The sequence below is a fragment of the Sparus aurata genome, chromosome 2, assembly GCF_900880675.1.
Source record: "Sparus aurata chromosome 2, fSpaAur1.1, whole genome shotgun sequence".
Classification (NCBI taxonomy): domain Eukaryota; kingdom Metazoa; phylum Chordata; class Actinopteri; order Spariformes; family Sparidae; genus Sparus; species Sparus aurata.
The window spans coordinates 9,187,412-9,291,690 of NC_044188.1; the positions used below are offsets into that span (position 1 = coordinate 9,187,412).

At 41.7% G+C, this 104,279-nt stretch overlaps 11 protein-coding genes and 1 pseudogene across 16 annotated transcripts; 10 read left to right on the plus strand and 2 right to left on the minus strand.

The window, feature by feature from the left end:
• Nucleotides 1–5,427: 5,427 nt before the first annotated feature.
• Nucleotides 5,428–10,744, plus strand: LOC115571652 (odorant receptor 131-2-like). Its single transcript, XM_030401152.1, has 2 exons — nt 5,428–6,342; nt 10,661–10,744. The coding sequence occupies exons 1-2, from the start codon at nt 5,428–5,430 to the stop codon at nt 10,742–10,744; spliced, it is 999 nt and encodes a 332-aa protein (XP_030257012.1).
• Nucleotides 10,745–15,579: 4,835 nt separating this feature from the next.
• Nucleotides 15,580–16,497, plus strand: LOC115595762 (odorant receptor 131-2-like). Its single transcript, XM_030440568.1, has one exon. It carries the CDS (start codon nt 15,580–15,582, stop codon nt 16,495–16,497), a length of 918 nt encoding a protein of 305 aa, XP_030296428.1.
• Nucleotides 16,498–21,200: 4,703 nt separating this feature from the next.
• Nucleotides 21,201–22,118, plus strand: LOC115595751 (odorant receptor 131-2-like). Its single transcript, XM_030440559.1, has one exon. It carries the CDS (start codon nt 21,201–21,203, stop codon nt 22,116–22,118), a length of 918 nt encoding a protein of 305 aa, XP_030296419.1.
• A 5,154-nt stretch (nt 22,119–27,272) lies between these two features.
• On the plus strand, nt 27,273–28,195 carry LOC115571660 (odorant receptor 131-2-like; annotated as a pseudogene).
• Nucleotides 28,196–33,143: 4,948 nt separating this feature from the next.
• LOC115595767 (odorant receptor 131-2-like) lies at nt 33,144–34,061 on the plus strand. Its single transcript, XM_030440582.1, has one exon. The coding sequence runs from the start codon at nt 33,144–33,146 to the stop codon at nt 34,059–34,061; it is 918 nt and encodes a 305-aa protein (XP_030296442.1).
• Nucleotides 34,062–36,208: 2,147 nt separating this feature from the next.
• On the minus strand, nt 36,209–40,211 carry LOC115571664 (uncharacterized). Its single transcript, XM_030401178.1, has 3 exons — nt 38,959–40,211; nt 37,248–38,867; nt 36,209–37,213 (listed from the first exon to the last, which is right to left on the minus strand). The coding sequence occupies exons 1-3, from the start codon at nt 40,209–40,211 to the stop codon at nt 37,186–37,188; spliced, it is 2,901 nt and encodes a 966-aa protein (XP_030257038.1). The 3' UTR covers nt 36,209–37,185.
• A 5,280-nt stretch (nt 40,212–45,491) lies between these two features.
• Nucleotides 45,492–46,513, plus strand: LOC115575035 (odorant receptor 131-2-like). The gene has a single exon (XM_030406806.1). It carries the CDS (start codon nt 45,492–45,494, stop codon nt 46,455–46,457), a length of 966 nt encoding a protein of 321 aa, XP_030262666.1. The 3' UTR covers nt 46,458–46,513.
• Nucleotides 46,514–49,681: 3,168 nt separating this feature from the next.
• Nucleotides 49,682–63,762, plus strand: p4ha3 (prolyl 4-hydroxylase, alpha polypeptide III). 2 transcript variants are annotated; one of them, XM_030439768.1, is made up of 13 exons: nt 49,682–50,062; nt 51,271–51,425; nt 51,525–51,748; nt 55,559–55,708; nt 55,791–55,842; nt 55,994–56,157; nt 57,100–57,279; nt 60,004–60,068; nt 60,247–60,406; nt 61,063–61,125; nt 61,555–61,623; nt 62,503–62,599; nt 63,087–63,762. In XM_030439768.1, the coding sequence occupies exons 1-13, from the start codon at nt 49,746–49,748 to the stop codon at nt 63,155–63,157; spliced, it is 1,767 nt and encodes a 588-aa protein (XP_030295628.1). In that variant the 5' UTR covers nt 49,682–49,745; the 3' UTR covers nt 63,158–63,762. The 2 variants fall into 2 exon arrangements, with proteins under 2 accessions (XP_030295628.1, XP_030295636.1); XM_030439776.1 differs by having other exon boundaries at nt 49,683–50,062; nt 57,103–57,279.
• A 2,513-nt stretch (nt 63,763–66,275) lies between these two features.
• On the plus strand, nt 66,276–81,349 carry c2cd3 (C2 domain containing 3 centriole elongation regulator). Of its 3 annotated transcripts, none has more exons than XM_030405718.1 (33): nt 66,276–66,516; nt 67,555–67,824; nt 67,902–68,059; nt 68,173–68,351; nt 68,620–68,762; nt 68,853–68,979; nt 69,057–69,209; nt 69,298–69,442; nt 69,547–69,647; nt 69,942–70,145; nt 70,243–70,358; nt 70,450–70,568; nt 70,970–71,101; nt 71,204–71,656; nt 71,760–71,911; nt 72,164–72,407; nt 72,610–72,793; nt 72,877–73,060; nt 73,436–73,608; nt 73,697–73,832; nt 74,146–74,414; nt 74,502–74,582; nt 74,668–75,270; nt 75,354–75,674; nt 76,221–76,359; nt 76,455–76,519; nt 76,606–76,811; nt 76,920–77,053; nt 77,137–77,286; nt 77,383–77,567; nt 77,774–78,515; nt 79,039–79,147; nt 81,096–81,349. In XM_030405718.1, exons 1-33 carry the CDS (start codon nt 66,465–66,467, stop codon nt 81,213–81,215), a joined length of 6,549 nt encoding a protein of 2,182 aa, XP_030261578.1. In that variant the 5' UTR covers nt 66,276–66,464; the 3' UTR covers nt 81,216–81,349. The 3 variants fall into 3 exon arrangements, with proteins under 3 accessions (XP_030261578.1, XP_030261591.1, XP_030261584.1); XM_030405731.1 differs by having other exon boundaries at nt 76,923–77,053; XM_030405724.1 differs by having other exon boundaries at nt 74,505–74,582.
• Nucleotides 81,350–82,046: 697 nt separating this feature from the next.
• On the plus strand, nt 82,047–86,253 carry LOC115596718 (mitochondrial uncoupling protein 2-like). Of its 2 annotated transcripts, none has more exons than XM_030442087.1 (6): nt 82,047–82,820; nt 83,784–83,991; nt 84,718–84,921; nt 85,352–85,453; nt 85,577–85,757; nt 85,853–86,253. In XM_030442087.1, the coding sequence occupies exons 1-6, from the start codon at nt 82,695–82,697 to the stop codon at nt 85,947–85,949; spliced, it is 918 nt and encodes a 305-aa protein (XP_030297947.1). In that variant the 5' UTR covers nt 82,047–82,694; the 3' UTR covers nt 85,950–86,253. The 2 variants fall into 2 exon arrangements, with proteins under 2 accessions (XP_030297947.1, XP_030297955.1); XM_030442095.1 differs by having other exon boundaries at nt 83,784–83,835.
• Nucleotides 86,254–88,776: 2,523 nt separating this feature from the next.
• Nucleotides 88,777–90,166, minus strand: LOC115595872 (uncharacterized). The gene is made up of 4 exons (XM_030440706.1): nt 90,047–90,166; nt 89,759–89,930; nt 89,608–89,681; nt 88,777–89,203 (listed from the first exon to the last, which is right to left on the minus strand). The coding sequence occupies exons 1-4, from the start codon at nt 90,146–90,148 to the stop codon at nt 88,778–88,780; spliced, it is 774 nt and encodes a 257-aa protein (XP_030296566.1). The 5' UTR covers nt 90,149–90,166; the 3' UTR covers nt 88,777.
• Nucleotides 90,167–91,323: 1,157 nt separating this feature from the next.
• On the plus strand, nt 91,324–99,984 carry camkk1b (calcium/calmodulin-dependent protein kinase kinase 1, alpha b). 2 transcript variants are annotated; one of them, XM_030440689.1, is made up of 17 exons: nt 91,324–91,497; nt 92,625–92,942; nt 93,032–93,079; nt 93,172–93,225; nt 93,321–93,372; nt 93,470–93,597; nt 93,736–93,772; nt 93,864–93,885; nt 93,996–94,084; nt 94,258–94,457; nt 94,587–94,640; nt 94,724–94,797; nt 95,125–95,212; nt 95,368–95,496; nt 97,027–97,130; nt 99,019–99,063; nt 99,881–99,984. In XM_030440689.1, exons 1-17 carry the CDS (start codon nt 91,339–91,341, stop codon nt 99,960–99,962), a joined length of 1,683 nt encoding a protein of 560 aa, XP_030296549.1. In that variant the 5' UTR covers nt 91,324–91,338; the 3' UTR covers nt 99,963–99,984. The 2 variants fall into 2 exon arrangements, with proteins under 2 accessions (XP_030296549.1, XP_030296555.1); XM_030440695.1 differs by lacking the exon at nt 99,019–99,063.
• The last annotated feature ends 4,295 nt before the right edge of the window (nt 99,985–104,279 follow it).

A 104,279-nucleotide genomic window follows, 5' to 3' on the forward strand; every position in this document is an offset into this window, starting at 1 on the left:
AAACATTTTGTGAAAAGTCTAAGTTTCTTCATTAATTCAGTTTATAATGGAGATGTAAAAGCAGATACAAATTGTGCATGGCTATATTGATTATTTGGTTGGAGATCGATTGCCATCTATGACTGCATGAAGTCTACCACATGTTATGATCTTCTCTAGTGATGCTTAACCAGTCTTGCAGCTTTCTTCAATTCCCAATTTTTTTGGTGCACTTATGTCTTCAGCCTGGTCTTTAGCAGGCCTCATTGTTGTTTTTTTAAATATGAAGTACAAACTATTTAGTGACATAACAGTAACAAAGCAGAGTAACTGTGATGCTGTAAACAGCAGATGTATGGATTGCTTTTAATAAACATAACTTAAAAAATAAAGGTCAACATGATAAGTAATAAAAATGTGTGTGTGAAGTTACACATTTCTATGATTAGTATAGTCTATTTTGAACACCTTTTTACAGTAATATAGATGCCTTTGGTCAAACTTTTTTTTTCCATTATACGTCAATGTTCCATATCATTTGATATTTCATTAAAACTTTTGTTGCCAACAGTTCGGCAATAGCATCCCATAGACTGTAAATAAGTTATTTGCTGAGCTGGTATTGGCTGGTACTCAGAGAGAGTTTGTTTTGGACACAGATTTTGGTCCAACCCCCTGAAGTCCTAACTACTGACGCAAAACCTGCGTAAAGAGCTGATGAACCCCAGTGAGCTGCTCTCAACAGAGTCATCTTGTTTGCCAAACAAATGAAAACTTCAGGTTGCACAACAAGACTCAGGAGCTTTATGTTAATTATTAGCCAGTCTGTTAATTACTAAGCAGGGGATACAAGACCTGCTCTCTAACCATGCCCTGGAGAAATCTAACCATACCTCACTCCAGTGCTGCACGGCACTGAAACTACAGAAACATCTCATTATGGGTTTCATAATCTTCTTCAAAACAATGCTGATATGGCACCTTCAAGTTTACACTCAACTGTCATCACTGACTTCAAAAAAGTTGTGTAAGAATGTGACACTTGAACACTGACAAAAACAATAATGCAGTACATCTACCTGTTTTGCATCAGATCCATGTTTTTCAAGGTGTTCATTTACATTTTGCACAGCAGTTCATAAACATAATATAGGCTGCCTCACACGTATACTGGAATACAAATCTGCGGCCTGTGGTTGCAGAAGTGCATTTCTGACAAAGAGATATGAGAGATATTAGGCATTTTGTGTCTGACAGGAGAATGAACCTAACATTCATGATTTTGATGGTGCATGAAACTGGGGCATGTCCAGAGGAAACCCACACAAACACATTAATATGATGCAAACTTGTCTACTCCAGTAGACAAGTACAAATATACAGTCCTTAAATGTACACTTCTGATCTTTACATTCACTGTCAACAACCCCCAGTGTGTTGATAGTGATGGGAGCAGGTCAGGTTGGACAGTTAACAGAGTACATTCTTTAGTATCTCCTGAAGCCATAAATATTAGTTTGACGAACTAATAGCCAGACTTAGACAAAATGAATTGTTTGCAATAGTTCTTGACCATCTTAAGCCCTAATTTTTTTGATCCAGTTTTGACACAATAGGGGTAATCACACATGTTCGTCGCAGCCACAGTGCTGGGACCCACTAATTTCTACACCTGTTTTCTCTACTTATGCCATCTGTCACTATGGTGACAGGGTTTGTTGCTGCCGAGGCAAAGAGGCTTCTGCTAGGGTAGCGAGGAAGGTTACAATCGAATATGTTCATCGTCCTTTGGCCTTAATTTACTTGCCTCACATGAAAGCACATCCAGTATGTCAATTCTTTTGCAGTTGCACAGTTACAACCCTGTGGATTTTGGATTTTTCCAAAATCACTTAGAGATACATTTCACAAAACCAGTTGCCATAAAAAGTTTTCACAGCAGTTTCAGCACAATGCTCTGTTTTTGACTGAAGCGTTGGCTGTGATCCACTTGCACTATGTACACGTTTGTCTGCTTCATGACAGTTTTAAAAGCTCTTCAACAAGATAATCTTGAAAGTATTTGCTTTTTTCATGGACTGCTATCTATCCATCCATCCATCTATCCATCCATCCTGGACTAAAAGGAGGACTCAGATGCAGATTGAGAACAGTTCAGACAGACTTTTATCCTAAAAATTCTCTTATCTTCTCTTAAGATAGAGAAAATAACCTGGCTATGAAAACTCTAAATTGTCTAACATGACAGAGAACAATGAAAACACAAAAAAACAAAACACAGAAAATCACTCCCAAGGGAGGCAAAGCAAAAGGCTGAGAACTAACTACTCTCTGAATAAAATACTATGAAAATGTACAAAAGGAAAATCACTCCAAAGGAGGAAAATGAAAAGGCTATAAGCTTAAGCTGCGCTGCACTAAGGAGCTCAAAAAATTACAAAGCAAAAACACTCCAAACGGAGAAGCAAAAGGGCTATAAACCAAAACTAGCTTCTAAAAGAGCTGACCCAAAAATTACAACAGAAAATCACTCTTCTTCAGAGGAAAACAAGGAATCAGAATAATACAAATGCGATGACACTTGGCATGGTTCAATGGCAAGGACTGTGATTAATGGCTGGAGGTACACAACTGAACGAAATACTCTGGCACAGGACAAAGGGAGACGCAGACCATAAGACAACATGAGTGTAATGGGAAACAGGTGGAAACAATCAGGGATCAGGGGAGACGTTAGACCGGTGACACATGAGGAAGGGCAAGTGACCTGAAGAGAGAGGAGAGTTACTTTTCAAAATAAAACATGAAATTCCCAAGACAAAAAACCCATAACAAGACACCCCTCACTGCGGTGTGACACTATCTATCTATCCTGATGATACTACTGCCACACAATCTTGCCGACTGATAAAACACCAAATTAATTCAATTAAGAGACTTACCATGTATTCCTTCAGGTCACAACTTACCACATGTTCTTTCATAAATGTAAATATATTTGGTGATGTCACATTCAACAATCAAATGTGCGTCAAAATCAAAGCAGCAGCTGGCTTGATGCGAGTTTCACAAAAGGCGGCCTGATTGCAGTGAGATTTTTCCTGTGGATGACAGGCCTTGTTTTGCCATTTCTTAAGAAAAAGGGTTACACAGACATTTTGGACGATCTAAACCATCACTGTAACACACACTGGCAAGCCTTCATTTGGCACTCTTGGCTTGTAAATGACTATATCCAGTCTCAGTCAATCTCATTAAAGTAATTTAATTTTTTTGACCTAAGAAGTAGAAAATGTAAATGCAAACAATTAGAAACCAAGAAAAATGCATTCTATTTCAATTAAGTTTATGTATGTAAAAGCAAAATTGAAATAACAACTAAATTTTCCAAATACCCATTTCTGAAAAGAAAATCAAAACACATAAAGATACAGCAATCCAAATTGCATTATTTTTACTTTTACTTTTAGTACGTATATTGGTATATCGATGTATAAATTATAGACATGAGTCGCAAAATTATGTGATACTTATACTTAAATGCGCTGTCAAATTTCATTGCATCGCCTGTCATCTGTCAGTGAGCTTTCATCTGTGTGTGCTCTCTTTGCAGCTCTGTCAGCATACCTTCTGCTGCACAGAGGATTGTGGGTCAGATTAACCACAAAGACATGCTGGATACTGCAAAATGTGACTGGATGAAGTGGGACTTCCTTGTATTTTTGAGGCATTCTATATTTGACATACTATGTATTGGGATATATTTAATAGTACAGTAGTATGGGTAACACAGCACAGGAACAGTTCTTAAGGCCCAGGACCTCTTTTGTTAATGCTAAAAACTTCCACAGTCACACTAAATCTAAAGTAAATTGAGCCTCAAGGAACGTTGCCAAAACACTTTGCTTGACAGTTCACAAACTGCACTGTACAAGTTACAGGTGGAACAGGGCTCATTTGAAAGTGTCCACTCAGCAGAATCACTGCCATGCCAAAAATCAATATCAGGGCTCTCCGTTCAGCTGTAAACAGTTCAGTTAAGTGACTCAGAAACTACACTAAATACTAAATGCGACACTTTGTGGGTACATTAAAATTAAAGGAACATTCATCTAGTTCCCTTGAATGATAACCACTTGACTGCCATTCATTTTCAAAGATATTCGACAGCTCATAGTCTGCAACCCATTGCACCAGCATTACTTGAGAGGTTTTAAAACATGAATTAACCTTTTAACACGACAAACTTGGATTAGCCATTGGACCACACAAGTTATGGTTTGCTGAAAATTGTCTTTTGTACACCTATGTAGATATTCCATTGATCAATGTGATGTTATTTCTATTGAATAAAAAAGAGCTTTTCTTTCACAAATAATTAAAGAGGTCAAGTTATGCTAATTTCCAGGTTTAAACTTTTATTTGGGGGCCATATTACAATAAGTTTACATACTTAAATGCTAAAAAAAACCACGTTATTTTTCTCATACGATGCATTGCTGCGGCATGCTTTCACACACCGTGTCTTGAGTGCTCCATTTTAGCTCTGGAGCCATCTCACCTCTGTTCAGTCTTTGATAAGAGTTGCACTTCTACATTACTTAACAGCATGATGAAGCCAATCAGAGGCAGAACAGGGTGGGTCATGCCAAGCAAGGTAGTTTGATTCAACATAATGCCGCGAAAGCAGATAAACTTGGCTGCAGTACAGCTGTATATACTACTATAATATATATGTAAACATATATATCTATATGACATCTGATTAATAGTGATACATATACGTAATGGAAGTTAAAGCTCAACTCCAAACCAGGCATTTCAGGCAGTGCAGGAGCAGTGTTTTCTGTAGGTGAGAGTAACTTCCTTTGCAAGGTCTTGGGCTTTTTCCACTTTGCAGACCTTTTACATGCACAAAATTGCTACATAACACAATAAAGAAAAGGCAAAAACGCTAGGAACACGTCATAGAGTTTTTATTATTGGAGTAGCAACATGGTAAAATGTTTGAAAAAACTGTGCCTAGTTTGTAGATGTATCTCTGGAGACTTGTTAATGCTGCAAAACCATCCCAGAGATGTTGCGCACTGAAGACACATTAAATGATAAGAAGAACAGAGGTCTAAAGCTTTGACTCTTCTGGTTGATGAAGACATCCTCAGCTGAGAGGTGTTCATTTCATGTCCTGAATGTCAGTTCTGTGTTCAGTTACAGTGTCTGTAAATTGAGGCTGGGTTTTTATCTCATTTTTAAGACGCATGGCATTGATTTATTTTGTATGGCATTGATGTGTTGCATGCTGTTCATTTTAGCTTCAGAGACTTTTAACAAGTTTGATTGTAATCACACTGATGTTGTTCGTGCTTGTCTTTTAAATTGTGTCAGAGTGTATATGGAAATTTGACACATTTTTTCTTGAACAGGTTTGCTTCTGGCCAAATTTGCAAAATGCAGAATCTGACAGAATTTTCAGGCAATGTAACATCCAACAACAGCATGTCCATGATCATTAAGGTGTGTGTTGTTATCCCTTTTTTCCTTGTCTTCCTCTGTTGCATTGCTGTTATGCTGCACATCTTCGTGTCTTACAGGCAGTTCATGGACACTTCACGGTACATCCTGTTTGCCTACATGCTGATCAATGACACCCTGCAGCTCTTGTCCTCTGTTCTGCTCTTCCTTTTTGTCATGGAAGGGGTGAAATTTGCTCTTGTCTACTGCATTCCCTTGCTGATCATTTCCACTGCCACTTTCCAGAACACGCAGTTAATCCTGGCCACCATGTCACTCGAGCGTTACGTTGCCATCTTTTACCCCCTGCAGCGCCCTGTCGCCTGGCGCTCAGACCGCATCTGGATTATTATTCTGTCCCTGTGGCTCATCAGCTGCATCTTCCCGATCATTGACCACTCATTCATGGAGCATGATCCAGCTGTGGATATCCTCTCCACCCCCATACTTTGCAAAGCTACCGTTGTCAACTCATCTCAAAATCAGACATTGTTCAGAGCTGCTACAAGTATTCTCTTCTTCGCAGTAGTGGCTGTTATCATCCTCTTTACATATGTGAGAATCCTGCTGGAAACCAGGAAGCTCAGACAAGATACAGCGTCTTTGAGTAAAGCCATGCACACTGTGCTGCTGCACGGCTTCCAGCTGCTGCTGTGCATGTTGGCCTTCACCATCCCCATCACTGAGAGTGTCATAGTGCTGCACTCCAACTGGAGACCAGAAGACGTCGCCTATTTTAATTACTTCTGTTTCATTCTAATACCCCGCTTTCTCAGCCCGGTCATCTACGGCTTTAGAGATCAGAGTCTCAGGAGCTACATTGAGAAAACATTCCTCTGCTGCTTGAACACAGTCAAACCCTGCAGGCAAACTGCAGGACAGCGCATCTGTTTGTCTAACTTTCGAAATCATGACTGAGTACAATTTGGATTAATATCTTAACCTTTCATCTGCATTTTTGTAGCCAAAAAAGCTTTCCAATCACTATCGAACATTTTTTGGGCGTCTTTAGGGTTATTCAGTAGATTAAAGACCTAAAAGACACCCCCAAAAATGTCCAATAGTGATCGGAAAGCCTTATTGGCTTTGTAACATTGACACAACTACACTCTTATAATAGGCATTTGTCGATTTTTGCACACTTGCAACTGATTATCAATCTACTCTTTTATGTTATGCAATTCATCAGGGTAATTTTATCAAGAGAAACTATTTTTTATACACTGTTGAGAACTTCTGAGAAAATGTGACTAAATAATAAATAATTTTTCATAGCTTCTGGTATGATGCTCGTGATACTGGTATGATATATGATACTCGTCTGATAGTATCAGAGGCGCAGTATTAGCAAACTGAACCAGTGTGGAGGGCGTGTCAATCGTACAGTCTGATAAATGCACAGGTCCCTCACTCAACTAAATAAAGAGAAATGTCCCACGAAGCAACATTACAGAACCAAACTAAGGTAACGTAGTAACTGTAACTGTCTTTGGCAACAAGGAAAAAGAGAAGCGCCTGTCCTCCCGCCTGTCCTATCGACTCCTCGTCACATTTCTGCCCAAAAAACAGCGTCTGTCACCGGCAAGAAACTTTAACTCACCAAGCGTTTATGATGAAAAAAAATCTCCGCAACGGTCAGCCCCCTGGACCGAGACTTCAGTCAACTTTCCCCCGGAAAGCAGCCTCTGTCCTCGTGAGTGACAGAGTCAAACAACGACCTGTTTACCTATGGTGATTATGTAATTATGTAATTTAGAGCGAAAAAACGTAACTTTGTTACTTTCCAGGATGTTTGGTGGGTCAGGATCTCAATCACGACACATTAAAACAGCATCCATATGATTATAAATTATCCACGGGTTTAGATTGACGGGGGGACACCAGGGAAACATCTTGAAAACACGCGTTTCCTAGGACCAGCGGTGCTAGGAACCCTATTGTAATTGTAAAGATGCAATTTGGAGGGTTGGTCCAGACTCCTGCGAATATCTCAGACACAAAAAACTACATATGTCCGCCTGCAGGGGGCACTATAACCTAGGCCAACGCGTTTTTGCCTATAACTCCCACACCGTATGTCGCACATTCAAAAACCTTTTGCCTAGAAAGTTTTTTCGTAAAATCGCAAAAACTGGAAAACCTACTTTTTCGAACTCCTCCTTGGGAATTTGTCCGATCTGTGTGAAACTTGGTACGTACACTCTTCAGCTCAGCTGGACCTGATCTAAAGTTATCAAAAGAATTTTGCTCTGTCAAAAAATGCGCAAATTATTTACGAACAAATTTCTGTAGCTAGCTATAAAAATGTAAACTGTTTGATATCTCAGTCAAACTACATTCTATTGACACTTAATTTAAGATCCTTGCTTGCCATGAGACTGGGAAGGGGTGAGCCGAAGTTTGGCCGCTAGGGGGCGCTAAAAATATGGGAAGTTTATATCTCTTGAACGGCTACACCGATTTTTACGAAATTTGGTCGGTATGATGTAGGGCCAATCCTGACGCAATATCTTCAAGGTGGTCATGACTGGTCAATGTGGGCGTGGCTTATTACAAGATAAACAACAAACATTAATTTCAGCCAAACTATTATGCTGAGAGCTTTGAAATTTATATGGTACAGATAGAATAGGACACAGTTCTTCCATACCAAAAATTACACATGTACTCCACTAGGTGGCGCTATAATGGATGCAATCGCGTTTTTGCCTGTAACTTCCACATTTTAAATAACACATTAGCAAACCTTATATCCATATGTTCCCTGAATACAGCTGGGTTTTCTGACATAGGACACGCCCACTTCTGCTGCACATTTGTTTGCTAAAGCGCCACATATGCAAAACCTACTTTTTCAAACTCCTCCTTGGGATTTTGTCCTATCTGCGTGAAACTTGGCACATACGCTCTTCAGCTGGACCTGATCTAAAGTTATCAAAAGAATTTTGCTCGGTCAAAAAATGCGTAAATTATTAACCACCAAATTTCTGTAGCTAGCTATAAAAATGTAAACTGTCTGATATCTCGGTCAAACTAAATGCTATTAACACCACATTTGAGATCCTTGGTTGCCATGACACTGGGAAGGGATGAGCCGAATTTGGCGAATTTTTGCCACTAGGGGCGCTAAAAATATGGGAAGTTTATATCTCTTGAATGGCTACACCGATTTTTACCAAATTTGGTCGGTATGATGTAGGGCCAATCCTGAGGCCATATCTTGAAGGTGGTCATTACTGGTCAATGTGGGCGTGGCTTAGTGCAACAAATCCAAATCGGCACACATTCAGCCTTTTGCACTTCCAGTGCACTTCCCATTACAGCGAATACCACGGCTCAGACGTTGGCCTGTGTCTACACTTTTGCCCCGAGCCCATCATCCTTTGGGCCAACTTCCGTGGGCTCTGCGGTGCGCGGGGTCCGAATCGCACAGAGGGGCTTGGCCCCTGTTCATAACTGCTTGCAGTTCTAGTTTAGACTGAATTTCTTGCTGAAAATTACATTTAAATTTCAGCTGAGTAGCAACCCACACATAGCAGCACACAGGGCCTTCTTCCCTGGCTTTTAAGCTTAAATGTTTCTCTTTTTTAAACTTCTATGTCTCCAAAGCACCTTCATCACATTCTGTCGGAACTTGCGCACTCCACATTTAATCTTCCTGAAGGTCTAAAATTTTTACTTGGGAAGCCCAGCAAAAACCCTATAAAAAAAGTTACGGACTGATGAAACATGTGTAAAAGGAACATTGGTCTAGTTATTTATTTCCACAAAAAGATAACCACTTAAGTGCTATTTATTTGCACAGATTTTCACCAGCTCAGAGTCTGCTGCACATTGTCCACATGTACTGTATTGTACATTTTCAATATAGAGGGAGTTCAGCTAGTTTCACCACTTTTCAGAGGCTAATTTTGATCATGCCTGATGGAAAAACAATGAGACTGGTCAGATGTCTTGTGTCTATAATCATCTGCAAATCACAAAGACATCAGACAAGTGTTGGGGAGCAGCAGTTGGGCCAATGAAGTAGATCAGCATAAATTGTATCAAATGTGCAATCCAAAAGAAAGGTAGGTCCACAGGCAAGAGACAGTTTGTGCTGTTCTTTGATAGAAGTAGTGCAGTTTCTTACATGGAATATCCTTAATTTGTCAAAACTCAAGAATAGACTGACAAGTTTTAAAAGAAAGCTCTTTTTTTCTGGCCATATTGAGACCACCATCCAACAAAATGCTGATGCTCTAGATACTCAATTTGCCTTTGGAGGCCAATTTCACTGCTTCTTTGATCAATTAGCAGTTTTTAACTGTGATTGCTAGTTGCACATGGGTTTTCTGATCATCAATTACTCTTTTAACAAAACAAACTGGGATCAGCCACTGGACCACGGGAGTAATAGATGCTGAAAATAGTCTTTGTACGCCTAAATAGATATTTCATTAAAAATCATGGATTTCAAGCTAAAATAGTCACTTACCACATTAATAATGTCTAAACTATATATCTTATCAATGTTATGTTATTTTTATTGGAGAAAAACATTTTTTTTGCTTTACATAAAACTGAACATACACTGCCAACGTTGGCTACAAGAACTTCATCGAGATATTGAGTTGCATGCATGGAAAAGGGTTTGCAAAAATCCTATGTCTCAATTTACTAATTATTATCTCCTCACTGAATTATGTTGTTCATGACAAACATAATGCTTTATAATGTCAGCATGTACATAATATACACTATATTGCCAAAAGTATTCACTCACCCATCCAAATAATTAAAATCAGGTGTTCCAATCACTTCCATGGCCACAGGTGTATAAAAGCAAGCTCCTAGGCATGCAGACTGTTTCTACAAACATTTGTGAAAAAATGGGTTGCTCTAAGGAGCTCAGTGAATTCCAGCGTGGCACTTTGATAGGATGCCACCTGTGCAACAAGTCCAGTCATGAAATTTCCTCGCTCCTAAATATTCCACAGTCAACTGTCAGTGGTATTATACAAAAGTGGAAGCGATTGGGAATGACAGGAACTCAGCCATGAAGTAGTAGGCTACGTAAAATGACGGAGTGGGGTCACCAGATGCATAGGCGCACAGTGCGCAGAGGTCGCCAACTTTCTGCGGAGTCAATTGCTACAGACCTCCAAACTTCATGTGGCCTTCAGATTAGCTCAAGTGCTCAGTCCGTAGAGAGCTTAATGGAATTGGTTTCCATGGCCGAGCAGCTGCATCCAAGCCATACATTAGTAAGTGAAATGCAAAGCGTCAGATGCAGTGATGTAAAGCACGCCGCCACTGGACTCTAGAGCAGTGGAGACATATTCTCTGGACTGATGAATCTCGCTTCTCCATCTGGCAATCTGATGGACGAGTCTGGGTTTGGCGGTTGTCTGACTGCATTGTGCCAAGTGTAAAGTTTTCTGGAGGGGGGATTAAGGTGTGGGGACTTTTTTCAGGATCTGGGCTTGGCCTCTTAGTTCCAGTGAAAGGAACTCTGAATGCTTCAGCATACCAAGAGATGTTGGACAATTCCATGCTCCCAACTTTGCGGGAACAGTTTCGGGATGGCCCCTTCCTGTTCCAATATGACAGCAAGGTCCATAAAGACATGGATGAGAGAGTTTGGTGTGGATGAACTTGACTGGCCTGCACAGAGTCCCGACCTCAACCTGATAGAACACCTTTGGGATGAATAAGAGCGGAGACTGAGAGCCAGGCCTTCCTGTCCAACATCAGCGTGTGACCTCACAAATGCACTTTTTGAATAATGGTCAAAAATTCCCATAAACACACTCCTAAACCTTGTGGAAGGCCTTCCCAGAAGAGTTGAAGCTGTTATAGTTGCAAAGGGTGGACCGACGTCATATGAAACATGACGTCCGTGGAAGTGACCATTTATAGTTCCTTGCCGGATAAAACCCTTTATCCAGCAAAAAAATATAAATGGTCACTTCCACGTACATCGAAAATGGCGTTGCTATGCGGCATAAATGACTGGACTGACTGGAGTGGACTTTGATATAAATATATATCATTGTATGTGTTATTTATGTTGTATTGGTATATAGATATGTGTGTGTGTTATTACTGTTCCATTCAAACATTTTAAAAATAAATGTTCCTTTCAGTCTATACCTGTTTTTATTACCGCAGTCCTAGGAGGTAAAAGCACAGGTTAACCAGCAGGGAGAGTGAGCCTGTGTCATTCAAGAAGTCGCACAGAAACATGGTGGCAGGGCGCAGACTAAAGAGTGGAGACTGCACCAGGACAAACATAAACACAAAAACAGTGACCACAGAAAATGTGGAGGGTGCGGCAAAACACCACATGGTCAGCATGATAGGTGTCCGGCAAGACAGTCTACATGCAACAAATGTGGGAAAAAGGGGCAATAGGAAAGAGCGTGCAGAAGTAGAGAAGTAAATACACATTCAGGCTCTATGTTATTCGAGGTGTGAGAGTGAACAACCTGCTGAGCCGGCCAACATCTTTAGCAATGGGGCTAATAAAGCGAGCGTATGAGATCAGTACAAGTGAACAGGAGTTTGGCCTACTGAAAACACAGCCTGTGAAAATTGCACTGCAAGATAATGCCCAGCCCTATGCAGTGGCCACAGTACGCCGAGTCCCCATACCCCTGTTTAATGCAGTAAAGGAGAAGCTGGACCAAATGGAGGCCAGTGACCTCATCGAGGCTGTAACAGAACCAACTGAGTGGTGCACACCGATGGTGCTGGTCCTGAAAAAGAATGGACAGGCACGCATCTGTGTCAACTTAAAGACACTAAATAAAGCTGTCAAAAGAGAGAGGTTCATTCTGCCTACATCTGAAGAGATGATAGCCCAGTTGAGTGGGTCCATAGTTTTCTCTTCTCTGGACGCAGCTTCAGGATTCTGGCAAATCCCTCTGGACCATGATAGCCAGAGGCTAACCACCTTCATAACACCTTATGGGAGGTACTGCTTCAAACGCCTCCCTTTTGGGATCACCAGTGCCCCAGAAATTTTTCAAAGGAAAATGGGAGAGCCTCTCGAAGGGCTGCAGGGAGTTGAAGTATATATGGATGACATAATTGTCTTTGGTAGGGACATGAGTGAGCACAGTGAGCATCTGCAGAAAGTAATGGAGCGTCTAGAGTCAGCAAGCCTGAAGTTAAACACAAAGAAATGCATGCTGAGAAAGACTGAGTTACATTCTTGGGCCAAGTGATCAATAAAGAGGGTGTGTGACCCAACCCAAACAAAGTGTCAGCTATCAATAAGCTCACCCAGTCTGAAAGCGTCCAAGAGCTAAGGAGAGCCTTTGACATGATAAACTACCTGGGTAAATATATTCCTGACCTCGCAACAGTGGGTCAACCACTGTATGAACTGCTAAGATCAACATCAGTCTGGATTTGGGGTCCTGTGCAGCAGGCGGCCTTCGACAAAATCAAAGAGCTTCTCACAACATCACCTACCTTGAAGTATTATGATGCTAACAGGAGAACAGTAGTCTCAGCTAATGCTAGCAGCTATAGAATTGGTGGAACTGGACACCAGTGGCATTCTGTTCAAGACGACTAAGCGATGCTGAAAAAAGGTACGCTCAAATAGAAAAAAAGTGCCTTGCATCTGTGTGGGCGTGTGAGAGATTTGAGAAATACCTTTAAGGCCTGCCTGCATTTAAACTGATTACAGACCACAAACCCCTCATTTCACTGATGAACTCCAGAGACCTTGACAACACACCAGTATGCTGCCAAAGACTCCTCATGCGGCTTAACTTGGAGGCTGAATACGCACCAGGGAAGATGCTGGTTGTGGCAGACATGATGTCCAGGAGCCCACATCAGGGAACCGCGCACAGTGGAGGCAGCCACACAGATGTTGAGTGTTACATTGCTGCTGTGATGAGCAGCATCCCAGCGTCACAGACAAAAATGGATGGCATCCAAGCAGAGACAGCCGCTGATGTGCAACTCCAAGTGGTAATCAGGTACACTGGCCTGAACACATAAAACACACACAGAGCTGTACAAGAGAGTATTTTCCAGTGAGAAATGAACTATCTGTGCATTATGGGTTGGTACTCAGTGGGAGCAGGATAGTGATACCATTGTCAATGAGATCAGAAATGTTAGAGCAGAACAGAGAGCCTCTCCTGTCAACTCCCCTCCCAGACAGGCCGTGGAGAAAAATCGGCATAGATCTCATGTTCACAAGAGGTTGTCAGCAATAACGGGCCACAGTTCAGCAGTGACATTTTCAAAGACTTTGCCTGTGACCTCTAGCCCCTTCAACCCACAGGGCAATGGACATGCTGAACGTGCAATGCAAACAGCCAAAAGAATACTGAGACAAAAAGATCCACTACTGGCTCTTATGAAAATCCAAACAACTTTACCCACTCAGGCAAAATTCCTGCAACCAAAATGGCAGAACCAACAGCACGCCAGAGCTAAGGATGCTGTGGAGAACAGTAAGCAAGCTTTCCACAACAATAAGCGACATGGTGTGAAACCGCATACACCACTGCAGCCAGGAGGCCCTATTCTCACTAGGCTGGACAATCAGAAGACCTGGTCTACGCCTGCAGGAGTGGCAGGGGAGAGCACAACTGAGAGATCATATGTCATCGATACAGAGCGATGAACCCTGTATAGGCGAAACCGTCGTCATCTCCAGGCTCTGTCTGATGTGGGGGTCCCCAGTCGAACCCTCGACAAAATCAAACACACCAGATACTCAGCAGGGCTCTGGATGTAGCTCTCCTGATCCAAAGGTGATCCCTAATAGACTGTCTCAAACCAGGTCTGTTAGAGTTGCTGAACCTGTTCAGAGACTTGGTCTGTAAAGGACATTATGGTTACATTGTTCAAAAAGAAATCTGATATTGTATTGATGTAATACAAAGTTGTATGTTAATAATGCTCTTAATGGCTGGTTACTGATGGTTCTGAGACCAACAGGGGAAGTCACTGTTCTTTGCATTGCAGAATTTATGTTTGTATGCATTAATGATGAAGCCATTCAAAAAGAAAAAAAAAGGGGGGGGGATGTCAGAGAATGTGTTTTGCGACATGCATTTTATGAGGTGTTACAACAGTTGGTGTCGTACGAGGTAGGTGTGGATGTTTTAGGGCAGTATACATGATAACTGAGACATGTATTAGGAGAGCACTCTGTCAATAAAAAAACAAAGTTAAAATTACAAGAACTCTAATTATTTTAGAATAAACCCATTAGTTTATTATAGACGCGGCCTTCGAAGGTCTCTAGAAGTACTTGCCTTCAAAGACCGCAAAGGGCGGGTCCTTCGAAGGATGCAGACCCTGAATTGAGACACAGCCACAGTTAGATCACCTGGTGCTGATTGCATCTATGTGCTGGAGGTGTGTGACGGGTATCAGATCCAGCCATACAGGAAGCCACGCCCAGCAACCCAGCAACAAATATAACAGTCAATATAAAATTCTCTTTTAATAAGCACAATTTTTCAGCTGTGCCTTTTTGTAGATACACTGCTTAAGTTGGCTAGCAAAAAAATGTTTTTTTATTATTTGAAAAAGTGCATTGTGCACTGTAAAAGGTTAGAAAAAGAAATGTCTTGTTAGGCCCGGCTACTCACTGAAGTCTGTTGTTCATGACAAAAGTAATGCTTTATGACCACAGCATGTACATAGTGTATCTATGGAGACTTTTGAATTTCACAAACACTCAGATAAGGGGAAGAGCATCCCAGAGATGTTGCTCTCTTAGGACATGTTATATGATAAGAGAAACAAAGATCTAAAGCTTTGACTCTTCTAGCTGATGAAGGCATCCTCAGGTGAGAGGAGTTCATTTCATGTCCTGAATGTTGGTTCTGTGTTCAGTAACGTGTAATGTAACTTGTCTGTAAGTTGAGGTTGAGGTTTTATCTCAAATTTAAGACATTTATGTGTTGCATGCTGTTAAGTTTACCTTCAGCAACTTGTAACAAGTTTTATTCTCATCAACATCACAATGAATTTATTGGAGCTTGTTTTTTTTAAATTGTGTGGACTATGTATGGAAATTTTACTTATGTTTTCTTGAACAGGTTTGCTTCTGGCCACATTTGCAAAATGCAGAATCTGACTGAACTTTCAGCCAATGTATCATCCAACAACAGCCTGTCTGTGATCATTAAGGTGTGTGTTGTTATCCCTTTTTTCTGTGTCTTCCTCTGCTTTATTGCTGTCATGCTGCACATCTTTGCATCTCACAGGCAGTTCATGGACACTTCACGGTACATCCTGTTTGCCTACATGCTGATTAATGACACCCTGCAGCTCTTGGCCACTGTGCTGCTCTTCCTCTTTGTCATGGGAGGGGTGAAATTTACCCTTGTCTACTGCATTCCCTTGTTGTTTATTTCCGCGGCCACTTTCCAGAACACACCGTTAATCCTGGCCACCATGTCACTCGAGCGTTATGTTGCCATCTTTTACCCCCTGCAGCGCCCAGTTGTCTGGCGCTCAGACCACATCTGGGTCATTATTCTGTCCCTATGGCTCATAAGCTGCATCTTTCCGATTATTGACCACGCCATCATGGAGCATGATCCAGCTGTGGATATCCTCTCCACCCCTGTGCTTTGCCAAGCTAAACTTGTCAACTCATCTCACATTCAGACATTGTTCAAAGCTGCTACAAGTATTCTCTTCTTCGCAGTAGTGGCTGTTATCATCCTCTTTACATATGTGAGAATCCTGCTGGAAACCAGGAAGCTCAGACAAGACACAGCATCTGTGAGTAAAGCCATGCACACTGTGCTGCTGCATGGCTTCCAGCTGCTGCTGTGCATGTTGGCCTTCACCATCCCCATCACTGAGACTCTCATAGTGCTGCACTCCAACTGGAGATCAGAAGACATTTCCTATTTTAATTTCTTCTGTTTCATTTTAATTCCACGCTTTCTCAGCCCGCTCATCTACGGCTTCAGAGACCAGAGTCTCAGGAGCTACATCAGGAAACATTTTTCTGCTGCTCTAACAAAGTGAAGTAAAACCCTGAGGGAAAACTGCAAGACAACGCGTCTAAAAATGCAATAAAATAATGCTGGTTTTCTGTCATACTTTAAAACTCAAACATTATTCGTATTGAATTGATTTATGTGTAATGTTGAAAAAGACAACAATCCAACAATGCTTCGGACTGTGCCCGATGTAATACAAAGTCCTTCACTGTGCCACTTTACAGGAGGTATTCTGCCTCCTAGTAGCCAAATGTTATTAATGCATCTTAAAATGTTCTCTTTTGTCACTTTAACATTACTCATATTAAATATATATATTTGTATTGCGTCGTTTGTGATATTAAAAGGGTCTTACATTTAAAAAGAGAACAATCCAAGCAAATCTTTTGGCAAAAGGGATTAAAAAGCCTTTTTTTAGAGAGATATATTATGTTGAATTTTTTATTGACAATTCAATCTAAAAATCAGCTGAGTAGCAACCAACACGTAGCCGCACATAGGGCCTTCTTCCCTGGAATTTTAACCTCAGATTTGTTTTGTTTTTTTAACTTCAGTGTCCCCAAACCACCTTAATCACATTCTGTTTTAACTTGAGCACTCCATATTTAATCTTCCTGAACATCTTAAATTTTAGTTTGACCCCACCATGCAGAAACTCTGTAAAATATTTACCATCTTCATATATCAATGTTGCATCACTCTAATAGTATTAGATAGAATATAAATAGATATAGATATAAATAGAATAGACTTATGAAACATGTGTAAAGGAACATATATCTTGATAGTTATTTCCCCAAAAAGATAACCACTTCAGTGCCATTTATTTGTACAGATTTTCACTGAGTCTGCTGCACATTGTCCCTGTGAATGGTATTGTATGTTTTCTATATGGAGGGAGTGGTGCTAGTTTCAGCACTTCAGAGGTTAATTTTGATTGTGTATGATGGAAAAACAATGAGACCGGTTCAAATCCAGCTACAGACCACAATATGGAATTACTGGGTCACTGCAAAGGTGCCCTTGACCAAGGCACTGTGCTCCCCAAGCACTGACATGGCAGCCCACTGCTCCTAGCTTGCAGTGTATGTGTATACTTACAATGTGCAGCTAGGGATGGGTTAAATGCAGAGGACTAATTGTGGTTGCATGTAAAATATAACTGACAAAATAAAGATTCTTCTTCTATAAAGCAGGTATTAAAGTGCACCAAGTTACACAGAAGACACACAAGTAGTTACAATTGAGAGCCGAAGTCCAGCCACTTCCAGTGGACCTCCTAGGTCCTTAATTCAGTAAAAAGAATTGTACAAAATAAAAAAGAGAGAAACAAAAACATTTCGGATCCCTTTTAAATTGTGCAATGAAATACACGTTTGTGAATCGAACATATTTAAGTTTTTTAAGTCTGACTTTTTTAGGTCAATAAAGTCCCTGTCTGTCGTTAAGATAGTTAAATATCATCTAGCTTTGTGTGAAACCGCTCAGTGAACCACATCATCTCGCTCAACGTACGTCAGCCAAACCAACACAGTTGTGTGAAAGCAGAGTTTGTCAGTTCAGCAAGAACCTAATATACAGGACCAGCTCTACAATGTTTAAGGTGACCATTCAACGAAACAATGTCACTGATGCGACTGTTGGCTGTGAAGTTTAAAAGCTTAATTTTGAATTGATCAAATACCATACGTGTAATTCATCAAACAATTCAAGCGGGATCTAAACATTATTCGTTTGTCTTTATTCACTACCAGGCATATTTTTTACAAAATAAGGTCACATGGGTCAAACAGACCAACCGTGATTTCAGCTCTGTATGCAGTAACTATCAAGTTAACAGCTAAGAAATACCTGTGTTAAACTTACTTGATTGTTCACCTGGCTGGCAGCAAAGGCCCAATCATTACATTTCTGTTGCTTGTCAAACACACAAAAACAATTATTATTGCACATAACATACCAACAGGCCAATTTCTACCCACCTGAGAACTCAGGCCAATGATGTCCGGTAATAATTGGCTCTTTCAGCTAGCTAGCACTGTTCAAACCTCAGAAAATTAATTATCTTCATATATTTACTCTGACATTCTTCTGTTGTGACTCTTCTCACCTTACTGCTTACTGACGCCATTAATCTCACAATGCTAACTGCAGCAGGCTGCAAACAGGCACAAACACACTGTAAAGTTGCACCAAACCACATGGCAGTTACAAAGTTAGCACCTAAGCTAGTTGGTAAAGAAAGACAGATATTTCACTCAGGGCTTCATGGAGACTACATCTAAATCTAAAAGAAGAGTGACTATTAAGCGTACCTCCGTCAAGAACACAGAAACTTCACTTCAGTGGGATGAGTGTGTTGCTCCATTTTCAGCTGAAAGTGAAAGTAGTTGACCATTTGTTTGCATACACGTTAGCATAACAGTAGGCGCTGATGTGCGTGTGGTTGTGCCCGACGTAATATGACGTGCTTGACTGTGATGCTGTTTATCAAGTATTTTGCCTGCTGGTGGCCAAATATGATTTATGCAGCTTAAAATGTGCTCTTTTGCATGTTTTTGATATTCATTCATGGATGTATAACTAGAATAAATTGATATAATTCATCCATGTCTTCATTAAACTAATTGGTAATGTTGCAAACTGTTCCTGGTGCCATTTGGTTAGCTCACTCTGCCAGTGCTATAATGTTTTTGGCAGTAAGCTACAACTGTGGAATATAAGACTTGAGTGAAAGTTTCTGCATCAACAGTAAAAGCCAACTATCATTAATACATTAATTCATAGGCCTACAAAATGTTGTTGATACTTATGTGTTTCTGTGTACGCTGGTCAATGTGAAACTAACACATTTGTATTTTATAATATTTGTCTATATGTATGTAGGATCTGTGTATTATCATATCTGTGACCGAGGTGACTCTCGGTCAGACGGGCTTGAAAGCTTGGGTGAGTGTGAAAAAAGGAACCCCAGGTGGAGCAGGCTGGTAGCAGAGGTGCAGGAGGCTGGGTCGTGGCAAGGCCAGGAAGCAGACTGATCACTGGAGGAGTTAGAAGGAAAACAGACTGCATTTACATGACACTCGAGAAAACCGAATTACTGGGTTAGTCCGACTATGATCGGATCTTTAAGATGCATGTATACACCTTAGTCTGTCTAAAATCGGACCGGATCGGATTTCTCATAGTCGAATTAAAGCACCCAGATTATTCGATTGATAGTCGCATTACTCCTGCATGTATACGTTCCATCAGATCGAATCGAATTCTGCGTTCTGCGCAGGCGTAAGATTTTTTCCCTGGGGCCGTGAGCCAGAAGTAGATGGACGGCGGCGGCAGCGTCCTCCCTCCGAAATCACCGTAAGAAAGAGCGCCATTGTGCACCTAGTTTGTGTAATTATCATGTACACCATATACGAAATGTACAAATATGTAGCTTCATCTTCGTACGCCATCTTTCATGAATGCCGAGGCAGCTGGTGACGTAAAGAGGTCAGCCGGAGATGTTTCTGTTACCACTAGTTGAAATGGGTACAGCGCCACCTAGCGTACCGGGATATGGCATGCTTCCGCCCAATAATCCGATTTTCTCACCAGCATGTATAATCGGATAATTGCAGTTGTCTGGTTGAGTAGCATAGTCGAACTATGGCTGTAATCCGACTAAGCTGTGCATGTGATTGTACTGAGAGTTAGATCACCTGATGCTGACTGCATCAATGTGCTGCAGGTGAGTAACAGGTTCCAGCCATACAGGAAGCCACGCCCAGCAACTCCAAAGAAGAACAAAAAAAACACCGACCAGCCACAACAAATATAACTACGGAAGCCCTAAAGGGCCATGCATTCATATAATTTATTTCCTCCGTTTTCCGATGATAACGAGTTAATTTAATTTGTTTTATCAATATCTGGAGTTATTATCTCGAAATAACAACTGCCGTTTTCCCAAGATAATGGTATAATTTTCTCGAGATCTCGAGATAACGAAAGTTTGTTTTCCCAAGATGATGGATATAATTGATAGCTATGTAGTTAACGACGACATCATGCTCACTTAGATTGCGCCGCTGATATAGCTGAAGCCTTGCTAACCAACTTTTTGCATGGCCCTTGAGGGCTTCTGTATATAACAGCCAATTTGAATTCTTTTTTTTTAAGCACAACAGTTTTCAGCTGTGCCTTTTTGTAGATACACTGTTGAAGTTGGCTAACAAAAAACTTCATAGTTTTTATTATTAGACTCGCAGTGCAATTTAAAACGTTAGAAAAAACTGTCCAGTTTGGCCCAAGTCCTCGCTGAACTCTGCTGTTCATGACAAACATAATGCTTTATGACGACAGCATGTACGAAATATATCTCTGGAGACTTGTGAATTCCACAAACACTCAGATAAGGGGAAGAACATCCCAGAGATGTTGCTCTCTTAAGACATGTTATATGATGAGAAGAACAGAGATCTAAAGTTTTGTCTCTTCTGGCTGATAAAGACATCCTCAGGTGAGAGGAGTTCATTTCATGTCCTGAATGTTGGTTGTGTGTTCAGTAACACTGTAAGGTGTCTGTAAGTTGAGGTTGAGTTTTCATCTCAAATTTAAGACATTTATGTGTTGTATGCTGTTAATTTTACCTTCAGCAACATGTAACAAGTTGTATTCTGATTGATATCACACTGAATTGTACTTATTATTTTCTTGAACAGGTTTGCTTCTGGCCTTATTTGCAAAATGCAGAATCTGACTGAACTTTCAGGCAATGTATCATCCAACAACAGCCTGTCGGTGATCATTAGGGTGTGTGTTGTTATCCCTTTTTTCTGTGTCTTCCTCTGTTTCATTGCTGTCATGCTGCACATCTTTGCATCTCACAGGCAGTTCATGGACACTTCATGTTACATCCTGTTTGCCTACATGCTGATCAATGACACTCTGCAGATCTTGTCCTCTGTTCTGCTCCTCCTCTTTGCCATAGGAGGGGTGAAATTTGCTCTTGTCTACTGCATTCCCTTGCTGGTCATTTCCACTGCCACTTTCCAGAACACACCGTTAATCCTGGCCACCATGTCACTCGAGCGCTATGTTGCCATCTTTTACCCCCTGCAGCGCCCGGTCGCCTGGCGCTCAGACCGCATCTGGATCATTATTCTGTCCCTGTGTCTCATCAGCTTCATCTTCCCAATCATTGACCACACCATCATGGAGCATGATCCAGCTGTGGATATCCTCTCCACCCCTGTGCTTTGCCATGTTAAACTTGTCAACTCATCTCAAATACAGACATTGTTTAAAGCTGCTACAAGTATTCTCGCCTTCGCAGTAGTGGCTGTAATCATCCTCTTTACATATGTGAAAATCCTGCTGGAAACCAGGAAGCTCAGACAAGACACAGCGTCTGTGAGTAAAGCCATGCACACTGTGCTGCTGCACGGCTTCCAGCTGCTGCTGTGCATGTTGGCCTTCACCATCCCCATCACTGAGCGTGTCATAGTGCTGCATTCCAACTGGAGACCAGAAGACATTTCCTATTTCAATTTCTTTTGTTTCATTTTAATTCCACGCTTTCTCAGTCCGGTCATCTACGGCTTCAGAGATCAGAGTCTCAGGAGCTACATCAGGAAACATTTTTCTACTGCTCTAACAAAGTAAAGTAAAACCCTGCAGGAAAACTGCAAGACAACACGTCTGAAACTACAATGAAATAATGCTGGTCTTTTATCATGCTATAAAACTCAAACATTATTCGTATTAATTTGATTTCTTTGTGATGTTAAAAGAGAGAACAATCCAACAATGCTTAGGACTGTGCCCAATGTAATATAAAGTCCTTCACTGTGCCACTTTATAGGAGGTATTCTGCCTCCTGGTAGCCAAGTATGATTTATGCATCTTAAAATGTTTTCCTTTCCAACTTAAACATTACTCATATTAAATTGCGTTGTTTGTGATGTTGTCATATGTAATTTATATATGTTTGTTTTGTGTCTCAGATTTGAAAAGAGAAAAATCCAAGCAACTCTTTTTGCAAAAAGGATTAAAAAGCCTTTATTTAGAGAGAATGCTGAATTTTTTATTGACAATTCAATCTAAAAATCAGCTGAGTAGTAACCAACACGTAGCCGCACACAGGGCCTTCTTCCCTGGTTTTTAACCTCAGATTTGTCTCTTTTTCGAACTTCTGTGCCCCCAAACCACCTTCATCGCATTCTGTTTGAACTTGAGCACTCCATATTTAATCTTACAAACATCTCAAATTGACCTCTTACTCCGCCATGCAGAAACTCTGTAAAATATTTACCATCTTCATATATCAATGTTGCATCACTATAATAGAATTACAGACTTATGAAACATGTGTAAAGGAACATTTATCTTGATAGTTATTTCCCCAAAAAGATAACCACTTCAGTGCCATTTATTTGTACAGATTTTCACTGAGTCTGCTGCACATTGTCCCCATGAACTGTATTGTATGTTTTCAATATGGAGGGAGTGGTGCTAGTTTCAGCACTTTTCAGAGGCTAATTTTGATCGTGTATGATGGAAAATCTATGAGACTGGTCAGAAGGTTAATTTTTCCTCTGTCTTATTGTTTTGTCTTCATATGCCAGTGAAGTGATGCGTTAACTGCTCAGTCTGTGTTCTGTTGTCCTACTATAAGGGGCAACAGTAGCTCGGTCGGTAAAGACTTGGCTTGGGGACAAGAGGGCGGCCAGTATAAGTCCAGCTCCAGACCACAATATGGAAAGTGGACTGGTAGCTGAGGAAGTGCCAGTTAACTTTTTTCTGTTTTCATGACACGATTACTGGGTCACTGCAAAGGTGCCCTTGAGCAAGGCACTGTGCTTCCCAAACACTGACATGGCAGCCCACTGCTCCTAGCTTGCAGTGTATGTGTATACTTACAATGTGCAGCTAGTGATGGGTTAAATGCAGAGGACTAATTGTGGTTGCATGTAAAATATAACTGACAAAATAAAGATTCTTCTTCTATAAAGCAGGTATTAAAGTGCACCAAGTTACACAGAAGACACACAAGTAGTTTTAATAGAGAGCTAAAGTCAAGCCACTTCCAGTGGACCTCCTAGGTCCTTAATTCAGTAAAAAGAATTGTACATAGTAGAAAAGAGAGAAACAAGAACATTTCATATCCCGTTTAAATTGTGCAATGAAATACATGTTTGTGAATCGAACATATTTAGTTTTTTTTAATTGTGACTTTTTTAAGTCAATAAAGACCCTGTCTGTCGTTAAGATAGTTAAATATCATCTAGCTTTGTGTGAAACCGCTCAGTGAACCACATCATCTCGCTCAACGTACGTCAGCCAAACCAACACAGTTGTGTGAAAGTAGAGTTTGTCAGTTCAGCAAGAACCTAATATACAGGACCAGCTCTACAATGTTTAAGGTGACCATTCAACGAAAAAATGTCACTAATGTAACTGTTGGCTGTGAAGTTTAAAAGCTTACTTTTTAATTGATCAAATACCATACGTGTAATTCATCACACACTTCAAGCGGGATCTAAACATTATTCATCTGTCTTTATTCACTACCAGGCATATTTTTCATACAGAATAAGTTCACATGGGTCAAATAGACCAGCCGTGATTTCAGCTCTGTATGCAGTAACTATCAAGTTAACAGCTAAGAAATACCTGTGTCAAACTTACTTGATTGTTCACCTGGCTGGCAGCAAAGGCCCTATCATTACATTTCCTTTGCTTGTCAAACACACAAAAACAATTATTATTGCACATAACATACCAACAGTCCAATTTCTACCCACCTGAGAACTCAGGGCAATGATGTCCAGTAATAATTGGCTCTATCAGCGAGCTAGCACTGTTCAAACCTCAGAAAATTAATTATCTTCATATATTTACTCTGACATTCTTCTGTTGTGACTCTTCTCACCTTACTGCTTACTGACGCCATTAATCTCACAATGCTAACTGCAGCGGGCTGCAAACAGGCACAAACACACTGTAAAGTTGCACCAAACCACATGGCAGTTACAAAGTTAGCACCCAAGCTAGTTGGTAAAGAAAGACAGATATTTCACTCAGGGCTTCATGGAGACTACATCTAAATCTAAAAGAAGAGTGACTATTAAGCGTACCTCCATCAAGAACACAGAAACTTCACTTCAGTGGGATGAGTGTGTTGCTCCATTTTCAGCTGAAAGGGAAAGTAGTTGACCATTTGTTTGCAAACACGTTAGCATAACGGTAGGCGCTGATGTGCGTGTGGTTGTGCCCGACGTAATATGACGTGGTTGACTGTGACGCTGTTTATCAGGTATTTTGCCTGCTGGTGGCCAAATATGATTTATGCAGCTTAAAATGTGCTCTTTTGCGTGTTTTTGATATTCATTCATGGATGTATAACTAGAATAAATTAATATAATTCATCCATGTCTTCATTAAACTAATTGGTAATGTTGCAAACTGTTCCTGGTGCCATTTGGTTAGCTCACTCTGCCAGTGCTATAATGTTTTTGGCAGTAAGCTACAACTGTGGAATACAAGACTTGAGTGAAAGTTTCTGCATCAACAGTAAAAGCCACCTATCATTAATACATTAATAATTCATAGGCCTACAAAATGTTGTTGATACTTATGTGTTTCTGTGTACGCTGGTCAATGTGAAACTAACACATTTGTATTTTATAATATTTGTCTGTATGTATGTAGGATCTGTGTATTATCATATCTGTGACCGAGGAGACTCTCGGTCATACGGGCTGAAAGCTTGGGTGAGTGTGAAAAAAGGAACCTCAGGTGGAGAAGGCTGGTAGCAGAGGTGCGGGAGGCTGGGTCGTGGCAAGGCCAGGAAGCAGACTGATCACTGGAGGAGTTAGAAGGAAAACAGACTGTGCGTTTACATGACACTCAAGAAAACCGAATTACTGGGTTAGTCCGACTATGATCGGATATTTAAGATGCATGTATACACCTTAGTCTGTCTAAGATCGGACCGGATCGGATTTCTCATAGTCGAATTAAAGCACCCAGATTATTCGATTGATAGTCGCATTACTCCTGCATGTATACGTTCCATCAGATCGGATCGAATTTTGCGTTCTGCGCAGGCGTGAGGTTTTTTTCCCTGGGGCCATGGGCTGGAAGTAGACGGACGGCGGCGGCAGCGTCTTTCCTCCGAAATCACCGTAAGAAAGAGCGCCATATACGAAATGTACAAATATGTAGCTTCATCTCGCTCTTCTTACGCCATCTTTCTTGAATGCTGAGGCAGTTGGTGACGTAAAGAGGTCAGCCGAAGGTGTTTCTGTTACCACTAGTTGAAATGGGTACAGCAACACCTAGCGTACCGGGATATGGCATGCTTCGGCCCAATAATCCGATTTTCTCACCGGCATGTATACTCGGATATTTGCAGTTGTCTGGTCGAGTAGCATAGTCGAACTATGGCTGTAATCCGACTAAGCTGTGCATGTAAATGTACTGAGAGTTAGATCACCTGATGCTGACTGCATCAATGTGCTGCAGGTGAGTAACAGGTTCCAGCCATACAGGAAGCCACGCCCAGCAACTCCAAAGAAGAACAAAAAAAACACAGACCAGCCACAACAAATATAACTACGGAAGTCCTAAAGGGCCATGCATTCATATAATTTATTTCCTCCGTTTTCCTTTGATAACAAGTTAATTTCATTTGTTTTCTCGAGATCTCAAGTTATTATCTCGAAATAACAACTGCCGTTTTCCCAAGATAATGGTATAATTTTCTCGAGCTCTCGAGATAACGAAAGTTTGTTTTCCCAAGATAAGGATATAATTGATAGCTATGTAGTTAACGACGACATCATGCTCACTTAGATTGCGCCGCTGATATAGCTGAAGCCTTGCTAACCATCTTTTTAGATTATGCACACTAATGTGTAAATTATCTGTAATACCAAGGCATAATGCTATTTCAGCCTGTGTCAGGCCTTGATTGAAAAGATATGTGACGCAGTGATCGATATGCTCCTACTCGTCTGACATTGCTACACTGAATGATGTTTCCGGCAATGATTTAATATGCTGCACTATTATTTGTTTTTCTCAAGATATCAAATTAATTATATCGTTATCAAGGGAAAACAAAGTTTCGCTATCTCGAGAAAATTATCACGTTATCTTGGGAAAATAGAGGAAATGAAATGTATGAATTCATGGCCCATTAGGGCTTCTGTATGTAACAGCCAATTTGAATTCTCTTTAAAGAAGCACAACAGTTTTCAGCTGTGTCTTTTTGTAGATACAATAATAATGTTGGCTAACAAAAAACTTCATAGTTTCAATTATTTGAGTCGCAGTGCAATGTAAAAGGTTAGAAAAAAACTGTCTAGTTAGGCCCAGATTCTCAATGAATTCTGTTGTTCATGACAAACATAATGCTTTGTGATGACAGCATGTACAAAATATATCTCTGGAGACTTGTGAATTCCACAAACACTCAGATAAGGGGAAGAACATCCCAGAGATGTTGCTCTCTTAAGACATGTTATATGATGAGAAGAACAGAGATCTAAAGTTTTGACTCTTCTGGCTGATGAAAACATCCTCAGGTGAGAGGAGTTCATTTCATGTCCTGAATGTTTGTTGTGTGTTCAGTAACACTGTAAGGTGTCTGTAAGTTGAGGTTGAGGTTTCATCTCAAATTTAAGACATTTATGTGTTGTATGCTGTTAATTTCACCTTCAGCGACTTGTAACAAGTTGTATTCTGATTGATATCACACTGAATTGTACTTATTTTTTCTTGAACAGGTTTGCTTCTGGCCACATTTGCAAAATGCAGAATCTGACTGAACTTTCAGGCAATGTATCATCCAACAACAGCCTGTCGGTGATCATTAGGGTGTGTGTTGTTATCCCTTTTTTCTGTGTCTTCCTCTGCTTCATTGCTGTCATGCTGCACATCTTTGCATCTCACAGGCAGTTCATGGACACTTCATGTTACATCCTGTTTGCCTACATGCTGATCAATGACACTCTGCAGCTGTTATCTTCTGTTCTGCTCCTCCTCTTTGCCATTGGAGGGGTTGAATTTGCTCTTGTCTACTGCATTCCCTTGTTGATCATTTCCACTGCCACTTTCCAGAACACACCGTTAATCCTGGCCACCATGTCACTCGAGCGTTATGTTGCCATCTTTTACCCCCTGCAGCGCCCGGTCGCCTGGCGCTCAGACCGCATCTGGATCATTATTCTGTCCCTGTGGCTCATCAGCTGCATCTTCCCAATTATTGACCATGCCATCATGGAGCATGATACAGCTGTGGATATCCTCTCCACCCCTGTGATTTGCCAAGCTAAACTTGTCAACAGATCTCAAATTCAGACATTGTTCAGAGCTGCTACAAGTATTCTCTTCTTCGCAGTAGTGGCTGTTATCATCCTCTTTACATATGTGAGAATCCTGCTGGAAACCAGGAAGCTCAGACAAGACACAGCATCTGTGAGTAAAGCCATGCACACTGTGCTGCTGCACGGCTTCCAGCTGCTGCTGTGCATGTTGGCCTTCACCATCCCCATCACTGAGCGTGTCATAGTGCTGCACTCCAACTGGAGATCAGAAAATGTTGCTTATTTTAATTTCTTCTGTTTCATTTTAATTCCACGCTTTCTCAGTCCGTTCATCTACGGCTTCAGAGACCAGAGTCTCAGGAGCTACATCAGGAAACATTTTTCTGCTGCTCTAACAAAGTGAAGTAAAACCCTGAGAGAAAACAGTGGGACAACGCGTCTGAAAATGCAATGAAATAATGCTGGTTTTCTATCATGCTATAAAACTCAAACATTATTCGTATTAAATTGATTTCTGTGTGATGTTAAAAAAGAGAAGAATCCAACAATGGTTATGACTGTTCCCGATATAATATAAAGTCCTTCACTGTGCCACTTTATAGGACGTATTCTGCCTCCTGGTAGCCAAGTATGATTTATTCATCTTAAAATGTTCTCTTTTGCAACTTAAACGTTACTCATAATAAATTGCGTCGTTTGTGATATTAAAGGGGTCTTAGATTTAAAAAGAGAACAATCCAAGCAACTCTTTTGGCAAAAGGGAATAAAAAGCCTTTTTTTAGAGAGCTATATAATGTTGAATTTTTTATTGACAATTCAATCTAAAAATCAGCTGAGCAGCAACCCACACGTAGCCGCACACAGGGCCTTCTTCCCTGGTTTTTTAAAGGAGAACTCGATTTAAACATGCAGCTTCATTGCTCAAGCTACCCTTGACTTGCCAGTACCGAAGACATAACACATTCGGTCCAACCATTACAGACCTCCGTGAACGGAGATTTAGCGTTTACAGCTAACAGCATGGGGTCAGAACTTTACACTGTGTTTTAAGCGTTTTAACATGCTCCACATCTCACACCGGGGTTCTGCGGTTGAGAAAATGTAGTGCCAAAAGAAAGCGCAGTCTGACCGCGATGTAAAGCGGTGTAAATTTTACCTATACAACTGATGTAAACATTTTTAGGTGAGCCTTGTTTTAGGTGGTCAATTTCGCTCTTTTGCTGGACCCCGTTCACTGCAGTACAAAGCTGAGCGTCTGGGCTGGAGCGGCTCTCTACTTCTCCAAACTGAGGCTGCGCTGATCGGTGATTACGGTAGGAAACAGATCTACTATAGATATGTACTTTATATGACCCCACTTCAAACAACCCGAACTATCCCTTTAAGATAGTTAAATATCATCTAGTTTTGTGTGAAACCGCTCAGTAAACCACATCACCTCGCTCATTGTACGTCAGCCAAACCAACACAGTTGTGTGAGAGGACAGTTTGTCAGTTCAGCAAGAACATAATGTAGATCAGTGGTTCCCAACCTGTTTTCCTTAAAGCCCCCCTTGCCTGTGTCCAAGACAAGCCAGGCCCCCCAACCCGCATACACTAAAAGAATAAAGTGGTTAATTACAAACTTTTATTTGCAAAAATAAACAACAGCTATATTCTCCTAGTTTTACAATGTATATAGATACATTTCTTCCTTTTTGTGTCATCAGGTGTATCACAGACAAACACACACACACACACACACACACACACACACGACCAGAATAGGCCTACCAGAGAGCAGAATAGGCCTACCTCATAGGGGTGTTGGTAATAAATAGTTTAATGAATTTAAATGTGGACCAAGGAATATGTTTCAATTTGGATTATATAGAGTTTTGATTGGGTGTGTTACTGGGATTTTATGCAGTCCAGGGTATAATTGGCCATTTTGACTATTTTTGATTTTACCATTATATTTCACCTTAAAAACTATTTACCTTGCCTTGTTTGGTGTCACTATTTTCAGCACAACTTCACATGTGTGACTGTACAGTTATTTTTTCATTTTGACACACATCTCTCAACTCTGTCACCGTCACTGTAGGTCCCTCCACATCTTCCTCCTGTCCCACAGCAACCAAATCACGTGTCTTGCCATGTGATTTTGTGATTGGCTGGTGTGGTGCCTTTTTCCACCAATAGGAACGTGTTTTTTTGCTCCCAAACTTTTCCTGCTTGCCGACACTTTTGTGAGAGAAGTCCGTGTTGACCGTCTCTCCTGCACCAAACGCGCACCAAACGTGCAGCTAACGTGACGGTAATATTAACGAAAAAGCGTGCCGCACATTATTTATCAAGTCCGGTTTTACTTGGCCTATCAACACAATTTAAAAACTGGTACACAGCTTGAAGGCTACTCCAACACATAAGTCGGACCGAGACTCACCGAGGCTCCGTCTTGCTGCTACGTCATTTTAAATAAGTCACGTGATTTTGACGTGCCGGCGCGTCAATTGACCTCAGAGGGTTGCACAAATATAACTTTAACCTCACAACCTCATAACAGACAAGGTTGTGCGCCCCTCCTGCGATCTCTGGTGCCCCCCTAGGGGACCAGCTCTACAATGTTTAAGGTGACCGTTCAACGAAACGATGTCACTGATGCGACTGTTGGTTGTGAAGTTTAAAAGCTTACTTTTGAATTGATCAAATACAATATGTGTAATTCATCACACAATTCAAGTGGAACCTAAACCTAAGCTAGCACTGTTCAAACATCATAAAATTAATTATCTTCATATTTTGCTCTTAAATTCTTCTGTTTACTAACTCACTGCTTACTGACACCATTATGCACTAATTAGTTCATATAAAAAGCAAAAGTTAACAACAGCAAAGCCACATTAAGCTGATTTTTTCTGTTTTCATGACACAATTGCTGTTAATCTCCCACACTAACAGCAGCAGGCTGCAAACAGGCACAAACACACTGTTAAGTTACGCTAGATTTGCCGCACTGCGCCAACCCACACAGCAGTTACAAAGTTAGCACCTAAGCTAGCTGCTAAACAAAGACAGATATTTCTCTCAGGACTTCATGGAGAATTAATCTAAAAGAAGAGTGACTATTAAGCGTACCTTCGTCAAGAACACAGAAACTTCACTTCATTGGGATGAGTGTGTTGCTCCATTTTCAGCTGAAAGTGAAATTAGTCAGCCGTTTAATGCTAACACGTTAGCATATTGGTAGGCACTGATGTGCGTGTGGTTGTGCCCAACGTAATATGACGTCCTTGACTGTGACGCTGTTTAGGAGTTATTCTGCCTCCTGGTGGCCAAATATGATATTTGCAGCTTAAAATGTGCTTTTTTGTGTATTTTTGATATTCATTCATGGATGTACAAACCCCAATTCCAATGAAGTTGGGACGTTGTGTATAATGTCAATAAAAACAGAATTCAATGATTTGCAAATCCTTTTCAATTTATATTCAATTGAATACGCTACAAAGACAAGATATTTAATGTTCAAACTGATAAACTTTATTGTTTTTTTGCAAATATTCACTCATTTTGAATTTGATGCCTGCAACACGTTCCAAAAGAGCTGGGACAGCAGCATGTTTAGCACTGTGTTAAATCACCTTTCCTTTTAACAACACTCAATAAGCGTTTAGGAACTGAGGACACTTATTGTTGAAGTGTTGTAGGTGGAAGTTTTTTCCTATTCTTGCTTGATATATGACTTCAGTTGCTCAACAGTCCGGGGCCTCCGTTGTCATATTTTGCACTTCATAATGCACCACACATTTTCAGTGGGAGACAGGTCTGGACTGCTGGCAGGCAGGTCTGGTACCCGCACTCTTTTACTACGAAGCCACGCTGTTGTAACACATGTAGAATGTGGCTTTACATTATCTTGCATTAATAAGCAGGGACTTCTCTGAAAAAGACATTGCTTGGATGGCAGCATATGTTGCTCCAAAATCTGTATGTACCTTTCAGCATTTATGGTGCCTTCACAGATGTGCAAGTTACCTGTGCCATTGGCACTAACACCCCCCCATACCATCACAGATGTTGGCTTTTGAATTTTGCACTGATAACAATCAGGATGGTCCTTTTCCTCTTTGGCCCAGAGGACACGACGTCCATGATTTCCAAAAACAATTTGAATTGTGGACTCGTCAGACCACAGCACACTTTTGCACTTTGCCTCAGTCCATCTCAGATGAGCTCGGACCAAGAGAAGCCGGCGCCATTTCTGGATGTTGTTAATATAGGGCTTTTGCTTTGCATTGTAGAGTTTTAACTTGCGCTTGTAGATGTAGCAACAAACTGTGTTAACCGACAGTGGTTTTCTGAAGTGTTCCTGAACCCATGTGGTTATATCCTTGACTACGAGTTGATTGGTCATGTGTGGTCCCCCAGAATATATGTCCGGCTGTAACAGGTAGATTTTCTAGCTGTTATGCCACCACGGCTTAAAGGGGTGCATACAGCCTCCTACTGCACGATAGAATGGACAATTAACCATAGTCATGTGCTGTACACTTCACTCCAAAGGCCGGCACAAAATTCTTCAGGGGGCCCTGGGGCCACCAATTGAATAGCCCGGTATCATTTTGTTTTCTCAAGATCTCAAATTAATTATACCGTTATCAAGGGCAAACAAAGTTTCTCCATTTCGAGATCTCCAGAAAGTTATCTCGTTATCTTGGGAAAACGGAGGAGATAAAATGTATGAATGCATGGCCCTTCAGGGCTTCCGTATGTAACAGCCAATTTAAATTCTCTTTTAAGAAGCACAACAGTTTTCAGCTGTGCCTTTTTGTGGATGCACTGCTAAAGTTGGCTAACGAGAAACTTCATAGAGTTTTTATTACTTCAGTCGCAGTGCATTGTAAAACGTTAGAAAAAACTGTCTAATTTGGCCCAGTTCTTCACTGAATTCTGTTGTTCATGACAAACGTAATGCTTTATGACGACAGCATGTACAAAATATATCTCTGGAGACTTGTGAATTCCACAAACACTCAGATAAGGGGAAGAACATCCCAAAGATGTTGCTCTCTTAAGACATGTTATACGATAAGAAGAACAGAGATCGAAAGTTTTGACTCTTCTGGCTGATGAAGACATCCTCAGGTGAGAGGAGTTCATTTCATGCCCTGAATGTTGGTTGTGAGTTCAGTTACAGTGTAAAGTGTCTGTAAGTTAAGGTTGAGGTTTCATCTCAAATTTAAGACATTTATGTGTTATATGCTGTTAATTTTACCTTCAGCAACTTGTAACAAGTTTTATTCTGATTGATATCACACTGAATCTTACTTATGTTTTCTTGAACAGGTTTGCTTCTGGCCACATTTGCAAAATGCAGAATCTGACTGAACTTTCAGGCAATGTATCATCCAACAACAGCCTGTCGGTGATCATTAAGGTGTGTGTTGTTATCCCTTTTTTCTGTGTCTTCCTCTGCTTCATTGCTGTCATGCTGCACATCTTTGCGTCTCACAGGCAGTTCATGGACACTTCATGTTATATCCTGTTTGCCTACATGCTGATTAATGACACCCTGCAGCTCTTGTCCTCTGTTCTGCTCTTCCTCTTTGTCATGGGAGGGGTGAATTTTGCTCTTGTCTACTGCATTCCCTTGTTAATCATTTCTGCTGCCACTTTCCAGAACACACCGTTAATACTGGCCACCATGTCACTCGAGCGTTATGTTGCCATCTTTTACCCCCTGCAGCGCCCCGTCGCCTGGCGCTCAGACCGCATCTGGATCATTATTCTGTCCCTGTGGCTCATCAGCTGCATCTTCCCGATTATTGACCACGCCATCATGGAGCATGATACAGCTGTGGATATCCTCTCCACACCTGTGCTTTGCAAAGCTACACTTGTCAACTCATCTCAAATTCAGACATTCGTCAGAGCTGCTGCAAATATTCTCGCCTTCGCAGTAGTGGCGATTATCATCCTCTTTACATATGTGAGAATCCTGCGGGAAACCAGGAAGCTCAGACAAGACACAGCATCTGTGAGTAAAGCCATGCACACTGTGCTGCTGCACGGCTTCCAGCTGCTGCTGTGCATGTTGGCCTTCACCATCCCCATCACTGAGACTCTCATAGTGCTGCACTCCAACTGGAGACCAGAAGACATTTCCTATTTTAATTTCTTGTGTTTCATTTTAATTCCACGCTTTCTCAGCCCGGTCATCTACGGCTTCAGAGACCAGAGTCTCAGGAGCTACATCAGGAAACATTTTTCTGCTGCTCTAACAAAATAAAGTAAAACCATGCAGGCAAACTGCAGGACAACCATCTGTTTCTAACTTTCCAAATCATAACTGAGTAAAATTTCGATTAATATCTCAACCTTTCATCTGCATTTTGTTGCCAATAAGGCTTTCTTATCACAAATGGACTTATTGAATGTGTTTATATGTTGCACACGTACAAATAAGACAAGACAAGCAAATACTGACACAACTGCACATCAGAGGCTTCTTTTCTCAAAATAGGCATGTGTCGAGTTTTGCACACTTATGACTGATAATCAATTCATCCTTTTATTTCATGCAATTCATCAGGGTAATCATATCAATAGAAATTTGTTTTTATACACTGCTGAGAAGTTCTAAGAAAATGCAATGAAATAAGGCTGTTTTTTCAATCATGCTTTAAAACTTAAATATTATTTGTATTAAATTGATTTCTGTGTGATGTTAAAAAAGAGAACAATCCAACAATGCTTAGGACTGTCCCCGATGTAATATAAAGTCCTTCACTGTGCCACTGTTTAGGAGGTATTCTGCCTCGTAGTGGCCAAATATAATAAATTTAAAATGTGCTCTTTTGCACATTTCTAATCTTCATCCATGGATGTGTATGGATGCCAGCCATGAATGGAAGACTTGAGTGAAAGTATCTGCATCAAAAGTCAAAAGCCAACTATCATTAATCCACTAATCAATAGACCTACAGAATGCTAATATTCATAATTTGTTTCTGTGTAAGCTGGTCAATGTGCAACTAACTCTATACACTTTTGGCTTGTTGATGAATAAAAACATTTATATTTTTTAATATTTGTCTATAAATATACAATCTGGTAATTATATCAACAGAAAAAATATTTTTATACACTGCTGAGAAGTTCTTAGGAAATGTGATTAAATAATATATGATTATTTAATATCCACTGATTTTGCTATCATGCTTTAAAACTTAAACATTACTCATATTAAATTGCATTGTGTGTGATATAAAAAAGGTCTTAGATTTAAAAAGAGATCAATCCAAGCAACTCTTTTGGCAAAAGGGATTACAAAGCCTTCATTTAGAGAGCTATATAATGTTGAATTTTTTGTTGAAAATTCAATTTAAAAATCAGCTGAATAGCAACCTACACGTAGCCACACACAGGGGCTTCTTCCCTGGCTTTTTAACCCTGGGTTTTTCTTTTTTTTTGAACTTCTGTGTCCCCAAAGCACCTTCATCACATTCTGTCAGAACTTGTGCACTCCTTCCTGAAGATCGTAAGTTATGACTATAACTATGGATCTATGAGACCGAACGATGACCGTCACCACGGTCTTCACCTTGAATGATACCATCATCTCCCTATCCTCGAGACCATATAACAACAAAGTCATGTGACTGACCTTAAGGAGGCTTGACTCGCCGCCTACAAAAGCATCCAGGTGAGCACGCCTCTCCCTCTTGCCTGGAACGCCTCAGCCCGTTCTGAGCGACAAGAGATGGTGACGGTCATCGTTCGGTCTCATAGATCCATAGTTATAGTCATAACTTACGATCTATTTCGACCTCACTCAGACCGTCACCACGGTCTTCACCTTGGATGACTAGTACCATCAGCGTCGCAAGGAACCGAGGGCTCCACCACTCCTCGTCCAGCAGCCGAGAGCACAGCGGAGCCCAGTGGAGAGGGCGACGCCACGTTGACCCTATAAAATCTGGCAAAGGTACAGGGAGCACTCCAAGAAGCTGCTGCACAGATGTCAGAAAAGGGGACCCCCCGCAGAGCAGCCCAGGAGGTGGCTACACTCCTGGTGGAGTGGGCCACCACGTTTCCCGGGGCCGGGAGGCCCTGCATAGAGTACGCCTCAGAGATAGTATTGGCAACCCAGCGGGACAGACATTGTTTCGACACGGGGAGGCCCAGCTTGTCAGCACGGAAACACACAAACAACTGCGAATGCGAGCGCCTCAGAGATTGAGTACGTGCAATGTAAGTGCTGAGTGCCCGCACAGGGCACAAATTAGGGTCAGGTCGAAAAGCACTGACCTCAATAACCTGATTCACTGTCTGAGGGTTTACGACTTTAGGCAGAAATGCAGGGTTCGGCCAAAGAGACACGCCAGTGTCATCTGCCTTCCACCTCAAACAATCCCCGACTCGCAGACAGAGCGTGTAATTCGCCCACTCGTTTAGCTGAACATATAGCCAAGAGGAAAGCTGTTTTGTGGGACAGGAACTTGAGGGTGGACTGATCAAGGGGCTCATACGGGGGTTGAGTCAGGGACCTCAGCACCAACGGGAGGTCCCACGATGGAGCTCTGGGGGACCTGATTGGACGCAGGCGACAGGCCCCTTTAACGAACTGCGACACCAAAGGGTGCCTGCCTACGGTAACCCCACCCACTGCCTCATGAAAGAAAGAAATAGCAGCAGTGTATACTTTAATGGTGCTAGCGGCCCTCCCTGAGTCCAAGAGAGACTGGAGAAAACGGAGGATCAGTTCAATGGGGCACGTAGATGGGTCAACTTGTGCGCGTTGACACCATGTCAGGAAAACACTCCACTTCTGGCTATAATTGGCACGGGTGGAGGGAGCTCGGGCATGTCCTATAGTCCTCAGAACAGCTTCATCTAATCCCTGAGGCCGGGACTGAGGAGGGGCCATGCCCAGAGCTGCAGAAGAGCAGGTCTGGGATGCCAGATCTGGCCCTCCGCCTGTGAGAGGAGGTCCACCCTGCCCGGTAGGGCCCAGGGTTGACCGTGGACAAGGCGAAGGAGCCTGGGGAACCAGTACTTCCTCGGCCACCGAGGGGCTATCAGCAGCACCTTGTAACGGCCCATAGTGACCCTGTGGAGCACCTGGGAAACCAACGGGAGTGGGGGAAAAGCGTACAACAACCCGTCCGGCCACTCGTGAGACAGAGCATCCAGACCCAGAGGGCCCCCCCTGCCCAATAGGGAGAACCACATCCTGCAGTGTGTTGTCTCCGCAGAGGCGAACAGGTCGGCGCAGGCCATGCCAAACTGAGCCCACAGGAGGGCCACCACCTCTGGGTGAAGCCTCCACTCTCCTGGGAGAGGGCCCGTCCTGGACAGGAGGTCTGCCGCCCGGTTCGCAATGCCGGGAATGTAGACTGCCCTGAGTGAAGCTAGATGTTGAGCCGCCCAAAACAGAAGTGTCTGCGCCACCTGGAGGCAACGCAGTGACCTGGTGCCCCCCTGGTGGTTCACATGGAACACCGTGGAGGAACTGTCCGTGCGTACCAGGACATGCCTGCCCTGGATGGAAGGAAGGAGCGCCTTCAACGCCAGGAAAACTGCCCTCAGTTCCAAGACGTTGATGTGCTCCTCCCCCCAAGGGGGTTCCCAGACACCACGCACCATCCTGTGTTCCCACACTGCTCCCCACCCTGTCAGGGAGGCATCTGTGGTTACCACCGTCCTTCTCGAAGGAATATTCCCAAGGGGGACACCCTGGAGAAGGAGCCTCGTGTCCCTCCATGGGCGCAAAGCCCGGAGAAACGTGTGTGTCACCCGAACCTTTGCACGTCTGTGTAATTTCGGGTGGAGGCCGAGAGCATTGAACCATCTCTGCAAAGGCCGAGCCCTGAGGAGACCAAGAGGAACAACGGCCACTGCAGCCGAGATCATGCCCAACAGCCTCTGGAACTGGACCAACTCCAGCCTCTTGCCGAGGCGAAAATGGGACAGAAGGGCCAGGATGTTCCCCACCCTCTGAGAGGTGAGTGACACGGACATTGCGACAGAGTCCAGGCGCAGCCCGACAAAGACCGCCTGCTGACCTGGCTCCAGGTTGGTTTTCGTCCAGTTCACTTTGAGCCCCAGGGACTGGATGTGGGAGAGAACCAAACCCGTATCCCGTAGAACTTGGTCGTGGGATGGGGCACAGATCAGCCAGTCGTCCAAATACGGGAGGATTTTCATACCCGACAGCTGGAGAGGGCGCAGAGCTGCTCCAATCACCCTGGTAAAGACCCTTGGTGAGAGGGAAAGGCCAAATGGGAGGACCTTGAACTGGTAGGCCCGTCCCTGGAAGGCAAAGCGGAGAAAAGGTCTGTGGTCTGGGCAGATGGGCACGTGGAAATAAGCGTCCCTTAGATCCACTGATGTGAACCAATCCCCCTTTTCCACAGCCTCCAAGATCTGACTCGTGGTCAGCATCTTGAAGGGCAAAACCTTTATGAAAGCATTTAAGCGTCTGAGGTCCAAGATGGGGCGTAGGCCTCCATCTTTTTTTGACACGAGGAAGTACAGAGAGTAAAAGCCAGCGAGCTGTTCGCTTGGCTCTACCCTCATAATTGCATCCTTCTGTAGAAGGGTCGCAATTTCCCCTGCTAAAATTTTCTCCTGGACTGGGTCCCTGACCGTGGTCATACGGACCCCGGAGAAAGGGGGGGGTCGCCGCCGAAACTGGATCCTGTACCCTGTGGATACTGTAGCCAGCACCCAGGGGTCCAAAACCCTTTCCTCCCAGCTGTCCAGGCAAAGCTGGGAGGAAACTGCGGCGGCCGACCCCCCACCCCTATGGGGCCCCAGCCTGTCGTCCCGTACCCCTGGGGGGGCGTCTCCTGTGGGACCCCTCTTTACTGGGAGGACGGGGCTGAAACCGCTGCTGCCGGCGTGACGGCGGTTGTGTATTACCAGAGGCCGGGAAACCAGCATGCTGCCGCCACGGCTCCTGGCGAGCGCCAGGGGGATGGTTTGAATGCTGGGGACCCCTAGAACCATACCTGGGAGCCGTGGTTCTGCTAAAGGTGCGCCGCACACAATCTCTAGTGCGGCGAGACTGTTCAGCTTTGTCCAACACGCCCTGAGCATCAGGATGAAAAACGCGTGCAGGCACAATTGGCATGTTTGTGAGCTCCTTCCTAATGTTCTCTGGAAGGGATGTCTGCGCCAACCAAATCTGCCTCCTGGACATCATGGCAGATGACATCACTACACCAACATCCCTTGTAAGTTGGGAGTGAGTGACAAGAGCGGAGTCTATCAGGCTCATAGTGTCCTGATCCTCTGGGTTAGCCGTCCTCCTGAGGGCTGCCAACAAAATGGCGAGCGCATTACCGGAGCGGGCAGCCCGGGTGGCAGCATTGTAAGAACGACACACCAGGCGGTCGGTCTTTTCGCATTCCTTTACAGGACAGCGAGGGTTAGCGGTCACCCGTTCTGGGCCTAGAGACGTAAGGGCCGCCATCTCCCTCTCAACCGGGGGCATGTCCCCCATGCCGGTGTCAGGAGCGTACATGACCTTCGTCAGCCTCCGGCATCCAGCGTTGAATTGAGGTGCACCACTCGGGGCATTCCAAGATTTTCTGAGCATGTGCAAATAATCTGCTGCCACAGGAACAGATATGGGGTGCTGAGAGTGGGAAATACCAGCCCACACACCGTCCATCGGAGCAGGTGCCACAACTGGGATGTTGAGTCCCACAATCTTCGCCGCACTCATAATTTTGGAAATTATGTCGATGGCAGAAGACTCGCCCCCGCCAGCTGGGCTGAGGTTAGACATCCCCTCAACCGCAGAGGACCTGAGCTGCTCGTCTGAACCAGCAATGTCAGACTGTTCGCCGCTCCCAAAAGGTGAGTCCCGTGCATACAGGGAGATGACGTCCGGAGTATCACCTCCATCTCCCTGACCAGAGGGCAACTCATCAGGGGAGGGCTCCTTCAAGTGCTCCTCCCCCGGCGTGCCTGTCATGGCGGGCCACTGGGCCTCCACTCTGCCCAATCTCTCTGACAGACCACGTATGGCAGCCAGGATTTGCAATTGGGTGTCTCCATGGGCACCCTGGCCACCCGGAGCATCCACAGGGTCATCAGGGGGCTGGACCGCCTGCTTCTCACCAGAGCCACGCCTTCTCTTACGGTTAGGGGTGCGTTCATGTTTGCGCTTCCGAGAGCGTGTCTTAGGAGCATGCACGCCCTCCTCACTGAACTGGGAAGGGTCAGGTTGCGCAGCCCCTGCACAAACAGACAGTTCCAGTCGTTTGGCCCTGCAAGCCCGTTCTTCCCTGGGCAGCTCGACTGCCGCTGCACAGGGGTTGGCAACATCCTCCAACACATGGGCAATGCCCAAACAGGAGGGGCACTCCCGATGGCCATCACGGGGGTCCATAACACCCAGGCAAAAGCGGCAGGCATGAGAGGCCATTCCTCTATGTAGCCAACAGCTACGAATAGCTGGTCAAAGGGAAACAAAAAACCAGGCTGCACACAACCAGTGAAAGAAAAACAACCCACCTACTGCAAAAAGCAGGGATTTAGGGCGAATGAAAAATTCTGCTACTGCAGCTTTAAGTTTGACAGAAAGAGACCCAAAAACGGGAGAAAATTAAACGAGCAGCCTACTGCGCACAGAGGCAAGGGGGCTGCCTATTAACTCAATTACCAATAAGCCGGTTGGGAAGAAAGCAACCCCACGACCAACTTAAGCTCACCAGCCCCACTCATTGTGCGCGAACGCACGAGGGGGGGGACACAAGCTCCCACCCACTGCGGACAGCGGGTTAAACGGGGAAATCAACACTAATACAAACAAAGGGGGAAGCGGCTTCTGAGCACGCTTAATTTGCTTGATAATTCGCACCTATGAAGGAGAAAACGCTGTGAAAACGAAACCACTTACCACAAGCTGCGGGTCTCTAATGACAATCACCTGAAACAAAGAGAGAGGTTAAACGCTCTGCTTCACGTGGCGTAACCTCCGTCATGTTTACAATTCATCAAATGCGCCAAGGAAACAATCCACCTACAATCCTCAGGGGCGCAAGGCACCTGCACTGCAGTGACGGATTGCTAATTGTGGAGTCCAAAAAAACGCTACTTACCTGCGGTCTCGGATGAGGCGAGTGAGGCAAAGAGGGAGAGGCGTGCTCACCTGGATGCTTTTGTAGGCGGCGAGTCAAGCCTCCTTAAGGTCAGTCACATGACTTTGTTGTTATATGGTCTCGAGGATAGGGAGATGATGGTATCATTCAAGGTGAAGACCGTGGTGACGGTCTGAGTGAGGTCGAAATAGATCTTAAATTTTACTTTTACTCTGCCATACAGAAACCCTGTAAAATATTTACCATCTTCATATATCAATGTTACATCACCTCAGTCAAATTACAGACTGATGAAACATGTGTAAAAGGAACATGTTTCTAGATAGTTATTTCCCCAAAAAGATTACCACTTGAGGGCTATTTATTTGTACAGATTTTCACCAGCTCAGAGGACATTTTTTATTCCACATCAAAGTTGGGCGAAAATAATTATTTTTGTTCTCTGGTAAGGATTTTGATAAAGTATTACTCGAAAAGTACACCATAAAAGTACTTATTATTCTGCATGCAAGTAGTCTAGGAAGCACTACGTTCAGCAGTATATAACACTTGGATTACTTACGGAAACAATGTTTTTTAGGGCCCGACCAGGTCTCGACATACGAGGTCCCGATTGTTTATTTAGTGACGACTTTTTTGTCCTAAATGATCACATTTTTCACTGTCTGAACATACCCCAAAACTCACCAAACTTGGAATATAGGTCACACCTGGAGAAAAAATTTTGAATCTATTGTCGTTGTGAATTTCCACCACTAGGTTGCGCTATAATCAAGGAAAGTGCGTTTTGCCTTATAACTCCCATATACTTTATCGCACATGTAAAAACCTTATATCCACACGTTCCCTGAATTGTGATGACTCTTGTGATATAGGCCACGCCCATTTCTGCCTACCTTTTTTTTTTTGCAAATTCGTGGAATGTCACAAACCTACTTTTTCGAACTCCTCCCAGGCGACTTCACCGATATGAACAAAACTTACACACAGCATCTGTGGACTCTCCTGACAAAAAGTTATTCAAAGAATTTTGATATTTCAAACAATACTCAAGTTATTAAATAACCACTTCCTGCAGAATTCGTTCCAAACAGGATGTGTTGCATATCTCCACATTGGCATGTCCGAAAAAAACATGAAACTCAGCTTACTACTTCCCCATGAGCCCCTAAGCCTCTATGCAAAATGTTGGACGATTACCACAAGGTGGCGCTCTTTAAATTGAAGTATTTTATATCTCCACATTGGTAGGTCGGATTAATACAAAACTTGGTACAATTATTGCCAATGCCCTCCTGCAATAGCTGATGAAAGTTGTTACCAGGGGACTCTATAGCGCGCCCTGGAGTGTTAAAAATCCAAGCCCCACCTCCTACATGCATATACAGGAATGACTCTTTGTATGTATCATGACCAGACGCACAAAAAACATCAGGGGTACCAAACTGTCACTCCAACAGGAAGTCAGCCATTTTCCCATTTCACCCCCATTTTATTATTATTATTCATTTTATTTTTATAGCGCTTTTCAATGACCCAAATTTGCTGGCATTCATTCATTCACACACAGTCAGACTGGTGGTGGTAAACTACGACAGTAGCCACAGCTGCCCTGGGGCAGACTGACGGAAGCGTGGCTGCCATTCAGCGCCTACGGCCCCTTTGAACACCACCTCAAACATACAGCAGTCATACACATTCACACAAGGCAAGGTGGGTGAAGTGTCTTGCCCAAGGACACAACGACCATGATGCAGTAGGCCGAGCGGGGATCGAACCACCTACCCTCCGGACAAAGGCCGACCCGCTCTACCACCTGATCCATTTCCATGCCTCGTGCTTTAACAAACTCCTCCTTCAGACTGAACACCACAAACTTCCAATTCACTCAGTATCATCTTCAAACCTTGAACATGAAAACGTATTAACATTTTTCGCCTACGTTTGACATGGTGGTTGTCATGGTGCGGTCCATTTTCATGCTTAGCCATAAAGCATCAAGTCCATGTAACTTCAACATACAATTTCCCATGTACACCAAATTCATCACACATGTATACGATGTCACCCTGATAACCTCCATGCATCAATACAATGCAATACTGTGTCATTTCCATAGTGCCACCTACTGGACACAGGAATTCAGACAAACATCCTATTAAAATTATATATATTTTTTAATATTTTGCAGTTTTTTTCCTCCATATCATAAACTACAAGATAACATGCAACTAAAAGGTGAGCACACCATCTGACAGCGTTGCCGCCAATCAATAATCAAAACACAACTGACTACAAATTCGTTTGAGGGATTTTTCACTTGTAGTCCTGCCCTGCCCTGAACACATAGGCCAATATATGGTCATAGTCACAGCGCCAAATGTTTGACACAGGAAATGACATTTGACCCCTTCCTGCACTGTCCCAAACATGGACAGTTAAGAGATGCGTACACAATAATCCACCAGTGGGGCCGGGTACGCGGCATGCCCCAACCGCAGTATGTCCCAACGCGCGTTGGCTGCAAGGGCCCGTTCAAGCTGGCTTGACCGCAGTGTTTGTGTTACGGTTGCGCTGACGAAAGCTGATGCTTCCAGCAACACGTAACTCTGGTGCACTCTCAGACAATGGGAGATGAGAAACCTGGAGGGACTGTGTCAAGCAGGTGCCACCTACTGGACATTAGGGTCGATGCACTGTCCTTTGTTAGTGCAATTTAGGCCGCTCTCATGTCAGAACCATGTGACGGTCCCAACCAAAACATGAAGTTTCTGGCCTGAGCCTGATGAGGAAGCAGCAGCAGGGTTGTTGCTGGGGGTGCGGAGGTTTTACTAGGATCAGTTGATGCAGCTTTCTAAAGAAGGATCTGATAGTAACTGACCACTTTGCAACCTCCCACGCCTGTAGCTTTAGGGAGAATCAGATGACTGGCGATAAAGTGAGGCGTGTCTTTGCTGATTCCTATACCCTACAGGTTCTCTTAGCCACTTTCTGTTTCGGGTAGCTGAAGGGCACAAACACAAGCAGGTATGGTTGCAAGTAGGCTGGCCGATATAGAAAAGAAATTTTCGAAATGTTGTTTAGATATGTATGATTATAGCCTGACCAGAACTTGATTTTTGAGGCCAATACCAATATTGACATTTGTTTGTTTATATCAGCCATTAGTACATTTTAAAACATTAACAAACAGTCTTGATACAAATACCTTAGATTTTACCCAGGCTAGTAGCATGACTATGAATGAACCTATCAGCTGGTCGAGTGTCCTTTTTTCCACAAATCCAAGGTGGCAACCTAAGTAAGCTATGACTGTGGAATCCAAGGCTTGAGTAAAAGTACCTGCATCAACAGTAAAAGTACAACTATCATTAATACATTAATTCATAGGCCTACAACATTTTGTTAATATTCATAATATTAACAAAATATTCATAATGTGTCTCTGTGTACACTGGTCAATGTGCAAATAACACATTTGTATTTTATAATATTTGTATATATATATATATATAGATAGATAGATAGATAGATAGATAGATAGATAGATATAGCTATAGGATCTGTGTATTCTATATATCTGTGACTAAGGGTGACCGTCATATGGGCTGAAAGCTTGGGTGAGTTTGAAACAAGGAACCCCAGGTGGAGCAGGCTGGTGGCAGAGGTGCGGGAGGCTGGGATGTGGGGAGGCCAGGAAGCAAACTGATCACTGGAGGAGTTAGAAGTTAAACAGATGCCATGTCTCAGTTTAGGGTCTGCATCCTTCATGGCCGCATTTGAAGGCCAATTACGTCACAACGCCACGCGAAGCTCAAAGACCACAAAGGCCGGGGCCTTCAAAGGATGCAGACCCTGAATTGAGACACAGCCACAGTTAGATCACCTGGTGCTGACTGCATCTATGTGCTGCAGGTGTGTGACAGGTATCAGATCCAGCCATACAGGAAGCCACACCCAACAACTCCACAAAAGCACAAAAACACCACCGACTAGCCACAACAACTATAACAGCCAATTTGAATTCTCATCAGCACAACAGTTTTCAGCTGTGCCTTTTTGTAGATACACTGCTAAAGTTGGCTAACAAAAAACTTCAGAGTTTTAATTATTTGAGTCGCAGTGCATTGTAAAAGGTTAGAAAAAACTGTCTAGTTAGACCCAGCTCCTCGCTGAATTCTGTTGTTCATGACAAACGTAATGCTTGATGACGACAGCATACATAGTATATCTCTGGAGACTTGTGAATTGCACAAACCCTCAGATGAGGGGAGGAACATCCCAGAGATGTTGCTCTCTTAAGACATGTTATATGATGAGAACAGAGATCTAAAGCTTTGGCTCTTCTGGCTGATGAAGACATCCTCAGGTGAGAGGAGTTCATTTCATGCCCTGAATGATGGTTGTGTGTTCAGAGGTTGAGGTTTTATCTCAAATTTAAGACATGTATGTGTTCATTTTACCTTCAGTGACTTGTAACAAATTTTATTCTGATATGACACTGAATTTGCTGGTGCTTGTCTTTTAACTTGTGTATCAGACTATATAAGAAAAATTCTACTTATGTTTTCTTGAACAGGTTTGCTTCTGGCCACATTTGCAAAATGCAGAATCTGACTGAACTTTCAGGCATTGTATCATCCAACAACAGCCTGTCTGTGATCATTAAGGTGTGTGTTGTTATCCCTTTTTTCTGTGTCTTCCTCTGCTTCATTGCTGTCATGCTGCACATCTTTGCGTCTCACAGGCAGTTCATGGACACTTCACGGTACATCCTGTTTGCCTACATGCTGATCAATGACACCCTGCAGCTCTTGTCCTCTGTTCTGCTCTTCCTCTTTGTCATGGGAGGGGTGAAATTTGCTCTTGTCTACTGCATTCCCTTGTTGATCATTTCCACTGCCACTTTCCAGAACACACCGTTAATCCTGGCCACCATGTCACTCGAGCGTTATGTTGCCATCTTTTACCCCCTGCAGCGCCCGGTCGCCTGGCGCTCAGACCGCATCTGGATCATTATTCTGTCCCTGTGGCTCATTAGCTGCATCTTCCCAATCATTGACCACACCATCATGGAGCATGATCCAGCTGTGGATATCCTCTCCACCCCTGTGCTTTGCAAAGCTACACTTGTCAACTCATCTCAAATTCAGACATTGTTCAAAGCTGCTACAAGTATTCTCTTCTTCGCAGTAGTGGCTGTAATCATCCTCTTTACATATGTGAAAATCCTGCTGGAAACCAGGAAGCTCAGACAAGACACAGCGTCTGTGAGTAAAGCCATGCACACTGTGCTGCTGCACGGCTTCCAGCTGCTGCTGTGCATGTTGGCCTTCACCAGCCCCATCACTGAGACTCTCATAGTGCTGCATTCCAACTGGAGACCGGAAGACATTTCCTATTTTAATTACTTCTGTTTCATTCTAATTCCACGCTTTCTCAGCCCGCTCATCTACGGCTTCAGAGACCAGAGTCTCAGGAGCTACATCGAGAAAACATTTCTCTGCTGCTCAAAAAAAGTAAAACCCTGTGTCAGAGGCAAACTGAAGGACAATTCGTCTGTTTTTTAAACTAGTTTTGAAAGAGCTATTTAAAGAGAAATACAATAGGAGGTATTAAGGAGATGAATATTTAATAAACATGTTTTTCTTTCTTCCCAGCTGTATAGTTATGTTCGTTATTAGATGTTCTTGCAGAATGTGGGGAGACATTAAAATGTAACACTGTGATAATCTTTAATAAACGGTAAATAAATAGTTAATTAAACTTAAGTTAATATTTAACAAACTGTTCACTGATAACAAACAACGAAATGCCTTATGAACCATTTACTAAGTAGCTGTTTGTTGTAAAGTCACAACTGATGTTTATAAACCTTTACAGATGTTTAGATAATTAACCAGGGGTGAATGTAACTTATTACAGCTACTCAAAGTATTGTAATGTGCTTACTAGTTACTTAGAAAATCATGAGCAAAATTTTGATTAATATCTAAACCTTTCATCTGCATTTTTTGTAGCCAATAAGGCTTTCCAAACTTAAGGGTATTTTTAATTTATTGAATGTGTATTTATGCTGCACACTGCTGAGAAGCTGCTAAACTGTCTTTTACTGTTTTTAACTATTTAAGTAAGTATGTAGTAAGTAAAGTGTATTTGATATAGCACCTTTCACAAAGTTTAACAAGTTAAATCAAGTAAAGCATCAAACCATAAAAACAACAAAAACACATCACAAAAATACACAGATTGTAACACCAGATAGCAGCAATGACACATAAAGATCTATCTATGAACAAACCTTTCTGCAAACTAAACTACTTATTAATTCACCTTTTTATTTTATGCAATTTAACAGGGTCATTATATCAACAGAAATTCGTGTTATACACCCTTGAGAAGTTCTGAGAAAATTTGATGTAATAATAGATCATTGTTGAGTTTCTGCTGGTTTTCCATCATGCTTTAAAACTTTGGTTGATTTGATCATGAAAACTATAAATTGCATTCTGTGTGATATTAAAGAAGTTCTTTAATTTATTTTCCAAGCCACTCTTTTGGCAAAAAGATTTTAAAAAAATTATTTGGACAGCTATATCATATTGAATATCATTAAAGAGAAAGAAGAAGGAAGAGCTCCTTCATCATGTGCTGTTTAAACTCGAGCACTCCAGACTTATTCTTAGTCTGAATCGAATTACAGACTTGTGAAACGTGTCAGTAAGAGAACAAGAATTAATGATTGATGACTCAATTAAACCTCAGGTGACCTCATGAAAGCAGTTGCGACGCTTTTGTTTCGTGTGTGCGTTGGCACAGTTTTTTGCTGCATAGATCTGCAGCTGTTAAACATAAACCAGGCAGTGACCGCGTTTCTGTGCCAGCAGCATCAATAGTGATTACACAACTGAGTGAGTCAGTTTAAGGTATCCTACATAATGTTCGGTCATTCAAAAAGCATGTTAGCTGATCGTGCATGATTTATGATTAACTGTGGCTGGATTGGCAGGCAAGTTCATGTTTTTGGCCCTCTGTGATGCTCTCTGATTCGACCATATTACAGACACTTAGAAGCATCAGATCATAAAGGGTCATGTTTGTTTAAAACACTTGTTGTTGATTTGTACACTGGTATTTTAAAGCACAAATCAGTGCGCTTACTGCTCCTGGGTGCAAAACCGCTGCATGAAAGTGTATTCAATCAATACTACAAGTTCAATATCCAAATTGCAAGAAGCTGCAATCTTTTAATTAAAGTTTAAATGTACGACAAAACAAGTTTATCATGAATTACTTTAATGTCGCAGAGATGTCCTGACCTACAAGTCATCTTGTAAGAAAACATGTTTGTTTGGGACAGAACCCCCAAACTGTCACATCATCAAGGCAAGGCAAGGCAAGTTTATTTGTATAGCACCATTCAGACACAAGGCAACTCAAAGTGCTTTACAGGCGCATACAAGCAACATTAAAATACATAAAAATTTCATTTAAAAGACATTAAAAATTGCATTAAAAAGACATAAGAACAAGTAAAAACATTAAGAAGCAAACATTAAAACGAGTTGGCTAAAATAGAAAAGCTTTAAAAGAAACAAGACCGTAGAATAAAAGTCACAATGCAGTTCAAAGACTTGAATTGCTTCAGTTAAAAGCAGTGGCAAAAAGAAATGTTTTAAGTCTTGATTTAAAAGAGGTGAGAGTTGGAGCAGACCTGCAATTTTCAGGGAGTTTGTGCCAAATATGTGGCGCATAGTAACTGAAAGCTGCTTCTCCATGTATAGTTCTGACTCTGGGGACTGAAAGCAGACCGGTACCTGACTGGATCATCATGATTTTAATAGTTTTTTTCAGAAAAAATTAAAATTTTCATACAAACATGGTCACTTAATAAAAATCATATCACATGGGCAATAAATAACGTGATTTTTTTGACCATATCATGAAATCCCAATAAGAAGCAAGCTACGTTTGAGTTTAAGTTTGTTATATTACCAATTATGATAATAATAATAATTCTCACCTCTTCATCATTTTTTTTTTTTTTGAAGACACATTACATTAATGAAGTCACCAATGAAGATTCTAGATTATCTTTACTGTACCGCAGCTTTAAAGGAGCATTTTGTAGTTTCGTGGTAAGACATTTTGATCAGAAGAGAAAGATCTTCATTGACTGGTTATTCTTTATGTCTAAAGAAACTAAATAAACAAACTCTCGTTGTTTTCATGACTGAATAAACTGGATAAACAAACTGACGTTGAAGAACAACACAGCATCATACTGTTCTACTTTGTTGCAATACTGTGTTTCTATATGTGGCAGACAGAAAGGCTGCCAAGACGGAAAGGCTGCCACCTTTCTAGCTCCAAACACAGTTGTGGCGAAATGATTTTCCTCTGAGAACATCTTGACTATTTAGTGTTTGTATCTGATTAATATTGTAAACAATAAAATTCAGTTGTCTGACAACAGCAGTTTGGTTGTTGTACACAGTCTTCACCTGCAGGTGTCGCACTGACGCCAAATTCTTTTATTTTTTCTTCTCTTATCTTCTCCTCTTTCTTTCTTTCTTTTTTATGTCATGGAACAAATGATTTAGCCTTGTCAACCACTTCAGTTAAAGATAAATTACAACAAAAAATAAGAGTTAACAGAGATTCATCAATTTGTTTAATTTACTCGCATGAATCAAAGTTTAACCTGAATGTGCAAACAGCCTCTACAAACTGTCACTGGTCTGGAGCCTGACTGCATAACGTCTGATGTGTTCCTGTCATTATAGAGAATAAAGAGACAATCTTGCTGTAATGAGAGGCTGATCACCCTGACAGGACTGAAGCTGCAGGTCGGCCTCATGAACAGGAGGTGGAAGCTGGTCTCAGAGCAGATCTGTGGACTTCACAGATCCTGCAGCTCCTCAGAGCAGAGAGGAGCTCAGTCGAGCCGCTGCAGGGGGAGAGCTGTGGACTTTCCCGTGCTGGAGATGAAGTTTCCTATGTGTGTGTACCTGAGCTGGACTCTGCTGTCTGTAGCCGTGGTCCCTCTGTCTGTAGGTGAAATGTACACGTCGCTGCTGAACGTGAAGCAGGCGATCAGCGTTGAACGGAAGCTGATCGATTACTTGAGGACTTACATTGACCACGAGGTGGAGAGGCTGGAGGACATCAAACGGTGAGTGACATGCATGATGATGTCTTCACGGAGATGAGGAGCTTTTAAATTAGTGTGACAGAAATCAGATGGTGAACTGACTGCCACATAGTTTATGTGGTGCAAAAAGCCTGAACCTCTAAACTGTCTGTGCGGTGGAGACGCAAATCTGATCTAAAGAAGAAGTCTCATAATAGAAAAGATTGGTCTGGAATCCCATGTCCACAAATTAAAGAACAAAGTAGATGAAAACTGAACTTGATGAAATACATATCTAGATATAGAAATATATAGATATATAGATACATATTCCCGTGGTAAGTTATAGTTTTGAGGGGGGAAAGCCTTAATTATCAGATTCAGTCAAAATTATGAGATGAAAAAGTCAATCTTCGGATTAAAAGTCATAGCTTTGAGACGTTATGGGCTAAAAAAGTCACAATTTTGGCAAAAAAGTTATAATTATGGGCAGAGAAGTCTTGGTTATGTTCTAAAAAAGTCTTAAGTTAAGTTTGAGCGAAAAAGTTACGAGGAGATAAAAAAGTCAAAAGTCCGAGATAAAAAGTCATCATTATGGGGGGGATCTAGGGAGATAAAACTCAACGTTCCTGCACACATATGAGCTTCTTTTAGATCTGATTATACAACACATGTCATCTGACTTTCATGTCAGTTCATGTCTCGGTGTTCTGATTTCCAGCTCAAGCTATTTGACTTCGCTATCTAATTCTGTTGGAATAACACAGTTCAGTATGTCCTGCTTCAGCTTCACTTTCTTCCGGTCAGTATCCCTCATTTTGCTGGGAACACAATGACTGAGGGGGAACGAGACGTATCAAGTGTCTTCCCACCAGTTTATGGTCATGATTCAACAGTTTGTCTGTGGAAATGACTCTAATTTTATGGAGTCTGGTAGTTTTCTTGTGGTGTGGGGTTGGAAAATGAGTTAATGCATCAGCTTTATTCATCGGTTTTAGCAAAATATAGTGATGGTGATGCTCTTTTAGCCTCCCATCCTTCATGTTCATGAAGAGTCTATGTTAACCTACAGCACGACAAGCTAAACGTCATGCATGCAATGAAATTAAAAAACATTTTCTCTTCTGTCGCCTTTTTTCTTCTTCTTCTGCACCATAAGGTTCCCAGGACTCATGTGCTGCATGTGAAGCGGACTAAGTCTTTGCCCTCTTCCCTATTTCCATAACCACAGACAATTCTATTTCCCACAGCTTCTATGCCAAAGTGTCCGACCTGCACAATGAACTTTACAAAGGCCCTGGGACTGCGATGGCCAACCCTCTGGTGGCGTTCACCCTGATCAAGCGGCTGCACTCGGAGTGGCTGAACGTCGTCTACAGCAACGAAGCCCAGGAGAACACACAAGGTTGGCTCACTGGTGTCTTCACAGACACATCTGGTGGTGATAACTAAACACCCACCCAACACCCCACAGAAGTTCACCTTTTGGCCCTCTGCTATCCAGCCCTCAGGTCCAGTTACGAGGAGGAAGAGGCCGAGCTGCCCAAACTTGAGGACCTCCAGGGGGCTGCTAAGGGGCTGATGAGGCTACAGGACGTGTACGCTCTTCAAGTTACGAGCCTCGTAAAGGGTCGTTTCCAGAGAGTCACTAATGGCGAGTCCGTTGATGTCTACCTGCCCACAGTGTCCCTCCCACTGTCTGGTGATGACTGCTTTCTGGTCGGAAAGGTACACAATCCATTACTGCCTTTACTGCTTCCTCCCGTTGTTTCAGAAAGAGCAACTGGTGTTAACTACTGTATATACAGTACAAAATGTGACCAGCGTAGCACTCAAATTAAAATATATTAGAAAAATCATCCGGCGACAGATCATCAAACAGACAAACAAGCACAAAATACTGTATGAACAGCACAGCATCTGTCCAAATCAACAGCAGTCAAAAGAAATCTGCAGAACGTCATCCTACGAGTTGTACAAAATACTCAAGATGGGTAAACTACCTAATTTTTCCAGCTCCGAGGGAGGTAATAGCTGAAGGAGTGTCGATGTCTGCCTGAGGTCAGGCCCCTCCAGGGATTCACAAGAAAAATCAAAAGAGGTAGTGAGATGATTAATGAGAGAGGGCTGCTGAAAAAGCAGAGCTCTGCTACACAAGTGTGAACTCATTTTTTGGGAGATTTCTCTTAATTTTGCTCTCGTGTGTAATGCCGAAGAGTTTTAATCTCTTTGGACCTCCAACGGCTATTTAAGTGAAACCATCTTGGAAGTTTGGTGGAACCTGATAACGACTGATACACAACTGAAACATGAGGAGGAACCCCAGCTAGACATAGTGCCCAAAAAAGTTTGGGAACCACAGCCTAACTAGTAACAGTTGCTCGCAAATAAAAAGTAAAGTAAAAAGTACAACATTTCATTCTGAAATATAGTTAAGAATTTGTCATTTCCACATCCAGTATCCAAAAATCTATGTTGTTGCCTACCAGTCTCCCATGTTATGTGGGCTGTTAACGTTTCTGCAAACCACAGATACGGTGGTGGCATTATTCAGTTAACAAGGCTGCTGAGTGGATATTTTTAAGGACACCTTGGGATATTTTCAGGCGTTTCAGTAGCGACACAGAGGACTGCAGACATTTACGTCCGTTTCTGTGGCTACCAAAACTAAGTTGCAATCAATCAATCAATCAATCAACTTTATTTATAAAGCACTTTTCATACATGAGTATGTAGCACAAAGTGCTTTACACAGGAAACATAAAACAATAATAAAGAAAGCCCCTCCCTCCCACCCTCCGTACTATATACATGCACACATACGTACACACACATACACACACACACACACACACACACACACTTACTACAGGAAATAAGGAGACATGGCAAGGCACTGAGGATTGAGGAAACGCCACCTTTGGGGCCGTCCACACTGGGAGGAGTCACAGGCTGTGCCACGGGGGGCACCAGTGCCCAGGCCCCCCGACCCTGACAGACAACGACTGGCTGGGGCAAAGGGACCCAGGGACAGCACCCCCAGCAGCATCCCAGACACAGCTCCCAGTGTGGAGGACCCCCCTGAGGAAACTCTGGAGTTAACCCTTAAAAACTAAAAACATAAGATAGGATAAAAACCCTGACAAAAGATAATTTAAAGAAGTGAACAGTTAAAAGGATAAAATGCATAAGATAATAATAAATAAAATAAAATAGTATCGAAGATAAATAATTAAAAAAAAATTATTTAAGATGAAAATTGTTTAAAAAAAAAAGTTTTTGCAACCGAAAGAAACGTACAGTTTTAACTTATCTGTGGTTTAGCAGGAAACGTACTTGGCTAATATTTATTTTAGCGATTGTGTTGTTCCCACAGTCCAAGGTGCTAATAGAAAAATACACAAAAATACAACATAGTCACAAACATGTCTACACACAGGAAAAAGTACAATTACATACAAAATGAGCTCAAAAAACAGTGATTTTATCTCCAAGTGTAGGGAGTTTGGGGCAGTCAAGATGCTACGCCGTAACAGTTATTGTGAATATATATATATATATATATATATATATATGTGTATATATATATACACATGTATGTATGTATGTATGTATGTATGTGTGTGTGTGTATGTGTGTGTGTGTATGTATGTATGTATGTATGTATGTGTATGTATGTATGTGTATATATATATGTATATATATGAATATATATATATATATATATATATATATATATATATATGAATAATGCTGTACACCTGAATTGAAAAAAAAAAATGTGTGCATGTTGACAAAATAAATGAGGCTAGCTTTTTCCCTTGTGACCTGTGTGGCTGGAAAAATAGTGCAGAATAAGTAGTGGATGTATGAAGTCACACAATGAGAGCGTGTTAAAACAAGTCTGTCATCTGTCTTGGTAACCTTCTTGAAATTGATAAGCTACAAGTTCTCATGTAAACTAATAACACGGAGGGATATTTGGAAGATGATGCTGTGAAAATGTCCCCCTCCGAAGAACTTCCCATTGCGATGGTCTGCAAAACAGCTTTATCCCAAACCTGTCCGTCGCCGTGTGGTGGGAATACGGACAGTCGGCCTGGAAAAAAATTGGAATTCCTCTCATGGCGTGTCTGGGAATCAGTTTCACATGAAGATAAATATACCATTATACAAGTATGAAAGAAAAAAAAAAGGTTTCCCCACAATAAATTCCACTGTTTATGAACGGCGGTGATGTGTGAGGGCGGGGCGCTGTGTGGGAGAGTCATCATCTTGTGTGGAAAAGACATTATCTCACGCAGCAGAGGAGTTTGGAGCAGAGCTTGCCTTTACTTGTACTGCAGCTGAGATTATTTGAGACAACCTGTAAACAGAGATGCTTACTTTTAGGGTGTTGTCACTGCAAGAGCTGTCTGCACGTGCTTTTATGTGGCTGTTAAACTGCTCCTCATAACCAGCAGGACTTTTTAACAGAGGTTTGTAGCTTTTCTGTGTCATTTGGAGGCATTTTTAAAGCAGTTCCAAGTGACTGCAGCTGATGTTTCCCCTTGAAATCTACACAATATTCTCTATTTTTAACAATTTATTGGTCCTCCGAAAACGAACAGCTCCCAAATGACAGGGTGTAAGGTCGTGAACTTGTTGTATAAGTGTTGATAAGTCGTTGTGTGTGTGTGTGTGTGTGTGTGTGTGTGTGTGTGTGTGTGTGTGTGTGTGTGTACGTGGGGTTAAATGGTACACTGGGAATTTTTGTTTGTGCGTATGATCTCTGTGATGGGAGGAGCCACATGCCACCCTGTTTCTCTGTGGGTGCTGTCAGTTGTGCAGTCAGCACCTACTCCATCAAGTCGGGTCAGCTACAAAAGGGGTTTGAGAGCAGGAAAAGAGAGATAGTGTTCACGGAGGTAAAAATAATGCTCGAGGTGTTCGCTGATCTACAGGCCACAGTTTACCTGCTTGAGAAGGCAGACAGGTGTAATGTGTGGACCTGACACGCTGCAGAGAAAATGCATCACAGTGAACCAGGCTGAGAAAGTCTGTAGAGACGAGAGCTGCAACAGTTGATCATTTAATCAACTTTTTGGACAGTCGATGAATCATCAACACAGCCAGTGACACAAATGCAGCATCAGAAACAATCAGAGATCTCTAAAAATGTCCAAAATGAAGTTGTAATGTCCCAGCATGACACTGACATAAACTGAATTGGCCAAAGCAGTTTGGCTCAAAGGCAGACAAAATAATGCCAGCTGAGTGACGTGAGAGAACTGGCTGAAGACAATGCTTTGATTCAGGCTGCTGCCTCTGGCCCACAGCTATCATCACAGCTAAGATTAGTCCACAAATCTACAAAAACAGAGCAAGATCTAGCAGCCATGTATGAATAAGGACCAGAGCTGGCTGACATTCTGTCCTCAAGTCCAGCGCCAGAAGATGACCAACCGTGCCAACACTTTGGAATGACTGTCTACCAGAGAGAAGTTCTGTTTAAATGTCCAATCGTGTTATTTTTAAGTAACCCAGGTGTTTCCACAGGTGGCCTACGAGCAGGGAGACTACTACCACTCTGTGCAGTGGTTGGAGGAGTCGGTGCGTCTCTTCAGGGGAACAGGAGGCGAGTGGAGCCCGGAGAACGAAGGGACTCTGGAGGATGCTCTGGATCACTTGGCCTTCTCTCACTTTAAAGTATGTGGAAGTACACATGGCAAATGCTCATTTGTAACATGATTAATGGCTTGAATTCCTGCGATTCTGCTCATTGTTTCAGACAGGAAACGTCTCCTATGCTCTCAGTCTGTCTCAGGAGTTACTGCATCATGGTAAGTTCTTTTCATTTAACTTGTCTGTGGTGCATAAATAATCCCTCAAAAACAGCATGACTGGCCTTTCTAAAACAAAGCCTGTACTGTAATTATAAAACATTCCCTATAATGTATGACTTTTGTGTTGTTTACACGTTTTTCATCTCAGATCCCTTGAATGGAAGAGTTTTGCAGAATGTTGAGAAATACGAGAAGCTGCTGGTTACGAGTTCAGCCACATCGCTCAAGGGCGACGGACTGAGGAGACCCACCTCCAGTAATTTAAGAACCAGGGAAGCTTACGAGACCCTTTGCCAGACTCGAGGCTCTCAGGTATTTATCACGGTTAATCATTGTGAACACATACTGTGTGTGAGGAAATATCTGGTAGGGATCAGGGATAATTAAACACAACAACCGGAGGATTCTTAATTGGATAATTCTACAATGGAATTCTGCTTTTTCAAATGTTTGTCTGCCTTATTACATGTGACTCTATTTAAGAGAAAATTATAATAAATGTTAAATAAAAGATTAAGAGTTTTAGGAATAGCAGAGGTTTGGCCCTAATGCTAACATCAGCATGCTAACATGTTCCAAATGAAAAATGCTAACATGCTAATCTTAAGCAGGTGTAATGTTATTATATTGCTGACGACCTTTAGACAGTAAAATAAGTCAGCGTTACTTCTTCGTCTGAAAAGTGAAGCCAATTTGGAAGTGCATTTAACTTGCATTATCTCTAATGTCCAGCAGGAGGCGACTCCACTGGTTTTTCTCACTTTCTTTGATATTGCAAGGCATGTTCAACATTTTTATTTTCTGTTTTCTTTTTAGTTTTTCGTTTTGGTCTCTCGGGGAAGAATACATGGATCTTGATGAAAAAAATCGGGAGTTCTTGGGTGGCTGGCAACTATGATCAAGCACAATTTGGTGCAGATCCTAGATCCGCTGAGCTTATGGTTAAGCAGTTATTGGTGGTTTGGAATTATATTTTGATTATTGGATTAGGCTCGATTGAATTAAAGGGGACTGTTGGGCCTCGGCGGAGGATGTTAAACTCTGATCTTATGTTCGCTCTTGAAGAAAAATCCGTGACAAATGTAATTGAGTTGAGTTTTCTTGGCCACCGAAGACTTTATTCTGAGGTCACATTTGCTTTTATGTTGACTTGTATGTGGGCAGACAACGATGCTGATTTTAATTGTTCGCGGGTGAAAAAGAAAAAGAGTTCTTGTTTTGATCTTGTTAATGGACTTCAGCTGTTTCTCCTAGCAGCCAGCGCATTTTGAAAACCCCAAACTTTTCTGCGACTTCTTCACCAACGACGATCCCGGGCTGCTTCTGCTGCCAGTAAGACGAGAAGTGCTGAGCCTGCAGCCGTATGTGGTCCTGTACCACGACTTCATCACTGACACCGAGGTCGAGGACATCAAGGGGCTCGCCCAGCCAGGAGTAAGTGCCGGCACAGCACATTTCTCCTCATCCACTTCACAAATAGGAACTCCAAAATGAAACATGTGTCTTCAGCATGTCAGCTTTTTTACAATCAACACTGCATTTTTTGGTTAATCCAGTTAGGTCTTCAAATTTTTTTTTCTTTTTTTTTTTTTTTTTTTTATTTATTCCGAATATGCAAAATGGAACATGGCTTCCTGATTGCTATTTAACAAATTATTTACACAACATAATATGGAAATGAAGATTTTGAGGAAGCAAAATAATAATGATAGAAAGTAAAACAAATAACATATTCGAAAAGGAGTGAGAAGAAGCATAGCTTGTTAGCTCTCACCCCTTTGTCTAAAGGAAATTAATATATATATATATATATATATATATATATATATATATATATATATCTACATACACACATACCACCCACATATACATGCTTGTATATATACATATACATACACACAAAAACACACAAACCTACACACGCGCACACACACACACACACACACACACACACACTCTGCCTCTCATCACCATGCCACATCAATTAATAAGTGATAAATGGTTTTGTAATCCCATGTTTTGTTCTTTTCTCAGGGATTTTTCTGAAGCTTTTCTAAACCTTTACAACAGACAGAGAGTCTGTTGAGTTTGTTGAAATTGAATTGAACAAATAGATGAATCATGTTGGAAAACAGATTAAACGTGTTTCTGTTTCCATGTGAACGTCCGGTACTCCCACTGATGAATTGGGTCTTGGGCCATGTTTCTGTTACAATTAACCAGATTTAAGGAAATTGCTTTTTACGTGTCCATGTTCATAATGTTTGTTTAGGATTTATTGTGCCTGTGTTGATTTTGGCTTTCCTGGTATTACCGTTATTTCAGGATGTTTCCCAGGACTTGCCCATTTGTTAGCTGTTAAATGAAGTGTAATGAAATTGGCAGCCTTTGAGCGGGACTAGAAATGTTATCATTTTACGCCTGTAGTGCTATCTCAAATGGAGATATTTGCTGTGGCCTCCATCCTAAAGTGGACCTCGTTTACAGACGGTTACAGGTTTTTTTCACACTGCTTGACCGATCAGCGACAGGGAGTCACACACTGCAAGATCACACGCACAAGACCAGACGCAGTAATGGATCGGAACACAGTCCAAGTTGTTTATGCACTGATTTGCAGCAGAAGAAAAGAAAGTGATGTGGGTGAGCGGATGGATTATGATGCACGAAGGATTATTCTGCCACTGAAAACGCATTGTGTCTGCATTGCTTGTGGCTGTGAACCGATTGGCAGCCATATTTTCTCCTGTGGGCTTCATTCAACACAGCAACATAAATCAATCTTAAGCAGGAAAATACAGCTGTCAAACACAGACACGTCAGCGCACATGTATAAATGCCAATGCTTTAGTGAGCCACCAACCCAAAGTCTAGAATCCTGTCATAAATGATGATTTAGAGGAATTACTTTGGTATGATCTTTAGGAAAAGAGTAAAGGTGCCTATGAAAATGCAGATATTACTCTGCTCTGCTGTGGGGCTTTTTGGCTGCTGGGGTCTAAGCCAACCGTGTACGTTTTCCTACTGGAAAGACTGTATGGAGGAATAGTTGGTCTGCTTCCAAACATTTAGCAAGGCCTAAAGGAATGAGGGATACATTTCTATGTAAACTTGGCTGAGGGCCTCAAACTGTCAAAATGACCCCGCTGGGCTCCACTGGTGAATATTCCGTATCTATATCTATCGGCATCTATCTGAAAACAGTTTTTCGATTTTCTGCTCATTAAATGGAAAAGGACAGAGCATTGTCCTCACTGTTCGCTGACTCAGTTACTTCAGGGAATACTTGGTGGGCTAACTCGATCGCTGCCCTATGGTTTCTGTGAGGTTTTGGCTTTGTTCAATGAATTTTCCGTCCTGTGCTCCGATGGAAACCCCTGTACTTATTTCATCATTATGTCAGCATGTGGGTTTATTGAAAACAGGCCCAGGGTATGGTATTAGTTTGGAGCAGAGAGCACGGTTTACCATTTGCTCATTCATAGCCCCTGTGCACCAATAACACAGGCCTGTTGTTTGGAGATAACAAATCCTTCATGTATTTGTTCCTTAGTGATTAATTTCTTGACTATTTTCCCTCTTTTTAAATGGTCCGTGTGCGGTGAGCTCTTTAGAGTTGAATGAAGTAATGCCTCTCGTGGCCACGAGGAAGTCATCAGGAGTTTGAGCTGCCAATTTAACAGAAATATCGTATTACCAGCTTTCTGCAGAGAACATCGTGCCACTCAAAGCACCCGTTGTAAATTAAAATAAGCAGAATGCAGTGACTAGTCTATATAAATCACAGAGGCTTTAGTCTTAAGCCGGGCTGTCCAAAACACCTAGACTTAACCCAGCCTCCGTTCCAGACTCTGAGGTGATGAAACCTGTAGAGGAAGTATGATATCTGAACTCTATAAAAACTCCTATGCACAGTTTTGCATCATTTGTGGTCAGATGATAGAAGGATAATGGAAATCCAACATCACAGCACCTTTGGAATTGTATTCTTGCCGCTTTTCTCTCAGTTTTTATTTCTGACATGTGATTGGAGCATGTCGTCATGCTCGCATTACTCACATTATTCACATTTTGTCCGGGCTTTGCAGCTGGACATCAAAGCTCCGCTGCTGCAACAATCACAATCCTAAAATGCTTTTTTCTGTCTTTGCTGTCAAGTTGAGACGCTCTGTGGTGGCAGCTGGAGAGAAACAAGCAACAGCAGAGTACCGCATCAGTAAGAGGTACAAATGACTTGAAACACTTTGCTGTTTATGACGGTCTGTTTATCATCAAACTGATTCTTGTTCTTGTGTGGCCATATAAATCTGCAGCCTGAAACACTGAACAGTATGTGACCGCTGTAGAAAATATACTTTATCAATTGTAATTTGTTATTTATCTGTATGTCTTATTTTCTAGTGCATGGCTGAAGGGTTCAGCACAGTCCACTGTTGGGAAGCTGGACCAGAAGATCTCCATGCTCACGGGTCTGAATGTGAGGCACCCATATGGAGAATACCTCCAAGTGGTGAATTACGGGATCGGTGGCCATTATGAACCTCACTTTGACCACGCTACAGTAAGTGGTTTGTTCATATGGCTGGGCATTAAGACTTTAAAATAATAGTGTATTGTAATTTTTTTTGGTTTGTTTGTGAAGAAATTAAAAAACAAATAAACTTCCAAACAAAGTTGACTGTTTTGTTTGACCACATATATTTCACTTAATATAAATAAGCATAACCGAAAGTCATTTTTATGCTTTTACAGCTTAGATATATTTGTCAATAATATCATCATTAGACAGGTACTACCACCTTATCTTTTATCTTTATTAATACTGCAGGCAAGACTGCACTACCCTGAGAGGAACTGATTTTATTTGGGACGTCTAGACTCGACTTGTCACAACCTGTGTCTTGAATTGACTTGCCCAAGAAAAAATGGCTTGAGTCACATGTTGATGGTCACACAGTGTTTACACATCTAGCACAGTGGCATTGGACAGAGAAGGGCTGAGGCTAGCTGGTTAGCATGCTAACTTCAATAGATATCCCTACAACACAATAGTCATGATGTCATTTCATTTTTGTCTCATCCTTTTGACAATTGTAGTTATTTTTTTAGTGTTGGCAAATGAAACTCCCACATATTGCACCTTTTAATATGGTTGTAGATTTGGCATGTTGTCCCTGCTTACATTTATAACTATTATTCATCTTTCAAATTTTCCAGTCAGCTTCGAGTCCGGTGTTCAAGCTGAAAACTGGGAATCGAGTGGCAACCTTTATGATATACGTGAGTGGAGTCTTGTTGTAAATGTCTAATGTCTCTGACAGTAGCCAGAGGTTCATGTTCCTGCTTTTCCAAAGCCGTGATTAAAGACACGGGTCAGGCCTCTGCCTGAGTGCTGTAAGGCTTCAGAACAGCCTGCCTCAGAAACTCAGACCAGATCTGACCTCACTGTCTCGATTTTACTTTTATAGATGTTCGGTCATGGAACAAACTTAAACCAAACTCTCTTTTCCGTCTCTGACTTCCATTACACAGTCTGCTTTTGTTTTGTTCTGTTCATACGCATGAATCCAATGTGAACATTTTAGTTAAATTTGATAGTTAAAAAAAAAAAGAGAAAGCCTTTTTCTATGGCAGCAGACAAAGTGGCTTTTTATACCATGAGCCCATAAACACAAGACACAACACTGAAGGAATGTCCTTTTTCCACAGCTCAGCTCTGTCGAGGCAGGTGGCTCCACAGCCTTCATCTACGCCAACTTCAGTGTTCCTGTTGTGGAGGTAAACACTCTGCTAAAATCTCAGAGGAGCTTAACGCAGCCTCTTTTTGTCTTCGTGTCATTTTCTTGCCTCAAGCTTGATTATTTTCACCTCCTTCACATTCTCTGCTGCAGATGTCAAAATGCTAAAAGGTCAGATCATAACAACAACACATGAGACTCTTTACCACAATACTGCTATTGTATATTCGAGCCTCCCCCAGGCCTTCCCCGGGGTTTAACCTTTCACCTTTCATGTTATTGAGCTCTCACTTCCTGCCTTTTTATATAGAAAATAACTGGACTTAATAAGCCCATAAAATAACTAATGAAATAGTGTGACTGCAGGGGCTTTTGTGCTTGAAAATCAGCTTGAGATAATTAGTTGTTCCACAGGAGAATAATCATTGGTTATTAATCATGTAGCTACATTTCAACTCTTAACGACGGCCTGACTATCCTGTATCCTGTTTTTTTTTTTCATTACTGTGAACTCATACAGAACCTCAGGAAGTTTATGTCAAAAGATGCACTTTAGACTTCCATATCAAATTTTTTTTGTCTACATCTGAGCTGGGAAAGTTTTTAAAGGATATGTTTAGGATTAGCGGTTAGCTTTAGCGGAGATAATTTGCTGCTTTCCTTCGTTTTATATGAACAAAATCAAACAAAACATAAAAGACATCACCTTGGAATAGGCTGTTGGCTACTCAGCTCATTTATAACATGCACTGTCAATGTTTTTAAGAATTTCAGAATGCAGTAGCCATCTTGATAAAGGCTCTTTATCTGCTATGTTCCCTATCTAATCATATTTTGCTTGAACATCCAGAGCCCTCCAGGCTTTGAAGAACTTTTCTAACTTGTTGAAAGTGTTTTTTGTTGTTTTTCCACCTCACAGAAAGCTGCAATCTTCTGGTGGAATCTCCACAGAAACGGTCAAGGGGATGAAGACACGCTGCATGCTGGCTGCCCCGTGCTTATCGGGGATAAATGGGGTAAGAGTCTGTAGACTGAGTGTGACGTGAAGATGCTGTCAACAGGAGTCAGAAAGTGATGTGAATATGGAAAATAGCAGACTTGATCTCTTAGACAGATTATGATTATTCACATCATTATCTGGTATCGAGCTCTGCTTTCATACGGGAGCTAATGCATAAGATCTATTTCACATCTGTGCTGCATTAAGCATTAAGAGATGTTACTGAGTGCAGTTCAGACACTGAGCGCTCATCTTGAAAGCTCAACATCTGCTGCCGGTTGGCCCAGATCATCAAACTCCCAAAGCTGAAACAATTGCAAGGGACCAGTTAAACCAACAGAAGGATATTAATCACCACTAAGCAGCTGTAGAGGAATTTGGTGGCAGTGTTGCTTCCAGTAGCCACTTTCCTGATAAGAAATTAGTGTCAGGGCTGTGCTCGTTAAACGTATTTGCACAAAGGTGCGAGGTCAAGAAAACCTTTGTTTTTTTGTACATTCCAGTGGCAAACAAATGGATCCACGAGCATGGCCAGGAGTTCCAACATCGCTGCAGCCTGAACCCTGACGAGTGAGAGGGGTGGAGCAGTAGCTGGGCCCCTTTTCGTTCACAAGAGCCAGCCTCTACAATTGAGAGGCACCCTCGCAGGCAGAGAGAAGTACGGAGCTAGAAAAGTGAGCACACAGAGCAGGGGAAGGGGAGAGAGCCTGCATCTGTGATTGGAGCCCCGGGAGCCCCAGGGAGCCTGAAGCATACAGTACACTGCTGCAGTGGACACGGTTCGCACAAGGCTGAGAGGCGGGGTAGAAGAGGAGTGGGGCAGCTGGCAATCAGCCCCCAGAGGCCAAATGTTCTCTCGCTCCTACTGGCCAGTTCCTGCAGATGGAGAGAGGCCTCTGCCTTCGGACACTGAGCTGGTTTCAGTAAACTGTGCTGGGCTGTTTGCCTCCTACTGACATCTTATGCAGCCCTTCGCCTACACTGGGCCCACCCGAGGGTCTGTCGTTACAAATCAACACGACTGAACTTTATGCAGACTCTCAGAGCTTTAAAAAGAAGTTTTAATGTGCAGGGCTGAATCCCACTGAAATGTGTATAAAACGATACATAAGTCATCTGGAATGTCCTGTCTGATGTGATGATGCCACGAAAAATAAAAGCTGTTTTTATGATGTTGGAGTCGATTTTAATGTGATAATTCTTCCACAAAGTGTTGCAACAAGCACACACAGAGTTACTGACAGTGGTGTGGAAAAATGTTTTATGACTTAAAGTTAGTTTGACATTTAATTGCTCAGAGCGTTTACAACTTAAAGTAGTGTCAGTGATTGGTTTGTCTCTTCTGGGCTACTGTAGAAACATGGCAGCGCAAAATGGTGGACTCTGTGGAGGAAGACCTGCTCCCTTTGTAGGTTTAAAGGGCTCACTCATAGCCAACGAAAACACAATTATTATTATTTTATTATACACTATTATAAACAGAATTATGAATTATATTCAATTTCACCCGATATATCCTACACACTGGACTTGATGATTGTTCATTTTGCTAATGTTTCCAGATCTGGTTGATACACTACAGATGAGCAACACGTTTTGGTCCAAAGTTCTTCTGTAATTTGTCATCTCAGACCTCCAGGCCTCTTTCAGACTGGTGCTATGAGTCAAAGCAACCAGTCATTGTGTGAGTCTGCCTGTTTATTACCAGCTGACTGAACGATGTGGTCATCGCTGCCTGTGGGAGACTCTTTCAGTTTGTTGTCACTGCTCGTCTAATGGAACAGATGAACCAGATCTGTCAGCCTCTTTTCGAGCTTCTGTGGCCTGATTGTCATTAATCACGCTCTGTAGCCAAGTGATCGGTAACCTGTCTGCTCCAGATTTCATGTCTGAACTCACACAACCAACACTGTCTGCATACCACTCAGATATCTCAGATATCTGTTTAACTAGGTCATAACATATCTTAAAACAAAATAAGGTGGGAGCCTCCATATAAGGTCTTTTTGGGGCATGAAGGGATCTGTGAAAATGAAAAATAAGTATTACCTCTTCCCTCGCACAGTGATGCACGTTGTCCTTCCAGCTCAGCAGTGTACATAAACAGACACACTCTCCAAGCACACACTGACACAGAAAACATAAGAACCGGATATATGCTGGATACATATTGCACATTCCTGAGTGTGCTCTAAACAGCAGGAGTTGATGGATGTGAAGATGCTGCTTTTCTGCAGCTCTCTCTAGCTTTTCTGTTTCGTTGCAGGTATTCATATAAGCATAATTTAAAACGTGGTTATAGCTTCATTAAGACTCCAAACGTCTCTGAAACTACAATTTATTTAATTGAACCAAATGGACACAATATTCTAAAGAAAAGGTTTTAAACTACTTTCTTCTTATTTATAGTGACACATATTGGAGCTACTTGTCAGATGATTTATGTTTTTCAGTTTGACTTGCGGCAGCAGTGATTAATGTCCTCAAAGTTAAGAAGCAGTGAAACCAGAAACAGAAGATTTTAAACAATCTATCTTTCAACCTGAAGCCTCACTTTTCCCAGAATTCAAAGGGCTTTGTCGCACACTCTTCCTACACACCCTCAGCAGCCCTCACTGTTACCATGATCAACATAACAAACATGGCTGCAGAGGAGATGTGTTGCTATGCAAGAGCATAGTAAGCATACATGACTCTTAGGTCTACCTCAACTCATTTTCAAGTACATGCAGTAAGTTTGCACACTGCCAAGCAGACTTTTTTTTCACAATTTTGGGAACTTTTGAGACACATTTAAATGTGTATTTGCTTCAGAGTCAGTGAGTGTTCAACTGATTGAAGGAAACACTTGATTATGATGCTGACTGATAGAGAAGCCGCCCAGTAACTGCAAAAAAGTACAACAGAAACACAGCAAGCTTCTTTTAATCTCAGATTCAACAAAGAAAGACAGTCACTACATACTCCTGACAGTGAAACAAGCAGCAGTGATGGGAAGGTCAGTGCTTCCCTCTGCTGGTGATTCAGAAGAAGGCTGCATGGAGTTGGTAAAATGTACTGTATGTGGTGCTTTTTAAGTAACTAAAGTTTTGCAATGTTTTACACTGTTTCTATCTATAATAAAATAATAAGTTGGTAGAGCTGATACATGGATGAATGAGTGGAATTTAATGTCTCAGCAATCATGTGTGCTGTATTTTTTCGTTTCCTGGCATTAATGTGAATTGCAATGTGTGCAACTGTAATATTTACATTTTTAAAATACATTTTTGGTTGCATTTAAGACATCACACTTCTGTTTTTGGATTAATAGGCATTTTTTTCCATTGTTTAATTTACCGTTTCTTTTTTTGCCCCTTTTTTTCCTCTTTGCAATATGTCATAAAAATACATTTCATAAATAATAATTGCTGAGTGAGGACTCAAAAAATGTGCTATAAAGTGTATAACTCAAAACTTAAATTTAGAATTTATGGGTGATAATTGTTACTACAATTGTAAATTATCACTATGAATTATTATTTATCATATCACGTTAATGTATAAACCGAACATTAAAATATGTATAACAGTGACCATTGTATTAAGATTTTTGAACGACTTTTTAACACAGCAACAAAATAAACTCGATTTCCCAGCATGCCTCTGTGAACAGCGGCGGCCGCGGCAGCGGAGGCGGGACGTTGGGACTTTGTTGCTCGGGAACAGTTTTGCGCGGTGCCGTTTGTATGTGTGTGTTAGTGTGTGTTAGTGTGTGTGTGCTCTGCTCTATTAAACGGATTATTAGTTAGCTGGAGGCTGTTAAACATCATGTCTGCGCACAGTTCAGCTCCTGCTTCGGCCAGGCTGCTATTCATCTTCTGTATTTACTGAGCTGAGGGATGAAGAGCAGGAAACAGAGGAGCATCAAAGCTGGAAGCAGCAAGAGCAAAGGTAAACTGTTGTTAGCTTAGCCACCTGCTAGCAACACAGCTACGTTAAGTTAGCGTCAGCTGTCAGTCTCAGGCTAGCTTAGCTCAGTTGCTAATGTGATGCTAAGTTTTTACTTTGACTTGGTTGCTGTTTTGCGTGTTTGCCACTCATAAGTGTATGTTTATTAACCATTATTGTAACCATCGGAGGAAGTATATTTTACTTAAATATGAAAAACCTACTCTATTATCATTACAGATTAAAATCGTGCATTTAAAAGTTCATATAAGACTTAGCATCAAGATAAACTTGAAATGCCAAAAGTAAATGTACTCATTGTGCTGAATGTCCCTCCTCAGAATAATGTTTATTATATGATTGAAACACAATTGTTAATGTTGATTTGTTCATCACCTTGTAAGCTGCTGCTGGTTAAAGGAGCACTCTGTAGTTTTGGGTTAGAAATTAAACCAGAAGAGAAAAGATCTTGACTGATTTCTACACCTAAACAAACTTAATAGACAAACTTTTAATAATAATTACGGATGTTTCTTGTAAGCAGTGGTTTTGTAAGCCATTTGCACATCTGAGGCTGTGAACAGCAGATCTGGAAGTTATGGATAACGTTGTAATTACAATATTAATAGTCATACTTTCAGTTATTACCATATCACAATGAAAATGTAAAATCACATGCAAAAGAATCCAGTTGATTTTCTAAACAATGAACTGTGTTCTAGCTCCTCATATATATAAAACAAAGACTTCAGGAACTTCTGTTGTTTTAATTCCAGCAAGGTTGAAATCATTAATTTTGACAACATGTTAGAATCATGACATGATAGTATTGTTATACAGAAATTTAAACAGAAATTTAAGTTGTATTGCACAAGTTAACAACAGTACGTAATGTCTGTTAGACCGGGCAATATCGAGCTAAAACCTGCAGCAAATACCACTTTTATACATTTCATCATATGGTTACATTTAATGTTAGTAATTACAGTGTTTGCATTGTTTGTGTCTCAACATTGCCTTAATCAAAATAACTTGTTGCAGTCCCCAGCGATGTGTCCCCTTCAACCAGCCTCCCTCCTCTGGTCGAGGGCCAGCTACGATGCTTCCTGCAGGTGACAGTAAGCCGGGTATTATGGACGGTTCACAAGCCTCCGTCTGCAACATTCGTCAGGCTGCGGTGGTGGGGAGAGTCCTCCAACGGGACACACTTCTTTCCGAGAGATGCATCGCAGCTGTCTCAGAAGACCATCAAGACCACAGCTCGCTTCCCCATCCGCTGTGGGCCGAAGCAGTTCACCTCATACCTTTCTGGTAACAAAGAAGGCTTTAATATGCTTGAATTTGCTCTCTGTTAAAAAATCAAACCCTAACCTGTCAATGATGAACAGATATGGGCTCTCTGGTGTTGGAAGTGCTGACAAAACCGGATCATTTGCCAATTGCACGGGCTCAGGTTGCGGGCATCTCTCGTCTCTCTCTGTCACACCCCATCAGCGGATTTTACACACTTGTGTCTCCGACGTCTGAGAAGCTGGGAGAGTTACAGGTGAGTGGAAACAAACCACTGAAACTGCCAGAGATAGTTCAAGTTTATAATGAGCACCCTTTAACATGCAGAAGTAAATGACATGAACTCTTAGCTTTTTTTTTTCCCCTCAGATTTCCCTTAATTTGGAGGCTCTGACAGAAGCCTATGACAGCAGCAGCTCGCTCCCAACCACAGATATCAGCATCGAGGTGCCGCAGGTCAACACACTGACTGTTCCCTCACAGCCCAGATCACTCTCAGCCGGCAGTGCAAGAGAATCAGCTGGGAGCAGCAGTAGAAACACACCAAGGTTTGACGTTCTTACTGTTGATAGTAGGGCTGACCCAAATGCATTGCAGCTTTGTCCTCGTAATCGATGTACAAATTAGTGTTTGATGGAAGGAGACACTGATGTTTCAAATATTAACAAGTTTATCTTACTCAAGCTTCAAAACCCTAAAAATGCTATTTGGAACATCGATATATGATTATAAAATGTTTGTGTCCTGTTGTAAGAGGTCGTAAGTTTAACTCTGAGCTTAAAAGTCTTAATGTATATATTGTTTTGATATTTTCAGAGGGAAAGACCATTTATATTTCCAAAATGTCCAGAAAACAAAAGAAGGGTCACTGGAGAATCAGATGCCAAAGAACAGTCAAACGGCTCTGAATCCTTCAAGCCAGGAGCCTTGTGGCCAAACAACCAATGATATCCTCTCAGGTTGGTTTGCAGCATCGCCACACATCATAACCACAAACACACAAATCTGACTGATTCTTAATACATTTCCATCATCTTCTCTTATCTCAGTTATTCTAGAGCGTGGAAACAAGCTGAGAGACGCTATGGTGGTATCAGCTTTGAAATGCGACATGGATCCAGCTCTGAAAGACGCTCCTCTGCCTCTCCCGAAGGATAACATCCTGCCAGCTTCCAAGTTAGTGTTTCATACATTTTTAAAAAATCTTATAAAGTACAGTAATATACACTAATACTTTATTACTGTGTCTGCAGGCCCATTTCTTCTCCCTCTGGGATGTTTCTTCAAAACATTCTTCATGCTGATTCAGCTCTCAAGCACTCTGATGATGTTGTTGTTATCTCAGATAGCAGCTTAGATTGTCCTACTGACATGGACAACAGAGCTGTGGATCTGCTGCTTGGCAGGTAACTATGTGCTCGTTTACTTTCAAAAGTGAAAGAAAATGTAAGCTGTTTTTCCCCCAAGATCTTGACGCATTTTTTTCTTATTCAGCTTAAACACTTCACTGCCTCTCTGGGATGGAGAGATCTTGTTGCCTGAATCTCTGTCTGGCCACAGCAGCGTGTGTGGGGATAGTGAGCTCAGTGATCCACAATATGATCAGAGCCTACTGGAAAATTTGTTCTACAAAACTCCTGTAAGTAGATGATTTTCTCTTAATTGTCAGGGAAAAGCATATCTTTTATGCTATATCTGAGTCAGTAAACTAGAGTTTTAAAAGTCTTTATTTCTTTCTTTCAGATGTCAGATAACCCATCAAATGACACTGAGGCCGAGGGTCAAGGAACAGTGTCTTCCATTAAAAAACAGCCGACACAGTCTGGACCCAAGATTAGTGGAGGGTAAGGACCTTTACATGCTCCTTAAGCCAAGGTGATGAGACAGTAAACAGCAACAAGCTCCTCTCGAATTATCAAGTGGGGGTTGGGAGGGTGTGTCATCCATTTTTATTATTCATTCACCTTCAAAGGAAGCTATTTAAAAAAAAAAGTAGTTATGATGATCTGATCTTGATCTGAAAGGACACATCCTCACCTGAAGGCATTAATTATAATACTGCTAATAGCATACTACTCTATTAGTGTAGTCTAATGTGCTGGACTCCTAATTGTTCACCATATTTTCACTGTGTTTAGTCCAAATCCAGAGCCTCAGCAGCCTGCAGATGCTGGTGGTGTTCCTCCTGACCTGAGTGCAGAACAGTTGACTTTGCTGAGTATGATCCGACTGGCGAGAGTCACCGTCGACTCCCTGACTGTACCTAAAGGCAGCACAACCACCACACCTAGAAAGGCCTTTACTAAAGGGAAACCTCCTCGACCATTAACCAACAAGAAGTGGTAGGCGAAACATTTAATATTATTTCAGTCTCACTTTGAAATAACATTGTCAGTATGAGTAATAAAAGGCTGTGATATCTCCTATTTTTTTCATTAGCACATATTTTATAGAGTACGTGTTCCCAGGGGCTGCCACTTCCAGTCAACATGATCGTAGTAAGCGTGGAAACGGGGAGGTGACCAGGGCTGTTGCCAGTAAAGTCGCAGGAGGAGGTACAGCCTGTCAGAGGAACCTACGTGAGCGAGTGACTCGGTTCCTGACAGCCTTCGGTTTATCTCATATGCACTTTTGTGTGTTTTTTAGTGGTGAAGTTCCACCAGCAGTCTGTGTTTCCTGTCCACCTCAGCACGGCAACAGTTAAACAGTGGTGGGGAACTGAACTGACTTTCAAGATTTTCGCCCGAAAGAGTGACCAAAAGAAAGTAAGTAGATTTGGGCTAAACGTGGCTTTGACTCTTGGGTTTTAACTGTATTCTTTGACAATGGTGTAAACAGTGGTGTCTAAATTTACCTATAAGTTGTTCTGGTTAATCGAAATCAAAATATTATCAAAATTGCAATATGGCAATGTACATTATCTAAGAGATTCCCTGGCCTACAAATTGTATTCCTCATATATAAGAAAACATGTTTGTTTGTGACAGATGACAACAACTGTCACATCATCATGATTTAAACATGATTTTTCAGCAAAAATTGGGAGGCAAAAATGATTATTCTGAGTAAGAATTAGTCATATAGCAATTACCATACATGTTAAAATATTCGAAATACGTTATTCACTTTAGTTCAAAGAAAATGACTTCCACTTCTCTTGCTGCAGCCTGTTCCCATTGGTAAGGCCGTTCATCCACTGCACCATCTGCTCCTGAGCAAGCAGCTGAGTCAATCTGTCATCTTACCTGTACAGAGTCTGGAAGGAAACACTGAAACTCAGGAGATTGGACCGCTCAAGGTAACACTGTCTGTTTGTTTTTTACCTAGGAATTAATGTTTGCAAGCCTGGTATTTGTTATCCAAGTGACAGTCATAGAAGTAATATTGTTTGGTTTTTCAGGTGGCACTAGAACTTGCTACAGGCAACAGAGATTTCTCCTCCGAAAGAAGTAAAAGCAAGCTGGCTCATAGAGACACCTCGCCTTCACAAACGGCTCCCAGCCCAGTGAGAGAGACCAGTCCCAGGTCTCAGCATGTTGACGCTGGCAGTGAGGAGATACCAGCTGGATATTTTGAAGATTCCAAGCTGAACGTTTGGAGTCCTCAGAGACCCTCCAGAGAACTGTCTCCCCGTCCAGGTCTCCTCACATCTCATAAATCAAGGCAGCCGGTGGAGGCGGACCCTGAGGTCCTGCTGCACACTTTACTCATGGTGCCAGATGGAAAGAACTTCAGCTGTGGGCCCATGCAGGCTCCAAACATGTACTTGAACTGTAAACTCTTCTGGTGCGATGAGATGGCAAGATCTGGCGTCAGCTGGGGTCAGGCTAATCCTTCCTTCAACTTTGTTCAGGTTAGAGATAATTTCTTCAAACAATATCTAATGGTTTAAATTAGGTTACAAAGGGGCAAATTCCTACGGCTGTATTAAACACTTTCTTTATATTTTGTCTCAGGTGACGCCTGTTGCCTTAACAGCTAAGCTGCTGGAGCGAATGAAGAATAATGTGATGGTGATCGAGGTGTGGCAGAAGACAGGAAGTTCAGGGCACGATCGACTCCTCGGCCTCGTTAAATTACCTCTTCACCAGTTTTATATGTCATTTAGGCAAGTCGTGGAAAGAAAATGGTTCCTCTGAATATAATTTGTTGTCATTTAGGAGGGAACTCGCATGAAAAACATTTTATTTAACCTGCCTCTGGGTGGCACTATTGTACACCTTCAAATAGAAAATGTTAAGGTCACACGTAAACCCATGAATTGCATCTGCTTCATGAAATACTTCCTTAAAATCAAACACTGGGAATTTTCCACCACAAATTGCACTGCACACAACTCCTCTCGTTATTTCCTCTCCAGGGATCCAAAGATCACCCACCTTCTTCTCCAGGCGCAGTACCCCGTTTTAGGGGTGGACTGCTACATGCCGGTCATCGATGTGTTCTCAGGTAGTTGTAAAGGAAATCTCAGAGTCGTTCTGGCTATGGGCCGATCGGAACAGATCATTTCCCTCCAGCGCACGAGAGATGAAGAATACGACTCTTTATCTCATCTTGTGAGACCAGTTCATCTGCTTGATCACCAGCCAAGTTCACACACAAAGGTCTGTATTCAATGTGTCCATTATGACTGAAGCATTTTTGTGTCTTCTTGTCAAACAAATAATTGCAGGTAGACAGCTCCTTCCAAGGCTGCACCTATAAATGCATCAGATGTTATGTTGATGCAGTTAACTTCAAAAGATTTGATCCACATGAATAAAAATGTCCCTTTGGCCTACTTTGACCGTTTTGTTTCTCCCTCAGGCGACTGCTGCAGAAGAGGCAATCATGAGGGAGCATCTGTTTGTGATAAGGGTGGAGAAGGTAAATGGTCTAACACCTTTGCAGTCAACAGTCTGGGGTGAGGCTGACTGCTACATCCAGTACAATTTCCCCTGTCAGGAGGCGGACCCTGCTACAAAAGTGGACCAAAACCTCATCGAGAGTAGTAAGGCCATTTAATGTATAAAACTTCAACCTAAAAGTTTTCTTCCCTCTGCTTCACTCTGACTTGTATCTCACCTCCAACAGGTGTGAATCTTAAGCTGTTTCGTACCACCACGACTCTGTGTGTCCCTGACCCGATGTTTGGCCACACTGAGACTCATGTGCTTCTGGCTCCTGACGGAGTTCCTGTTCAGAGGCTGCTGCTCAGCTCTCTTTCAAGGCAAGGCCTAAGCAGTGGAGGGGGTGTCCAGTTCGAAGTGTGGTGCAGGTTTGTGCTCGTGAAATACATTTATTACAGCCAGAATGTTTTCATCACTGTCTTTATCCTGAAGCTTGACTTCCTTAGATTTCAAGTTTCACATTTCCTACATGAGGAGGTTCTTAGTTACATATGGAGTCCCAAATTTGTGTTTTTGTCACCAGGAAAAGTTGCTTCTGGTTTTGACCTTCTCCTGTCATCAAGCGTTGCTTTCTTTTGAATGAAAGAACATAAATAGCATTATTTTGTGTCTAAATGTACAGCGATGCATCATCATACATACACACATCTATATTGTAACTGCTTGACGTGATTGTATTTTTTGATTGCATGTCCATAATGCTTAATACGTAATGATTCATATGGAGCTTTATGTCTCTGCAGATATTATTATCCAAATGTTCGAGACCAACTTGTGGCCAAAGGAATGCTGCCGTTGTCCAAACTGTGTGCCATGGTCACCATGCAGAGACAGCATCCTAACGAGGCTCAAATGTTTTCCCTGCCCCTGATTCCCAGGACGGAAAGTCCCACAAGAAAACATCCTCAGCCCTCAGGTACACAGACACACAGGAATGTCAATATAATACCGCACTCAAACATTACGTTTCTTAAATGTGGTGACTGATCTGTTGCTTTTCTTAGGTCTTCTTGATGTGTGCATTCGGTACAAGCACAGACCAGTGAGACCTGAAGTTCGGACCGGTAAAGGAGCTGCCGCTCGTGTTGTGACACTCGTGGTTCAGGTGCACAGAGCATCTGGTCTGCAGGCCGCGGCAAGGTACATGACCACTACTGTCCTCTGGAGAGCTTTCTGTGTTTTGTATAACCTCCATCAAGGAGGGGTGGGTTGACTGTTTGGTTGGTATTAAAATAGACAAAATATAAATGAGTGACATCATGGATATGGATTAAATGGTGCTCCTAAACATATTCTGCTGGTTCCCCTAAAATGTTCAGTAGCGGGCACTACTTGTGTTGAAAGAGAACTTGCCGCACGCTAAAAGTACTTGCTCATTACTATCTTGTACATATTTATAGATACCGCACCAGTGTCTCCAGTTTGCTATTGTGCTTCTGCCTCTCTGTTCCAGGGTCGTATCTGAACAAGATGAAAGATTCAGCTACTTTGCCAGTGTGGGAGTGAATGCATACATCACAATTCAGCTCTCCTTCCTGCCTGAGAGTGAAAAAAGGAGCACCCGCGTTGCTGCCAGGACCTTCTGTCCGGACTTCGATCACCACATGGAGGTGTCCTGTGATCTGCTGATTCAGAGGAGCAGCGGAGAAACCTGCAGCCTGGCTGAGCAGCTGGAGGAGGCATCAGCTGTCTTCACTGTCTGGAACAGAGAGAGTCGCAAAGGTTTAAGAAAGCCTACTTTGTTTGACCACAACTACATGAAAATGTTGAAGATTTATTCATTATACTTATTTGTGCTATTTGTTGCAGCAGTGATCACTCATAAGCCTAGAGATGTGATGATGGGCACAGTGAAAATACCGCTGGCTGATCTTGTCCATAAAAGAACAGGTATGCTGCACTCTTTGTGACTTCTGGACCAGATAGATTTTCTGATTTGCACGCAGTCATTGTGTTTCTTCTTCCAAACATAAAGGTATTTCTGGCTGGTTTGGTGTGTATATGCCGAGGGAAACAAGTTCTTCTCAGAATCAGCACACCTTGGTCGGAGGCCTTGAGATCTCAATCAACTTTGCTCACCACTCCGACAGGGAAAGAGTCATTAAAGCTGCTCAGGGTGTGGGCTGGGGAGAAGCCCAGTATGAAGATGATGAAGACACCTGGGCAGACAGCATGAGAAAGATGTCTTTGACTTTTTCAATGCCAAGAGTTTGGATACCGGTCCACTGCTTGCTTTTGCCAGGCCTAAGTGAGCTTCAGCGCTCCACTTACTGCTACTTCAGGTACAAGTTCTATGACCAGGAGGCTTTCTGCTCACAGATGAAACACCCCACTGTTGAGGAGGGTGGGGAAGAAGGCCAGGCCTCTGTGTCTTTCCAAGGTAGTAGAACAGTGGAGCTGAGGAGCACTCAGCCGTTGATGTGGTATCTCCGGGAGGAAAAGCTGGAGGTTCAGGTGTGGGTCGCCTTTAAAAAGGAGAAAACCAGAAGGCCCACAGACACAGACCGGCTGGTGGGCTCAGCGTTTGTTGATCTGTCCTCTCTTGCAAAGACACCTGAGCAGAAGCTCACACTCAGCGGTAAGACATGAATGATTTTGCCATAATATTACTGATTATTATTGGCTGTAAATGAGTGTTATCACAGTTTTATGGTTTTACAGGAGTGTATCCGCTGTTCAGACGCTCAGCAGCAGATCTACAAGGAGCAGCTCTCAGGGTACACATCACCCTGACAGCGGGTTTCCTCCCTGCTGAGGTCTCTGCTGGACCTGACTCAGAGGTGGACTCAGACAACCAGATGGACTTCTTATCAGAAGAAGCTGAAGAAGCAGTGCCTCTGCCAGTTTCACCCAGAAAAAGCAAGAAAAAATCCTCCAGAACAACTCCAGACATCACGTCTGTGCATCACACAGAAATGAGCACGGATGAATCTTTCCCTGTGACAGTTGCAGTGGATCGGGCTATGCACCTCAATCTGAAGGGTGAGCTACAGACCTGAAATCATTTTTCTTATTTCTTAATAAATCTTATTTTAACATACAGTACATTATTGAAAGGGGATGTTCCCATTTGGAAATTCTGTGAAACAATTTGACTGATAGCTGATGACACCACCAGTGTATGTTGTTGTTGAAAATAAAACAAATCTTCATTAAAAAATATAGATATCACTACACTCTCTTCATAGAGCATACATGAGATTATTAGAGAAGTTTGAAGCTACTTGTACTATAACCTTCTTTCACATGAAAAAGATTATTATTGAGTGAAAAGTTACTTCTTCAAAAGCCTGTTTAGTTTGATATACAGCTGCCTGGTCAATTATAAAAAAAATGTTTAGGGCTTCATATCTTAAATGGCAGGGATGTCATGATATTGAATGTGCCAATGCAAAAAGAAAGTGACTATCGTTGAATGTCATTTTATTTGCCAATACGCTGATAGCAGTCAACAAGTCGAATATAAACTGATAGAGATGTTAAGCCGACATCATGCTAAAAATGATGTGTGTGTTTTGTCTCTGGCAGGCTGTCCTCTAGCAGAGCGCAGTGAGGCATCGCCATGCTGCTGTGTTTCGTACGTCACAGCTGACTCTGCTGAACCAGCATCCACAGCTGTCGTAGCCAACACTGACTGCCCCGTGTGGGATCATCAACAAGAGTGCAGGTCCAGTTACATCACAGTCATTGACTCAACTTTTTGTTGTACACTAAAACAATCATTATTAAATATCAGGCTAATGATTATACTAACATTCACAGGCTTTCAAATCAGCTCCTGGTTGATCCACAACAATCTCTCGTGTTCAAAGTCTGGCACAAAGGAGGTACAGGAAGCAGTTTAATTCATGATTTATGTTCCATTGATTTGTTTGATATGTTAATTCACTGTTGGGTTGTTTTACTTCCATAGAAATGGAGAGGGTGATTGGATTTGCCTCTGTAGACCTGTCCCCCTTACTGTGTGGGTTCCAGTCAGTGTGTGGTTGGTACAACATCACAGACTTCAGTGGTCAGTGTCACGGTCAGCTAAAAGTGTCCGTCACTCCACTGAAGGGGGTCCAAGAGCTCCGAGGTCAGAGAAAAACTGTGAATGAAGAAGCTGCTAAAAACTCATCGGTGAGAGAAAATATTTATACACACAATGTGCATTTTAATGTTTGTTATAAAACATAAATGTCAAAACTCGACAAGACTAAACTTATAATGGTGAATGTGTTTTATTAGCAGGGTTTATTCAAGGCGCTCCCTGTCAGCTATCATACCACAGCCACATACAGCAGCTTCCCCTCTCACATCAGCCGATACCCCGAGCAGAAGATCTCGTCCCCTGACCACACGGAGAAGCTGTTCTCTGAAAGGTTTGAAGAACAATTACACTTTTTAAAATAAGCTTCCACAGTCTCTTTCATTGCATTGATTCGTCATCTTTACAACTGTTCAGGTCCAGTGAGAGTGATCGCCATTTTGAACACATGGACAAAGTACGTCTTTATCATCAGAGTCTGCAGGAACAAACAGCAGCAAATTCTGCCTGTAATAGCAGCACCGTTGACATCAATCCATCCAGCTCGTTTCTGTTCTCAGCACTCAGGTATTATTCCTCAGATAGAAAGCCCCACACAACTGCTTTTGTTTCCTTTTTTTTTTTAAAAACCTGACGTTTGACTATGACTCCTTATTTTTACAGGAGAAAACTAAGTGAGCTCGATAACATCCAGAGATACTTCAGTCGAAAGCTTTCTACACCCACATTCCCGCCCATGATTGAGCAGGACTGTCAGACCAGGCGTGAGGAGCAGGAGGACACGGACTCCTGTCAGCTTCTTCTAAAGTCTAACCAGTTAGTTGGAGAAGTTAACAACATCATCACAGGTGAGAGAATCCCCTTAGTGGGTCTGAAATTACCAGCCAAGAAGTAGCAAATGCATTTCTTTTAAAAATGTTTAGCATTTTTACCATTAAAAGCTCACTCAAGAAAATGAATATGAAAAAGTAGTTGTGAAAAAAATTTGATGACAACTTACAAACAACGATAAGATAAAAAAAATAAGCCTGATCTTCACCTTCCTCTTCAACAGGTCTGCGAGAACACCATCTAGAAACGATTCTCTCAAATCCACCCAGTAGCTCAACATCTTCCCCCGTTGGAGACAACAACCTTCAAACTATCCCTGAGAGTATCACCAGTCCGCACAGAGCTTCAAATTCTTCCCAAGAAGAAGACTTTCCTCTGCCCTCGCTACTTCAAAAAATGTCTGAAGACACAGACTCTGAGCCTGAGGTAGAAAAGGAGAGAGGAAACTACACGGTTACTGAGTCAGAGGAGGAGGATGAAGACGGGACAGGTGGCAGGCAAGACGAGGAAGAGGAAGAAGAGGAAGATGAAGATTACGAGGAGGTTGTGGTGAAGCCGAGGCATCTGAATGAGGTGACATCTTTAACAGATAAAACCAGTCCTTGGACCAGCATCCTGTCAGACCCTGACCTGGTTTCTCTTGAGAGCCTGGAGGTGCCAGAGGAGCCGGATCTGAGCCAAAATGAGGAGGAAAAGAGGCAGACATTAAAGCTCCAAACTCATGACTGTTGTGGGAAACATGAATGTGGCGGAGGAGAGGAAAGTGACCATTTCAGTGGATCAGCAGATGATACTTCAGACACAGACAGAGATGATGACTGCACGATACAAACTGCAGATGAGAGACGAGAAAAAGAAGCCAAGAGCTCCAACGAGGGGTCAGATGACGAAGGAACAGCACAGCATGTCACTGACACCCATGATGCTTCATGCTCCCTAGAGAATCAAGATGCCACACTCCAACCGTATCCTTGATCTGTATTTTTTGTTTTTTCTTGTATTTGTCTTTCTTATGTGCTTATGAAGTCCACGTCAGGTCAAAGATTCATGACAAAACTTGCTGACTGAGTGAGCACTAATGGTGCAGCAACATGCTCCTGCAAAAACCCACTAAAAGAAAATCTAAAGTCCCCACAAGAGAAAAGGTGATAAATTGTTTATCTGAGTGCTGTATCGTAGGCAACTGGACTTGTTTCAGTTTCCTGAAGATGTTTCACCTCTCATCCAAGAGGCTTCTTCACTTCTAACTAACTGGAAGTGAGGTGGCAGGCTTTTAAACTCTGTGGGTTTAACCTTACAGAGTCGTTAAGGAGATGTGTCAGCTCTGAGGTTCAGAGTTTTTTGTCTCATTCATGTTATTAGATAACTTCAACTATCCTTTCTGGCATTTACAAACTTCATCTCTTGAATCTTTGGCCTGTAGATCATCATACCACCACACACCATCAGACTGTATTTAAGTATTTTTTTTAACATTCAATCATGAAGCTCTGTGCCTGTCGATGTCCCTAATTTCTTCCTCCCTTCTCACCAACTGGAGGCATCCATGAGAGCCATACGATTAGCTCCTTCTTTCTCCCAGTCGACCAATGACCCGGTGAGTGTTGGTCACCAACTTTACTTCAGACATTCACACTCACGCACTCTCTCTCTGAGTATCTGAATGTCTTGGTTTTAATTAAGATTTTTTGTATATTTTATAGGTTTTTTGACCAAGTAGACATTAAATACAGTCAATTTAGAGTCATTTGACAGCCAGACCTAGCTGCCATGCAAACCAGGTCATTATAAACAGGTCACTTTATGCCTCAGAAGAACTTTGCTTGCCTGCTGAAGTTCAGCATAATTTTACTCTTATTTGTGCAACATTGGCAGGTTGAGATGTCTTTATAAGTTCAGTCCGTATAGTTTCACTCTGGGAAAGGAGATGACAAAGCGGTTTGAGCAATCTTAAGATCAAAATGATTATTTGTTTCGTGTTGTTTCCTGTCAGTCACCTCCACTCTGGTGCATTTGTGGACACTTTTGAGATGTAACCAAAAGTCTGCAGTGGCTGCTTCTTGTGTCAAAAACAAACCACTTCCTTCTGCTCTGAGTAATTGTGTTTAATGATCTACAGATAATAGTATTTTTCTCATCAATCACATGACATCTATTGTTAGAGAGATGGCTTCTCTGTTGCTCCTACTCAAGGTTTTTAGGAGGGGGGATGTTGTCCTCATCTGTATCTAGGGTTTAAGGACAGAGGTTGTCATCTGCTGCACAGATTGTAAAGCCCATGACGAAAATTGTACTTTGTGATTCTGTAGGTACAGATAAAATTGACTTATCTTAAGTAATAATATCTTCCTCATCAGACGGAAAAGCAGAAGCCAAAATTATTACATATTAAACCAGACTGCTGATATGGTTTTGTTTGTATGTACTGAAACTATGCTAGATGCTATGGAAAATATTTGAGGGCATAAAACCTTAGGTTTTTATCAAAGTATTATTACAACAAGGCTACAGTGCAACACGACTACAAGACTTGACTTATTGTTTTCTTTTTTTTTTAACAATGAATATCACACATTTTTTGAAACGTGTATCAGCTTCCTGTCGGAGAGGGAGCGAGAGAGAGCAGCTGGTACCTGCGATTGGATACGACCGAAAATTAGTTTAGAAACTCCATCACTCATTTAATTTAAAAAGGATTTATTTTCTTTTTTAAAGGACATTTAATTAATTCTCCACACAGTAACCATTAACAGCAAAGTGAAAACAGTTTTGAAATTTTTTGCAGAGTTGTCTAAATTCAGAAAGTGAAATATTTAATTAACATAAATTTGGATTTATGTTGATGATTTAGAAACTCAAGTCGAAGCTGAAGTTCATCCTGTTTGCTTTGGTTGTCCTTTCAATTCTAGCTTCACGAGCTTGTAGGCTGGTTTGTAGTTGCCTTTGCAGACATAAATTCATCCATCATCTTTAGCCTGATTGCTGCCTCTTTAATATTTCTAGGAACTGTGTCAGCCTACCTAAATATACTTTATGGAATCAGTCAAATGAGTATTATTATTTGATATTCTGTAAAACTGAGGAGGCACATTAATATTTTGCACATTATTTCTCCAGAGTAGTCCATAGAGACAGTACAGTACAGCAGACTGACTCCCAGTCAGCTGTAGAGGTGGAAAAATGTTTCTGAGTCACAGCAGTGTTGATGTATCTGGAGGGGTGTGGAGATAACAGGCAGACATGTAGCTGCTGGAGTGTGAGGTGGGAGCAGCATTCTATGAAGGTACAGCCAGCGAGCCTGTTTCACAGTCTCACTTTAACATGAACATTGGTTAAAGAAAGGTGCTCTGTGTTTGAGTGGAGACTTGTTTGACCACACACCTCAGACACACAATGAATTATATTCTTTGACTAATAAGTTTGTTTTAAGTCACACCTTAAATGGACCTTAGGACAATATTTAAATCCTTGTATGAAAAAGTCTTAAGGCTCATATTTTTCTTGTTACTCACACTGCAGTTGTGTTTTCTTTCTGTTCTTTCCAGGAACGAAGCTCAGCTCATCGCAGAGCTCCTCGACAGCGTCGCAATCTGTCACCATCGTCAATGAAGAAAGAGACCGCGAGAATAGCAAAAATATTTGCAGCTCACTTTGATGACAGTTGATAGAACTTGGTGGTCTTGTAAACATTTATGAACTCATCTATACAGCTCAGTGGTTTCAGACCATGAAAAGATTATGTAAATTACATGTAATTTTGTATTTTTATAAATAAATATGAACTGTTTTCAACTTTGAATTCCTTTTGTATTGTTTTGGCATGTGTGACACCAGAGCCAGTTCCTATGAACAGGTGTTGTTAGTGTTAGAACATGTGTTGTATTGGCTGCACACCTCTGCCTGGAAGGCAAAACAGTAGATGAACTTTCATCTGAGGTCTACATGTTAATTCATTAGTAGTAATCCAGGAGACCGATAACCAATAAACATTTACAGGAAAACTAAAGATTTTGTCTCAAAGTCGACAACAACCAGTGAGTGAATGTTGCCAACAGCAATTTACTCAAGTACTTAACTTTGACCTCAGCCTGGTGACCAACAGAACAGAACTAACACATTTTTTTCATTTAAAGATACAAACAAAACAGAAGAAATACACCATGAGGACAATTAATCAACTAAAAATGAGCCCTAACATTTCTAAAACATCAAAACCAAGTAAAACATGATGTTATTCATTCCAAAGCTAAGAAAACTGTTACTTCTCAGATGTGCTCAAGTAATATTCATCGTGACAAGTAAACTGAAACTTGGTGTCCCCTTTAAAATTGGTACAAAAAGTACAAATGATATGATGCATCAACATTAACCTCAAAATCACCCCTGCACTTCTCTTTAAGGAGAGGACAGAAGGGCTTTATCATCCAAAACTTAAATAATGCTATTGTGAAATATTCCTATGAAGCTTATTTCTCACCTCTGATGAGCTCATTATCTCCCCCCTCAGGCTGGAGGGAAGAAAACTCAAAATGGCCACAAGGGGCAGCAATGAGCCCAGTCCACACAAAGTCAGACCAGTTGACCAACATTGACAAGCCCTTGAACCGCCCACAATCAAGGGATTAATTTATTTAATGGGTGTTTTTTTTGCATGGCTCAATACATAATAACATTATTGCATTTAACCAGGGCTTAGTGTATATTTAAAGCAGGTGTATCTTGAGCAACAGGGACTTCCTGGTATGTGGTGGGTCTGGTTCTCAGGCGAGGTGGTGCAGCTGTGCCTTCCTATGTAAGAGTAAACAACTGAGCAGAAGAGGCAGGACTCTGTCAGTGAACCCTGCAGCTACAGTCGCTCATACTGAAGGTGTTTGCCGTTGTGTTCTTTGTTCTTGTTTTTTCACTCTAAAGTGGCATGATAGTTTGGAGCTTTTTTCTGACTAATGGAAGAACAAAAGGACTTTGCTCTCAAAACACAAACTTTTTTTATACCTGAAACTTGACGTTGGCTGGATCTGCCATGAAGGGACGTGTGACTGTTAGGACCTGTTAAATTAGAACACGGAACAGGAGCTGCTTTGTGTTTTTTTCTGATTGATCGGCACTTTTGTTCCTCAGACTTTGTTGATCCTCAGTCATTGATCATGGTTGGTTTAACAACTGCAGATGTGGCCCCAACAGCTGGTGTCAAGGTCTTTTCAGCCGGAGCAGCCGGCTGTGTGGCCGATCTGGTCACTTTCCCTCTGGACACCGCCAAAGTCAGACTGCAGGTGAGAGTCATCTCCTGCACATAAAGTCAGTGGTGAAGACACACTGAAATCAATAAACCCTCGAACAAATCATCTCATAATCTCCTTTCTAATGAGCCGCCTTTGACATCTGTGTCATTTTTTCTTTTTTCATATTTTTCAGTTTTGCTTCAGACAATACCAGGATATAATTCTGGGGCAGAAGTAACTTCAATTAAATGTTTTGGCCTAAAAGTAAGGAGGACTGAAACTGCCCAAATACAATATCAATACCTATCTCAATTAATTAATTCATATGACATTAATGCACTCAGATCATATTAACAATCATTGTAGTCATCACATGTGTCATACATTTATATTTTAATGACAAACATATATAATAAATAAAATGGGAAATGGGAAAGTGAATACATTGGTGACGTCATACAATGGTAAATAAAATACAGAAGCAAAGTAAAATAGAAATACCAATTTATGTCACATTTTCAAATGTATATAAACATTTATTTGTTTTATTCTTGATGCATTTTATGGTGTATTCATTTGTTATTTGAGACATTATTTTTTTCTTTATTTAATTTGGATTTGGGATAGTCCTCCATAAGAACAAGTCAAACAGTCTAAGAATATGAATGCTTCTCCCAGATGAGGCCTTAAAAAACTCACTAAGTGTAATTTATGTTCAGTTGTAGAAACAAATGTCTTCTCAGGAACAAAACATGTCCTCTGTGCCTTAAGTGGTGTAAACAGCACAGCTTGTTTTATTTTTCGGCAGGCTGCCAGGTGGCACTGAGCAGCAGTGATATGTAGACACACTCATGGCGTCAGTACTTGTCAAACTAGTGATGTAACACAAAGCGATGAAAAGTAAACTGATAATGATCAACTTCATCAGACACACCCAGCAGACCTTCAAGACATCATCAGTGACCTGCATGAATGAATAAACTCAATATTTCTGGTGCATTTGTGTCACTTTAGATCCAAGGTGAATGCAGACCCTCACTGGAGGTCCAGAAGAACAGGTACAGAGGTGTGTTTGGTACCATCTACACTATGGTGAAGACGGAGGGCCCGAGGAGTCTGTACAGCGGACTGGTGGCCGGACTGCACAGACAGATGGGCTTCGCCTCCGTCCGCATCGGCCTGTATGACACCATGAAGCAGTTCTACAGCAGAGGGTCAGAGAGTATGTGACAAAACGTCTGTCATTTCTTTCTGATCTGAATCTGATAAGATATCAGATCATTACGAGGGCTGCAAGTAACAATTATTCTGACCATCAGTTAATCTGCTGGTTATTTCCATTTTGTTGTAAAACAACAAAAAACATTTGATACCAAATATATCGTGTTTAATTGTCTTATATTTTATACAATGTCAGACAAGGACAACAATCATAGAGCTGCTTAACTTTTATTTCAGTATTTTGAAACCTGATACATGTGCTCAAAACACAAAGAGCTCCATTGACTGAACTGGTTTTAAAGACAACCAGCTGCAGGATATAGGGCGCGGAGCAGACTCCTCTTTCAGCAGCAGATACGTGTTCATGCCAGAAGCCCTAACTGACCCCCTCTGTCAGTCACGGACCAAGTAAACCAGTTTGAAAGATGACAAGCAGATTGGTTTGCTTTTAGCTGCGCAGGTTGTGTCCTGCTGCAGTATTTCACCTTTAACCCCCTGACAGTTGTTGTTAATAACGCAAAAGCTTAAAATGGCACTTTTAGACATGATGGTCAGATAAAAAGCCTCACAGATACTTTGAAAGATCAACTCCACAAACTATTTTCTGTCTTCTTCAATGTAATGCCTTCTTAATTCCAGTGTTGAATCAATGTCACTAGAGTGCACCCTGTTCAGTCAGGAGCCATCAGAGGTAAAAAGCGTCTTATGTGTGTTGTTTGTACCGCAGGTGCAGGTCTCGGGACTCGGCTCTTGGCGGGCTGCACCACGGGGGCCATGGCGGTGACTTTCGCTCAGCCCACCGATGTGGTAAAAGTCAGGTTCCAGGCTCAGAGCCGCCTGCCTGAGAGCGGCTCTGTGAAGAGGTACAGCGGCACAATGGATGCTTATAGGACCATCGCCAGGGACGAGGGTGTTAAAGGGCTCTGGAAAGGTAAACAGGGAAATAAATGAATTACTTTTCTAATTACTTCTGTTGCAGTGAGTAATAATCCCTAAATGGTAAGCTGCACTGAGGGTTGGGATACTAATACAACAGGTTTACACGCTTGAATGTAAAAAGACACATCAGTTTTCTCATTCTGTCCAGTGCTGCAGCTCTGTATGAAAAACTCTGTTTTAGCTCCTGTCTCATTAAGGCCCCCCCAATACCCAATCTCCTGTGATTGGTCAGCTCACACACGCCTGACCCAGAACTACTAATAACAACAGGGCAGCTGAGCCCAATCAAGTCTTACGTGCCAAACTAGATGCCATGCGTAAATTATTACAAAATGTATGACATGGTGGCATAGTGTGAAGTCATAAAGTCGAAGTTCGTCAGGTGAAATTGTATTGTTTACGATGTTGAACTTTCTTTTCAGGCTGTCTGCCAAACATAGCTCGCAATGCCATTGTAAACTGCTCCGAGCTGGTGACATATGACATCATCAAGGAGCTCATCCTGAAGAATGACCTGATGACAGGCGAGTGCAAACGCTTCAGTTTTACCCCCCTGCATTCAAATAACCTCTTCATTGTTCCTCTTTTTTCGACGTGATCTTCAATGTGGGTATTTATAACTAAAACAAATATTTTGTGTGGAACAGACAACATGCCGTGTCACTTCACTGCAGCCTTCGCAGCAGGTTTCTGCACCACCATCGTGGCTTCTCCAGTGGACGTGGTTAAAACACGCTATATGAATTCAGTGCCAGGGCAGTACAGCGGTGCTATGAACTGTGCAGTAACCATGCTGCTTAATGAGGGGACCACAGCTTTCTATAAAGGGTATGTAGTGTAGTTATCTAATGCAGGCACGTGAGAATCAATGACAGAACAAGAAAAAAAAATCTCTGATTGATCTGATTCTTTTTTTTTTATAGATTCATGCCGGCGTTTCTTCGTCTGGGCTCCTGGAACATTGTGATGTTTGTGAGCTACGAACAGATTAAAAGAGCCGTGGTCAGATTTCAGCTCTGATCTGTCTGACAGCTGGTTTCGCGGCATAAGATGGGACTGTCTGCATGAAGAAGCACATGTTTCAGGAAGAAGGTGTTGTTGAAACGGCTGCCAGTCCAGACCTGTTCCTCCTCAGGGAACAAACTGCACGTGCTGCTTTATGAAAGAGGACGTACTCAAAAGAGAAACTGCAGATTCTGATGATTTATGCACATTCATTATTAGAATGTTTTTGACATATCATCTTTTTTAAGCTATTAAAAAACCTTTATTGTCTCAGCATTGTCATGTTAGACTTTAAAAAAACAAAAACTTAAGGTTTGACATCCCCATATATATATATATGTATATATATATATGTATATATATATATATATACACACATATATATATCAGGATGTCAAACCTTAAGTTTTTGTTTTTTATATATACATATAAATATATATGTGTGTGTATATATATATATATATATATATATATATACATACATACATATATATATATGTATGTGTATATATATATAAATATATATATATATATATATATATATATATATATATATATATATATATATACACACGCACACAAATTGATACAATAACTTTTGGTCGACTTATAGATTTTGTATTAACCCTTCCTGTTGTTCTAGAATTTTTTGTTAGGAATTTGGTTTGCAACTGGTTGGTTACTTTCACTGTGGATGGATCTACCAATGATTCTTACAGTTTATCAATTAGTTTTTTGGAAATATTCAATTTACCGTCACATAAGAAGGTAAATGGTGATTTTTGTTTATTTTTGGTTGATTTCCTGTCAGTCGACTTCTTGTTTTTTAGGAGCGGATCAGTTATGATATGCTCTTAAGGTATCTTATGCTAAGCAATCTGTGCACATTACATATTATATAGCTGTTGGAAGTCTGTCTAATATGTAGTAACTGCATCGGAGAATCAAACAGAGGTATTATAGAATATGAATGGAATAAACCAAAAATAGCTTCTGTATTGCCGTAGTTTGTCTTTTTTTAAGTGAGGTCAACCAACACTGACCCACATTCGTACACGATGAACCCTCCAAGCGTCACTCCATACCTCCTCTACTACCGGATGCTGTTACAGATACTCCACTGTATAATCCTCTCTACATGCAGCCATTCAGGGGGGATTAAACACCCCTGAAGACACAAGTCTGACAGCCAATGGAACTGCTTCTCACTCATGACTCAGGTTTTTTATTACAGCTGTGTTAACATGACGAATGAGGCTGTAAAATGTGTTGCCACAGTTTTAAGAATGTGACCAGGATCTAAACACTGCACACCTGACTGTTATTTATCTTCCTCATATCTCCGGGCAAAAAATAAGCAGCTCCTCTGTCAAACAATGCAGAGACACGGAGGTGAAAGAGGTGAAAAGCACAAAACGATCGGCTGACAGACAAGAAAATTGCCCAATTTGAGTGTTGTGGAACAAAAGAGGCTGCTGACAAAGATGTAACTGAAGTCTGTGGTGTAACAGAAGCCTTTGAACGTGCTCCACCTTGCTAATCATCTCCTGTAGTGCCAGTGAGGTGTCTCCATGGTTGAGTTAGTATGGCAAGCTGTACCGGGCCATATGGCACTCTGGCTAACCCTCAGGAGCGGGTAGGCGAGTTAACCGAAGGCGAAACACAAAGATATCGAGCAAGCGACGAGGTTTACAAGAAAACTTCTTGCTTTCTATGAGTTAAATATTAGGGAGAACAGAGGTAATGGCAAGGTTAAAGTAAATAAAGTTCTGATCGTGGTCGTTCGCTGACCTTGGCAGGAGTCTCTGCACGAGAACGAGCAGAGATATCGAGTGTCGGTGAGCAGTTCAAGTTCACTGAACCAACTGTTCGCTATTTTTCTGACTCAAGGAAACAAAAAAAATGTTTCCTACCAGTCAGTAAGATACTCATGTTTCCTTTTTGTGCCATCGGATGTTAAAAACAAAAGGGTTTTTGTTCCCACATTCATCAAGTGTATTATCTCACTTTCAGAGGTGTGTTCAGTGCTGCTGCTCTGATATGTTTTTATTTCCTAAATGTGCTAAATGGAGTTCCTCCAGAACCTTTCCCATGAACTTCCTTGAATCGTTTGATCTTACTTTTCAAGGCTTTGTTGAGTTTTTGTGGCACCTCGGGATTCCTGAATTATAAAAAGACCTTTCCTGACTATTTTCTTTATATTTGTTAGCAGCAAAAAAGGTATTTAAATTAGATTTTCCTCTAGAGGAGTGAAACAAGTCAAAAGCACAGGAATTTATTACCAAACTAGGTTTTTACAGGTTTCTTATAAGTGAGGAGCTGCTGTCTGACCTGCACCTGCAGGACATTGTCCAATTCTCAAAAAAAGGAATATACCATGAGGAAATAAATAATCTATTACTGCATCTATACATTTTATATCCATCCATCATGTTTACATAAAAAATATGATACTTCTGCCAATATAAAACCTACATTTGAGTCTAATAATAACAATTTCCACCCCAAAAATTAAGAAAAAAAATGTATTTGTGTTTTCTCACCACAAATAAAATCAAGTGTAATCTCTCATTATACAACACATGATCGTAAAGCGAAATTGTAGTTATAGTTCCCTAAACTGAACTAATGAATGAAGTCACATGTTGAGTGTTGAGAATGAGTCTCAAAGCCTGATGAGGAAGCTGCTCTGTGGTCCGGTGGTACGGCAGCAGGGTGAACAGACTGTGGCTGGACTGGGTGTTGACGTTTAGTATGTTGAGGATTTCAGTGTTCAATACTTGATGCAGTGCAACTATTTACACTTAATAAAAATATAAACATGTATCTGAGACATCTGGACTTCACTGTGGTGCTTGTTGATGCCTCCTCTGCTGCACCTTCAGCGGCTGAAGTCGGACGGGTCTCGTTGGCCATTTGTGGCCTCGTCCGTGCACTCCTGCACGCAGAGACTCATTGTAGTCATGAAAAAATGATAAACTCTGCAGACACTGTCCGACACTGTTTACATGAGCACCCAAGGGCAGCAGGAGCGGAGGGAGGCAGCAGGCAGGTGAGAAGACAGCTGTGGTCACACTGCAGATTGGGAGGCAGGAGTTCTGCAAGTCAGGGTGAATCTCACTGAGACTTTGTGTTGATTCATGCTCGATCATTTCCTGGAGTTTCTTCACCAGGACCAGTCGGACGTGTTGGAGTTTCCTTGAGCTGAGAAATGAATCCAGGAAGTCTGCCAGTGGCATCTTCCTCTCGGAAAACCTCTGAAACAGCAGCTGAAAGGAGAAAGAACACATTATATAAAGAAAAAAACACACAATGGATTTCATGTTACACCAGATTAGACCTCTGTTTGTTCTTTACATCAGCCTGAACCTCTGTGCTTACTGTATATTGGCTTTCTTAAGTGGGAAAAACAAGGAAGACGTGTATTATTTGTTTATTCTTTTCTGTTCCTGTCCTCCAGGCCGGGGTATGTCACAAATACTGTAGAAGGTTCTTAGTTGAATTAATGTGAAATAGTGGAGTTTGTTTTTTGTTATTTAAACTATAATGTCTCTGTAATTACATACTTACTACCAGTGCTAAGAAACACAATAATTTTCTATTATTTACCTCAATCTACCAGGGAAATACTTTGTAATAAGGGGACTGTAAAAGCAGGAAGGTGAACTCTTACCTCACACTCCTCCTCTACATGGTTGATCCTCCTCAGGAGACACCACTGAGCACCATGCACACTGTGTTTCTCTGCTGCAGAACAAAATGAACAAATGCTAATGGAGTTAAAGCAGCCCGATGAATCAAAAGAGATGTGTTTCAACACTCACCAAGCTGCTCCTGCTTGGCCTGGATGATGCTCCTCAGTTTGTCCAGTTCCTTGTACCTCATCGCGAGCAGCAGCTTCGCATCTCTGAATTGGGGTTTTTGAGAAAGACTGACTTTTGCCAGTTTTTGATTTGAGAGCAGCATCTTCTCTACAGCCCTCTGCAGCCGCTGAACCTGGAGGGGAACACATGTGGTTCAAGAAAATCCACAAAGAGATTTGTTTGCTCAGAGGAAGAAGAAGAAGAAGAAGAAGTCATATAATGTAGGTTACTGTGGGTAAGAGGACTCACCTTCTCGCTGCGCCTGATGATCAGACTGATCTTGTCTTCGTCCTCCAGCAGCTCTCGCAGCTCTCTGGTCCTCAGAGCTCCAAACTGCAGCGACAGAGACATGATGACACTTCTGCTCTTTGCTTCATCAAAGGTGTAGTAGGCGACCTGATGAGTCCTGCTGGGGCGCAATGTGAGCTGCTCATGCTGCATTCAGGGGCAGACGGAAAACATACGACTGAAGCTTCCAAAAAGAAAATTATAGCTGCTGGGGTGTAACATGATTATTAGGTGTTAGATTTCATATTTTCAGTGTGTTTCAGAGATATTATGCCTTCATGAAGATATAAGATGTCTGCGATATTGATGAATTAATTCACATAAAAGGGGCACTACATAGTTTCTGGGAGGAAATTCGAAATTTCAATATGTAGGCTATAATGTTAATGATGTAATAGCACAACTTCTTGTGGAGAAGATATTAGAGATATTAGAGATATTAATTTTTCCAAGAATCAAAGTTAGATATTTTTAATCTAAAATAGATTAATAAAAATGTTTTTAATCTTTAAAAAAACATATGTTTTCATTTTTATTAAAACATATTGTTTTATTTCCGACATGTTTTATCCGTTTATATATATATATATATATATATATATATATATATATATATATATATATATATATATATGTATATATATATATATATATATATTGTTATTGTTTTTCATCTTTTATTACTGTCTGGTATTTTATTCACTTTGACTTTTGTGTAGTTTTCCTGCCTATTTTGTATTGTTTGCTCATTTATTCTACTTCCAGTCTTGTTCTTTGCTTTAAATGCGATCAAAACATTTTTATTCTCATCGTGCTTTGAAAAATAACATTAATGTTACTCTGCTGCTGTAAGAAACTTGTACATTTGGGTCTTTAAGCGTTCCTTCATAAAGATCAGTGTAGCAGCCTGTTAATGACATGACGTAACACTGTAATCTAGGGATGTTTTAAAATAGTTTGTGGAGAAAAATATATCTGTGATTCATTGTGAAAAAAACAACAACATGTATTTGTTATTCATGTTGAATCACGTGTGAGATACAATACGGTCATTTCATATAAAAAGAGAATATTTCTGTCTGTATTTCATCAACAACCGTGTGGACTGTTTGTTTTGATCTCCCCACACAGACTAACTGATGTGTGTTGTTGACTTCCTGTCACTGTGGGGTGACTCTGGGGTTTCTCCTGATGACATCACAGGTCGTTCTTCAGGTGATCCCGCCCGGCCGCCCTCAGAATAACTCAGCTATATGTGGCCTCGGTTAATCCTTAAGACGAGCGACGCAGAGCCGCGTCTCTGCTCATCCTGCAGTGAAAGTCCTGCGCTGAGACACAGAGGACTTTCTCCTCCTGAGAGGACAGCATGCAGATTAACCACAACGGCCCTCAACACAGGACACCTCCACCGTGTGAGTAAATCATTTACCTTATGTTTGACTTTACACAGAATTTTATTAGAGACATATGTTAAAGATCCAGATTAGGAGTATGAGGCTTTAACTGCATACGAGAAGCTACTGATTATCACTTTTTGATTGAGATGTTTTTAAAGCTTTACATATTGCAAAGGCACAGATTTGTCTTTAATCATATGCCCTTACAATTGTGTGGTGTGTTGTGCAGGTATTGTGAATGAACTCACCCTGTAAAGCTCTCTACTCTGTTACATAAGAAGCTTTAAAGTTCCCTGTGTTGTATTTTAGGCAACAGCAAGTCGTACTCGGCAGGCGTCGACTCTTACCTGCTGCTGTTGTTTCTTGTGTTTCCATCTCTAATGTTACACATAATTCTAATGTGAGGCTTGAAGGAAGACAAGAAGGCAGTAGTCTGATTGTTTTCAGGTTTTAAAGTGCAGTTTGGGTGCTGAGAGACACAGATATTAAAGCTTGTGATCAAAATACAACATGATACTGTTATTTTGTTAAAAGAAAGGTTATAAAGGCAACATGGTCTCATACCTGCTCATCACCACGTATTGATGAAACTGGACGGTTTGTCAATACAAGAAAGCAGATATCTTCTATGTGTCTGGATGATAGAGAATGAGTTCCGTTTTGTTTACTGCCGCCCTTTTTATGGAGAGCTGTGCAGAATCTTATTCAGAAACATCACAACAGATATTGACTTTGTACATAATGGATGATGCACAAAGGTAAAGCTGGCAGTTTACATATGAAACGTTTAGACACTCACCTGGAGGACGCGTGCAAGAAAACACAATGAACAATTCATGTGTGGTTTTCTTTTCTTTTTCTCTTCCCCTGCAAGAAATCTGTGCAGTAAAGCCGTTTAAGTCCGTCCGTTCTTATGTAAACACTGTCAGAAGGTTTTGGAAAAGTTTATTCTAACATTCAAACAGGTGATTTAAACTAAAACGATTTAAACTATGAAGTATTTTGCTTCTGTAATACAGTTGTAGCCAAGGAGTGTTTTGAAAATTAAATGTAAGTACATTCATTGAAACTACAATGTGTGTTTTTGTAAAATCAAATCATCGTGTGTGATTTTGTGATTTTTCCACATTTCTGCCTTCCAGCGCAGTGATGCCTCCTCTGGTGCGTCTACCAATCTGAAGTGTGAAACAGAACCAACCAACACCATGAGCATCGACACCGCCTGCAGGCCGGAGCTGGACTCGGAGCACAACGGCGAGCTGGCCGACCTGGTGGCAGCCATGAACGTGGCCGCCAACCGAATTACACCGCCTAATGGCCACAGGCCCGGCCCCCCGAGGGCCACCGGCTCTAACAGGGCCCGACTGTCGGACCGGAAGATGTCCCTGCAGGACAATCGGAGCCGCATAGCCCGACAGCCCACCATTGAGACCAAACGTGTGTCCATCACAGACGCTGATGTGAGGAGACCAGAGACACAGAAGTTCAATGGTTCTACTTAATTCAACATGAGATCCATTAATGATTGAAATCTCTTTGTCTTCTGCAGGATTGTGTCCAGCTCAACCAGTATAGATTAAATAAAGAGATTGGAAAGGTGATCAATGAGTGCAGGATCCTACATATGAGCAGCGCAAGTGTCGACAGCTGGTTGTAAATCTGTTCGTGTGTGTTATTTCTACACTGCAGGGTTCATACGGAGTGGTGAAGCTGGCTTACAATGAAGACTCTGAACAGTACTATGTAAGTTGAAGCTTATAAATGCTGTTTTCACGGTCAAACTAACCTACAATCTGAATATGTACGTGTCGTGACCATCGTTGTGTTCATCTACTCAGGCGATGAAAGTCGTTTCAAAGAAGAAGCTGATGAAGCAGTGTGGATTTTTCCGTGAGTTGATGAAAGACGTTCGAATGCCTAAATGAGTTTGTATTGTTCCTGTGGCGTCTGTGGTCATACGTTTTTTTGTGTTTGTGTGTGATTTCAGGCCGCCCGCCTCCTCAAGGGTCACAGCAGGATCTGTTCCCTAAAGCCACGTTGCCTCTGGAGAAGGTGTACAAGGAGATCGCCATCCTGAAGAAGCTGGACCATCATAATGTTGTGAAGCTAGTGGAGGTCAGTCACATGACCCAGTCCTCACTCGCTGCAACTGATCGCAGGGCAATTTGAGGGTCCCATGAGAGCTCTTTGGGATTGCAAGTTTCTTGTGTAGCTTGAAATGAAGATAGTATATAGGTGGTATTTGTCTTGCAGGTGCTCGATGATCCTCATGAAGACGGACTCCACATGGGTAGGGACTCGTTCATCTCTCCTGCAGCAATTACGTTTATGTGTCAATATAAAGTGGGTGAGTCATTAAATTCTGATTGTTTGCCCTCAAGCCTTCGAACTGGTGACAAAAGGGTATTTATATTTTCTTTCACATTCACATCCGTGATAGTTTCGACCTGCCTTTAAATTTTAATCTACATATAAACTCCTTCCTGCCTTCCTCTACCTCTCACATCCATCAGCCCGGTGATGGAGGTGCCTACAGACGAGCCTTTCACAGAGGAGCAGGCTCGCTTTTACTTCAGAGACGTCGTCCTGGGAATGGAGTACTGTAAGTACAGGTTTAACTGTACATGTCTAACAGAGATTCAACTCTTGACCTTTGCTTTTTTAAACTCATTGTACGCACACTGACTTTTTCACATAAGTTGCTTCATTTAAAATCTAAAGCTGAGTTGAAAAGTTTGGACTCATTCAACACGTTGTCTTCTCTGTCTCGTCCAGTGCACTATCACAAGATCATCCACAGGGACATCAAACCCTCCAACCTGCTGCTGGGGGACGATGGTCACATCAAAATCGCAGACTTCGGAGTGAGCAACGAGTTCGAGGGGACGGACGCCCTCCTGTCGAGCACGGCGGGGACGCCGGCCTTCATGGCTCCAGAGATGATGACTGAGCACGAGAACTGCTTCAGCGGAAAGGTGAAACAAAACTGAAACAGACCAAAATAACCACTGAATGCTTTGGATTCCTGTTTAATTGTGAGAAATGAAGAACTGATGTCCAAACGCCTACTGAGAGCCCTGATGATCACTGTGTTTGTTTACCAGGCGTTAGACGTGTGGGCGATGGGAGTCACGCTGTACTGTTTCGTCATTGGGAAGGTAAGCAGGTTCGCAGCAGAATGAACGTAGAACAATGTAGAATAATTGTTTACACCACTTTCATTTTGTCTGTCCTGTTTCAGTGCCCTTTTTATGACGAGTACATCGTCTCTCTGCACAACAAGATCAAGAAGGAACCTGTGGAGTTTCCAGACACGTGAGCAAACTTCTACAGAGCAGAATAACTAATAATGTTGTGGGATTGAAGAGGATTCATATCGATACAACATAATGTTATAATATTGCACAGTAGAGCTTTTCTGTCACTGATGGTCCCTCAGTCAAAAGACGTAGTTTGATGACATCATGAAGCAGTGTGGGATCCTGGGAGTTGTTCTCCTCAGTGTTGTACAACCACCGCTCCTGATGAAAATCTATGTAGGAAAGTAAAAAGTAAACAACTCTATGATTAAGTTGAACCTCTTGTTCCAGGAGGAAATATGTGAAAACAAATTCATGTGACTTATTGTACTTTACTTCACAGGCCTGTGATAACTGATGAACTGAAGGAGCTCATTGTGAAGATGCTGGATAAAAACCCTGAAACAAGAATCACCATCCCTGAAATTAAGGTGAGTGGAAAAGAAAAAATTACCACATCTGATTAAAGAAGACGTGTTTGGGTTAAATTGTCATAATGATGGTTGTTTTTTAACGTGTGTGTGTGTGTGTGTGTGTGTGTGTGTGTGTGTATGTGTGTGTGTGTGTGTGTGTGTGTTGTGAACAGCTCCATCCGTGGGTGACGGAGAACGGCTCCAATCATCTTCCCCTGGAGGAGGAGCACTGCTCGGCGGTGGAGGTCACTGAGGAGGAGGTGCTGAACAGCGTCAAACTCATCACCAGCATTTCCACTGTGGTGAGTCACGCGCCGCTCACACCCTGGTCACAGTTTAACACCTCGAGGACCCACAGTTGGCTGCTGGTTTGAGTATTTCAGGTGCAAGATTCACGTTCAGGCTTCTTCTTTCAGCCTGTTGTTCAAATCTTATCTGTGACATTAAAGCAAAATTGTGTCACTTTTTTACAGTTAAATGAAAAGCTTAAAATCATATTGACGGTAAAGTTTCTTGTACTATGGTGAATGGGTCTCTATCCAGGGGCGGTTCGGGGGGGGGGGGGGGGGGGGGGGGGCAACAGGGGCCAGTGCCCCCATAACTCTGAGTCTGGACCCCCCTGTGGCCCCCCTAACAGAGAGTCTGCATCAATGATACAATGACAGATTTCTTGCAATGATTTTGTTTTGAAGGGAAAGGCAGAAATAAAGTGTCTCAGCAGTTTACTACCCAATCAAAATTGCTGAATTTGTAAACACTGTTTTGTCTGAATGAGGGATTTATCTTTTTTTCCGGGTTGTATGTGCCCCCTAACAAAAAAGCCAGCCCCAACCTGGCCCCCCTATTAAAACTGGTCTAGAACCCTCACTGTCTCTATCACTTGTTTCGGCACTATTTAACTTCAGTAAGTGGATCACAGCATTACATACACGTTCACTTGAAGAGGTCAAGAAATTGTAATGATGTACTGAGTTTTGTTTGTAGTTAGCAGCTCTATTATGTCTGACAAACTGTTACAGACCTGTGATTCGCCTGCTCTCAGAAACTGTGGGGGGCGCCACATCACACAAAAAGCCAAATTTTACATAATGTTGCTTTGAGAGGAAACGTATTTCCTAAAGCAGCCGTCATTTATATGAACTTTCAACCATCTACATTTACAAAACCTGAACTTCAAAATTTGAAACCTCACCTGACCCTTCTTTTCTCTGAGCACACACAGGCTTCATCTCAGTGTTCCTGAGCACGCAGCCAGCAATTATCTGCCCCGTAGAAAAAACTGCATGGACACGGGCCTTAACTATTTAATTCATGTTAGCTTGCTTATACTCTGACAGGAATTCAGCATAACATCACAACATAAAATTGTCAGCCAATGTAGCCAATGTAACTCTCATATTACATGCATGTTTTTCCACTTTTATACACATTTTTCAAGTCAAAAAATGGACGGCGACAGTGTTTGACTTTGTTCTCAAAACAGTCGGGCAATGGCCTCTGCTCAGGCTTTGCAACACCACCTGGACAAACTACACAGGAAACTGCATGACATTATGCTTAAATTTAAAAAACTGGCAATTTGCTATGTGTGATTATGATTATTATGATATTTGCTAATGATTGTTTTGGAGAATGGCGTGTGGTTTTCTTCTATAGCATGGCAACAAAGTTGAGACTTTGCTATATTCATATGAGAGGATAGAAGAACTTTGGTATAGTATGTATAATAAGATGTTATAAAAAACTGGCATTTAAAGGTGTATCTCTCAGTGTGGAGACAACATGTAAATGTTTTATATTTTGACTGAGACTGTCTCCGGTGTCCACTGCAGATTCTGGTGAAGTCCATGCTGAGGAAGCGCTCTTTCAGTAATCCGTTTGAGTGTCAGGGCAGACGGGCGGAGAGGTCCATGTCTGCCCCTGGAGGTCTTCTTATGTAAGTAGCCTACTCTGCAAATCCTGCTCAGCCAAACTGCCAGCTCTGCGATTAGGCCTCTAACAAAACAAAGCAGCGAGCAGATGCTTGGATAAAAATAGATCAGTCAGTTTCATACTTTGAATGTGCTGTGAGTCTCTCACATTTTAAATATGTTAGATCTGCCATCATATCTTCACCATTAATCTTTACATACCGACTAGCTCTTCTACTGTGTTTGTTTTGTTTCGGTCCTTAAATTAGCAGCACGCTCAGCCTGATAAAAGCATTTGTCCTCTCCTGATAAGCTAAATGGATGCCCCTGCGGCAGCAGTAATGGCTCCGCTGCTTTTGTTTTCCATTAACAAGCCAGTCTTGTCTGCGGGGGGGCCGCTGGCACAGCTAATTACACCTACATGTGAAGAGATGTGGAGCTGCAGCTACATCCTCCTCCACACATGCCCAGGCAGCAGCAGCAGCAGCAGCACCACCACCACCAGTCCTACACCACTGCAGTCTCCCACACAGTGAAATCTGTGCAGATGTCTGTTCATCTTTGATGTGTAAATGGTGAAATCTTTGACAACAACTTTTGTAACAGAGAGTGGATTAAAGGACACAGGATGTAGTTATTAAAGGTGAATATTTTCCAGTTGGACAGGTGTAGTTTGGCTGTATCGCTGGCTTAAAGAAGATCAAAATGTTTGAATTTGATCTTCTTGGAGGGATGATGTATTGTGGCATCGAGCTCCAGAGGTTAAATATCTCCGCCTGCAGTAATATGGATCATTTGTTTCAAGGTCTGGTTTTATTTTACAGGAGCTGGATGTTGCTGGATGTGTGGAAATCCATAGTGTAAAATATTAAATAAATGAGTAATTATGAAATTAGTAGCTGTGTGAAGAAACACAATATGTCTTTCACTATGGCTTAAAAATAACTATTAATATTCAATATATTCAACTCATTTTTATCAAATGTTACTTCACCAAGTTTCTTTATACAATAACTGAGTTCATTGCAGGTTTTTTCTTTCCGTTCCAGCAGCTGTAATAAAATATAAGTGATGTCAGTCGTGATTGGCTGTCTACTCAACAGCTCGTTACATAACAGGCTCTGCTCTGTTTGACTTCACTGACAGAAAAAAAAAAAAAACTCTTCGACAAGACATAGTTTTTATGAAGTAAGGCAGTTATGTGTGATACTCTGAAATTTTGTGATATTAAAAAAAGTTGTAAAAAAAGAAAATTGGAAATAAAAACTGCTGGAAAAAAGGAAAGAAAATGAAATCTGCAATAAACTGAAGGATGAAAGTGAGTTAAATGTTAAAAAAAAGACTTTCAGATTTTGTATTTCTTCACATAATTACCTATGTCATAATATCTTATGTATTTAATATTGAACACTTTGAGTCTCCATTTGTTCTCCAGCGCCAACCAGTTATCCACAGGAAAACTTACAGATTTCCCAACAGAAGCTCAAAAAAACTGACAGTTATTTAGTTTCTTGCTCGGCGTTAGATGAGAATACACCAACTGTTGTATTTAAATACAAAGCTACAGCCAGCTAGCTTAGCTTAGCACAAAGACTGGAAACAAGGGGAAACAATTAGCTAACTCTACACTTAAACAGTTAATCAGTGAGCTTTAAAGGTGCTAAGTGGACTTTGTAACTTTTGGACAGGGGAGGCTCGCTGTTTCCCCCTGTTTACAGTCATTATGCTAAGCTAAGCTGATCGCCTGCTGGCTCTAGCTTCATAGTTACTGTTTCTCATCTAACTCTCAGCAAAAAGCAAGTTAATTTTCCAAAATGTCTGACTTGAACCGCTGCAGTCCTGCCACAGTGAAATGTAATTTTATCTGTTAATCATGAGTTTAAATTTGGCCTTTTACATTACATCTCCTTGCAGGGGCTCTTGGGGCTTATTGGGGTCTACGCTTCATCCCTCCCTGAGGTAAATGTTATAAAACTGCCCAGACTGAGCTTGTGTGGTTCATACACGACGCGGCTCATCAGTTGTTTGTGCAACCTTAAGAGGATTTAAGAGAGACGAGACAACACAAGGCTCTCAACAACGAGCTGTACCCAAAATACGTGGACACATGGTTTGTTGTTGTTGAGTGCGAAAGCTGAGAATGTGTGATCGGCTGCCAGTATCTTTAAATCACAGGCTAATTAGTTAGTAACCCTGAGATAACAAAGCTTGTTTCCTTGAGATAACAGGTCAATTGATCTCATTATTGTCAAGGACAAAAGGCAGAGAAGCACAAGAGGACGATTTTAAATTTCTAAAGATCAGGGGATCAAAAACAACTTGTTCAAGATCACTGTCATGACGGTCAGAGAGAATTCAAGTCTTCTGTTTAGATGACGCAGACTAACGACTTAATGGGAAAATTGCTAATCACTCCCAACATGAGAAAGCCTGCTGTACATGACCTTTGGTGAGTAATTCTGGCAGGCATACACGATTTTAGACACAAAATATCTCAAGATTATGCATTAGAAAATAAATACATGCAAGTATGTCCTTTCTAGGCTTCCGTAGCGGAGTGGTTTGTGCTGGCTTTGCTGTCTCTCTTGTGTCCTCTTGAGGTTGATGTGATGAGCTGTGCTGTGGAGGACATGCACTCTCTGACATTTATAGTCTAGTGTTTTCCCTCCAACCCCCCTCCTGCTCCTGCTCCTCCTCCTCCTCCTCCTCCTCCTCGTCTGCAATCTCACTTAGTCCTACCTCCAACAACATGATCAAGCGTTTTTCTCACCCGCAGGAATGTAAGCCGAGAGGGGAGTAGAGATGGAGAGCTGGAGGACTTGTATGAAGATGAAGCATTTGCAGAGTGTACAGAATAAACACAGATTATTAAACTGGAGAGACCACGCAGAAATGTATTTGTTTTTCTACCTTTCTTCTTTCATTCTTTCTTAATTCTGCTTCCTGCTCGCTGTACTTACATGCTTTCCTCACTATAGTGCAGACGACCTGTGATATCGGGTATTTAAAAGATGGATAGTTCATGACCTAAAATGATCACAAGCAAGATTAGATTTCATTCTGCTTGTTTACCGATTTGTTAATATTTCAGACACAGATGGCATAATTGGTGATCTTTGGATTGTTGTTGAAATTGATATGAATGTGGTATTTTTACGTTTTCCTACATCTGTTGAAGACAATAAAAGCTCCTATATAAAAGAAGAATGCAGCTTCTTTAAATGTACAGCACCACAGCAAGTGTGCTGTGTTGAATTTGAAACACTAGATGGCGACCTTGTGACAACAAGCCTTCATCCTGTCCTTGGTTTGCCTCTCACTCCTTTTTTTATTCCTTTACTTATTTATTTTTCGGTCATAGTAATATAGCAAGAAATTGAAAAAAAAAAAAACACTTTGAAACAATCAGACAGTGGCTTGATTTTTAAGCCTGTCAGTATCAAGTGCACTTAATTCTCCAGACCAGTAGAGGGCGGCATTTTGTTGCAAGTAAAGATATCATCCACAAACCAGGAGGCCGTGAGCTTGAGATCTATGAAACAGCATTAACCCCCCCTGCTAGAGCTCAGATCTGACCTTTACAGCAATTAAAAGATGTTCAAAACAGCCACAGATTCTGACATATGACCATCATCTCCTGGAATATGTTCACAATATCAACAAAACTCTTGCAGGAAAATAATGCAATATCTAATCAAGAATCTATTGGTTCAGGTCCTGGAAAACATGAGGTGAGAATGGAAGATTCATTCATTCATGTTATTCTCAATCTAAATTTATATCAAACTGCCAAGCCAATGAAAATCTGAAGAAACACAGTTTGTTGTGTTGATAAAACCTAAATATCTTCTTGAATTCGAGTCCCCAAAACAAGTGGAAACTTGATCACTGACCAGGAGGGCTTCTGCCAGTCACCACCACACTGATCAGCGCAAGTTTCAGGTATGTCACGCTGTGCATACAGAACTGGTTTTCGGAGAGGCAAGCTTTATTAAGCTAAACCTACAGGTCCAAAAAGGTGACAGCGTGCTGTAGCGCAGGTCTGAAGGTTTCTCTGGAGGTGTGTGTTGTAGGTTGAGCAGCATCTGTCATGGTCTGAGACGGAACAGAGCAATGTGGAAAAGAGACAATGGCAACATGCATTGAGTGGAGATGAAAAGATCTGGACGTCTTATGAAAAAAAAAATTTTTTTTAGTTAATGAATGAACAACTTTGAAGAAATAGTTGCACATTCTGGGACAAATGTTTGTTCCCTTTCTTTTGGGAAACAGCTGCCTGGTTCTGTCTGAAGCTGAAAAAGACCACAACTTTTTACATTTCAGTTTTTGTACAGATTAAATAAATAAGAGACATTGTGTTCAAGGTGCTCGTAGGAGGATTGTGTCACATTTAAACAGAGCTAGGTGAACTGTTTCCTTCTGTTTTAAGTCTTTATGCTAAGTTGTAGCAGTCCCATTGTTGAAGACTTGCTATCTTTCTTTTGTTTTGGGATGATTTTCAAAATCCCTCTGGACTAATTGCAGGATCACCTGTACACAGGTTGGGGAGACTGACTCCTGATTGAGGAGTGGGAGCAGCTTGGGGCATTCCCCTCCCAGCCAATCATGCTGTGATGACGCCCTCCTTGTGAAGGATTAAAATAGGTGGAGAATGGCACCCTGGTGGCTCTCACACTCATTCTGAATCACTCTCTGACTCAATGTGAACCTCATCCCCTCAGATTGCCAGCCGGAAATTCTGGTTTGTTTAGTCCCTATCCTGTTTTCTTGGCTGCCTTACGTCATTCTAGTGAGGAAACTGTGTTTATTCCTGAAACCCAAGCCCCTATACACCTTCAGTTTTTACATTTTATTTCACTGGGGCTTGTAGGAGCACATTTCAGTTTGATTATCCCCTGAAGAGGCATTTGTTGATTGGCTTATTGTCTAAGTAGCTGACATTGGGCATCCCCTCTAGATTTACATGTTTTATGTTTATATTTTGATGTAGGGTGGGCTGGCTTGTACAGCCACAAAGTTAAGCTAACAGGCTCCAGTCTCATAATTACTGTAGACACATGAGAGTGTTTTTCAATTGTCTTGTTTCATTCTTGACATAACGTGAATAAATGTGAATGTGTCATATCAACAAATATAAGCAGTAGTTGCTCATTAACATTATTATACAAATAGGAACGTATCAATGTTCCCAGGGTGCTGTGTTTCCCAGGTCAGTTTAAGTTAGCACAAATTGGGTTCAGGTCAGATATCCGTGACTCTAAAGCAGTGAACACACGACCCTGGGAACAAAGAACCTGAGGAACATAGGATCTGGTCAACAAAGGGCCTTGGGAAGGCATATAGAACTGGGGAACATAGATCCATGGGAACATATTGCCTTAGAGACATAGGACTTTGGGAGCAACACAAAACCTTAGGAACAAATGACCATGGGAACATATGGCACTAGGAACACAAGACCTCAGGAACATAACATGTTAGAAACATAAGAATTTGGGAACAAAGGACCCATGAACATAAGACATAAACAACATTGGATCTTGGGAATATAAGACCTTGAGAACACAAGAACTTAGGGACATAAGACATTAGAAACATAAGACTTTGGGAACAAAGGTACCTTGAACATAAAATCTAAAGAACATCAGACCCTGGGGAACATCAGACCTTAGGAACATAGGACTCCAGGACAGCAGATATATTGAACTAGGGAACATCGAGCCTTAGGAACACAGGACCCTTTGTCATGTTCCCATTTGTGCCATGTAAGTGTGGGGAACATAGGACCCTGGGAACACAGGAATTACTTTGTAACAAACACGGCTTGTTAGTGTAGTCACTGTCTCTATAATCTGCTCTCAATCAGATTTTTCATCGAGATCGTAGGACTAATGTCGCGGCATCATAGAAAGAAAAGCTTAAATTATTACTATAACTGGATCAGGTGTTTCATAAAAGCTGTAGTAACACATTTTCTATCTCAGATAAACATCTTATATCCTCAAGTGGCCTGTAGCCTCCAATCAAACACAGCCTAAAAATGGTTTAAAATATAAGATGAATAAATTCAATTCACTCTTGCGTTACACTCTGTGTGTGAGCTGCTCCGTAAATATGTTAAAATTAAACAAAAACAACTACTAAGCCTCTGCAGGCTGAAATGGTTCATGAGACCATTTGTATTCCTGCAGTCAGCCCATTTTTCAGCCGTTGCAGTTATGTGAAGACCAAAGAGGAGTGTTTCTGAGCAAAGATTTCTGTGGAAACAGTTGCCATGCAACAGCACAATACTGCGCTCATACAGAGTAGTAACTTCACTGTATGACTGCTCTTTTTCCTGAGCTCACTGCCTGAGTAGTAATGCACCGACCTATCCTGTTCCATTCTATTCTCCTGTATTTACTGCATCTTAAAATACACAATACGGTCTTTATTTTCTGGGCTGTAACTGTGGTGTCATTGTCTCATGGATGAGCAGGGGAAACTTTGCTTCAGAGTCTGGGTCCACACCCAGACTCCATTCAGTTTCCACATCCAGAGCCAGCTGCAGTTCAGCCTCAGATATTTAGCTAAACACTGACCCTTGGCTCTCACTGTTCACCCGGTGTTCCTGTCATCACGCCACGTTTCACCCCTCTTTTCTCTCCCTCTAACTGACTGTTATTCACCACGACTGACCCCACTGGCCTGCTGTCAACTGAACTGTACATCCCCCTCAAGGCTGCAAAGGGGAGGAAGGTTTTTCCTTTTTTTTTTCCTTCTTCCCTGCACTGTTGGGAATCCCCTGTGCCCACATTCATAATGAGTCACCAGCTCAGACGTCAGGCAGCCCCACAAACACTGGAAGGTATAATTTGTCAGCTGGTTGGCACCTGAGGAGCTAATTGTAAAACAAAGCATGACTGGCTAGACGCTGTTAAGGTAAAAGAACACACACAGATGCCTCATGCTGAGGAACAGCAGCACAGACAGGACTCCTTCAGAGATGAACACTGGAATGCAATGGATATACAAAGCAACAAAAGTTCAAAACGGCATGATAATGATACGCAGAAGCCAACAGACTGCATGTCAGATGCAGGATCTTGGAAACACATGGCCCTGGGAACATAAGACCTCAGAACAAAGGACTTTGGGATCAAAGAACATCCTGGAACGTAGGACCTCAATAACAT

Excerpts from the sequence above, each read along its gene's own strand:
- LOC115571652 (XM_030401152.1), top strand. The coding sequence starts at position 5,428 with ATGCAGAATCTGACAGAATTTTCAGGCAATGTAACATCCAACAACAGC. Across the intron at positions 6,343-10,660 it reads TCCTCTGCTGCTTGAACACA|CTCAAGTGCTCAGTCCGTAG; the intron begins GTCAAACCCTGC and ends CCTTCAGATTAG.
- p4ha3 (XM_030439768.1), top strand. The coding sequence starts at position 49,746 with ATGAACAGGAGGTGGAAGCTGGTCTCAGAGCAGATCTGTGGACTTCAC. Across the intron at positions 51,426-51,524 it reads AGCCCAGGAGAACACACAAG|CCCTCAGGTCCAGTTACGAG; the intron begins GTTGGCTCACTG and ends TCTGCTATCCAG. Across the intron at positions 62,600-63,086 it reads GCTTATCGGGGATAAATGGG|TGGCAAACAAATGGATCCAC; the intron begins GTAAGAGTCTGT and ends TGTACATTCCAG.
- LOC115595872 (XM_030440706.1), bottom strand. The coding sequence starts at position 90,148 with ATGTCTCTGTCGCTGCAGTTTGGAGCTCTGAGGACCAGAGAGCTGCGA. Across the intron at positions 89,931-90,046 it reads TCATCAGGCGCAGCGAGAAG|GTTCAGCGGCTGCAGAGGGC; the intron begins GTGAGTCCTCTT and ends GTTCCCCTCCAG. Across the intron at positions 89,204-89,607 it reads ATGTAGAGGAGGAGTGTGAG|CTGCTGTTTCAGAGGTTTTC; the intron begins GTAAGAGTTCAC and ends TTCTCCTTTCAG.
- LOC115575035 (XM_030406806.1), top strand. The coding sequence starts at position 45,492 with ATGCAGAATCTGACTGAACTTTCAGGCATTGTATCATCCAACAACAGC.
- LOC115571664 (XM_030401178.1), bottom strand. The coding sequence starts at position 40,211 with ATGGCCTCTCATGCCTGCCGCTTTTGCCTGGGTGTTATGGACCCCCGT. Across the intron at positions 38,868-38,958 it reads ATGTCCAGGAGGCAGATTTG|GGCGTGTTGGACAAAGCTGA; the intron begins GTTGGCGCAGAC and ends CCTGATGCTCAG. Across the intron at positions 37,214-37,247 it reads GTGAACCACCAGGGGGGCAC|CTTCTGTTTTGGGCGGCTCA; the intron begins CAGGTCACTGCG and ends GTGGCGCAGACA.
- camkk1b (XM_030440689.1), top strand. The coding sequence starts at position 91,339 with ATGTGGCCTCGGTTAATCCTTAAGACGAGCGACGCAGAGCCGCGTCTC. Across the intron at positions 93,373-93,469 it reads GAAGCAGTGTGGATTTTTCC|GCCGCCCGCCTCCTCAAGGG; the intron begins GTGAGTTGATGA and ends GTGTGATTTCAG. Across the intron at positions 94,085-94,257 it reads CGTCCTGGGAATGGAGTACT|TGCACTATCACAAGATCATC; the intron begins GTAAGTACAGGT and ends TGTCTCGTCCAG.
- LOC115595751 (XM_030440559.1), top strand. The coding sequence starts at position 21,201 with ATGCAGAATCTGACTGAACTTTCAGGCAATGTATCATCCAACAACAGC.
- LOC115595767 (XM_030440582.1), top strand. The coding sequence starts at position 33,144 with ATGCAGAATCTGACTGAACTTTCAGGCAATGTATCATCCAACAACAGC.
- LOC115596718 (XM_030442087.1), top strand. The coding sequence starts at position 82,695 with ATGGTTGGTTTAACAACTGCAGATGTGGCCCCAACAGCTGGTGTCAAG. Across the intron at positions 83,992-84,717 it reads CTACAGCAGAGGGTCAGAGA|GTGCAGGTCTCGGGACTCGG; the intron begins GTATGTGACAAA and ends TTTGTACCGCAG. Across the intron at positions 84,922-85,351 it reads TGTTAAAGGGCTCTGGAAAG|GCTGTCTGCCAAACATAGCT; the intron begins GTAAACAGGGAA and ends CTTTCTTTTCAG.
- LOC115595762 (XM_030440568.1), top strand. The coding sequence starts at position 15,580 with ATGCAGAATCTGACTGAACTTTCAGCCAATGTATCATCCAACAACAGC.
- c2cd3 (XM_030405718.1), top strand. The coding sequence starts at position 66,465 with ATGAAGAGCAGGAAACAGAGGAGCATCAAAGCTGGAAGCAGCAAGAGC. Across the intron at positions 73,061-73,435 it reads CAGTTCGAAGTGTGGTGCAG|ATATTATTATCCAAATGTTC; the intron begins GTTTGTGCTCGT and ends ATGTCTCTGCAG. Across the intron at positions 77,054-77,136 it reads GAGAAGCTGTTCTCTGAAAG|GTCCAGTGAGAGTGATCGCC; the intron begins GTTTGAAGAACA and ends ACAACTGTTCAG.